Genomic DNA, 126,895 nt, shown 5'->3' on the forward strand with positions numbered 1-126,895 from the left:
CAGTCACTGACCAGTTTATGAGTGGTTGTCCCAAATTGGTTGAGCATACTTTGCATTTGTAGCCTCCAAACTCCGGAACAGTTTTCCCTACAATTAGACTGACCTCTACACTGTAGAGGTCAGTCTAATTGTAGGGCAAAATAAATAAATAAATAAATAAATAAATAAGTAAGTAAGTAAGTATGACCAGGGCCAGGCTAAATGGAGATAATGCTCATCACCAGAGCTTCACGGTTTGCCTTCAGACAACTCAGAATGTATTGCCCTGAAATTTTGACTTCTTCCTATTGACTGCTACAGTATAGGCCTAAATAAGTAGGCTACCGTAAAGTAAAGTACAGGCTCTTCTATTTTGGGCAGTTTTCTTCAGCTGGACCAACATCAGCCCGGGTGTCTTTACTCAACTGAAAAAACACGACCCCCTCGCATATTAAAAAGACAATATCAGTCAGCACCAAGGGGGTGTTGAAGTTACAACAGGAAGGTCGCTTAAAAATTGTCTGGGTGCTCACCAAAACCCAAGTAGATGTTAAAATGACCCCAAACATGTTAGACAGTGAAATATACCAGATCGAGATGTAAATTTGACCAACTGGTGTGAAATATGTATGTCGGGGTAAGAATGGTGGTCCCTTATTGGCTGTTGATGGTGACGTAAGTAAGGTACGTTTCAAGATTGACGATGACGAGATGTCTCGTCATAGAGAGCTCCCTCTCTCTGATCTCCGCCCACTCGCCGTGTTGTGGGGCAAACTGAACCATAGCTGAACGGTGTGAATGACAATTCACATGCTTTGCGTTTGTAAAATTATTAATTTGCAGACTAAAGATTGAACGGAAAACTAATGGAAAGACGAGGCTTGTGCTCAACATACGTACAAGTATAAGCTATTAGGAAGAGAGCTTTATCTCCACAAAATCGGGGATATTATGAACACACGTCACTCACTCACACACAGAATAGAAAGATTTCGACAACTACTGCCCCACTTGCAAGGCTACAACTGATGCGCAGCGCAGTAGCCTACCTTATTGAAGGAACAAACTATTATATGCCTAAATCACATGTAATTGCTTAGCGAAAACATCTGCAGAAATCTTTCATGCCCCATGTTTATTTTACATCTGCTGGTGGGTGCTCAAACTGCTGATTCACATCCACAGACTAGTGCAAAACAGAAAAGCGTCAATACTTTTTCTAGTTGAGTGCTGTTGATTGCCCATTTGTATATGATAACACATGGTAGGCTATGATTCAAGAACACTTATTAATCAGTAGCCTGACATCTGTGAATGTGTCAAACTGACATATTGAGCCTATGACACACAGTGTGGCTTCCCCCCAGTAGGCCTCCTTCACATTCAATAGATCCTGTGATCTTTTGTGGCCAGATATAATTTCTTGGGGTCTAGTAGGACTATAATAAATAATAAAAAAAAGAAATCGCTATAACATTTTGTAAAAAAATACATATTTATCCCCATGCTCAAATGCCCCCGCCCCCCTGTCAAAAACAGCTAAATCCATGAAACGAAAGAAAGCAGCAAATGAAACAAAATGAACACTCATCTTTTACTTTCTCTAATAACCTAAAACATGAACCTTGGTTGAAAAAAACTAAAGTTGTCCTTTAACAAGATACAATACCAACAGATAGCTACAGATAGCTATACAGATAGATACCAATAGATCGGGTGGTGTTTTAACTGTTAAATCTGTTCATTGAAAATAGCTGATCTGCAAGCTCACTACAGTAGGTTGTAGATGGATTACAATTATACTAATAGTGATATATAAATATATAAATAAAATCATGACATGACCAGCTAGACACCCAATTAAAATGGAGACCTCATAGATTATATAAATGTGTATGTGGCTTAATTAAATGACCAGTGCTTGGCTGTTATGCATCCACCGTTCTGTGCGCCGTCAGCCGTGCACATTAGCTTGATACTTGATTGTTTGATAGAAAGTCCAGACAATAAAATGCTTCCTTCTAAAGTCCTTCTGTTATGGAACAAGTATGAACCGAGCCAATCTGCACCATTAAAGTAGTGTAATAGCATGGAAAAGTCACTGTTTACATTTACAAGCTTGTCATGTCACTCTAGCAAAGTGATTGATCTGTGTCTCTCCTAGGGTCCTACTTGCCCCACAACAAGGATGCGGGCTGGAAGCGACAAATGTTTACGCCCCTTTTGGGATATTTTGCTGGGCCCTATAAGGTCAATAATGGTCTAAACTAAGGATTTAACAGCAGTTGTACAATTTACAATTTAGGCATTTAGCAGACGCTCTTAATCCAGAGCGACTTACATTAAGCAAGAACAAAAAGCATGGGAATACATCACATATATAAAAAGCATTTATCAAGAAACATGCGTAAGCTAAGAACGTAGCTAGAACATATCTATATAATGACACTGTACATATAAACTATACATATATACTATACTATGCTGTACGTATACTATGAAGTGCTATGACTACATACAATGCAATTATTGTGCTGTCTACATAACATGCTATAAGTCTGTATCAAATGCTATCTAAGTCTAAAAAGTGCTGTCTAAGGGGGTAGGTAAGGTTGTAATAGACATTAGTTCAGTAGCAGTACTTGTGCGCTCTGCTTGCGCAGAAGTACTTGTGTGCAAGGTTGGCACCTCGACAGAATGCATTTCTAGTTTTATGTTTTACTCTTTATTTTAAAAAACAACTATTTATTGTTATAGTTACTGTATTGTACTGTGATCTGTACTGTACTTTGATTATTTTTGGAAAACATCTTCGACAGTTACCATGTGGGGGTCCCCGGAACATCCAGACCCCCAGGAACGCACCCAGGGTGCCAGCCCGGTTCCGGTGAGCCGCCCCGTGTCCGAAACGGTCGAGAAATGACAGAGTTACGTGTGGGGTCCCCGAGGGGTCCGCGGAACATCCAGACCCCCAGGAACGCACCCAGAGCTCGTACTGTAGTAGTGTACTCTGTGCCACTTTACGCTGTGCTGTACAACTCTACTGGCCACTTTAGGTGTTGCAGAGGTCCGTGCGCGGACACGTACACATCATAGGCGGATCTAGATATGAAGGGCCCCACGCGGAGGCTGAAGCTCAGGGGCCCCCCTAGCTCAGAGGCCCCTGGGCCTGGGCCCGTTAAATAATCCTCCCCTGGTACACATACATATAGAGACAGACACACATAGGCCCCTTTTCCACTGATTGGTTCCCAATGGGAGCCGGTTCAGTTCTTTTTGGTTCTTAGTCCATGAGCCAGAGCTCCAAAATTGGAACGTTAATTATAAATTGAGTGTGCAAAACCATACCTATATTAGATTGTTATCACCATGAAACTTCCCCAATTGAGTACTTACACGAAGACAATGATTTATTGTATTACAAATTTTACATTTTTAAATATGCAAATGAGGCATTATGTAAATATGCAAAATAATCGAAAATATGAAAAAGCTACTACTGTGGTTATCATGTATTAATTTACTTGTATTGATCCTATAAACAATTTAATATAGGTCTAGTTTTTCCCACCAAGACTAAGAACCAAAAATAACCCCCCTTTCCGGTGGAAAGGGGGTCTAGTATATGCCCTTGAACAAGGCATCAACCACTACGATGAAATGTGTTCTATGAGCAGGGCCTGGCTGGAAACAAGTTCTTGAGCTTAGCCCAGATACCCTGGGTAAATATAGATTTCATTTCATTTCATTTAATTTCATAGGCAATCTAACAAAAGAAAGGGGGTCAACCTCAAACAAATTGCAACACAAACTCTTTCAACGTTTTTTGTTTCATAAATATGTAAATAAGTAGGGGAACATATTGAAAAATGCTGAAATAGTTGTCACAATTTCCCATTGACGCCCATGTTAAACAATGATTTAAACATGTTTTCTTCTCTGATTTTCAAGAGGCATCGCTCAAAAATCCCAATAGAAAGAGAACGTGATGTCATTTGAAAGTAATCTGAAAACCCCATGTGAAACCCTTACAATGGCGCCACCTGTCCGTTCCTCAAGCTATATGCTTAAACCTTGCTTGGCTCTTCTTAGCCTATATAAAAAAATCATATCCATTTAACAGGCCTACCCATTTCTAATGTTTGACCAACTGATAGGCCTATCTCTTCAATGAAAACTGATGAAATATTAGTCTACGTATAAATTATATTAAAATCAACCTTTTTAGTAGCATAATCTGTAATTGGCCGTGTGACCTTCATGGTAGCCTACTTGATCTTTGATCAGCAGCAAGTTAGTGAAACATTAATATAGAATTATGCTATACTACAATAAAGGATATATTTTGACCAGCCTTAGGTTAGCCTCTTACCTCTGTTCTAGCTGCTCCAAAAGTGTTAAGCAATTAATCCAATCTTCATTTTTGGTGCTGTATACATTAGGTTGTACATGCATTGATGGTACTGCTGGTGTCAGGTTGGGTTGGGCATGCTTCCATGACAACTCGCGTGAAAATAAAGGCTATGCATTTTTAATATAATCCGTTTGCTCGTCACCTGGACAGACTTCGGAGACTCCAAAGTCGCAACTGGTTGGTACACAGGGGACAGGGCAGGCATGCAAGAGCATACGCCAATACACCCAAGATTATTAGACACACTAGCATTCTCTGACTGTCACTCTACGTACAGGCTTACCGAGTCTGACGGTATAGTCAACAAACGACTAGGACGCAAATAAACGCAAGATCAACACAGGTGCACAAGACTGACAACTGTGACAAGGGAACACTGACTGAGAACAATCAACACAGCCTACACAGGTGCAACAGAAGAGACTCACTGACAACTGTGTGACAAGGGGAACACTGGGGACATCTGGAGGACAAGAGCACTGGGGACATCTGGAGGACAAGAGCAGCAGGGTAGCCGGTAGCCTCAGGAACCGAGGCAGGCGTTTTGATTTCAATACTGGGAGGCAAACTGGACTACTGGAGCCAGTAAAATGCGTTGAAGTTGTAACATGACATTAAAAAAAAAAATCACAGTTGTAATTCAGATACATGGATATTTGTTTTATTTTAGTAGCGCTAAATCAGTTTCAATACCAAAAGAAATGTAAAAAATAAAAGTACGACAAAGTACATTTTACCAGTACAAATACTCATATTATGGAATCAGAACCACAAAAGAAATTCAGACATGTCACCGTCATAACAAAATAGAAAAAGTCAATACAATACATACAATGCATTAGTGCCCCCCCCCCCCCTCAATTTAAGCTGTTAACTATACTGTATACTTTACAAAATTCTACTAGAAAAACTCCCAATACCAATGGAATATCAAGTAATATACGGTATACAAAATGTAAAAAATAAAATAAAAATAATAGTCTGAGTGTCTGTGTGCATTCATATGGGTGTGATTTGCATGCAAATCTACCTCAGTGGGACAAGGAAATGATAAAAGCAGTTACATAATCAACACGACGTGACCATTCAATCTAGAGTCACCAGTCTGACAGCAATGGATTTCTCAAGGTCTTTTTATATATGTGTATATATATATAAAGTTATGGGATTGATGCTTGGGGGACACATGATTTCTTGAAAGGGGTTTCGGTGCCAGATAAGTTCATTGACACAAAAGTCTGATATCAAGAGATTCAGGTAACTAGACACAAATCAAAACGAACAGTCCTGGCTTTTGGCCTTTTCAACCATAATGGCAAAAATATAAAAAGTAGGTGTTGTGTGTAGGTCTTGAATCTTGAGGTTAATAATTGGCACAAAAAGAAAAGAAAAGGAAAAAAACATCCCTAAACGTCGTTAAGTGACACCATTGAGCCAAGTGGATTATTATGGCAATACACTCAAGCACTTCCATTGACAAAAGTTGTCTCACCAGCTGAATGCCTTTCTATCTTTGTTGAGGAAGAGTCCACATAACATGATTAGCTCAAACTAGAGTCTAGCCCCAAGAATAGGGCTCTGCTTTATCCAAAGGCATATTTAAGTAATCTCTGTCTCAGTGATTATGAATAAAATATAGATGACCAAAAATGCCTTTGAGAATAACCATCCAGAGCAGCAGAGTGATATCATATAATGAAGTGATGACAATGATTATTTCAGACTAGGTACCTTGGCACCAACAGAGAAGACCTCTCCAATATAGAAACGCTTTGAACAGAGGTACGCAGACAAACGCCACTACAAAAGTCCACTAGTAATAACAATATCCCTTGTAAATGGGATCTATATTGAAAACCCATTTGTTTGATGGTTTTCTTTCGTCCCCATCCAGTGAGTTAAAAATAGATATTTGGCAACAAAACAAACCGTTAGCAGTCCACCTTGCTCGTTAATCAAATCCCATTTTCTCATTGCCTTGGTGAATAAATATGGCTACGGGTATGTGATCAAATTATCGCCTGGCATTCGTTGATGCCTTTAACTTTCCACCTCATGTACAGTTCTCATATACAGAGTGTGCGCACGCACACGAGTGTATGTGTGTGTTATTTACACACACACACACGCTTACACATGTATATGACTGTGTTAATTGTATGAAAGCACACCTTGCTTGGGGTCTTGGCTGACAGGGCAATAATGATAAATTAAGTTCCCCCCCCATTTGTTGGTCTATGTTGGAATGATCCCCCACCCCTTTTGAAGCAGTTGATGAAAACAATGCTTCCGTAGTTGATTCTTTATGAGGCGAGGCCGTATGTGGACGGAGCCCCTGCAGCAGCGGACTGGGAGTAATGGGTTCCCATTGCCGAGGGTGAACCTTGTTGTAGTGACAATCACTCGGGGGTAGAGCTCTGGTTCTGCTGGTATATGGAGGCCTTGTCCTTCAGCAAAGCCAGGCAGAGGTGGCAACTCCAGCTCCCTGAAAACGCACACAAAAATGGATGTCATTAAACATTAAGTATAGTGCCAGACTTTCAGACTTCTACTACTTATCGGCCCAACCATGTCATTTCAGTTTCAAAACGTACCCTCTGGGGGCTCGGTCATAGGGGGGCTGAGACAGTACATGTGGTAGCCTCTGTCGCAGTCATCGCAGAACAACAGTTGGTCCTGTAAACAAGAGACGGCATGATATAAAGTATAAATATCACACCCGTGTGAAGTGAGGGGTGCTAATATATTAAAGTCTAACTCATGTTGATTAGGTGATGTAAAACAAACGGTGCCAACACAAACATTAAATGCCATTACAATAAAGAGACAATATGACGCAAATTTTCCCTTCATTGTCAATGGCATTTTTAAAACAAACATTAAACTAAAAACAAACATTAAACCTGTATATAGGAGGGGCTCAAAAATGTCAACACAGCTTACAAACAAAAGGGGATCTAAATGTCCTGTCCATATGAGATTAGTTTAAGTGGAGCTGGTCAATTAACTGTGTAATTCTCTGTTTTTTACATGCACTACATATTTGCAGTAATGCATCTTAGGGTGATTAAAACGAATTCCCTATTATGATGAAAACACAATTTCTTAAGAGTAGACCCATTTCCTTTTTTGGGACAAAAGAGGAATGCATTTTCTTTTGCAAACTCTTTTAGTAGTAGTGTTAACTTTATTGCCATTGTGATAAAGCACAGATGATTATGTGCATAGCACTGGAAAGGTGCAGCAGTAAGAAAGGAGAAGTGCTCACATCATTCTCAGAGGTTCCACAGACATTGCAGCACTTGCACTCGATGCACTGCCAGCGGTAGGTCTTCACTGCCGCCATCATCACTGCTGTGAACTGTAGGCATGTTGGGTGTCCTGGTGGTTTAGGTGGGGATGGAGACATTTTCAGAACACAAGGAGACGCAGTAAAAACAATGAAACATGATTGGCTAAGTTCATTCAAAAACATCATGGTTTTATAGGTTGCATAGCTGTTTGGCTTCGCTGATAATGAATGTATGGGTATGGGTAATACAAAATACAAGGTAAGTGCAATAAGCACTTAATAAAGGGGGGGGGGGGGGGGGGGGGGGGGTAGCACATATTGGTCCATACCCGAGCGTCCACAATCAGAGCAGGACACAAGCTCCTCCGATTGGCCAGTCTTCTGGTTTAGGGTAGAGTCTCCCAGGCAGAAGTCACAGTAGTCGTTTGGTAGGGCCAGTCCATTTGGACCCTTTTTAGGTGCTGAGAACAAGGGCAGAAAACAAAAACACAATTCACTACACTATATGGCGATCTGTCTCCTCATCTAAAAAAGTAATAAAATGATATTATAATCGTATCTATACAATAATTTCTTAATTTTATTACGTTTGTTATGTTATTATGTATTAATGTTTTGAGGGGCGTGCAGCTATTGCAGGGAAGTCCTACATCTAAAATGTAGTCTAGTGTAGCCTACAAATCAATGAGAGTATTTGTTTTACCAACCTCTTGAATGCCGTCAGCCAAATGCACTGTGCCTTTTATGAAATTCTTTGCACTTACTACCACAGCATTGGATATGCCAAAGATAATGGATGTAATGCAACAGCTTTATTGACAAACAGAGTATAGTGCTGGGAACCCTAATCTTACTACTGCATTCCATGATTTTGTTTTGTCACTTCGCTACTCAGTCTGGAAAGTCTTCCTATCTCCAAGGTAGGCAGGACTGCCGGGACATGCCAAAACTGAGAATCGACCCGAGGCTTCCGATTGGTCTGTGGTGCGGGTTGGGACACAAACACCAGTTTGACGTCATTTCAATGCACAGCTACTGCTATTGCCCTGCAACGTCCCCTTATCGTTCTCTAAACTCACCCACACAGACGGCAGTTTTTTTGTACTACTGAATCTGACATAGTGGACTACTGAATCAAACTATTATAATAATTAATATTATTATAATTAGCGCCAGTTCCAAGACTTGAGAGTAAAACCTATGGTATTTAACCTCAAGTCTTGAACTGGCCCTAAATATTTCAACAGTGAGAAAAGCATTGACAGAGTGGCGCTGGCTGATCACGCATCAGCAACAACGTTGCTACGTAACAAGTGACGTTATGAAATAAGAGTCAAACAGACTCATTGCGGAATGACAAAACAAATTCACAGAACGCAGTGAATCAGGCTGGAAACCAGGCTATAATCCTCCAGCTTTGTTCAGTCTCTTAGTGGAAAACAGAGGGTATAAATTCAAGTCTGTTAGTTCAGAGTTTTTCCATTGGGATTTGTATGTGCTTCAAAATAATAGTTTGAGGAAAAAAGAAAAAAAAGAGACTGCCCCTTTGCAAGCGCACAAACACTTGCACATACTGTATACACCCCTCTCTCTCTCTCAACATTGAGTGAGACTCACTCTTCTGTTCCTCAGGCTGGCGAGGAGTGGGTGGTGCCTCGATCTCCTCTCGGTCCTCGCCCTCCTCCTCTGCCAGGTGAGAGTGTGTGTAGTGGTAGCTCAGGCCCGGTCGGTTCTTGTAGCGCTTCCCACAAACTGACACACACATACACGGTTATATAGCAGTGTTACGGTAGCGGCGGTAAGTACAAAAAGAGGCAGAAGACAAGAACGACAATCACCGGCTCAAAACCCAACGCCGGCTATATTTGTTTATTTTTAAGGTTATAACTTTGAACTTGAAAAACGAAAAGCAGAACAAACGAAAAGCAGAACAAAAATATTTTGTGGCTGCTCCACTTCCTATGTTGTCAAACTTGTAGCAGTTCCTGATGAGCTCTTTCAAATCAAAGCATGCATAGCAGCAGGCTGTTCTTTTACAGGTAATGATGAGTCTTGTTTTACATACATACACAAACAAAAAAGGATTCCGCACAACTAAGCACACAACTGTCCCTCTGACATGTACATACAGTACGTGCACACACACACACACACACACACACACACACACACACACACACACACACACACACACACACACACACACACACACACACACACACACACACACACACACACACACACACACACACACACACACACACACACACACACACACACACACACACACACACACACACACACACACACACACTTCACTTACTGTCACAGGCATAAGGTTTGTCCCTCTCTTCCAGAGCTGCAGCAGCTGCTTCCGTTTTCTTCTTGCCGTTCCTCTCACTGCGACTCTGCAGAAACCCAGGAGAAAAGATTGCCAATTTGGCAAAGACAAACTTAAAACAAATAACACTTGTCATCTGGGCTTGACAATGCAATAGAATAAAACAACAAATTCAGTACATACAATAACACGAAATGCTGCATTTTTAAACCACAACATGCTCAGAGGATGAGATATGAAATTCACCTTGGACTTGCTCTTGCCTCGCCTCTTAGGAGTCTCGTCCTCAAAATCGTCGTCATCCAAGTCATCCAGATAGTCATCATGGTCCAAGACTCTCTGCAAAGAGTCAGCACAATCGGGAACCAATATTAGTGATGGAAGCACAGTAATTGTTTTAATTAAAAAAATGGCCTCAGTACAGACTTACAACCTACAGAACCATAAAAGACCAATCAAGACAACTCTCAGGAACCATAGAAACTCATGGGGCTGCCCAGTTGGGACCCCAAAAGCCTGACCTTGCGGATACGTCCAGAGGAAGTGTGGGTGGATGCGGAGGCGGCGGCAGCAGGCTCGGCTACGGCCTGGTCATCCTCAGGGCCACGGTGATCTGACAAACCCCCTCTCCTTTCCAGGGGCTCCCCCTTCAGCAAGGCTTCCAGGCTGCTGCCATCCGCTGCACCCAAGGCATCACGCTTCAGATTCAGCTCCACGTCAGCTGTGTGTGGACACACAAAAGAAGAGAGACAAAAAAGCGAATAGACCAACACAAAAACACACGACAGAATCAAAGAGACAGGGGCTGCCGACTATCATGCATCCATTACGTTTGGCTGACATTTGCTGCTCGGAGTTGATGTGGGATATACAATACAACCTCAGTGCAGTGATTTGGGTGATTGGCCACGGGTGGGGGAGGGGGGTAGCTAGACAGTAGACACCTTAAAAGTGTTATGAAATGCCAATTATTAGCGATCATCAATATACATTACTAAACCATATTCGTAAACCTAATATTCACCGTTTTATTTACGGATTTATTTCAGTATTGGATTGGTGGCACGTTGCTTGATGTGAGATGATATACATTCAAAGTACTAATTGGTGTATTAAGAATCACACTCGTGTGAAGTGAGGGGCACTCTTATCATACATCAGCCAATCAAATCATCACATTCCATGGTAAACACACAAAGCTGTGCATACAGAAGATTTTGATGTCTGTCCTGTGTGTGCATTTCCTCCCCGATATCACACACAGTTGGCGACGTCCCCTCCTGTGACGCATGCGGAACTGCTTTGCCCCTAGTCATGCATCACATTCAAGGAGGACAGCACTGCCTGTCTTTCCTCCATGGTGGGAAATATTGCTTGGCTCTGGCATTGTCTGGGGGTGGGGTAATAATTTACGGATCTGTGCCTATCGGTACATAACTCGAACAGCGCCGAGTCAGATCTAGCGGCCTTCGCAAAAGTGCCGTTAGATAACTTCTGTAGTTAGTTGCCATGTGACAACCAGGTATAGTCTGGTGACCACCGGAGAGACGGGTGACAGCCGGAATGTAGACGGCAGTATGGGTTAGCAGTTATAGAGCTATATAGAGTTATAGAGCAGTATGGGTTAGCGCCCCAGCCTGTGTCCTCCGTGAGGAGGAAGCCCAACAAACCTCGGTGAGGCCTTTAGGAGGGCCATTATAATCCACCACTCCTGAATGGAGTGCCTGGTGCTGGGAGTCTGGTGCAACGCACAGGTCCTGGGCCTGGTGAGAGCAGGAGTGGACCTGGTGAGACGTAGGAGGGGCCCGGACAGGAGTCAACCCAAAGAGCCTAGTCCTTCCACGTGCCAGAATTTGGTTCTCCCAGTCCTGGCGGAGTAGTTCCGGAGCAACGGATTGTGTGGCCTTGCTCATTCCCTGATGGACTGATCGAGGGTAGCTACTGGGACGTAAATCGGGATTTGATCAACCCCGGCTGGGTCGCCTGAGTGAGGGGTATGATGTTGGTAGACCCGAAACTCTGTTGACCTCAGGAAACATCACTGAGGATACGTCCCAGGTGCATCCATGCGATGTATTTTTAGTTATAGCCACTATATAACAACAGAAGTCAGTTATATACCCACAACTAAATTTGTGAGGGGACAAAAGAAAAGGCTACTGGACAGGAAGGCTAGCTGAATGTTTCAAATACCTGTTTTAAGAGGCGGGAAGGCCAGCCGTGGATCCTCAGGAGGGTGGGCACGTCTCTTCTTTCTCCAACGGCGGGCTGGGTAGGTATAGAGCTGCCCTGGAGCCACACCTGTTCAAATACATTAACCACTTAAACCCTCTATTCTTAGCAAAACAGATCTGACCGAGTTAAAAGTTACGACTTTGGACCGTTTTCTTTGTCTACACAACACCAAATGTGTTTGTCAAAAAAATTGCGGATCTACAAGCATTGTAATGCATGACTCGTGAGCTTGTAGAACTGCTATTTTTGCTGAAGGCTCAGCCAAGAATAGGGATGCTGGGGTTCAAGTGGTTAACAACACACACTGGTAAGATGAGCTTGAGGGAGTAACTAAAGATATGCAACGCAGATGCATTTGTATGGTTGAAATGTAATAGGACTGATCTTAAATTCACTTGTAGCAGCATAGGTAATAATAATAAATAATAGAAGAAAACAAAAGAGAGAAAAACAAAAGCAAAGAGGAATAAGGGAACTGGACCCATACATCTGTTATCACATTTAGAAGAAAAGAAATAGACATTCTACAAGCTTGTACAGTAGATTGTCTATTTTCCAAATAGCCAATGTGTGTATAGGTTTTTGAGGGACACTAGCACCTCCTATATTCAGCTATAGTGTAGATTTTTGTCCTAACACAAACATTAAATGCCATTGACAATGAATGGGGAATTTACATCATGTGTCTGAGCAAATCGGTATCTTTGTCCTAACACAAACATTACATGCCATTGACAATGAATGGAGAATTCACGTCATTTGTCCTACACAAAGATTAAATTCCCATTGACAATGAATGAATGAAGTACAATGATAAGAGCGCCCCTTTTTTTAAGTGTTCACTGCTCATGCGGCCTAACTAACGGACGCTTCTTTTGGGCTAGTTTACATAGACCTGGTTGCTTATTTCTCTCGCAAAATCTGCCAACACCGACCTGCACTCCTGTGCCTCTTCTCCATCCAGATGTAGCAGTTAGATTGGGCCACGCCGGTCTGAGAGTCCAGGAAAGGCATAAGGATGCTGCGCTCTGCACACAGGCGGGCATTGTAGCTATGACACTGCTCCATAGCATCTTTGTAATACTGCTCGCCCAGTCTGAAACGCGGAAGATGGCAACAGAAATAAGATAATCAGTCCAACTCTCAGTGATAAACAGATTATTATTGGAGGTAGAGTTCACAATAAGTAGGACAGGGTGATAGGTAGTAGGGACTAAATCAAATAAAGATATTTTGGAATAATTACCTCAACAGCAATGTGAAGATATTTTTTTTAATTTGTCAAAGAGATGTCAAATGTGGTGAAAATAGCAGATCTAGAAGCTCACAACAACATATTAGCACTTAAAGTGGGTATTATTATTTTTTGCAATAATGGTATTAAAACCAGAAAAAGACTACACTTACGTCGGTTGTACCTAAAAAATACATTTACCACAACATACCACAAATAGTAATACCCATACCAGTAGAATTCTGTTCTAGATAGATATGTTCCATTTCCCTCGTTTCTGAATAAACGACATCAAAGAGTGACACCTTTTACATGTAACAACTAAAATCATTGTGTTTCCATTGTGATTAGACTAGCGCAGCGGTGCTGCGATCATATTCAGAACAAAAGGTGGCTTATTAGCACATCCCTTTCATCTTAAAAAATGCGACAGGCAGGCTGAAAAATCACTAACATTCCTATATGTGTTTGAACCATCAGCTGATAATAATGTGATGTTTGTCGCGAATTAAAACTATTAAAGCACTTCACTGCCTGGCTAATTTGTCAAGAAAAAGAGCTACTCAGTGGTAGCATCATTTCAATACATTGCTGACCACGGCTAGCACGACTAGCACAGTTAGCTAACGTTACCCTCTGGGGGATCATTGCTGTCTTGCGAGGCCACGAATGCGGCATTTGCATTTTTCTGGCCGCCTGGGCTCTTGTTACTTTAATCTGCATTCATAACCATATCGGTGTTGTAGTTCTTGTTCTCCAATAAAAAAGGGTAAACTTACACTTTCACAACACTGTCGACGGCCGCCGCCATGTTTGCTTGATGCAGTTGTGTGAGTGCCACCACGGCGCATGCGCAATGCGCATACTACTATTATCACGTTCCACTCATGGTTCCACTCTGGTTCATGGTTCGACTGGCTTCAAAGGGGCTTTTAATAGGGGCTTCTTTATTTTATTTTTTTTGTTTATTTGAATTGTATATGTTTTTTAATTTTATAATAACGATACAGTTAATTAGTCAATAACACATTTACACGTATAATAACACAACCATTCATTCTGAAGTGCCCTTGAACAAGGCATTGAACCACTACGATGAAATGTGTTCTATGAGCAGGGCCTGGCTGGAAACAAGTTATTGAGCTTAGCCCAGATACCCTGGGTAAATATAGTAATCATTTCATTTCATTTCATTTCTGCATGATGCATTTGCATTGTGCAATAGACAGTGATGGTGTCATACAACTCTATGCATATAACAAATATACGACAGGGTAAAGAAAAGAAAAGAAAAGAAAAGAAAAGAAAAGAAAAGAAAAGAAAAGAAAAGAAAAGAAAAGAAAAGTATAATAGTGAAGGTGGCAAGGTACACAATTATGTTGGCTAATATGACTGGATTATATTTACGACTGTTTAATAGCTACCTTCGGAAGGCAGCCTTCCCCATTCTCTGCCTATGGTTTCTGGCAATATTAAAAAAGTTTCCTCGGTCTGGAGTCACCTTACCAGTGACCACTTATTTTGTATGTCCGTGGCAAAAATTACATTTTGAGAAAATGTCCACCACAAGATGACATGGTGGTGACCCCTCACCACCCCTATCGAGGAGCTTTTGCTTTACTGGAGTATTTCCATATTTCAATACTTCTTTTACTTCTACTCCTCTACATCTCAGAGGCAAATATTGTACTTTTACTCCACTGCAATTATTTGAAAGCTTTTGTTTAATACTTTGTAAATTTGGATTATTATTACTAAATGTAGCCTACAGTGTACACTAACCACTTCAGCTGAAGTGATGTATTGTGAAGCTAGCCAGAAGTACTTAGGACAGAGTCGATGATGGGAGCTTGACGCCACTGGAAGGCTCAACCCGAGCCAGAGGGGAAGTACTACCACCCAGCCTGTGTCTTGGGGAAGGTCATGTTTATCCATGGTCGAGTGTCACATTACACTCACTAATGGCATGTACAAGTTGGACACAACCACAATGGCCTGGTCTTTAATTAACACCAGAGGTACTACACCACCTGATTCAGCATGTCACTCTGCCACCATCATCGGGACCTCATCATCATCCCTCCAAATGTATGTGAAAGTCTGCCCATACATTCTAAAGTTATCTTGATAAACCAATAAACAAACTAATTAAATAAATGTCCCTGGGGATGCAAGTGCCTGCACCTCTCTTGCTTGTGACTTTGACATTTGACCAATTGCAACCTAAGCTAGGTGGGACTGTTCAGTCCCGCCAAGATTTATGAAAATCTGCCCATGATTTTGGCCTTTTGACCTTTACAACCCAAAGGTTAATGATCTCTTTGGGGCAGCATATTGATCATTCCCTCAAAGTTCAATTAAAATGTGCCCCATCCCATAAACAAATACACGCACGCACGCGCGCGCGCGCACACACACACACACACACACACACACACACACACACACACACACACACACACACACACAGGACAGACAGGATCAATTACAAATACCCTGGCAAGCATTGCTCCACAGCAAAAGGGCTGATTAAAAACATCAAATCTGTTTTATTTTATTCATTTTGTAACATGTTTTATTTCATTTTAGTGATATCTCTTTTGAGACTAAAAACGAAACTTGTTGTAAATGTCTAGTACAAAATTTGTTTGTACTGGGAAATGTTATGGTTATATTATTTATAAGGCATACTGTATATGCTTGCATCCTCTCACTACCTCCATTCAATAATACTGCTTATCATGCATCCAACCACTATTTCAAAATAGTAAATGGCTAACAATACCTAAACTGTAATTGTGTATTTAAGTACAATACAACTGTACAAGAAATAGAAATGATAGCCCATGCGATGGCTTTAGCTACAGTATGTGTAACAGGACCCCCTGGGTCGTACACGTGCAAATGTACCCTTACAGGTCAAGTTAATTTAACATTCATGATAATTCAGGTTTAACATTTAGGATTTATTAATCAAAGATAACAATATAATAAAATACAAATATATAACAAGTCATTGCCGTTTATATCATTGACATTTTTGCATTGTCTACATATAAAAATGTGTCCACTCCAGTGTTGTTATTGTCGACTAATACTATGACGAAATTTTTTCGTCGACTACCTTTTTTCACTGACGAAAACTAAATAGAAACTAACTAAGCTATGATGACTAAAACTAAGTCTAGACAATTTCGTCAAGAAATAAAAACTAAACAAAAATGTTAAAAGGGACTAGTGGACAAGAGATCCAGTATGAGTCATTTTACACTTGATTGCATGCTGAAAATAGCTGATCTACAAGCTCACAACGCGTCACACTGCGACACGTTGAGAGCTTGTAGATCTGCTATTTTCAGCAAGTGTAAAATCAGCCATTACGACGGCATCAAGGCACCGCCAAAATATATTTTAGTCGACTAAATCAACTGTAGATTTAGTCGACTAAAATCTCATGATACTTAGTCGACTAAAACTAGACTAACACCAAGACATTCCAGGTGACTAAAATGTGAATAAAACGAAATAAAAACGATTCAAAAGACTATGACTAAAACTAAAATCTAAGTTTGCTGCCAAAAACAACACTGGTCCACTCCCTATGCCCGGCAATGTCTTCATCTGCTGTATAGAGCATCGCAGTCCCGTCCCCTTTCATGACGACAGGCCCAGGAAATAATTCCCCATTCATTTTCCCATAGACATTTCAAAAAGTATTTATTTAAAGATCTGTAAGCCTTGAACAAAGCCAACTCGGATCGTGACAAATCATGACAACAAACACAATATTTTGCGCCGAACATATAATTACAAAGAAGAAAAATAACAAACCTGCCCTTTTTTTCCTCTAATTATTTATTCGGCCCAAAGAATTGTGTTTGTTGTAATGATTTGTCACGATCTGAGTTGGCTTTGTCCGCGGCTTACAGATCTTTATATAAATACTTTTTGAAATGTCTATGGGGAAAATGAATGGGGAATCTTCTTCCGGGCCGCTCGCCGGGGGGGCGGGGCTGCGCTGCTCTATACTCAACAGGACGTTCTTGAGAGATCAGTCTAATCCACATCCTGAAGAATGTTCCCACAAACAGTTATTGGCTCTCTATACTATATTCACCACAGGTAATATAATAACATATACATCACCAGCAGTAATAATATACAATAAAACTATTAATAATCACAGGTAATAACATATTATCAAATAAAATATATAGGCTACAGTAATAATAATTCATTCAGTGTCATTTGTCAATTCAGTCACTGGCAATTCCACATGTCTCTACTGTGGTCCACCAACTGCTCCCTGTTGACAGGCATTGACTTAAAGCTGTAGGAAATACTTCCCATTAACATAGTGGTTACAAAGGTATTAATTGATTGCCTGAGTCCTGTGGTGAGACTTTCGGTCTGGTTCTGGTGAATATTAAGTATTGGTCAGGGCATTGGGGCCAGCAATTTGTTTTGTATTGTCTACCTATTTCTACCATATAGTGCAACTTTCATTACATTTTTACCCCTCTGTCACAGGGAAGTGATGGAAGTGTTTTTGTACTGCTGTCGTAGTGATACTGGACACACAAAACAATGTTCCGTGTGACAGAGTGGTCCAAGTTGAACCAAAGTTGGGCTATAAATCTGGCTTCAGAACATCCCACTCCACTGACACATGCCTTCTCTATTTGAGCGACCACATCAAACAAGAGGTGGACGCTGGCAAATACTGCGGCATGGTCATGCTGGACCTCCAAAAGGCTTTTGACACCGTGAACCACTCCATACTGGTTAACAAGCTAAAAGCAATTGGTTTCGATAGCACATCAGTGAGCTGGATGCAATCCTACCTGGAGGGGAGAGAACAGATGGTGGAAGTGAACGGAACACTGTCCCCCCCCCCTCCCAGTGAGCTGTGGCGTTCCACAAGGAAGCATACTAGGGCCTCTACTGTTCCTAATATATGTAAACGACATGACTTCAGCTTGTGACTGCAACTTGTTCCTGTTCGCAGATGACTCAGCACTGCTGGTCTCGGACAGGGACAAACTGCAGGTTGAAAATGCCCTCAGCTCTGAACTCGGTAGAATCTGCACCTGGCTCGCTGATAACAAACTAACTTTACACCTGGGAAAAACTGAATCCATTCTCTTTGGCTCTATTAGTAATCTCAGCAAGGCAAATGGCTTCTTGGTTAGAGTGGGTGACAATGTTATCACACGTAAAGACGAAATTACCTACCTAGGTTCCATCCTGGAGGCTAATCTTTCCGGTGATAAAATGGCCACCAACGTAATCAAAAAGGTCAACCATAGAACAAGATTCCTTTACAGGATCTCCTCATTGGTCAACAAAAACACCTTGAAGACCTTAACAGTAGCCCTTGTACAGGGTTTCTTTGACTATGCATGCACCTCCTGGTACCACAGCACCTCAAAGGCCCTTAAAACCAGGCTCCAGACTTCCCAAAACAAACTGGTCAGGCTCCTACTTGACCTAGCCCCCCGAACTCACCTCACCCCTGCCCACTTCGACAGGCTGGAATGGCTTAGGGTCGACGACAGAGTACAGCATCTTGCAATGGGTCTGGTCCACAAGATTCGATACACCACCAAGATACCCATGTACCTGTCTAGATACTTCCTTAATGTTAACGAAGTCCACACCCACAACACCAGAGGGAGTGCAACGAACCATGTACAACCCAGATTCGGCACAAACAAGGGACTAAATTCTTTTCGCTCCTATGCCACCAAAATGTGGAACGCCCTACCAACTGTCATTAAGACATGCGAATCCCTTGACTCTTTCAAAACCGCTCTCAAAGGGCACCTACGGACGGCTGCAATTCGAAACTGGCCCCTGTAAAATCGGAATCCCTCAAACACGAACGCAAGGACAACACAAGAGACGGTCGCGGCCACACAGCCAACTCAAGGTATGGCCACTGAGCCAACTTGGGGACCCAACGCAAGGACAACACAAGAGACGGTCACGGCCACACAGCCAACTCAAGGTACGGCCACGGAGCCGACTTGGGGACCCAACGCAGCTCCTCCAAGGAAAACAAACAAATTAACGGAGCTGAACGTGAATCCCCCCCACCGCCCACCCCTTTTTTTTCCCCTCACTGTATATGTTTCTTTTCCCTTTTTACCTCCTTTATGATGAATTCCTGTTCTGTCTATAGAAGTGTCTATTTGTACGTCTCTAAATGTTTTGATGATTTGAACATGGTGGACCCTATTGGAAACAAGTGTAATGCTTAATTGGGTCGTCCACTCACAGTTAACAGCCTTTGTATTGAGTTTGTGCTTGAAATGTACTGTAATTCTGCAAACTGTTAATAAATTCTTCAATCAATCAATCAATCAATAAAGGTAGAAATAGGTCAATAATAGACTACAAAACAAATGACCAGAACTACTTAATATTCACCTAAACCAGACCAGAATTCCCACCACGGGACTCAGGCAATCAATTAATACCTTTGCGACCACTATATTAATGGCAAGTATTATCTACACAGCTTTAAGTACAAAATAATGTGAACTAACCCTTTAATCTTGTTCCATGTTGAGACATGCCGGTAAATGCATAGGTGTATGACAGTATGGGCCTGTTGCAGAGTCTGTTCAGTACAGCATTCAGTAAAGGGCAAGGCCACAAAGCCTCAGGAGTCCATACTGGTCCCAAGCTAGCCCCTTTCGAGACCCTCGGTTACCTTTTCTGTATTTTGGACGGTGGGTACCGTAGGGTAGGGTCTCTTGAAAGTTAATCCACTCTCAAATAGACGCAGCTGTACCACTGTCTGGTCACGGACACCTACGGCGTCGCTCGAGTGTTGATGAGTTGTTTAGATGCAGAGTAGCAGTAGGAGACGGAAACGTGTGCGAAGGAGCATTAATCGGCGTTGTCGTTAAGTATTTTTAATCTATTTTTGAAGTTTTGGCTTCTCTGAAATTCTCTCTTCCTAACTTCCTTTATTTATTTTTTATCAGAAATCAGAATGGATCTTGAAGAGGCTTGCAGTCCTCGACAAGTCAGAGATAATCATTATCTCATGAATCCCCAGTCATCATGTTCTGAAAATAAAAAATAAAGAAAATAGCCTACTTAACGGCAACGCCGATTAACGCTGCTTCGCACACGTTTCCGCGGTCTACTGCTACTCTATACAGTAGCAGTAGAAACATCTCATCAACACCCCGGCGACGCGGCAGGTGTCCATGACCATCACCAGACATACAGCTGCGTCTATTTGAGAGTGGATTAACTTTCAAGGGACCCTAGGGTACCGCCGTCTAAATTACAGAAAAGGTAACCGAGGGTCCCGAAAGGGGCTAGTCCCAAGCCTCATCCACGATGTCTCTGGCTGGGGCTTTGCATGCTATTGGTCAGCCATTTCCACACCATGCTTCCAGAACGTGTCAGACCGGCTGGTGGGGAGCTGAACTGTAGCAATCTGAACGATGCCCAAGGATGCATGCTGGACCACCTGGACGAGGCCCAAGGCTGCAGACTGGCCAACATGGGCCGATGGGCTCTGTGAAGGCTCCGTGAAGAGGCCTGGTCGACGGTCACACTCGACAGTCAGTTGGGGGCTCCATGGTCCACGGAACTGCGGAGTAGAAGACAAAAGAACTCCGGGGAGTGGCCCCCCCGGATGTTGAGTTAGTGGCAGGCCTTAGAAAGGTTTTTAATCTGGTTAAAATAAATATACTAATGTATTCATTGCTATAGAGCGTTTGTTCAGTAACAGGAGTCTCGATGTCTCTCCAGCTTTCTATTAAACAGAAAATGCATTTTCAGGTTGCAGGTCAGGATACTAATTGTATCCAATTAGGATAGAGAATGCAGTCAGAATACAGATTAAACAAGTGTAATTCTAAAGTGATACAAAGAATTGAGCAGACAAAATTGGAACACTAAAAATTAAGATGATAAATGGCTACTCTCTCCTGATTGGCTGAAACGAGAAATGTATTTTCTGTTTATTAAAGAGCTGGAGAGACAGGGAGACCCCTGTTACTTAGCTCTGGTCCATAGCACTAATGCATTGCAACGCATTAGAGCTATGGACCAGAGCTACCTGTTACTGAACAAACACTCTATAGTCTATAGCAATGATTACGGCCACTAGAAGACACCAGAATATCCATGAGTTTCAAATGTAGTCCTACGCCTGCCATGTTGGGACCAACAGGTGTTTCAAATTTGTCTGATTGGCGTGATAAAACTATGTTCTATAATCAGACAAAATGATACACCTGTGTTGGTCCCCAACATGGCAGGTGCAGAACTACATTTAAAACGCATGAATAGTGATTTAACCTTTTAACAAAACACTTTTTGTTTTAACCAAAAAAATAAAACTTACCGTAGGAGTATCCCTATAGGAGTGACCAGAGTCAGGACTTGTCCTAGCTCTGGTCCATAGTCTAATGCACTTTACTGCCGTTGAATGCAACAGCAGTAAAGTGCATTAGGCTATGGACCAGAGCTAGACCTGTCCCAACCAAGCCTCATCCCCGACGTCTCTGGCTGGGTGTTTGCATGCTATTGGTCAGCCATGTCCACACCCTGCTTCCAGCTAGACTTGTCCCAACCAAGCCTCATCCCCGACGTCTCTGGCTGGGTGTTTGCATGCTATTGGTCAGCCATGTCCACACCCTGCTTCCAGCTAGACTTGTCCCAACCAAGCCTCGTCCCCGACGTCTCTGGTTGGGTGTTTGCATGCTATTGGTCAGCCATGTCCACACCCTGCTTCCAGCTAGACTTGTCCCAACCAAGCCTCATCCCTGACGTCTCTGGTTGGGTGTTTGCATGCTATTGGTCAGCCATGTCCACACCCTGCTTCCAGCTAGACTTATCCCAACCAAGCCTCATCCCCGACGTCTCTGGTTGAGTGTTTGCATGCTATTGGTCAGCCATGTCCACACCCTGCTTCCAGCTAGACTTGTCCCAACCAAGCCTCATCCCCGACGTCTCTGGCTGGGTGTTTGCATGCTATTGGTCGTCAGCCATGTCCACACCCTGCTTCCAGAACGTGCCAGACTTGAAGACCTGAACCGCAGCAAGCTGAACGACGCCCTAGGCTGCAGGCTGGCCAACATGGCGATGTTCATGGCATCGTTCGCTTTCTTTGGAACTCCCTTCATCACCTCCAAAGCGTCCTTAATCTCAACTCCCTCTCCCTCCTCACAGCAGGACAACAAGTCTTTAAGCAGGAGCTGGTACTTGGTAATCCTCTGTATGGGTTTGATAATGATTAGACAGGAGTCCAGAGAACTGGCCCAGCTCAGACCATATTTCGCCTGGATGTGTTTAAAGTACGCTCCACCGTGTTCCACTACAAGTTTACTGGAAGCAGGTTTGTTCTTGCAGTAGTCCACGTACAAACCGTCGAACTGACCTGCCCACGCCACAAAGCAACGTCCCACATCCGCTGGTAGACGGCAGTTAACCAACTCCTTTAGCCAAACATGGCTGTGGAAGTGGTATATGTCCTGGATGTTACCGAATATCACGGCTTCCTTGTTGCGGATGCCCGCAGGCTTCTCGTCAACTCCACCGGTCATCTCGCACAGGTAGGTCTCCAGGCATGTACGCAGGTCTCGGATGTAGTCGTGCTCCGTGTGTAACAGCTCGGCCATGATCAACTGCATCTTACGGGCAGACTTGCGGTCGCCTGTCGGAGGCTGCTGCAGCGACGCCACTGCAACGGCGTGCCCCCCTGGCTGCTGTTGGAACAAGCTCTCCGTGTTTAACTCGGAATTCTCCAAACCGAACGTTGCTAACAACGTTGACTTGAAGTCCTCCATGTGTAACGTGAAGAACGTGTCCTGGTTGAAAAACTCTGTTGTAAGTTTAACGTCTTCACAGACGAGCTGACTGATGCGTGTAATCTCCATCACAACCATCGATCAACTGACTAAACCGTGGCTGCGAGCCGGCTTTTATGAGCGCTGTTTTTTTTTTAAATCGCAACAGAACTGGCCTGTGATTGGCTGGCTGTGCGCACTCGCTGGTCATAGGTCAAGTTCACGGCGCGTCGACTGTGTGTCGTGATACCTTGCGTGATACGCGCTCTGGACACGCCCACCGCACCGTATTCATCCAACGAGATTTTATCATTTCAGTTCAAATTCAAAACATCAACACTTGTTGTGACGTCAGCGTTCCATATACAGGTACAGTCCTTTTACAAATGATGCCGTTACTGTATTCTGATGGACATTTATTGAACATGTCCTCTCAGTCTGATATGTTGTTTAAATTAACGCAGTTTGCTTAGCTAGCTTGTACGTTAGCTAACGCATGTTCATAATGTTGGCCTGGTTTGTACCACTGACACTGTTGAAAAGGGTCATACATACACTTTAACAATTGCGTTCATTACGTGCGTTCGTGTCACGCCGTTTAAAAGCAGGGCCCTCTAGCAGGGGTTTGGCTGTTTGAAAATAAAACGAGAGTTTATTTATACCAATTTAGTCGATCTCAAATTGTGGTCGCCACTGGTCTGGTCTGCAGCTAAATGATTGTTAACTCCGTGTACATAAGTGACTCCGTGTACATAAGTGAGTTTTGATGAATTCCTGTTCTGTCTATAGAAGTGTCTATTTGTACGTCTCTAAATGTTTTGATGATTTGAACATGGTGGACCCTGTTGGAAACAAGTGTAATGCTTAATTGGGTCGTCCACTCACAGTTAACAGCCTTTGTATTGAGTTTGTGCTTGAAATGTACTGTAATTCTGCAAACTGTTAATAAATTCTTCAATCAATCAATCAAACTCAGAGTTATATGGGGGCGAGGGGCCGTGGTCCTAATGCATAGTAAACAAGGGTGAAATGAAAAGGTTTGAGAACCACTGCAGAACATTATCTACTATAAAGCTGAAGTTTGTCTCTGGAGTCTAGCCCTGGTCCAGTGTCAGGGCTATCTGGAGTCTGGAAGTAAATCACCTGCCCTTGTTATTGTTTATTTGCAAACCGTGTGTGGTGTGATCAGACCACCAAACGGTCAGCGTATGGCTCTGGTGGGAATGACACTGACTTCTGTGGTTTTCAAACGTTTTGTGCCCAAGGCAACAATAAGGGATAAACTATCAAGGCATATCCATGCAAAAATAGTCTGTGCTAATAGTCGTGTGTGTGTGTGTGTGTGTGTGTGTGTTGATTCTAGCTTAGAGGAAGCCTTTATGACCAAAGTCATTATAACAGCCGCTCCTCCAGTCCATCATAGAGCTAGGCTATAGGTGCAATCTACTTGTGTTTATCTTCGGCAGCCTAGGACATGTACACAGTTTGGTTGTAAGAGCTTCAAACAACTTGGGATGCCAAAAAAAGCAGCCAAACGGCTTGCAAAATTCGGTGCAATCTCTTCTACTATCGGTAGCCGCCAAATATGGCGAAGACACTGTTACTTGTATCCCTGAGGGGTGTGTGGGCATTTGTCCGGGATTAGCTGATTGCATTCTGTACAGCACCTTGTAAATATTTGTGTCCTTGTATTGTATCTCTTATTCTCTTATGTGGACATAAATAAATAAAGTGTGTGTGTGTGTGTGTGGTTCTAGCAGCAGGAGAACCGTAAGCGCCTGGATGCCCACACAGTGCACGGCTACGTGATCCACGACATGGAGAGTAGCACAGCGGTGGAGATTCCCTACCCTCAGGAAGACAAACACCTCCAGTGTGGACGGGCCTTCCATCATGGCCGCTTTATCATGGGACTGAGGGGAGCTGCTCTAGCAGAACCAAAGTAAGTGAAGGTGATGATTCAACGTAAGATGTCATCATTGTCATGTAATGGTAAATATTGTTTTCATGTTGGCTGGAGAGTTGGTTCGTGGACTGAAATCAATGTGGGTTATGGTTAGCCTAAGATTTAGACTCTCGTAGATGTATTTTTCGATTCTGGAATGACGTCAGAATCGAAAAATACATCTACGACAGTCTAAATCTTAGGCTAGGTTATGGTCATAATATTCCTGACTAGCGCTTTACTCCCCCTCTGTGTCACAGCAGTAGAAGACATCGTGGCCAGCTTGGAGGAGGAGAATGGTTGTGTGACCGGAGTCCAGTACAAGGATAAGGAAACCATGGAGACATCAAAGTGAGTGGAGGAAACTTGTAGCATGACAAAGCATGCTCTCATTAAATCACTCTTACATCTAAAATGCGAGTGTAAAACAATCTACTCTCAAAATGTAATCTGTTTTTGTGTTAGCTGAAGCAAACTTGCCCGAAGAGGTCAAAGAGGGCATTTTTCTCACAGTAAAATTTACAAAACATTACAATTTACAATTTAGGCATTTAGCAGACGCTCTTAATCCAGAGCGACTTACATTAAGCAATAACAAAAGCATGGCATACATCACATATATAAAAAAAAGTAGAATCATGCGTAAACTAAGAACGTAACAGTGGAGTATCTACATCTACATCAAATGTGTGCTCTGCTTTTAATCCATCCTAGAAGAACTGGGTGCTATTAATACAGAGCCCGGAAGCAGTTGGGGTTGTCTTGCTCAGTGACACTTTGACACAGGGTAGACCTTCTGACTCCCAAGACCTCTCTACGCATTCAGCTATAGCCACAAATAAAGAGAGAGTGGACGCAATCCCTCACTACACTACCAACATCGCTCTATTTGAGGGATTCACAGTGGTCAATACTTGGCCTTACGTTACAATGGTACCATGTGGTTCACGCTTAAATAGTTCTTATGCACGCTCTTCAGTTAAAGATTAGAGCCGGTTACAAACTTGGAAAACATTGTTAGATTTGGAACGTTCTGTTAAGCACAGACTTTTCTCCTATGCTATAGATAGACATTTTGGAAATCTTTAACCTTAATTGTACTACAATGACTATGGCATTTCTCTATTTTAATATGGTGGCTCATGTGATTCAGGAAGCAATGTGTGTAGATTATTGGAAATGTGCAAATGTGTTTGTGGTATTTGGATTTTATATGAAGTCTACAGATATGTATTGTCAGGGCTTTCCACCTCGGAGGAAAGCCTGGTTTGTGTGCAAAATTGCCGTATGATCCGTTTGGGAGTAGATGATATCGTTACGTCATGTTGTAGTCATTGTTTTGTAGTCATCAGGCCGGAACCAGCAATCTAGAACTCCCTTTCCCTCAAACTGGAAGAATAACAATAAAAGTGTGACCCCTTTCTGCAGCTTTTATTGGGAAAAAAGCGGCTTCAGGGAAAGGAAGTTCCAGATTGAGGGTTCCAGCCTGACGACTACAAAACAATGACTACAACATGACGTAGCGATATCATCCGCTCAAGACCGGATCATAAACCTGAAAAGGAATCTGCCCAGGCTACAGGTTTATTAATGCAATGATGTTTATTAATTTACTTTTGATTTATGTATTTTGTCTTTTTTGGTCTAGTTTTCACATTGAGTCAACAAATAAAATGGTCAACTCATCAGTCGAGCTTCACCTCTTTTATGTCCTGCTGGGTCCACTACACTAGGTTACAGTAGATTAGAACAGTGTTTCCCAAACAACGGGCCAGGGACAATGTTTGGGTCACGCAGACATTTTTGTGGGTCGTGACTTGTGAGTAAATAGCCTATTCCATTATTTTTGTTTGTTAATTTTTTTTATACTTTTTTCAAAATAATTCTGACATTAAAAAAGCTCACAAGCTTATAGATTGTCTATATTCACTATTTAATAGGGCTTAAGTGGTTCATTCATGTACTTTTGTAAGTTTTGGTCCTGGGGCGATACCAAATATACCTTTTTCATTCTACTGGACATGCCTGGGTGTCTGGGTTTTTACCCTGGATATATATATATATATGTATATATATATATATATCTGCAAATAATAAAAGAACCAGACCTTTTAGTTTTTGGGAATGTTCACAGATGCGGGCAGCATGTAGTAGTAAGCTTGTAAATCTTCTATATTCGATGAATCTCACAATCATGGGACGTTGCATAAACTAGGCTTAATTTATACTTTTTTGCACAACATAACCACATTGCTCGCTGGAAATAACTTATTTTAAAGTGGCGTATCCACTCAGTGTGTTGCTTTTGTTGAAAAATCAGTTATTTGCTGTGAGTGACACCATCATGCAGAAAAGTACATAAATTGGGCTTTATTCATTGTCTCTGTTTTGCATGGCCTGCTTCCATACAGCTTGCATTAAAGTAATGGAAACTAATGGTTTACATTCTCAAAAACTGAACACAATAAGCCTATTTTACAGTAAAAATGTACAAGCAGACAGAACATAGGATTTTATTGCACTCAACAAACACTCAGTTTTCTCTCCAAACAAATGCATTCAATACAAGGGAGGGAGTGTCCTTAAAACACTTAAGCATAAAATTATCTTTGTAATTACATTGTTTTTGTGCTGACTTGAGTCATAACAGAAACACAATCTTTGTGCTAAGAAGCTTTCAGGACAGAGAGGTATTATTTACCATGGTAAAGTCAACAGTGGCTTAGTGCAATCATCTATAGGAGATGTGGGTCAGCCATGCTATGTCAGAGAGCTATACAATAAAAATCTACGTAAAATAACCATACACTGACTGAGAGGCAGCCAAACACTGAATAAACATATGACGATAGTTTGATCGTTGAGGTTTAGCTGTGGCAGTCAAAGTATTACACATAAAGTGTAGGTACAGTACTATATATATATATAAATACAACACATACATTTGTTGTGTGACATAGTGCATTATTGTGTTTGACGGCAGGTTAATTACTCAAAACGTGGACTGGAGGTGCCTGGTATAAAACTTTGTAAAATATTCAGATATCAAAGATAAAACGTACAGTTTTTGGCCCACCACTGTAGTAGTAATGCTGTTCATTGCATTCCGTCCATATATGACCAAAAATGGTAGCTGTGAATGTAGAAGCAATCACAGTATTTATTGGGGCCCCCCCGTGTGTGGAACCACTTGCCCTTGCACTAGTAAAAGTGTGGTGTGTGTGTGTGTGTGTGTGTGTGTGTGTGTGTGATTGCGTGCGTGCGTGTGTGTGCACGTGCGTGCCCACTACAGCCTTTCAAAGCCAATGGCGCAGAGCAGGAAGACGGCATAGAGAGACAAGAGCGAGAACCCCAGTTTGCGGTCCAACCTCCACCGATTCAGATGGACACTTAGAACCTGACACACACACGCACGCACGCACGCACGCACACACACACACACACACACACACACACACACAGAACAATTATTTACTACATGTATATTATGTAAAGAGTTACATATAGTTAAATGAAGACTCAGGTGTTTGCACTAGTGTAAATAGTACACAGGTATTTATCAATAATATGTATTTATTTATTTCATTCTACATGGCAACAGGCGAAAAGGTGGTTAGGTACAGACAGTTAGGTAATAGTACTCACAGTGAGCATGACTGAAGCCAGAAGCAGAATCACAGAATACAGCAGGCCTTTACTGTTGATGTACACCTGTAAAGCATTATGGAGCAAAGACTTAATTGGCCGTATTACCGTGAGTTTTATCCTAAGGGGGAACCAGCTTTCTTACGATACCTCGGTAAGTGAAGCATCACAGACAATGAGCTATAAAGCTAAACACTTAAAAATAGTGTAGTGCAATAAACATATTTGTGTTTTGAATTAATTGATACATTTTCAGTTTATGTTGCTTACACTGTAATATGATATGTGCAATAGCAGATTCTTACCACAGATCCATAGTTGACTATGAGTGTCCTCAGTGCCCAGGGGAAACCCAGCCCCAGCAGTACATCAAAGATATTACTGCCGATGGAGTTGGACACCGCCATATCCCCCATGCCTACAACACACATACACATTCAAGAATACAAACACAGAGCAAAACTATTGTCATAACACACATGGGTTCACCATGGACAATGTCTACATAACATGGTTAACTGCTGTATGTGCTAGAATCTGCCAGCCATTTCCACCTCAGCAATAGATTCATATTCAAGGTCAATATCTACTACTGCAGTGGTTGTCAACCTGTTTTGTGTGCGTGCGTGCGTGCTGATCTATCTGTGGAACCAAACTAAATGTCATGCCTAACTCCTATAACTCAGGAGTTAGGCATAACTCAATTAAGTGCTTGTCAAGGTTGGGGGTACCCAGTTCAAATATGATTATTCTGGGGGTCCCCAGTTCAAATATGATGCACACACACATACCCTGACGGGCGACAATGAGGCTGGCGATACAGTCTGGGACACTGGTGCCAGCCGCTAGGAAGGTGATGCCCATGATGACGTCCGGGATTCCCAGAGTGTAGCTGATTATGGTCACCTGGAGTGAGTTGCAGAGGAAGCATGTGACTTTGTGTAGACATCACTGTCTGACATTTCTGACATTTCCTTTTTTCTGTGTGTGTGTCTCTCTCACAGCTACATTTGTTGGAGGTGGCTTCATTGTCGGAATAACAGAGGCAACGTACAACCCTACTATGGGACTGATGTGGAGTGTCATGCCGTTAACTGGAGCCCTGTCCTTTGTTATTGGCAAGCCTTGTTTCTAATCATAACCAGAACTGTTCGATATCAGGTTCACTGAACCCACTAATTCTCTAGCTAGAGCTACGTGTACTGTGCATGCTGTTGTCAGAATAATAGTTCATGATAGTCACTGCATCTAAATCCCTCTTTCTCTTTGCTTTGATGAAGGTGGACTCTTCTTTGTCGAGCCAATGAGAAGCCAAATGTATATGTGTGTGTTTTAACATGCTTCAGCAGGAGGATTAACAGAGACAGAGCTTATTCTCTTGTCTCATATATGTCCCTGTGCCATTTGTTTGAAGTTGACAAAATAGAAAATGAAAAAAGAAAAAAAGAAAATGAAAAGTGAGTGTGTGCAAGTATTTATGCATATCTATCGAATCCACTGTGTGAATGCAGGAAGGTGTGCCTGCATGTGTTGTGAATGCACATTATCAATGTATCAAATAAATACATCTAATAATATATTCAATATGCCAATTTCTCCTTTCTAGTCCTTTAGTCACTGCTGACCCCTACTGGTTGCTCTTGGGAGGGTGTAGTGTAGAGTAGAGTAGACAACAAAGTTTGTCCTTGATGTGAAGTTGCCTTCTTACAGTAGTTTCACCAAGAGGGCTTAGGGCAGATAGATCACGCTATTCTTCCCACTTCTGCTGGCGCCTGTTGAACAGGTGCCTTGACCAACCTATACGAGTTACGAACGCAGTGACAGAGTTGCCTCTCCACCTGGCACCATGGAGGATTCGAACCACAGTGGTGGGCAGGAACTTTACCTCTGCACCGCACAGAGTGTATCTACATCTCATGAGCATAGTATTTCTGCGTGTGTGTTGAGTGTTTCATACCATCCAGACCATGAGGTAGGAGAAGAGGGCTATCCACAGGGTAGAGGCCAGGAAGGTGAGTAGGTACCAGCGCTCCCATCGTGGAAGTGCACAGTTAGGAATGCTGCAGTGGAGCAGTATGCTCACAGGCCACGATACAAGCCACTTGAAACTGTCACAAAACGTATCTGCGGAGACGTACAAATAATGTCAACGCGTGTGCGTGTGTGTGTGTGTGTTTTATATCTGTTTCCCACTCACCTGGCATGGTGAAGGGTCTGAATGGGGCCACGTCATCTTCGTCTTCGTCTTGCTCCTCCTCTTCCTCCATATCCTCTTTAGATTGGATCTCCTCTCCAGTCATCCTTTTCTCCCTGTCCCTCTCTCGCTCTCCCTCCAGGGATGACCCGTCTCCCTCTGCCGCCGCCCCGTTTTCCCTCCCCCACGGACCGCCAACGCATGACCCCCCCTCCTCACCTGTGCTGGCTCCGCCTTCCTCTAGGCCCTGAGCACGGATTAACCTCTGCCTCTGTAGTTGGGAGGAGAAGAGGGGAAAGGGTGGAGGGCGGAACGGGAAAGAAAGACAATAACAGTAGGGGCGAAAGACAGGTGGAGTATAAGAGAGAAGAAAGAGAAGATGGAAAAAATGTAAAACAGAAGGATTCAACCGTTAGTATAGGAAATTAATTTGGATGACCACCAAACATAAGAATATCATAGGAACAATGTAGGAACATCATACAAACATCATGGTCACATCATAAGAATAGCATAGGAACAATGTAGGAACATCATACAAACATCATAGGAACATGAACACTGGATCAAGGGAAACTGTCAGCCGGGCATGTCTTCAAATACACATTGTCAATATCCATACCATAGCACAGCAGCATGGCTGCAGATGAGGGGACGGCACTGACATTTTTACTTGCAGTTGGGATCAGCATGCAAAAGCACAGAGGCAAGGAAGTGGAGTGCAAGAGTGGAGTGAAGGATAGGGTCGGGGCAAAGGGTGACTGATGCATCATTATTAACATGCATCTTTGCAGAGCAATGGACCATGTCTCTCTGTGTGAGCACACATGAGCATTTCTTTCGTCTTTTTTCCAGTTTAAAAATGTCTCCCAATTTAATTGTTATGCCAATGTATAGTTGCTGACTCCTTCTACTTGGTCATGGGGAGTGTGTAGACAACCACGTGTGTCCACTGCTCTGATACAGGTGACATTTATAGTCATTTATTTTTACCTGACAGTGAAGAGTTTCACTGGGGGGATGTAGGATGTGTGCGAATAGGCACCCCGACCAACCTGTAGGAGCCCACAACTGGCTTCCAACATGCGAACACGGCCAATTGTGTTCGCTGGAGCACCCAGCCGGAGGCACTCAGGAATGTAACCCCTTACCCCAGTCTCTGTGCTGGGCAGAAACCCCTGCACCACCCTGAGGCTCTTTGGTGAGTAGACTACAATCTGATAACTGTTCTTTCCAGGAGATGGTATTACATATCCAAGCTACATTCCCAACCTCTTGCTGTACCAGCCTCCCTATTGTACCTACCTTTCTAAGCTCCCATCTGCCCCCCCCCCCCCCCCCCTACTGTATCTACCTTCTATATCGCAGACTGTACATGCCTCCCTACTGTACCTAGTACATTCCTAACCACCTACTTAGGAGCAAAACCCTGGTTTTCTGATGACATGTCATGAGTGAACAGGCTGACCTCGGGTCTGCCAGCATGCGGTGTACCTCATTGATGACCATGCGTCCTGCCATGCGCAGGCGGGTGTAGGGGGAGAAATGCGGGGTGATGAGAAGGCGGAGGCTTGCCTCTGAGAAGGAGAGCTGATGAGGGTGTAGACTCAGTAGCTCATCTACCATCACCACCCCCGAATCCTGACCAGCCATTGCACACGCATCTAGGAGTGTTGTTGAATGATGGGAAGGGCGGCGGGTACAGGAGGAGGAGATGGCAGAGGCAGGGAAAGAAAGTGCGATAAAGAAGTCACAGATTAAGTAAATGGAGAAGTTACAGAGACAGAAGTTACAGAAAAGTGAGAAAAGGAAGGAAATGGGTACAAGATAGTGAGACACGAAACACTCATAAATTGACGTGGACTAGCCTACTTCCATTTGGTTGTATCCACAGGAGAATAGAGTGAGCTTTTGTTGGCAGTCTGAATTGTGTCACAGGCTCTGTTTTAAACGTTAGAGTTTCCCATCTCACATATGATAATAAAAAGAGACCCTGTTTGTATCATTTGATGTATAGTTTCATTTGATGGTAAGAAAGAAACCATGTTTCTAACTCAATAATGGATGGGTTTATTTTCATGAACCTTGGTGGGAGTGGGGTAAAAAAATAAATACCCCCAAAAAAAATTTTTTGGAAAAAAGAAAATAATAATTTATAAAAAGAACTCCATGGCCATCCTCTCGGATTAGTGTAGCTTGATGGTGGCCTCTCTCTTTCCCTCTCACACAAACACACTCACTCACACACACCTGGCTTTAGCGGCACCATATCAGTGTCACAGTCTCCAATGTGTCCGACAGCGGTGGTCCGTCGCAGACTGCTCAGACAAGGCTGGTCTCCTCTGCCACAGTGCCTCTCCATTAAACCACGAAGTGGTCCGTTGAACCTACACACAGAAACAGTGGTGGAAAAAGACAGAAACCCATGTAGGCTCTGTGCCGACATGCATTTCCATTCTTTCAACAGTGCTCAGTCAGTACTCACTTCATGATGACGATGTAGATTACATACATAGACATCAGAATTATGGTCTCCCACCTGAAACACACACACACACACACACACACACACACACACACACACACACACACACACACACACACACACACACACACGTGTGCACACACAAACAAATAAGGAATTATGTTGCAAAACTTTGTCACATCAAAGATAACCTTGGCTTCAAATTAAATCTAGTATCCTAAAATTGTGTTTTTCTCACAATCTTACCACATGACTTTCTCATCGTAGATCACCTGCAATTACATTTTAAATATATGTTAATAACACCAAAAATCCTCAAAACAAACTAATCAAATGTTCAAAATGGCAAATGCACCAGCAACAACACTTAGTTACAGTATCACAGCATTGAATGTTGGTTTTACTTTTCTCCCATTAGAATCCCCTACATTTCTATGATTACTCCACTCACTTTAATCTTCATAGTGCAAGTGGCAGTTCCATTTCCCCACTTAAATTAGTTTTTCCATTATATTTCTCAAGCGGTTGATCAGATAGGCCAACATTCATTTTACGGTATCGCGGTGCACTCTATGCATAACATCAAGAGTTTTTAACCGCAGCCGTTTCAAGTATAGAGCTGAATGTGGAGTGGCAGTTGCAGAAATCAAGTGGAGCAGTGGATCTCAAGTAGGGTCAGTGGAATCCTTGGGGGAGTTCCAGGGGGTCCCCAGCAAAATGTGGCTGTTCAAAAATAGCAGATACAAAAGCTCACAGTGCGAGCTTGTACATCTGTTTTGTGCCAGGGGTCCCTGGCACAAAACATTTTCAGGTGGGGATCCAATCATCCAATCCACTAAGCAACTCATAGCAAAGGGGTGAATACCTAGCCTGGCTAATAAGCCAGACTAATATCACACAACACTGTCGCGGTATATCAGTCTGGGCTGGCTCCACTTGGATTTCATTTCCCGGGGAACATTTTCTCTTCGACGCAATTGGTCAGAGCTACTGTCAGTCAAAGGTCTCAAGCATTGAACGTCACTGTACCAAAGCCAGCCTATATTGCATACCGTGTCCCGATTGGTCCGACCTGTTCTCTGCTGTAGGAAAGAGGCGTGCTACTGAGCCTCGCCAGACCGTAATCCGCTGGTAGGCAACTTTTTTTTGCCAACGGCTGATTCGGTCTGGTTTATTAACCAGGCTAGTGAATACCAACCACGTTTGGAGGCGCTACCCACACGTTTAGCTGTGTTGCTCATTCCAACGCCTGATCCTTACAATCTATACCTCGTTGTAAAGATGACTAATCAACGATTAAAATTATATAAAATTCAATACCAATTGGTATTATTAAAGTGGAGACATAATGGACCAAAGTTAAGTTTCCGAACTTTTGTTGCTGAGTTTATATATCAATTTGGGCAGAAAAAAGTTTGAGAATCCATTACACAAAGTGGTTTCAAATGGTTTAACTGTAGGCTCTCACCAGAATAAGCACAAGGATGGATAGGATGTAGAAGATAGAATCACGGAACAGTGGCCACCAGCTCAGAATGATGGGCTAAGAAAGTGATTACACGCACGCACGCACGCACGCACGCACGCACACGCACACGCACACACACACACACACACACACACACACACACACACACGCATTACAGCAATAGAAAGGTGTTCATCAGATCAAAATAAATGGAATGGCATGCTCAACTTCATTAGCCTTGCTCCAGTCCCTGAATCGCTAGCCATGCCCATTAAAAAAATATGTTCTGGTATAATGAAGTGAAACGAAATAAAAATTCAGGCTGAGTGTCAGGCTTAAAACTTCATAGTGTTTTATTATGTAACAGATGCAGACTCATAGATACACAAACAATAGTCCACACTCACTTAGCCTTTGGTTGATGAGTTATTGGTGCACGTCAGTATTCAAGGATGAACACACTTCAGCCCAAATAGTCAGGGGATATAAAAATAAATCTGGGAATAGATTCCTTACCAGGAACTTTCTTCACAATGTGTTTGTAAAGGTGTCTACTGTCTAGTAGAAAATATCAGATCTACAAGCTCACAATGTGTCACACCACCATGTATTGTGTGCTTGTAGATCTGTCACGGTCACAGACTTTGCCCATCTAGATGTTGTATTTCTGTTATGTTTTACTTGTTTTGATTCTATGTTCTGCTTATCTAGATGTTCGAGTCATTGTTTGGTGTCAGTTCATCTTGTTAGTTTGAGTTCGTGTTATCTCTGTTCACCTTTATTAAAACACCCAGCCATCACCACCTGCCTGGCTGTCCTGCTTTTGGGTCCTCACCTCACCAGAACGTGACAAGATCGGCTATTTTCAAATGGCCAAAATATATATTGGGCTGAAGTGGTTTAAACTAAAGTTTTCAAATAATTGTAGTGAAGTAAAAGTATAATGTTTGCCTCTGAGAAGTACAATAATTTGGATATATTTTAACTTAAGTACAGTAGGCCTACTTGGGTAAATGCAGTGCCAATAAATGACCAAACACTTGCACTGGCGGTGCAGACTAGTGTAGACTAGTGTTACTTACAGAACATTGAACGTATATTTCTACAATAAAGACATAATCTGTATTCTGCACAAATAATTGGAATCAGTTCATTTATATCATTTATATATTATGTAACTGCAATCTGAATCAATATCACACCAGTTACTTCTTTAATTTGAGCAAAACACTTAGAAGAGTGAGCCTCAACAGTAAAGTTTCCAGTGTGGACATTTAAATTACCTGGCCAGCAAAGATGCCACAAATGCCAATGATGACTAGGATGTTAAACACAGCTGATCCTACAATGGTTCCCACACCAAGGTCTCCCTTTGTGATAAACACTCCTGAAGGAACAGAGAAAGAGAGAAAGGTTTTTTCCTTACCCAACTGTCAGGTAAATGGCATTAGGCCCTAACGCTATATTTGCTGCCCACTTATTAGACCAGTATTTATGTACCAATTTTCACCTAGTGGTAGTCCTAAATTAATGATCTTTGCTGTAGTCCCGGGTTTCCAGGAGGTGCCATACGCGTGTCACTGTCCCATAGCTTTGTTTGATTGGCTTGGCAGCAGATTTGACGGGGAACACAAATGACACCTTCATGTGCGCTTCCTGTTCAAATCTGATGGCAGGCAAATCAAATGAAGCTACGGGAAACTGAACCGGTATAATAAACGGTTATGCCACCTAGGGAAAGCTGGGACTACAGCCAGTTTCAAGAGTTGATCACAGCACTACACTCAAACACTTGTGAAGATAATTTACAAACAAACAAGATAGCAAAAAATTAAACCCCATTGTTTTATGTAGATGTTGTTGGAGTACTAGACTTAATCGATCCTTACTTTTTTATGACACGTTATACACATGCCTATCTTATGCCCAAGAAGACTATATTATCGTAATATAGGCTACTGTTATGGCAACCACAGCCTGAATTATTTTCATCAGAGATTGCTATACACAGGAAATCAGGCACACAAATCACAAAACAAAGCTCAATCTTTGGATCAGCAGGGACTTTTTTTGAGGGGTGCTAGCCCCTCCTATGCACAGCTTGTGTGTGTGTGTGTGTGTGTGTGTGTGTGTGTGTGTGTGTGTGTGTGTGTGTGTGTGTGTGTGTGAGCATGGAATGGGTCCGGAATGCAAAGTTTTGTGGCTGAGCACGGAATGTGATGTATGATGATGTATGATGATAAGAGTGCCCCTCGCTTCACAGGATTGTGACTTTTGAGGGGCGCTATCCCCTCCTATGGCCAGCTTTGTGTGTTTGTGTGTACCACGGAATGTGATGATTTGATTGGGCAAGCACGGAATGTGATGAGTATAATGTTTGCCTCTGAGAAGTACAGAAATTTGGATATATATTTCATCAATGTGATTTCAGGTGATTGGAGCTCTGAAGGCCTATTCATAGTCTGGATTTTCGGTGGTGAGGTGACCACCGCTCCGGTGGTGAGCTGACCACCGGAGCTGAAATAACGTTGAGCGGTGGTGAGTAAAAACCGAGAGAAGGGCTGGAGCGGTGGCGGTGGTTTGCTCTTCACCGCGGCGCGTGACGTCATGTTGTAGTTCGGTGGTCACCTAACAACCGAAAATCCAGACTATGTATGAGCCTTGAGGCCCAATCAGATGAAGAGCGATATGATTGCAGATGTCGATAATACACAGAACTCAAACAGTATCGATGTTCACCATACTGACCAATCAGGGAGGTGAAGAGCTCAGGAGCGGAGCTCCCGGCTGCCATGAAGGTCGCCCCAGCAACATCCTCGCTGAGTTGAAGGTTCTGTAAAGGAAAGGCCAGTGAGGGCAGTCATAGGATCTGTTTGTCTGCTTTAGATTCAGAGACTACAGAAACATTTTCCATTGTTGGCACTTATGATTCCTCCTGGAGTCCTTACCTCCGATATCTTTTCCAGGGACGGCACAAAATAAACGTCACACACGATGGCGAGGGCGTAGAACATGTAGATGGCCTAGGATTTACAGAAGACAGATTATTGTCAAGTGTATTAGTGAATTTGACTCTGACACTACTCACAGTAGGTGAGTGAGTGAGTGTGTGTGACTGTGTGTGTGACTGTGTGTGTGTGTGTGTGTGTGTGTGTGTGTGTGTGTGTGTGTGTGTGTGTGTGTGTGTGTGTGTGTGTGTGTGTGTGTGTGTGTCTGTGTGTGCGCACGTGTGCATGTGTGTGTACATTCACCATACATTCAAGCTGAATTACCTTTTTTGCAAGACCATACTTACACAAAGAACGTGTAGGACTACTGCTCCCTGCTGCCTCTGCTTCGGGGTAAATAGGTCCTCAGGAAACTCATGAATGGCTGTGAGGACATTGATATGGAGATGACAGGTATTTTATTTAGATTTTATACAAGGGCACATCAGAAAGATCGATAATACAATGATTTTGAATGGAATTATTCTCGAAAAATAATTGAATGTATAATAAGAGACCATTATTTTAGAGGTTTATTTAGTGACTTATTTGTCTCCTTTTAGTATGAGGAATATTGTGAGTTTCTACTGGCATAGTACAATATGTATAGCTTCCCTTTTTTTATTTCAGCCTTTAATAACTTTGTGTCTAAACATATAAGCTAAAACTATTACAAACTCAGCTGTAAAATCTTTATTGTAAATCCAAACTCATATTCTCTCCATCTCTCTTTCCCCTGCATGCATATGCACATCCTAGCACAGAAATGTAATACTGACAGTACCACAAAATAAACAATGGTAGAATTATAATATTGTGTATATCCACAATCTCTCTCCCTTTCCCCTATCTACCTCTTTCTATAGCAGCGCGCACACACACACACACACACACACACACACACACACACACACACACACACACACACACACACACACACACACACACACACACACACACACACACACACACACACACACACACACACACACACACACACACACACACACACACGAGTGAGAGCTCCTGATGAGAGGGTACCAATCAGTGGGTCATTACGATAGGGCAGCCACTTTGAACAGTTCCACACAGCTCCAGCATCCAAGGACATGAAATTCAGCATTCAGTTTCCTAGCAACTAGAGCCTCAAAGGCCTAACTGTGTCTAAGCATCTATCTGCACACTTAGAAACAAATGAAGATCGATGGGGAGATCTAGACAGATTGATGCATGGCACGGTCAGGTCAGATAAAACAGATGAAGAGATAGAATGTCACTCTCCATCATACACACACACATGAGGACATTTTAACGTATCTTTACTGCCAACTGCAAATCCTTATCGTACACTATACACAGCACAATCCCCATAAATGGATGGCCAAATGGAAACTTGTAGCCTCTGTAACGCTGAGGATTTGACTGTGTAACTTGCATGACTATCATAGCCCTATAACCATAATCTCATCCAGCCCTACTTTTATCACATTCTGATGCCCTTTCCCCCAGCTCTGGTGTGCAGCTGAATGCCCTCAGTCACAACAAGTGATCAATGTTTAACCCTGCACTATATCTTTATTATTATTTTCCATGACACACACACACACACACACACACACACACACAGGAACACGCACACGCACGCACGCACACACACACACACACACACACACACACACACACACACTTCCCACCAGCTGTAGGAGTGTTTGAGGTCTGGTTGCCTTCTCTCTCATGGTCGAGCTCTCTCTTGGACCAGGATAAGACATCATCCTCACTGGTTCCTCGACACTCTATAGAGACATGATATATTTTTGTTCATGCATACAAATTAATAAACAGATACATTGTATTTACATTAAATGTAGGCCTATTTAGCCTAAATGCCATGCAGCATCAGTTAATGGAGCCATTTTACAACTGTATTGTATTGAATTTAGCCTATTTGTTACAGTATATTCAAAAGTCTACTCGGTGTGAAGCATCATATTTCAACTGGATATAAGAACGCACCTGTGACGTGAATAAAGTGCATGAAGCAGCTGGCTGCAGTCATACCGACTCCAAAGACGCAGAACCGCAGGAGGAGCCGCGTGCGCCTCTGTCTCACCGCCGCCGGCGCCTTCATTTCGCCGCGCGCTGCTGCCTACGGTCTCCAGACTCAGAACATGTCGCGGCGGCGGTCGGTAGTCATGGTGGTACTGGACTGGTACCTACCGACTAGTCTATGGCTATTAGCCTACTGGATTGCTATTCTTTTCTGTGCCGTTGATTTTAATGTAGGCTCCATCCACTTACAGTTGACTGTCGTGGATCATCAGTCGCATCTCGCGGCGTCGTACAATCAACGCCAACGCAGCATCCCTTCACAGAGACGACAGACGAGTCAACAATAAATTCCACTACAGGCTAGAGTAGAGTAGGAAATAGACGTCGCGCACGGAGAATTAGGTTTGAGGTGAAAATGTCCCTATAGGGCAGGCTCAGATTTTGATCACATCCCCTTGCGTTCCAACTCTCTCTCTCATCCCCGATAAACGGTTCTCCTTTTATCATTTCGTCACAGGGAGGGGGGGGTGTTTTCGAGGTGTCACTGAGAAGACCACCAGTGAGCGCGCCTCTTGGGTGGGGCGACCGGCGCCCATATTCTGGTCTATTTTAGACAACCAGTATAGTATAGCCTATAGGCTGCTTATATCAATGAGGAAAAAGGGAAACTTAAAATATTTATATTTCTCACGTAACTTACTTGTGGTTATGAAAGCAGATTCAAACATGTATGGCTATAACTGTGAATTCAGTAGGCCGTCGGCGTCTACATCATTGTATCAGTGGACAAAATTAAGCCAGATAACATTTTAATAATTAAAGTAATCAAACATAAATCACATTATAAACAGGCTATTTAAAAATGTCAAATACTTACAAAAACAATATTTTTGGTTGTAGCATATTATGGCCTACATGTGCAATTAAGACAAACAAAAAAGTCAATCAAAATAAATGTGTATTGCATTTAAAGGCCAAGACAATGTAAAAGGAAACAATAAAGAAACCGGTTGTTTCTAAAGCTGAAATTATACGATTGTAAACAAAACAAGCTGTGGAAGGAAATGTCATAGAATACTGGCAATTAAATCGGCAATCCATAACGTCATATGTCCACCCTGGGATTTGTACCCCAGCCCATGCAGTCTAGTGCATGTGATCAGGCAAGAGGCGGACAGGGGATACGCACTTATATGTTTCAGACACATTAACCAGCCCTACCCGAGTCCTGACACCAGGGTGTATATCTCTCAACGGAAGACCACCTCCAACCACTGCAGATGTGCTATAGATTGCATTATTAAAGACTTGAGACCGATTCTACAAATGCGGCAATGCCTTCTAATTCAGTAGTTCTCAAAGACTTTTGTAATTCCAAATTAGTCGTTGAATGTTGAAAAATAGCAGATGTATACTGTACTCTGTACATTGTACAAGCTCACAGCACGGCACGGCTGTGAGCTTGTATATCTGCTATCCTTGAATAGCCAATGCAAAGATTAAAAATTACCCAGATGCTTTCCCAGTCTTAATGGGTTAACATACTCTAGCATAAGAGGTAACTTAAAATACAGTTTTATTCATTAAAATAAGTTATGGATTACAGCTCTAAGGTGCACAATGCTGTATTTTCCGGATGTTTTGCTTTTTTATGCAGTTTTTCCGAAACACAACTGTGTAAAGGAAGCTCATGATACTGTTATGACCTTATAAATAAGGGAATTTCAGCAAACTAGCCACTAAAGTTTAGTGGCTAGTTTGCTGAAATTCACTTATTTCATTCATGAAGGTTTAGTGACTAAACCTTCATGAATGACCAATACTTTGAGGATACAAAAAATCAGCATGAGCAATACAATATACCAAATTACAAACGAAACAAAAAACATTCACTTTTTCAGTGTAATTTTCAGTGCTTGGAGTTTCACAGAACACATTTTGATTTTGTCCTATCTTACAAGGCGTGTCAGGTCATTAGCACGCCTTGCTTTGCTGTGGAGTGTACTGTTAACTGGTCGAAGTTCAGAGGTCTAGATTAATCAACGTTCAATAACAGAACTGTCCACTAACTCATCCTCTCGCAGCAGAGACCAAGGGTAGGTTGGATACTTCAAACTCAGCTGTTAATGACCACTACATTCTAGGTGCTCCTCTACCCAGGCCACTTATCTCTAAACCCAGATGAATCGCCGCAACTCCCTTTCCCTTTCCCATACTCCCACTGGTCTTCTCTCCTCGTTACCCAGTCACATTCCACATCACCAAAATAAACTGGGACGGCCTATCAAACGGCGACCATTTGCCATGCGTGTGTTACCGCACAGGTTCCAGCGACCCTGTGACCTGGAAATGTAACCCATCTCCAGGCAGGGGTGACGGGATGAGCGGGCAGAGCCAGCAGAGGTACCAGCGGGTGCCCAGGTAGTGGTACAAGTTGCCCAGGATCCCCAGGTTATAGGGCCGACGGGTCGAGTACCATTCTCTGGTGGTCTGGCCGCGCAGCAACAGGATGATGTGGAAGAAGAGGAAGGATGACACGAGTAGGAACCCCACCACGCAGGTGTCGGCAATGAAGGCAAAGGCAAATGCACGTGCTGAGACCTGACCTATATATAGGAAGACAGAAGGGACAGTTTCATGTTACAGGCAGTGAAAATGCACCAGACTGGGGTTAAAGACCTGAAAACAACAGATTCAGTCTGGGATCTTCATCCTGATATTATACAGTAAATGAGGTGCAGTACATTTTTTTATGTGCCACTTCTACAGTCTGTTTTCAACAAATTATTTGCCAGGCGAGGTTTACAGATTCTGTAGGCACATCTGCTATTTTTGAGACATTTTAGAAAAATGTTGAAAGTAGTGTTTGTAACTAAGAAAGGTGACTGGTCGCACACACCAAGACTACATTTGTTTTTATTCTTTATAACATCGAATGGCAGACGTTTAGGCTATCCAGCCTTCATCAGTGTGAAGTCTTGGTGTGTGTGTGTCTGTGTGACCCATCACCTTTCTTACAATGTTGATTTGAACGGGTAGCGCACCATAAGTCAGAAAATCTTTGAATAATTTAGCATTTTATTTTTGAACACAAATGTTCTCTTCTGGGGGTCCCTGGCACAAATACATTTCAGATGGGGGCCCGTCTCTCTTTCGCAAACGTGTGTGCATCACACACACACACACTGACTTTCCCCACACAAACAAACACACTGACCTGATAACAACATGATCCAGGGTATGAGCAGCAGCAGAACGCTGTGCAGTGTCACGCCCTCCTTCAGGATGACGATGAACACCTCGGCGTTCATCACCACAGCGTACAGGAGCCCCGACCACATGAACAGCAGGCAGCTCAGGAAGTAGCGGTAGTTGCGGAGGCCCACGCACTGGCTGAAGAAGACGCAGTGGTGATCCCTCCTGAGGACGCACACCTTGCAGTCGTAGCAGTGGGAACAGCGCGGGGGTGTGTGTGTCTCGCAGGTGTAACAGTACCTAGAGAAAAGACGATGTTTGTTTTTCTTGGCTTGTGTTTTACATGTCATGCCCAATATCATAACCAATTATTAGTTAACTTTGAAATCATCAACAATTCATTTTAGGGGTCTTTAGGTAAAGCTAACACCATTGTATCTGTGGAGAAATTAGTACATTTCTTGCCTGGTGATGGATACTTGGGTATATGGGAGTCATTTTTCAAAGGGTTAAAAGCAAAATCTTTCTGTGACATGACACATGATGATGCCAAAAATAACGCAATATATACTCCACAGTCCACACAAGCCCTGAACAGCGTGTTGTTTGTTTAATACCTCCATCCCTGGCCCATGCCATCGCCCAAAAACACTCCTTTGATACTGGGGTCGGTTTTCAGAAACATCGAGGCGTTCCAGCAGATGTTGCCCAACATGAAGTACTGTGCGAGCAGGTGCACAACCTTCCACCAGGAAGACCACATCACGGTCTTGGTGCGGTCAGCAGCCTCCAGCGGAGGCTCCATCAGGACCAGGTAGCTCACCTCTCCCGTGATGGAGAACACGAGCACGGTGTTGAGGACCACGGGGAGGTAGCTACACACCGTCTCAGCCCGAGAGTACACGTTGCTGGCAAAACTGGCCATGGTCATGTTTCTCTTTCTCAACTCGTCGACTTACTTGAAGAAGCAATCAACGGGAGGACTGCTTTCATAGATGGACAGACGGAGCTAAATCAAAGCGCTAAATCATTGCAGCGTTTGCCGTCTAACTTAACGGCATGACATCCACGTGATATTTATCAAATAACTACAATGCGAACACCGCTGATATACTGGAGTAGTGTTGACAACCTGTGCCTTGTATATTGAGCGAGCGACGCTTTCTCGTGCTATGTGTTACATATAAATATAACCCCCCAGTACGTGTTGCTGCATATTATGTTCCGCTCAATCCGCTGTAAAAACTGCAGTAGGCCTGCCCTATCATGAACCAAGTGAATGTTCATTGTTCAGACAGAGCAGGTGTTGTTGTTAACAATAATAATTATTAGCCTTTTTAACATATTTTATGACTTACATCTATGTGTACATTAAATACATATATGTATTTAATGTACATTAAATATCATTGTAGGCCTATTGTTCTTAAACAAAATATTAAAGGTGTAATATCTGGCACAAATGTGCTACTTACTTTTCCTCACACAATATGTATTTATTTTATAATCATAATCTGTATTCTATTTTTATTGTTGTTATTTTTATGGTATACGTTTCCATGTAGTATTTTTCCAAGTGCCAAATCATTTCTCATCATCTGTCATAATTCTAAATGTGGTGATTTATCAGAATCAACAGGGTTGCAGCCTGCAACCCTGCAACTTGCAGGCCACACACTGTGACAGTAAAACCTGTAGTACAGGAAATCTATGGAAAATACAGGATCAACCTCTAACTAATTGCAAAAAAACCGAACTCAGCTGATTTTGCATCTTCAATATATCCTGAATAACAGAAAGAAAGTTGCCTGGAATTGTCTGAGGGGAAAGTGTTGAAAATAGCCTGTACAGTGTGGCCACCATTGACATCCTATTAAGGTAATATTTTCTAAATGTCCTTATGCTTTAAGTAGCATGTGACATATCAAACTAGGGGGTTTTCATGATGCTGAATCCATTCCAAGCATTCGTTTTGCATAAAAACACTCATTGGGCTAAATTTGGCCATAGCAACTTGCCCAAAAGTGCTGACCTCATTACATTTTGGCAAGTCGCTATGGCCAAATTTAGCCCAATGAGTGTTTTTATGCAAAACTAATGCTTGGAATGGCTTCAGCATCATGACAACAACCTAGTTTGATATGTCACATGCTACTTAAAGCACAAGGAAATTTAGAAAATATTGCCTTATAATAGGATGTCAATGGTGGCCATACTGTACAGGCCATTTTCAACACTTTCCCCTCAGACAATTCCAGGCAACTTTCTTTCTGTTATTCAGGATATATTGAAGATGCAAAATCAGTTGAGTTTGTTTTTTTTGCAATTAGTTAGAGGTCAAATTACATTATTACTGGACTACTGGTGCTTGAGGTGGATAAGCATCGGTTCCTCCCCCTGGAGTAGTGTCCTTAATCCATGTTAATCCTTCGTCCAAATGAAAGCCACCAAGGTCTTTGCTATGGCTGCTTTGAACTATACAATTTAAAGTCTTCCATCAAACCATAAGAGACAAATATTATTTTTACCTTTAGAAAACGATAACTGGGACTCAAAAAGAGGTAAGACCTTTAGGATTTATTTAGCAAGAATGTCACATTTCTTGAGAGCTGTATGTATTTATTAGCCAGTGGTTGTTTGTTTTAGCCAGTAGTGGTATAGGCTACTTGAGTCGAGATACTAGATCCAGGTCAAATATTAGGCTACTTGCTCTGTCAAATTTGTAAAGGCTAGCTTGTAGGGCTCAAAGTAGTTCATTCATAATGTAGCTAGTTACTGCTAGTATACCTTTCCTTCCTAGAAATGTAGTGAGAAATGAGTCAATAGTACAATGGTTGTCTTTGAAATGTAGTGGCCAAAATACAAAGTCAGAGAAAGTACAGATATGCCTCTCAAGATTCAAGAATGTACACGTATGTATTAGTACTCAAGTAAATGTACTTTGTTACTGTCCACCACTATTAGCCTATATGCAATAAATATCCAACAAGCTAATATGGGCTTGACAGGCAGCTTACTGCATTCATATCCCCATGGTCTCCTGCTCTAAATTGTGTCTCACAGCACAAGACGATGGAGCTGCAAAGTGACCTTTCAACATTTCAGAGAAACAACTACAAGCATCCGTGAGTTAGTGTGTCATTGGGTGTATGTGTGTGTGTGTGTGTGTGTGTGTGTGTATGTGTGCCACCCAAAAAATTATATTCTATCAATTACACACACCATGAAGCCTTGAATTCATGGAGATTTTTTTGTTTTTGTCGCATTCCTAAGCTAACAATTTAATGTTTGGTGGAGTCTCAAAGACTCCGCCATGGCGGTCATCAAATTATTGGCTTAGGAATGCGTCAAAAGCAATAAAAACCTCCATGAATTCAAGGCTTCATGGGCTGTGTAATTGATAGAACACAAGTCATATTTTGTGTAAAAACAATGTGAGTACTTATTCCACCACTGGTTCTTCCATGCAGCAGCAGCAAGGCTGTACGTCTGCAGTGGCGCTGGCAGGAGCTGAGGGACAGAGAGTGTCGAGCCCAGCAGCACAACAGACAGCTGCTGCAGGACTTTGAGAGAGCCCAGGAAACACTGAGAGAGATGATGGCCCGCACTGCTGCTATGAAAATGATACGGGTGAGAGAGAGAGGACAGAGACCTTCACATGTAGGCCTGTATGTGCACCACTGAACTGACCCCACATATTAGGACCTTTTTGTGTTATCCTTTTAGCCTAAATGTCTGACTGTACCTTTTAAATGTGTTGTAGGCCTATATAAAGTAATCAATCAATCAATCAATCAATCAATCAATCGTGGTGGTCTCAAGGTTTAGCAGATAAATGAACAAAGCCATGACAATGATGACACTCAAAGGAGTAGTTCATCCAAAAATGACTTATTTTCTATCAATTACACACACCATGAAGCCTTGAAATCATGGAGATTTATTTCGTTTTTTGCATTCCTAAGCTAATAATGTTTGGTGAGTGGCGGACTCTCCAGTAGGAGACTCTAAAACATCCACAAATTCAAGGCTCCATGGTGTGAGTAATCGAGAGAAAAAGTCATTTTGGGGCTGGACTATCCCTATAAGACAGAAACATACAACTCTTGCTCCTCGACAAGACTTTACTGTCATGGACACCATGTCCTAAATGTAGTCCTATACGCCTGCCATGTTGGGGACCAACACAGGTGTTTCAATTTGTCTAAACAACAGTCTGATTGGCCTTTAACTAAACTAATTAATTTGTTTGCAACACCTGTTTGGTCCTCAACATGGCGGGTGTAGGACTATTTGAAACTCATGATTACACTGTATCTGCATCTTTCACCCCTGCAGCTGGACTATGAGAGGTACTTAGATGAGATCACCCCCTGCTGGCAGGAGCCTGCTCAGAAGGTGCCTGCAGTTCACTCAAACATCAAACAAAAACAATCACCATCACCCATCAAGTGTCTCCCCGTCTCTCCATCTCTTTAGTAAATAGAAAACACATTTTCAGGTTGGGATACAAATTAGCAGGATACAGGCTGAACAAACTGTTAGTGATGAAACAAAATGAGAAGACTAAATTGGAACACGATCAAATTTAAGCAGATAAATTATCTTTTGGGGGGTTCTCTCTTAATTGGATGAAATGTTAACTCACCCGAACATTTATTCTGTCTTTATTAAAGTGCTGGAGGGACTGAATACTATTTAAAAAATATTCTTTAATGACACAGCTGACAGGACAGCCCCTTAAACGCACGCACGCCCTCAATTTTGTTGAATTTACACTTTCTCAAGTGTGACATTTTGTTTGTGTGTCTAAAATATGTTGTTTCTTCAACAGAAGATGGAGAAACATTTGAAGGAGTGCCTTAAGAGAATGGAAGAGAGAGAGAGACAAGCAACTCAGCCTCCCATAGAACTACCATCTTCAAAAGGTCATTTCTCACACGCACGCACGCACGCACGCACGCACGCACGCACGCACGCACGCACGCACGCACGCACGCACGCACACACACACACACACTCACACACACTCACACACACTCCTCACTGGTATTTCTTACATCTCTTTAGGTCAGAAGAACAACCAGAAAGGTACTGTGCCAAAAGACTACTACAGCCAAAATGGTCACCTGGACTACAATTTGGATGACACCGCTTATGCCAGAATTCAGTCTTCCTGGCTGACTCACACTGGCTTCCAGTCAGCCCGTTTTCCTGACAGAAGGCCCAGTTACTTCCAGGGTTCCTCCCATGGGCCTCGGCCTTCATCCCACTCGTCTCCCGTCTCCCCACACCGAGCTCAGCCAGTCCAGCCCTATCAGCTTTCTTCCGCATCCACTTATCGTCACACAGTTCCTCTCCTGGGGCCACCGCTTTGGGCTGATACCCAGACCGACTGCCCCTTTACCTGGGGGGCACCTGGCCCCCGACTTCCCTGGACTCAGGCTCAGCCGTCTGTGTCTGAGCATACAGGTTGGGGTCTGATGCAGCAGGGTGTGGAGGAGCGTGTCGAGAGGTGCACAGGTCCAAAGCCAAAGGAAGAACTCACAGGGGACGAGAGATGCAGAGACAGCAGCGATCATCGTTCTCAAGAGCTGGACATTAAGCCTGGTGAGAAGAGAGATTCACATTGGCTAAACAGCCTGCATCTGTCTGCATATGTATATCGATAGTTAGACAGACAGGCAGATTATATGCTTGCCTGTGTTTACATGTGTCCGTGTCCTATAGTTCGTCTGTCCAGTGGCCATGAAAGCAGTGTGACCAGCACAGATTCCAGCCAAGCAAGTAGAAAGAGCAGCCAAAACCGAAAACAGAGGGAGAGAAGAGGAAGAGCAGGAGGACGACGTTCCACAGACGATGAAGGCAGCCGTCAGCAGTAAGCAATAAGCGGCCTGATCAGATTCTCATTTCTAATCCAATCTTTCCTTACAGCCACAAACTGTCATCACACTTTCCTACACAGTAAATGTCATTGTTAAATTAACAGTGTAAAAATGGACCCCTTCTCAGTTAATTTAACATTGGTTTTATTGACCAACTTCTTTAATAGCAATAGAAATATTATTTCATCGTCCCCAACAACTAACCACCCTAACAAATACTCAATTACCTAACCCTAACCCTTGTTCCTTTATCCCTCCTACTAATGTCATTCATTCAAGCTAAATGTATAAAGCATGACAGTGAAAGTAGAGCCAGTGAAGCCCAGGAAAAACAAATGCCATATGTCATCCCTCTCTCTTTTCTTTGTCACTCACTGGTCATCTGGGACTCTTAGTGCAGCTGCCATTGCCCCAGCTTCTGTGGACCAAAGCTCAGAAAGCGACGGATCGTTGGAGATAAGCAATGGCAGGATCATGAGGAGTGTGGGTCAGTCAGTCACCCCCTTGAGGGTGGAGAAGAGCAGGGAGAAGAACAGGAGTAAGAGGAGTCACTCGAGGAGTCAGACAAGTGTTAGTACAGAGTCCTTAAGTCAATCAGAAGAACCTGTGAGTCAAATATCAGGGAATCCAAGTCCTGAAGACCAATCGGTGAGTAACAGAGAGTCAGTGAGTGACATACAGGAGTCAGAAAGTGTCAACACAAGGACAGGAGACAATGGTGATACAGATGACACAGTGAGCGAGAAGAGCATCAGCGCCGAACAGAGGAGTGTGTCGGCAGATGAGGGAGAAAAAGGCAAAGAGGAGGAAATAGGAGAAGAGGACGAAAACAAAGAGAGCAGCCAGCAAGAGGAGGACCAGGAGAGTGAGAATGATGAAGGGGAGGGGTTTGTGAGGAAGAGTCTACCAGAGAAGGATGGAGAGTATGATGAGGATGAGACAGAAGGACATGGGTCAGAGGGGGAAGAAGAGGATGGAGAACGGTCAGATGAAGAAAGTGTGGAGGACTACTCCGCCACCACTCAGGACAGAGAGATGGAAGCGGACAGATGTGTAGGAAGTGAGGAAAGCAGAGAGGGGGAAGATGATGCCTCTGATGAGGGGGAGGGAGGTGCAGAAGAAGAGAAGTGGAGGAGTGATGTTGGAAAGGACTCCCAAGTAGCAGAACCAGAGAACGAAAGAGATTCAGATTCAGACAGTATCATCTCGCCACAAAACCACAGGTACAACACATACACCTCACAACTATATAGAACATACAAGACCCTTGTGGTCTTGCATGATTATGTCTTAATATGCCATATGATGGCCATGAAAGCCACTTCTTTCATTTTCAGATCTAACAGAAACATACATACTATTCCAGAGGAGGTAGAGGAGATAAAAGTCAGTGATGACAATGGAAAAGAGAGTCCGAAGGACTACTCTAAAGAATTGAGTGATGAAGAGGATGACATTGAATATCTTTTGGCCCCACAAGCAGAGATGCAAAAAAAGGAGTAAGTAATTGTAACAGTTTTGTTGTTTGGTAGGGAAGTATGACTGTATACAGTTAATTCAATTCTGATACAGGTCTGATTGATGTTCACCTTCTCAAACCTCATCTTGACTTACCTGTACTTTAAGGGAAAATGTCCAGAAAGGCAGTGACAAACCCGAAGGTACCGTATGTTTACTCTTAAAATAAGTTGAAAATCATATCAGGTAGGCCTATATTAGGTGTCTGAGTGATTGATGCCTCCTTTGTTTTCCAGTTGTATGTGAAGACTTGGCGAGTTTCTCTGAACAGCCAATCTCAGAGATAAAGGAAACCCAGGACACAGACTCTGAGTTTGACCACTTCTATGACTAAACCAGATCCATTTAAAACTTCATTATAACGAACAAAACATACCCGGTGAGTCATTTGGGGTTGGATGAATCCCAATAAAATAATTCAATAGCAAAAGAATTTAGTAGTGTCCAGACTTGTTTTTCCCCCTTTGAAGAAACTGAACGTAGAGGAGAGCAACTGGGATCATTTTTATTTCAGTAGTGACTTGATATATAATATATTGCAACACTGTCATTACCTTTCAAGAGACATGGATAGATATTTTAAGGTTTTTATTTATTATGAAATATCCTCCACATCAATGGTCTACAATTCTCACGCCTGGGGGGAATATATTTGTTTGGAATATGCTGCTGAGCATGTCAGGTCTTCCTCCACAGGAGTCCTTATTATACAATATTTTAAGCATATGTTGTCATTTGCAGAGGGAGATAATTTATTGAAAAACAAAAACAAGGCTGATGTACCCAGCAAGAGGAACTCATCCTCAAAAACGACTGCAGCATACAAAGTACACAATATGATCATTTATTTATAGTACAAAAATATGGCTAAATCGCTTCTAATCTTCTGGGTTTTGAATTACATGCCACTTAATCCAGTTTTGTACATAGAACAAATTCTGTTTCAGATCTACACAACAATTAGTGATAATGATCCAATTTCTCAATGTTCATTAAATCTTCACCACCTGGCCTGCTAAACAGGGGCTGGCTCTCTTCCCATCCTCCAACGGGGCACTGCGCTGGATAAGCAGTCTGCAATAGGTTCCACCCACCTGCCCCTTGGTCAGCCGCCCTGGATTGACGCACACACAGCCAATCACATCCTGCGGACACATGGACACATTTTGTTGAAATCTGCATAATCATTCAAGACAAAAAGATTTAGTGTATGCACGTGTGCATAATGGAGTGAAAATAATTCAGTTTATATGGTCTCAATCTCATTATTGTCATTGTAATATTACTATAAGGGCATGCACCTGGGTGGACAAACGTTTTTTACCAGCACAAATAGAACAGCAGCACAGAGAACACAGAGAATAATGCCATGTGAAGGTTTGTATCATGCATTTTAATGGAAGTAAATGCAAACCAAAAACCTGACATTCAACCTGTGGACATTGATGTATTTTGCCTGCGTACAGCCATAGTCTGGGTGCTTTGTTAACTTTTGTAGAAATGTTTGGAACCGACAAAAGAGCCACTTCACTATATTATTGTCCCATTTCAATTTCTCGATTTGAGCAACTCTCAAAATCTTTCAAAGATCCTTGTGCAGGGAAATCGTCAAAGCTTTACATCCCTGAATGTATAGAACACACCCTCTTTCACATGCCATTCTATTTCGAGAGTCAATTGGATGATGCTTTTGGGGGCTTCCGTTCCGCTTTTTTTTTTTTTGTGACCAACTTTTTATTTTGTTTTTTTAAAAGAAATAATTAAAGCGTTCCGCTTTTTGGACTGGAAAGGGGATGTGGAGGAGTTCACAATCTGCCTTTTGTCTTTAACCAATTAAGACCCGAGGCCTACAAATGCCTTCTAAATCAGTAGTTCTCACACGTAACATTTTTCCAAAATGTTCATAAAAATAGCAGATGAATAAGCTCGTTGCACAATGTGACGCACTGTGAGCTTGTATATCTGCTATTTTAAATAGCCAATGCTAAAATCTCAAACAATCTGTTTGCATTGCCTCAAGTGTTTGCATGTTCTTGCAACAATTTAGTTTACAAACACAATGAATTTCATTTCTTGATCAAATAGATAAATTGTTTGCAAACTGTGTGTAAGTGAGAGGAAGCAAAGGGTGTTACAGCAAAAGGAAGGAAGCTGGGTACCCTGATGAAGTAGCGTAGCTCAGAGGGAACGATGAGAACGTCGGGGGTGAGGGGCATTTGGCCGTAGCTCTGGAACTTCTCATAGTCCATGTTCATGTCCTCCACGGGAGGGTAGAGTGGGTAATAGCTGTTCATCCACACATGGTGAAGGGAAAAGGGGACAGGGGAGTTGTCAACATGTTTACAGGCTGTAAATGTAATGCTTATTGTGGATTCCGTTTAGATGTTCGTTTCTCTCACCTCCTCTGGGTCAACATGTGCTTCAGAATGCGTGAAAATCTGTCAGATCCGGCAGCACTGAAATACAAAACAATGGTTGATGACGATAACAGCAGCGGCTACTAAAAGAAAGAGATCCAGATACTGCATTGCTCGAAATGTTTATCTTTTGATGATGATAAAACATAATATAAGTGTGTAGACTACTAGAACTAGACTCTAGTAGCAGTGTCACCTGTGGATGTGAATATTTGACTTCCTTCACATTTTTGGTGATATAATGTAGTGGCTCACTTCTCTTTACCTCACCCCATCACTGGGGAAGGTCATAAACCTTTGTGAAAACAAGAAGTTTAACTTCTATATGTGCAAACAGACACTTCCTCACCAGCTGATCTCTTCTCCAGCCATGTGGAATAGGATGTCAGTGGAGCTTAGGCCAAAGGTCACGCCCTCAATGAGCAGGGTGCAAGGGTCAGGGACCAAGGTCACTCGCTGTATAACAAACATTAATAATTTGTTGTTAAATTCACTGCTCATTTTGTAGCCCCCAGTCACTGCTAATATTGTAGCCCATTTGTTGCATCGGGAAATGTTGTGATCTTGTAGAATGGTTATTTTTGTCATACTATAGGTCAGGAGGACAAAGTGGAAAATAGAGAAACAACAACAAAGATGTATGATTGTACAGTTGCATATGTGTCTGACCTCAGCCTGATCTTTGCTGAGGTCTGGCAGGGTGAAGGGTGGTTGTGGGTAGATGAAGTGGTGGTGAATGTCCCTCTGCGACGGCACAAACACCAGTCGACAGCCAACACTACAGCAGAGGAGAAGCCTTGGGTTACATAACATAATTGCTACAAAAACATGCATGCAGTTTATTATTGCAGCTTAGTTCAGAGCATTGCCGTTGCACGAGGTGTAACAGACCCCGAGAAGGCTAAACCTTTATTTTGAAGGGTATAACCGGAAGCGGAGGCCAGCTCCTTCCGGCCGTCACAAGAGGGCTATTTAAGTCCAGCTTGGCATGCGCAGCGGGAGGAATTGTTTGGTAATATGGACGGACGGTACGCGGAATCGCACAAACAAAAGTAATGTTTGGTGCGATCCCCACATGGACATGTAACTTTTAGACGAACAGATGAACGGACCTTGAGAGAGACGAACGGTTCAGACCTCGGTCAGGTCAGGTTTTCAGCTGGCTCAGGGAAGAGGACGACCCTGCCATGCATAGTCCACTATAGATAGGTGAATGTACTGTATCCGTCTGTGGGCAGGCATATGCTGTGCCTGTGTGTGCGTGAGTGTGTGCGAATGAGTGAGTAGACGACTAGAGGTATACAGTAGGTACTTTTGTTACGCTGTGATACTCGACTGCTGTCTTTTAGCATCAGTGTATTTTGTAATGTATTTTTTAAATGCTATGTATTTTAATGTAATGTATTGTGTAATGTTTTAATTTATTCCTGACTTGGAAGATTAGCCAAAAGGTTAAAAGAGATCAAAATAAAAAAAAACCTCAATGATTTAGTGCCTAGCTGGAAAGGGGAAAAGGGTATTTTTGTTTGGATGTTTTCTCTGTACTGTTGGCCACTTCACTAGTGTTTATTATAATTCTTATATTGAGTTTTATTGTCTCTCAATCTATTGTGTATTATGGTGGGCTGGTGGTTTATGATTCTGGATGCATTGTGTAGATTAGAAATGTAGGCTATGTATGAGAAATGTGCAATGCCAATGCATAAATGTGATTTAATTTGATATGTCTATAGATGTATTGTCAGGTTTATTGTTGCAGATGTAATGATTATTGATTGACCTTTGATGCATGTATTGTATGTTTTCTTTCAGTTTTCACGTTGACAGATTACAAATAAAACTGTAAAAATCAGGAGTCGAGCTTCAACTCCTTCATGTTCAGGTGTCCAGTGCCCAGGCTTCACAATCAGTGAGTGTACACCAAAGATGTTACTGTGCCCAAGAAGAAAATGTACCTTTTGGTGCCCTCCACGATGCTTTCCACACACCTGGAGAAAATGGCCTCAAATGTCTCAGTCACCTGTGCTTTCTATTAAGGAAATAGACAGTGTTGATAGTCAAGTAAGTAACTGCTGAGTATATGTAGCCATGCACCTCACGTAGCCAGACAATCAGAGATCTGGTGACATCTACATTCAATTGAACTGGGTGGAAACAAATTAATTCTGAGATTTGAAAAATAACTGCATTGCTGAACCAATGCAGAGACTTTCAGACAATCCTTCATATTCGGTGATCAGTGATGTTTATTTTTTCCAAAGCAAGCTTTGCTTGCCACCGTTCTATCAACAATTTAATTTAGATGTCACCACCAGATGTTGCTGGAGATCTGATTGTCTGGCTACAAGAGAATACATTACCAGTAACTTAAATAAAGAAATAATGTAGGGATCTGGATATGATTTATCTAATAGCTGCATCAGTGGTAATGAAAACTGTACCTCAATCTGTTCATGTTTAGAATCCACGAAGGGGCCCAGCTATACAGGATAGAAAAAGAGATTAGTTCAGTAACAAACACATAAATTAGAAAGTCATTTGAAGACTGCATCTCTGTCGTTGCTTGTGTCTGTAGTCTGTAGTAACTATGTGTAGTTGCACATAGTTAAATCTTCAGTGAATATCGGGTCACTCTCTCGCCACGTTTCCTCTCACTCTACACTATAATCTGTGGACAATCAAAAGGCTAGAACACCCCTGAAAAAACACTTCCGTGGGGTCGGTTTAAACAGCACAAGGAACTAGTTAATGACAAGAATGTTGGAGCTCGGGTGGCACAGGCTTAACGTACCTTCCCAATTAATTGTCACAATGAATGGAGAAAAAAAAAAAGACATTCCATTCATGGAATCGAGCTGGAATTGTGGGGAGACAGGAGGACTGGGGGATAGTACTGATGTTTGGTGGCATTTGATAAGAAAGAGGGAATACTCGCAAAACTTGTACGTGAGAACCAGAGAGCGAGAAAGTGCAAGAGAATGCAGGAACTCACCAGCAGGCAAACATCAGGGCGGTCTCTGACGATGACATTGATCAGGTCGAGGAGAGGGTCAAAGGTCAGGCTATTGGAAGGAGTGTATGGTCCACATGCCACCAGCACGCTCAATGACTCAGGGACTGTGTAAGAGTAAGGAAAACATCAATACAGTTAAAGCAGGGGCAAGTTGGTAAAGGGGTGAGTTGTTTGGTATTCATTATGATTATATGTTTACAAACTTGACATAAATCGCTTCATATTCAAATTCTGGGGAAGTACAGTGTTACTGACAGATATCTATACAGGAAACAGGTCCGTTCAGAGTTCCAGTGCAATGCCCACAACAATGTGCTTCCCCATGGCATGTGTTCCTTACCATGATCCATCTCCTGTTTCACCTCTGTGGAATAAAAAGGAAGAGGAACTCCCTAAAAAGATAGAAGATGATGCATGCAATCAATAGATTTGTACTGGAAAGATTTACGTTAGATGTCATCATGGGGTTTCAAGAATTATTGTATGGGTGAGGTGAGGTAAGCACTTAACAAGTCTGACCCAGTCAAGCACTGTGCCACTGACCTCATAGAGCTTAGTAGCCACCAGCTTCTTTCCTGTTGTGTTCATTCCTTCCATCACGACCACCTGGGAAGAGGACAGATGTAGGAGAGTTGTAATGAGAGGCAAATGCTCAGCTCAATTTAATTATATTTTTGCAACACAGAATCCGTTTAAGATTAAAGATTGTGATATAGCATAAGCGTCGTTTTTAATCAAGTTATGTAATTTTCTCAACTCACCCATCTGTTCTCTTATTTGCCTTTACCCACTCAATTAGTTATTATATAGGAATTAATTATGATTATTTCTTAAAACTCTCAAAGCAAAGGAACAATAGTAGATTCCCACAATATCAGGTTTTGTCCATATCCCCCAGCCCTAACTGTAGGCAGCAGCATTTGCATTGAGACTAGCTACATGCAGCCAGTGGTGAATCGTTACCCTTTCTCACTGTATACCAGTGTCATGTCTCACTCCACCAGTTGTTTTGTGTGCTTGATTATTAACCTATTCACATGAACTGTTGTCAGAGTTCTCGGTCAGACGCTGGGTGACACTCATTCCCAGGTCCATGGCATGCTCTTGTTACTCTGGGTGGTCCAATAACCTGCTGCACACGGACCTCAGTGCATAGGCAAAGGAGAAACCACCCCTCAATGTTGGTTCCTAGTTCCTTACCTCTTAACTATTGATACACCTGTGATTTTTGTGGGGTGCCGTTAACACATATCTAAGTGACCTTAACAGTCAGAGCATGCATCAACGCTGCATTTTTCATATCATCACAATGTGGTGGGTGTTCTACACTGGCCACATCAGTAACATGATCTAACTTATGAGTTCCCTCTGCTCACCTGACCAGGAAATAAGGAGTATTCTCCGAGCTCCGATAGGTCCACAGGTACTTGCTGACCACCTTGCTCTGGTCCCACTTCCAAGAGAACAGACTGTGCATTGAGTTTCCCATTGCTGTCACAGCACACCTGACCCAGTACAGTTACACTGTCCTAGAGGTGGAGAGATGGAGATAGTATACAAAGTACAAATGCACACAAATGCTAAGTAATCTTTACAAGGACAACGCTGCCTCTTTTCTTTTTTAAGCGTCAATCACTTCCACCAGGATTTCTGCAGTACCTGAGCAGGTAGAGAGGCAGGTGAAAACTCCTCAATGTTGAAGTGAGATTTCAGCTCCTCCCCAAGCTCTTCAATCTTCTCAGTCAACACTGGAAATGGCATACATGTAAAACCTCAATAAGACTCGACAACTTCTCTCCATCTACTACTTTCTTCTAGTATGGTTGTGTCTTTCTTTATTATTATAAATAAATTATACTAAATAGAAGAGCATAAGAGGAACTTTCTTTTACAATTAACAACCCACCAGTTGGAATACATTATACAATGTTAAATTACCCACACTTTATTCATTCCAAATAAATAAAAGTAAAAGAACATAACTTTATACACTAATACAGGCAGATCTTCACTTTTGGCTCTCACCATTTCTGATGTCACGGAGCCTCTGGAACATGTACTTGTAGGTGGTTTGCAGCGTGTCCTCTGGGGCCTCCAGGAGCCCTACTTGGACCGCATGTCCCTGGCTCTTCCTCCCAGACCAGCGAGTGCCCTGGACAGCTCCAAACGTTACCACAACCTCTCCCTTAGCCCCACGCTGGTTGTACTTCTGAGAAGGAGTTACACTACAGAGGGAGAGAGAGAGAGAGTACATTATAAAAATCCCTTACAAGGCTTACATACAGTAAGTGATCCCAGTAATATTTACTGTATACCCATTAAAACCAGGAAAGCATCTGCACCACTTTAACCATTTTATATTTTGGCTAATCAAAATCTAGAAAATTTGTGCAAATCTTTTAAAATGCATATATTTTTAAGCGAACATTTTAAAATAAAATCTTTAAATGTGTATTATTAGAAGGTAATAATAAAAATAAACAGCCTGGAACAAACATATTTTCAGATGTGGATCCGCAGCCAAATCATTTTGGGCGTCCTTGACATGAAAACGCTTGAGGAACACTTGATATAATAACATACGGTTTTCTGGTAAGGATTTAGAAGACATTTGTAGAATCGGCCTCAGGAATGTAATGGGACAGCTGGCTTGTGTTGCTTGCTGTGTACCTGGGAGAGAAGCTGGCAGGGGACAGCAGAAGTCCTGGACTAGCTAACAGAGCTGCACTCCTTTTGGAGTGGGGATTCTCTGGGGTAGTCAGAGGACGTTTCTGAGAACTCTAGATGCAAAAACACACCAAGGAAACTGGGAATGAATACAACATTAAATAGAAAATGAGATTGTCCGTAGCATGGAACTACAAGTTTCATTGACTTGACATCAAATTTGCTGTTTCTGAACAATTTCGGGCTATTATTTCAAAATACAAGTCCATGATATAATGAATTATTTCAGATGTAATGTTGACTTTTGATTTCTGACCGAGTCTAAATGAGAGCTCACCTTAGCAGGAGTGGAGTAGGAGTAGGAGTCTAGCAGGTTCTCTTCCTCCTCCTCTGCTTTAATTCTGGACAAATTACGTCAAGGCATAACATACTAGCGACATCACCAGATAGGCAGATACAACTTTAAGAAGAATTGCTGCATAGTGTGTTTGTGTGCAGTGGAAAGGATACAACTCCTGCAATGAGTGGATGTCTCTAGTTCTGTTTTGCATGTCATCCCTCTTTGAGGTTTGTTTTGCGCTTTGTTTTGCTTTGTGCTTCTTGGTTAAAATCTGTGCAGAAACCACACCATACATGTCACTCACAAACAAGAAAGTGCAACAAATATAACATAGCCAACATGAAACGCAACAGAGGAGGATTATTTTAAAGTATGTGAATTGAGTCTATTGACTACTTCTACTTCCAGCATAGTATTGAACATGGTACTCAAACAGAAACAATGTCTGATTATCTTACCTCATGTTCAAATTGTTCCAAGGTGTCTATGCTGAGTTTGAGTCCATTTTTTGTGGTGCTGAAAGCCACCCATTCTGGTACAATGTCTTCTGCCTCCAGTCTGTTACAAATACATTGCTCCACCACTGTATGATTAAAGTAAAGAGTCAGAGAGAACATAATAATATTATCATCAATAATCGATCAAGAAAGAGTACAACTGACAAAATAATAACTATCAATCATGTCATAAATCTAATTAGTGGAACTACATTTGTCAAATATTAACATTGTGTGCGTTAACCTAACCAGTATGTATATACCCCATTTACTTACTCTTGTCCAGAACCAAATCATCGTCGCACGCTATGTCGAATACGTCCAGTTCTGCCTTTAAACCTTCTGAGGTGACCATCGACGCCATTGCTTTATGTAATATTTCGATTAGTTAGCCGATTTAATGTCTTAAATGTCAGTCCAAGTGCTCGTACAAAACAGCAGCTGAATGAAAGACAGCAGGAGATCAATGTTGTGATGGTCTCTTGCTAGTTTAGCCTTTCCTCTCCGTCATAACAAAGCGATTCCCTTTACAAATGCTACACTTCTCAATTCCTGGAAAAGGCCATTCAAACAAAACAACCATTCAATTCGGCATAATAACAAAACAATATAATATCGAAATCAATTTGCTGTCACTGTACTTTTCATTTTGCCGCGGGAAAAGTGCTCCCGTCTGTCGTTGGCGGCCGGAATTTGCGTCACAAAGCAAAACGTGACACTTCCTTTAGTGTTTTTTACGGCGACTGCCAATCTGCGTTAGGTGCATTATCACCACCTACTGCTCAGGAGACTGTGTGTGTGTGTATGTGAAATGCACAGAGGCTAATGTGAAATTGTGAATGTGACAATAAACATACAATCTTGAACCTTGAATTACATGACTGCTGAATTCACTCTTGCTACAGATAATCACAGTCCTGTGAACCAATATTCAGGCGTCAATCAGCTTGCAATGGGCATTAGGAGTAGGACCTCCTCTCACCTATTCCAGTATTGTCTTTCTACCTTACTATTCTTTTTTTTATTTTACAAAACAATAGAGCAGAAGGGATGATTTGGAATGGTATGTAACATAATTAAATTGAACTCTGTAGGGTAGAGTGATAGTGGCATCTACTGCCCATTTTAGAAACTAACCAAATTACCTGATATGTTCTTATTTTATCATTTTTTTCTTTTTGTAAATACATGTATTATTTTACATCTAACCCAGTGTTGTGTGTCCATTTTTATGTTGCAACCTTTGAAGTGGTCATAACAGTATATAAAAAATGCACACTGCACAGCCATGACTGTCTACAATATTATTGGAATATTGTATATTACAATATATTGTACACCAACTCACCAAACTGGCCTTGAGCATATCATGTGAATACCAATTTGTTTATCTCAATCTGGACCAACTGGTTTCCACATTACACAAAAGTCAACCAGCGTTATTATACATTCATTGTGTGTGTGTCAAATGTTTAAACACTGCAATAAACTGTGTTCTTAACTTTTGTATTAACTTTTTTCCCAAGGACGAAATACAATAATAAATAAACCTAAATTAAGTTCTAAATGAAGACGGTGTGAAAAAACTATAGCCCACAAAGTTCAGTTAAACACATATCTATATTCAACTTATCTTACATTGCTGTTGAATTTATGTCTGTTAAACGGGCAATTAAATAATCATAATGGCATTCACTGTAATGCATCAAAATAAATATATTTTCAAAAAGGAATTGCCTCCATTGCATTCACTGTAAAACAACACATTCAAAAGAACTGATCATATGGAAACACAGGGATTCTTAGATTTCTCTCCTGGTTGGAGTGCCGTTATCAGGAGGTGTGTCCATCTGTTGAAGTAATAAAATATTAAAATACTATGGATACAAATAAAGCTCATATGTTTCCAGGGTTGGCTGATACTGGATGACTGAGCACAGCAATAGGCTGTTCCACTCACCTGTGTCAAGTAGCACTTTTTCCGGGGAACGAGTTTACATGATATGACCTTCCTCAGTGTATCATGCAGTGATGTTGACAACTCATGAGTGTCATGAACCTGGGAGCAGATATGTCACACCTGTTTACTCTTTAGCACACATATCCCAAAACTATTTCAGTCTGTTGGTTAACTACTGGTTAAGAGTAAAACTACATCATTTGGCATTTTGTTTTCACTGTTCAGTTTCAAAATATGCTTACATTCATAACAACATAGATTATGACTCTATATTATTGTCAAACATAGTCAAAATCTTTCACAAATAGTTGAAAATAGCAGATCATCTACAAGCTCACAAGAATCGCATCGAAAGGTCGTACGGCTAAAATGCTTGTCATAATTGTGAAGACAATTTAAAAGGAATAACAGAATTCCACACTCAGGCCCTCATTTATCAATGGGGGGTAAAATCTGCCTCAAATTCGAGCGTCGGTTTTGGAGTACAGGTCGGCACGGCATTTATGAAGTGATCGCAAACAGCTGATCCTTGCTTAATTTCGTTCCTAGTGTTGATAAATGTGACGGCTGAAATCAATCTAGCAAGCCCTATGAAATCAAGCCTCACCCTCGCTTTTGCAACATGAACAACACACACGCACACACACACACACACACACACACACACACACACACACACACACACACACACACAGCTGCAGCAGTCCACTCTGCACTCTCCAACGTCTCTCCATGTCATGAAAATATTCCAGCAGACTGAGCAGAGGCAGCGCAAATCCTCGCATGTATGCGCTTATGTGTTTAAATGGCTTAAGCATCTAACTTGCAACATTGTTTTTAATTGCGCGATTTTAATTGCTTGTACACTTGGAAATATCTTACCAATTTCATATGACATGCCTTTACACATTTTTTTTTCCATGTGTATAATATGTATTTTATATACATACATTTAGAACTAAGTGAATAGGTTTAGATGCCTGTGACAGCCTGTCAGCTGGTCAGACAATGCTGCTCCGCTTGTCTACGACAAAAAAACAGGTGAGGACAAAGCCTACGACAGCTCCCGACCTGACGTGATATTTGGACGGGCGCACGCCAAATTTCAAGTTCACGCTGGAATGATAAATGCCGAAAATTGCGGCGATTTCGGCATGCGCCCATATTTTGGCGTACGTCGCGTTGATAAATGAGAGATTCACTCTAAATCTTTAAGCATAGAATATATGTATGCATTATGCTGCTGTGTCCCTAGTCCCTACATACCCTCATACTGTCCAGACAGGCACTCCTGAAGTCCACATTACTGCTGCTGCTCACAATAGAGATGACAGAACTCACAATCACCTCACGAGCTGAGCACAGCTTCTCTTGGGCCTGACACATCATATCGTAAAAACACAAATAAGTCTAAAGTGCATTATATACGGTACTATAACAAGGCAAAATTTAACATGTAACATTTTTGGCTTTATTGTGCCTCTGATGTGGCTTACCTTGTGTCTCCGTCTCTGGACTTGAAATGTATTCTTTAGCTGTGTCTGCAGTGCTGTTGTTACTGCCTGTTTGTTGTGACTCAAAATGTCCTCTAGGTGTCGCTCTAACAACTCCTCTGTGGCTGCAGGAGGGTTACAAATGTTATCAATACATTCATTCCTGATGGGTACTACTGACTGACAGGTGTGTTCTGCTGAGATCATTGCAACATTGAAAATATGTTAGTTATGTTAATGATTTAATGGTACAAAAAGGCTATGATGCTATGTACTTCCAGGGTATTGACTATAGTTGAGGGCTCTACTTTTTCATCACAAGTTCATAATCAATTGTCCTCCTCTGGGAAATATTATGTTATTTTGAGGTTTAATAATATGTGAAAACCAATGAACCACTATATACATAATGGCTTATAATTTGTTCTTGGAAACCCATACACAAACATAGCATATACTATATAGCCTATATATGGTTCCCTAAAACATCTCAAAGTATGAAATCATGGCCCACTGAGGACGACGTAGAGAGAGAGTGCACAGAGGCAATGGGTTCCAGCTGTATCCAGCTGTGACTCACCCATAACATCAGAGAGCTGAATGGTGAAAGGGTCACTGTGTTGCAGGAAGAGAAATAGCGTGAGACTCTGCTTTATAGCGGCAATGCTCCATTCTGGCTCCAACTCTTCTCTGTTTTCATGCTCCACACTGTATACAGTGCCACTGCTGTGCACAAGATCTACAGCACACATTACATATTACTTTTTCAAAGTAGAGAAGAAGATGAGAAACAGAAAGAGAACAAAATAAGTGTCCAGTATGATGGCATCTGGTTTCGAGAGTAAGTAAACTTTGGAGGCATTTTGGTAAATACTGCATTTGTGCAATACTTTGTTATTGAAAGTCGTTGACATGTTGTAATTACCAGCAGTCTTTCTTTTGGAAAGGCATTGAGCTGTATAACAAACAAGCATTTTTATGTGACATTTGATTTCACTGAATGTCACTCATTGATTGTCTTCTGGACGACACCATAAAGCATTACACTTGTTTACAATAGGGTCCACCATTTTCAATTCATCTGAACATTTAGAGACATACAAATATACAAATGGAGATATGTTTTGCCAAAGGGACTTTTGTTGTGGCAGATTTTATTTGTCAAGTTTGGGAAAGAAGACAGAGTACTGTATAAATCTGAGTTGTGGGCTGCTCAGACACACAAAGTACTGTTCCCTCAGCACCACCTGATCCAATCCAAGTGCGCTTGTGCCATGGTCTCTCGAGACTGAAGGCCGCTACTAAATATAATGAATTATGTAATGTAAACATGCTGTAAATGCATGAATTATGTAATGTAAACATGCTGTAAATGCAATTGTGAAGTGGTGTCTTATAAACCCATGAGGGTTGGGCATGCACATTGTGTGCAGGACACGAAAATAAATAAACAATCAATCAAAATATACACTTATATAACAAAGAACTGGAAATTATCAAAAAGGAGGTAAAAAGGGGGAGTTAACAAAAACTAAACTAAAAACACAATCTAGATGTGAGAAGAATAAAGTATAAACATATAACCAATAAACATAAAACAAGTAAGACTTTAGAAAATATACACTCGTATGTGCATGCATGTGAAGGTGGAGGGTTACCTGTGAAGGTGGAGCAGTGGAGGCCACTCAATCCCAGGTCCTGGCAGTCAAGACTAGTGGGCAGGTCATTGAGGAAAGCTGAGGGACCCAGGAGTGGCAAGTTACTGGGGCTGTAAACCAACACCTGGTCACATATACAATCAAGGAAGATAATATATATCTACAGTATATGTGCATATGTCAATATACACACTATTATGATATATGATACGTCCATCTCATATTGTAATACAAAAGGTAAAGGATATTTTTATGTGTGTAAGCCGAGTTGCCAGGTTGGGGTACGGCAGCACACAGGGGCTGATTATGGTGAGTGGCTGGAGGCTGAGCTCTCCAAACAGGCCTCTGTCCATGGCTTCAGTGGTGATAGTGATTGGCAACCTGGCTCCAAGGTCAGGGTGCCCTCCCTGACAGCAGACTCTTTCTCCTATGCACGCTGGCAGCCTGCAAACAACCGGAAGGAAGAAATAAGTTCAAGGGGCACCTTGAGGGCTCAACCACTTATTGTGCATACTGAAAACATTGTAGGTCTGCATTTGAAGCAAGACCTGTGCCACGTCATTCGCTCCTGTCTCCCTCCACGGTGTTGTCTAATAATGCAGGAATGGCTAAACATCCTGTTTTGGTATTTCACATTCTTGAATAAATAAAAAGGAACAAAACAAAACGCACGCACGCACGCACGCACGCACGCACGCACGCACGCACGCACGCACGCACGCACGCACGCACGCACGCACGCACGCACGCACGCACGCACGCACGCACGCACACACACACACACACACGCACGCACACACACACACACACACACACACACACACACACACACACACACACACACACACACACACACACACACACACACACACACACACACACACTACTCACTGTGCACTGCAGGTGACATCCAAGATCATTGCTGACTGGCCATTCAACATAACTTTGCTCTGTATTTTCCCACTGCAAGCACACATGGGAAACAATAACATGGCAAAATATTTAGGCCGGGAAGACCCGGAGGAAAGCCAAAGCGTTGGCTAAGCTCTCTTGTCTGCTAATAAAATAAGACTTTGGCGCTTGAGCTACAAGTGTCTCTCGTTAAAGAACCCTACCACAGCCACATATCGAACCCGGTCGCTTCGGCGGTGGGTTGAGTATTTTACATATATGACACCCATTTTCCACTTAGTTACTGAGTCCTACAGTACATGTTTCTATATTTTGAACCTATATTATGTTTTGTTTCTTGTTGTAAAAACCTAATTGTTGACAAGAAAGGCATACCTAAATATCCGTTCACATTTCCCCTCATCCGTGTCCATTTTGAGGTGGATATTCACCTGTAAAAAGATGAGAAGAGGCAACTTTCAGATGACAATCTCTTGGTTATAATATTTTGACTAATGATGGATGACCAACTAAAATGAGTCCTTCCTCACCCCTGCGTTTACCAGACTAAGCCCATGTAAGAAATCATCTGCACACAAACGCCACCCTGGACTGAACGGTGTACCCACTCTGGACTAGGGATACAGAAAAGGAAAAAAAGTTAATTACAGAATACAGACACAGGTTGATCACACCCTCCCATCATTATATAAAAGATTTTCAATTGATTTCACTCAAATTACAGTAGTTCCAATTTAATTTAGACATGAATCATTAATGATTTGATTTCAATATTGAAGAGGGAAATAATTGCCTGGTAATTGTTCACCAGGCATAAACAAGGGAACTTATATTAAATCATGCAAAAATACTTCTTCCAAGTGGTCACCTGAAGGGAGAGCAGGAAGTGGGGGGGACCATACATGTCAGTGAAGCCACGCAGTTCCTGAATGCCAGGCTCTGGGGCAGAGCACAGGACAGTAGAAGGAAACAGGCTTTGATACAAGTCTGTTTGGACCAACACAGGCAGAGGGCAGAGTGAGTGGACGAAGATATGTACAGTATAGGCTGTGTGTGCGTGCGTGCTGCGTGCGTGTGTTTGTGTACCTGGTTGGACTTCATCCAATAGTATATCTGCACACCATGGACCTGCAGCTGCAACTGTAAACACAGTCAGAGATGACACCACAGGCAGTATATACATTTTGAGCTTTGGAAAGGCAGGTTGTATCTTGATTTTGAGTGGTGCAACAACTCCTATAGATAGCTATGTGTGTGGCTGGGTCCCTGGGTCTGTCCCTGTGTCTGAGCACGAAAATAGTGTTATAGCGTTTGTTCACCGCCAAGTGTCACTGTAAATGGTAAATGGTAAAAGGTGCATTTATATAGCGCCTTTATCCAAGGCGCTTTACATAGATTGTGCATTACATTCACCCATTCACACACAAATTCATACACCGATTGCGGCGGAAGCCATGCAAGGTACCAACCAGCACATCGGGAGCAATTTGGGGTTCATTGTCTTGCCCAAGGACACTTCGACATGTAGACAGGAGGAGCCGGGAATCGAACCGCCGACCCATGGATCATTGGACGACCTGCTCTACCTCCTGAGCCACAGCCGCCTGCACTGTTGTGCAGCCTAACACACAGACACACACAGGCCATGGAGAATGGCTTGTACAGTACAGTACAGTACAGTACAGTACAGTACAGTACAGTACAGTACAGTACAGTACAGTACAGTACAGTACAGTACAGTACAGTACAGTAGGCTACAGCACCACTCACTTCAGACGGGTCTGATTTTCTTGAGATAAATTAAATTTGACAAATTTTGACCAAAACATAGCACAACATTTTTGTTGCCAGTTAGTCCTACCGATAATCTACAACTTTGAAGCAAATTTGTTTTTGTTTCAAATTGTGGAACAAGCAGGTCCTGTGCTGTTTTAAGAATTAAGACACAGTTGGAATTATTTCAGACTATACACTGTGGTTGTCATATTGTTACTGTAAGTGTGATATCATATAGGCCTACAGTAATTGTTTACCAGTACAGTGGTGATTTTCAGCTCTAGACCACAAGAGCACCAACAACCCTCCTGCTGCTGAGGAACCCTGACCAGCTGGCACCTCTCTCTGCTTCCTTAACAGCATCAGCCATTGTACAATCTATAACGGTTAAAAAGGGGAAAAAAAGAAAAAATGCAATAAAGACGACTCTGTCACTCTGATAATGGTGGGTTATTTTCGTTTAATACTTGCAACATTGAAATGCTACTACGCAACTCAGCTATGATTTGATTGCCTTAATTAATTCCTTGTGAACTGACGGGCTAGCTTATTAATTTAACAAAACGCCTGGCCTCCTAATTATAAATTGTTTCCTGCCTGCAACTAATTGAATTTAGGTAGGCCTACGGGTTATAATAAGCTTATACATGTTCAGTTCTCTTTCAGACATTTGGTTAGGCTAATAATAATTGCTAGCTATAGTGTACAACTGTACAAAGGAAGTCGTAAAACTTGCCTTATGTATTTCTCTCAGCATCTTCAGTGTCGTTCGTTGATGAGTTGCTGTTGACTCAGCTGGTTGGTTCCTGCTTCGCGCCAGATTATTTTTTTCCTTCTTCCCCCAAAAGCCAAATGTTAGGGAAATGTATGTTCCGTAGTACGACGGTGTCGCTTGCTGTTCCTTCCAGAGTGCAGCCAATCAATCATTTTATGAATCATAACATTGTTTTTATGGAATCATACATTCACTCACCACAGTGACCACACCAAATTGGATTAGTTTCCTTTTTTGGAATTTGATGGTTAACAACATATCAACGTATAGCGTGGGGTTAGGCCATAGGCCTGCACGTAATAAAAAAACTCATCACATAAAACAAAGCAGTCTCAGGGATTGACAGCCACATGTGACGTGATGATCATTTCATTGACCATTGCAGGCCCCTATAGGCCTATAACTAGGCCTGCAAGCACTGACTGCAAGATCTGGCTGGTGCTTTATATTGGATCAGCTGTTTGTTCACCAACACCAGTCTTCCTCCTCCTGTCTCTCCAGCTCTTTAATAAACAAAAATGCATTTTCAGGTCGGGTACCAATTTTATCCAATCAGGAGAGAGATACAGGTCGGATAAACTATTGAAATTGGAAGTGATGACGCGGATGATCACAAATAAATGAGCAGACAAAATGAGCCTTGGACAAAATTGGGCCTGGATGCCCTCTTCTGGTTGATTGAAAATGTGCAACCACCACCCACCTGAAAATGTATTGTTTAGCTGGAAAAAGTCAAAATTTTTGAAAATACGGTAGACATAGTAATGTGACTTTAATAACAATTTCAAATACAGGCTTTCAATATGTGTTTGTGCTCCCATCAGTGCGTCGTGTCATGCCTCCAATTTGTCACATCTCCATATATGGTCAAACCTTGTGACATGTCACGCCACCATATATGGCCGTCTCCATACATGAAGATCACGACACTGACCTCATCAAACCCTGGATAGACATATATGGAGAAGACTGGATCACCAGAGACATCTAGATCTGCATGAAGCCGGCCAGCAACTCTTCTACATCTGACCTCAAACCTCAAACCCTAATTGATCTGTTCTGACATTCCATATGTTGATCTGACCTAATCAAACCCTGTACACTCAGACACGCTCCATATATGGCCAGTACAGAATTCAGTCCATATGTTGATCTGAACCCCCATGCGACAGCGCTCGCCCAGCAGTCTGCCGTCACCCAGGCGGATGCGTGCACACGAGTCCGCCCTCAGGCCAGGGCATCTTACTAGTAGATAGTTTAAACCTGCTACAGCTAACTGTCTGACATAATACCTCACTAATCTACACACACTTCCGAAGAGTGGGACAAAGTGTCCAAATTGTGCAGAAATCGTGCAAAAACACAATGATGATTAAGGGACCCAGCTCAAAGTTTTGAGATCTGTATCACATAGAAGATACACAATAGATAGACATTGGAAATTTGTTTGTCAAGCTTGCTGTGTTGTCGGTCCAGTTCAGCTTGATTGTTGTACAGTATTCTTGCTTGTAGTTGTTGATGTTCAGTGGTGAACCACAAAGTTTGACATTTGTGATAGGTTAAAATATTACTTTATTTATTAATGTTACGCTAGCAGTTATTCATTTGTTGTAAAAAAAACATTCAACGTTTTTCACAAGAGACCAAAAAAAGAATTAAAAAAAACATCATAGTTTATTGCAGAATGCTGCCACATTAGTCATCATGCTCTCCAACTTCTTAAATTAAATCATTTCCCTTCTTTCTCAGACCACTCCTTGTATCCACCAGCGTAGTTACGAGCGCTGAAACAAAAGACAAAGGCACCGAATGTAGGAATCAAAACAAGAGCATGATAATTAAATTTTCCATTTTGTCATAAAGATGAATTACATTGCCTTATGTATTACATGTATGTACATTATGGCATTGCATAGAACTGTTTACTGTTACTGTTCCTTCTATACATTAACGACATGAAAGCAGCCTGTAACTGCAAATTGTTCTTGTTCACTTATGACTCAGCACTCCTGCTCTTGAGCGAGGACCAAATGCAGGTTGAGGAAGCTCTGAGTTGTAAAATCGGTAAAACATTCCTTCAGTAATGTAAATGCAAATTACAGTATGTCAAGGTCAGAGTTGACGATATCAAGAACAGAAGAGTTTACCTATTTGGGTAGTCTTGACAACAAAATGCCACTTTGACTACACTTGTACCACTTTGTTCTTCAACATCCTAATGTCCCTAAAGGCTATAAGCTTCAGACCTCCCAAATCAAACTGATTCGACTACTTCTTGGCATGGGGCCCATGACCCCACCTATTTCCAACACATTTTGCTAGTCTGGGATGGCTCAGGGTAGAAAACAGGGTTAAGCAATACAAGATAGTGGGGCTTTGATCTCAATGCCCACATACCTGACGAACTAGTTAAAAAAGTGAGTCACTCCCACAATAGTAGAGGAAGCAACAACAACAATCTGATGCCACCCACCTATAGATGAATCCACAGAGCGGCAATAATAACTGCGGTGTCAAGCTGCACAGTTTGGCACTGCAACTACGGTGCAGCGCTCTGTGGATTCGTCTATAGAACAAACTTGGGAAAATTGTCTTTCTAATACTCTGATGCCCTGACACCATGTGACATGTTGTGAATCGATTGGTTATTTTCGCTACTTTTGTGTGTGACACGGTTTTAAGTACCGTATCGATTTGTATAAAACGAAACACGTGTCTCATTAGTCGAAAAAGTTATCGATATTATAACTGCTTAGAAAATAATCAATTGTTGTAACCCTATGTGACTGTGAACCACAGGAACGAATGCAAAGGAAGTAACCTGACCAACTCACAAACCTTAGAGTTTCTTCTTGACATTCATTCTGCAGTTATATAATGAATTGTAAATACTATTTGGTGACGAGAACCATGCCCACAATGTATACTGTCTGGTACATGTCAGCGAGGCTCTGAGAGCAGCAGCAGAAATTGTATTGCTTCAACTGACTACTGTGACCATCAGTAGTAATGATTACATATCCACAATAAGTCATCCTTTAGGCTGTGTGTCTGTCCACCAAAGTGTTTCTTCCCAGCTGAATATGCCAGGCACACCACTTAAACACACTTCCAAACGCCTGAGTTGAAAATATTACTGCTCTCAGCAAGCAGATAAAAAACAGACGCTCAGCATTGCAGTCAGCACCTCATAACGCTGCTGGAGTTCCCAAAAACACAGCACACCCATTGTAAACAATTAAAAACATACGCTTTGCACAGTAAAAACAACATCTTGGTGTACATAGTGCGTTAAGGCTATGTGTGAAACTATGTATTTTGTGTGAAACTTCTATTATTATGTAAAGTAATTAATTCATATACTGTATTTACTTCTCGAATCCCTTTGCATGTGCCTTGTCTGTGGCCATCCCCCCTCGTTTGCCCATCTGGCAATGGAAGATTAGTTCTGGTGCATCCAGCTGTGGCTTGGTCACCCCATATTTTGTCTTGAATTCTGCAGGGTCCAGTGCAAGAGCACTTTCTACTGTATCAACTAGGGAAGATAGGAAACACAATTAACATTAGAGTAAAGTATTAATGATTTGACCTACACTACTTTTAAGGGCTTTCATTCATGTAATACATCGCAGATGTGGATGTTTATAGTGTTCTAGAAGGAACATGCCGGACAGCTTTAGTTTTAAAGCGAGAATCCGTAGGATTGCATTCGCATCACTCTGGATTCAAACCCGGTTCTCTAGTGAGGGAGGTCAGACATCTACCGCAAAAATCCATGGCGGAATTCCTGCTTGTCCAGAGTTATTGGGCTCTGTACTTGTCAACCAGTACCGTATGTGTCCTACCCTGAGCCTGAGTCTACATTCCACAGTGGAAGAATAAGAAGAACATCTCCAACCACTGCAGATGTGGTAGTTATGTTCTATTCACATACTCTCAGGCCCCTTTTCCACCGGTTGGTTCCCAATGGGAACCGGTTCAGTTCTTTTTGGTTCTTAGTCCATGAGCCAGAGTTCCAAAATTGGAACGTTAATTATGAATTGAGTGGGCAAAACCATACCTATATTAGATTGTTATCACCATGACACTTCCCCAATTGATTACTTACATGAAGACAATGATTTATTGTATTACAAATTTTACATTTTTAAATATGCAAATGAGGCATTATGTAGGGGAATATGCGAAATAATAGAAAATATGAAAAAGCTACTACTGTGGAAGGGTTATCATGTATTAATTTACTTGTATTGATCCTATAAACAATTTAATATAGGTCTAGTTTTTCCCACCAATTTTGGAGCTCATGGACTAAGAACCAAAAAGAACTGAACCGGTTCCCATTGGGAACCAACCGGTGGAAAGGGGGTCACAAGGGTTGACACTTGGGGACAGCCCGGGCCACTAAGGTCTCAAAGGCACTTTCCATCAGGTCATGCATATGGGTGTGCACTGTGCATACGACCGTACACATTTTGTGAGTGTCCTTGTTTAGTTTACTTTAGTGTACTAGTGGGGTCCCCGTCATGCATGCTTGTTTACACATTACTCTTTAGAGGGATGCTGAACTTTGGTAGAACCCAGGGCTGTATACAGTACAGTGCATGAGGACGTTTGATAGTGTTTATGGACAGATCATTCTCACGTTGTGTGAATAGCAAACAAAAGAAGGTTGCTTTTCTCAGGATGACGTAATTTAACATACTGCAGTTCCAATAAAGAGCATGACGCACAGTTTATAGCTATTGCTAATTTTCAACTCTTGTTCCTAGTTGGGCTTTACAAATATGTATGCTTTCATTGCCATAAAGCCACAATACACTAGAGCAGGGCAGGGGTAAGCAACCTTACGCCAGGGCTCCACCGGACGCGTTGCGTCTCCGTCGTGTGCGTCAAAAAACGCACCGGTTCAATTTTAATGCACGCGTCACGTCTCCGTCAACGCAACGCAACGCGGGCAGTGGAGCCACCCTTCATTGATTAAAAAGGGAACATTCCGTGACGGAGACGCGACGCTGACGCGACGCTGACACGACCGGTGGAGCCCTGGTGTTAGGCACACCGGTGCTGCCAACATTGGCGCAGGTGAGGGTGATCACTGGCATACTGGCATAAGTGTGAGAGTTTTTTTCTTTTAAAATTAAATATTCAAAAGAAGGTTTAGCCAGTTACATTAAGTCCTCTTACATCAATATACAAATTACATTCTGCACATTCATTCAAACTCCAAACTCTGATCTGGGAGATAATAGTTGGGTTATGGCTCTCTGAGTCTAATGATCTTCTAAAGAAGAAGAAGAAAACATAAAGGTCATTATGTATATCCTATGGACAATCAAATTCAGTTGGACATTTTAATTTTGACTATCAAGAAAATGAAAACATGGCACTTCATGTCAAAAGGTTGCCGAACCTTGCACTAGAGATACACTACTGAGGTAAAGTACAGATTATACAATATAGTTAATATGGAATATACCATACATGAATCATGTATGGTATATTACATACATCTGAATCATCAAAATAAATATATAATACAAAAACAAACAAACAAAAAATATGTGTTCCAATGTTTTGAGACCTGTGACTTTTCAACAACAAAAGAGAGAAACTAGAAGATATCAGAAAATGTGAAAATTCTCACAGCAATTGATTTGAGTGTAGATAATCCCCCCCCCCCCCCCCCCCCCCCCCCCCCCTAAACTCACCGGGGATGTGGATAGAACCTGGGATGCATCCTTTATCCACTTCTTCTTTAGAGCGAACATCAACCAACAGAAGACTCTGGCTCTTGTTCAGGAGTGCCTTAAGATCTGCATAGGAAATATCTGCAAGAAAGAAACAATAAGACTAAACTAAAAGAAAAGACAAAACGTAAACTATCCTTTTATGAACTGTATACATACACCAAATCTTACACCCTTCCACTGATATTCTTACTCCCAGCTCTCATTAATTTTGCCGCTGAGTGTCAGACTATGTTCTTTGTGCATGTGTAAGTGTGGGGTGACTGAGGGAGAGCATATTGCAGGTAGGCCTATATGATATAGTTAGAGATGAGGATATTCATATCATCTGAAGAAAAGAAAAGTTTTAGGATTTTTTAGGATTGGAAAAGCTTGAGAATGACATTTGAAGGAGATTCGGCTGTGGTTTTACTGTAGGCTGTGATTCTCTCTGTCATGAGGTTTCATTGTAAACAAACCTACCGTTATTTAGAAAAACATGTTTTATTTATTTTGATAAGGGATAGTCATGTGAAATGTGCAAACCTGTATAATATTGTAATGATTTATTATGCAAGAATCATGTCTAGTGCCTGACATTGGGGCACGAGTAGCCATGATTCACACGACGCTCGTACTTCATAATCATGACAGTCATGTTTCAGGGCTAGGGCACGAGGTGCCTACCTTGAGTCAAATGTGCTGAACACAGAAGAAAAAGAAAATGCTCACATGGCAACCATCTCTCATGGGGCACATAACATTCCATTCCAGAAGATTGCTTTGCCATGTGAGTACTCACATTCCCTTTTAGGTCAAACATTGCAAGTGTGTGCAATTCCCATAATTACCTTTGATATAGTGTGACATGCAGACAGTCCAATTATGATTGGCCATGCAGGACTGGTTTTAATTTCCTACATAATACACCACTTGCATGGTAGTGTAATGCTGTACAAAGACTAAATAAACAATTTTAAACCGACAATGCTTAACTTAGCACGTATTTATATGTAAACAAAAGAAAAATCAAGTTGACATTAGACACAATTGGCATGTGACATTTGTATTAATGCTCCTCCTGCCTCTAGCTATGTTCTTCACGGGGGATGAAAGATAGAAAGATAAAGGTAGTGACAATCCCCCCACCTCCCCAACTAACCCGATCTAGTCCAAGATGTCAGGCACAGTGGGGAGAGAGAGACAGAGACAGAGAGAGAGACTGTCCATGTGGAGCTAGCCTCCAGGCACACGGTAATGAGAATGCTACTGTAATAGCCTAAATCCTTTAGCGACTGTTGAACAAATATCGTCTTGTTAACATTTTACACAGGTAGGTACCATACCGTTGAGATGGTTCGGTTGGGTATCTCAGACATAAAAGTTTCGCAATCGCCTAGACGAACGTGGACGTGGTACAATACAACGAAACCGATCCATACAGTTACAGTATACAATATGAAAACCTCACCTGCGTTTGCCATTGTGACTATTGTGTAGTATGAAGGTAATCATTGACACTTGACAGTAATTTATAAAACAACCCTTCATTGTTTGCTCGCCATGCTACTTCCTATTTCCAGTTTTCCACCTAGGGTTTCAAAATAAAAGTTAATAATTTATTTTATTTTTATTTTCTATTTCCCCCCATTTATTATTATTATTATTGTTATTATTGAAAACTACATTCAAAACAAAATGCTTTTTTTTTTACTTTTAGTTTATTACAAAAATTTGGGCAGATTAATATTTACATCCATCTGATACTAATAGCATTAGTATCCTTATCATATCATAAATCTACAGATGTTAATTTGCCAGCAAATAAACCTGTAGTTTCATTAAGTTCAAAATAGTTCATATAGCACATCATTTTTAGCATTAACAAAAATCAAAAGTTCTTATGTCAACTATACAATAATTGTATATTATGCGATGTACAAAAAGAATGTAAACAACTTTCGCATTGTGCCGCTGGACACAACACAATCCTAATAGAATCTTGTTACACAACCGGTAGTGACCCGTCAATAGATGTTAATAGGGCCTACTGTTAATATATCGGGTCTGATGTCTTGTACAGTAGGCATGATTTGAATCCCAATGTCAGCACTTCTACACCACAGTTTCTTTTTTTACAGCCATTTAGCTTTGTCTCTCATTAGCCTGCAGTTGTTTCCCGCATCCTCTCTGGGCTTGACAGCGCAACTAATAAGTGGCTTCTCCATTACAACTCACAGAGGTCCTTCTGTGCTGTAAGAAGGGTTCCCCAGTCCATTGGGAGTGTCTGATGTTGTTTTTCTACACGCCTTACGCTTCCAGAGGATGACAGCGGCTAGGGAGAGGAGTATGATGAAGGCCACCCCTCCTCCTATGACCCAAGCCATCACTCCATGGCTGGATGATTCTGCAGGCTCATACTGCATGCAAGAGGTTTCTGAAGGAACACTGTGTCCTGCCTTGTTCACTGCCTCTACGCACACATTGTCTCCAATGTCCAGGGACTCTACCAGGCCTCTCCGCAATGCCTCCCCGAATTCCAGGGCTGCCCTCCCCTCAACCATCACTCTGTACTTGGATACCACCGAGGACGGGGCACACCACTGGACCTCTACCTTGCCTCTGACAGGGACTAGCCCCTTGAGCAGTGGAGCATGAGGCCGCTGGTCAGCTCGGCTGACGCCAGGACAGAGGCACCCAGTTTGCTCTGAGAGCTGCGCACAAGGCTGCTGATCTTCCATGCAAGGGTTGTATTTGCAGGGCTTGGGGGGTTCTTGGTGGAGGATGAATGTAGACTTTGTAATGGAAGGCACACTTGGAGGGGAGCTGTGGTCATCGTCGTAGTCTTTGTAGTCATCGTCTGGGCCCTCGTTAATGATCAAAATCCGTGGACGGGTGACAGGGGGGGAAGTGGGTAAGGCATGGGCACAGAGAAGGGATGGGAGGTGGGATGAAGAAGGATGGAGGAAGGAGGTAGGGGTCAGCAGCAGTATAAGCACAGCCAGATTCCAGTGAAGTGACATGATCTCTGTGAAAAGAAATGACAAAAGTTGATTCTTAGATATTTGTAAGAAGATAGATAGTGCATCACATCATTACAAATATATAATGACCAAAAATGGGTAAACTGTGGCTGCAACATTTTATTTATAATGCACTTTTCATCTGTATGTCTGTCTGTATGTATGTATGTATGCCTTTCCTTCTCATATCTCGAGAACCGTTCGTTCAAATGATGAACGAAGTGAAGTGTGAAGTTGATCGTTGGTTCGCTCCAGAACATGCGTTCCAAATGATGGCCAATCCCTGAACAGCCACTACACTCGTTAAAGCAAATCTCAAAGTGAAACAAATAACAGAATGATACTCATTGTTTGTCACTTCAGTATTTGCGTTGTGTCACGTGTCATATGTGAATGCCAATTATAAAGAACCCAACTTCTTTGTGTTATAAAGAAATCAGTGAAGCATAAAGATAAGAAGAAACAAAAGCAGCACACAATAAAATCCCCAGTGCTGAGACCATATCGGTTGGTGTGGCAACAGTAGTGATTCTGACTATAACACAGACATTGTGTAGGCTTTAGAAAAGAAAGAAAGACAATCTTAGATTATCTATACATATCTGTAAAATTTGCAGTGACAATTATGTTAATGCAGCTAATGTTTTTGTCACTATACGTATCTGAAGTACAAAGTCAGGGAAATTATTATTGTGAGAATTGTTGATCATTGTTGGCAAACCAGACAGATTTGATGAGGTTCTATTCCCTAAACTGATCAAAATTATATCGATGCCAAAGGCTTTCTCTCCATTTAGAGAGTTACAGATTTGTTGCCACAGTTTTTTGGTTGTGATCAAAGATCACAGAGTCACAGAAGAGTTGGGAGTCAAATTAAGGATTTGACAAGGATCCTAACCATGGATCTAACCATAGCATACATTGATTTTATGAAGTAAAGCAAACAAATCAGCAAAATGTCTTACTGTACCTGATGAATGGGTATGGTTTCTGTGTCTCCTTCTGTGCACTGCTCGCACTCTGTCTCTGTCCTCATGCACTGTTGCTTGCTCGCTCTCCTCGTCTCACTGTTTTTGTTCCCATCAAAACTTTCCCCTCCTCCTCAACACCCCTTAAGTTCTCCCCTCTGTGCCTCTCTCTCTCTCTCTCTCTCTCTCTCTCTCTCTCTCTCTCTCTCTCTCTCTCTCTCTCTCTCTCTCTCTCTCTCTCTCTCTCTCTCTCTCTCCAGTCTCCACCTCTCTCTCCAGTCTCCAGTTCTCTTTTGTCTCTGTCACAGTCCCCTACACCCACCCTCCCATTGCTCATTGCTTCTTTTGTGTGTGTGTGTGTGTGTGTGTGTGTGTGTGTGTGTGTGTGTGTGTGTGTGTGTGTGTGTGTGTGAGAGAGAGAGAGAGAGTAGGGACTTTTTGTGCGCTGGCTGGCAAGTTAACTTCTTTATAAACAAGACAGGCTTGTGCCTGTTGTGTTTCACGTAAGTTGGTATGTTTCTCATAAATTGTTGATGGTGTCTGGTTTTGATTCTCCACTGCATTCAGTGGGTGTTTGTGGTGTGTACATGGTGTATAAAGAATAAGAGGCTCATGTAACGGCATTTTATTCACTTGACTCACGCATATGAAAGCTCTCTAAAGCTTGTGTGTTTGTGTCCTAGGAATGCATGCGGTATGTTTATTATCGTCTTCCATCCACTTTGAACCAGTGGCAGCGGTGGCCGAACGGATAGCGGCGCGGTCTAGATACCGGAAGGTTCCCAGTTCGAACCAGCCGTCCGACACGTTAAAATTACCACCGCTGAAATGCCCTTGAACAAGGCATCAACCACTACGATGAAATGTGTTCTATGAGCAGGGCCTGGCTGGAAACAAGTTCTTAGAGCTTAGCCCAGATACCCTGGGTAAATATAGATTTCATTTCATTTCATTTCATTTCAACCCCACCGTGAAGGGGAAAGGGGGGAAAACATTTTCTGAACCTCTTAGTCCCTTATAAGGGACAAACCTGGCAAAGTGGACAAGTCATTACATGCCACCGCTACCCACACTGCAGCAAGGAGAACAGGAGGACCATGATGAGAGTCACCTCCTGTTCTGTAGTCCATTCATCAAACCAAACTTCACATCTCAACAGATTGAAGCAACTTCCTGCCACTGAAACCTGAAGCTCATTGTACCTTTGAAGATCAGGTGTCATGATTGTGTAACCACCAGATCTGCATGACTTCTGTCCGTTCTTATTTCAACACAAATGTCAGACTTGTTCCCCCCTTTTTTGTTTGTTAACCAATTCTACGCACAAGTTGGGTGTGCTTAAGATGAAATCAATCAGGTTAAGTTAACAGAAAGTGACTAAGTAATTTAAGATAGTTTCTGTGATATAAGCTGTCTGAGTTTTAGTTCATGATGTTCCTCATTAGTTTTTGTCTCCACCAGGCCGAAGGCATGGGGAGAGAGTATGTTTTGCACTCCGTCTGTCCGTCCGTGTGTCCGTCCGTCCGTGTGTGTGTCCGTCCGTCTGTGAACAGCTAATCTCCGGCACCGTTAACCCGATGCCAAATTTTGCACACACACTCCCTGGATGCCAACGATGAACCTCTGCCCCAAAATTTCCAGAACGGCCTGTTATAGCGCCACCAGGAGGCCGCTTTGTGCAAAACAAGTTTTTGCAGTACACCTACAGATTTTGTCCAAACATCACGCAAATTGGTACACAGTCTCTCTAGAGCCATTCAACGAAACGGGTCTTTCAGATTTCTCAGACTCCATCCTGATTGGTTAAGATTGGCTTCCAAAGTTCGCAGGAGTGCTCAAAATGCTGCAAATCATGAACACATTGTGTGATTTCTGTGAAATTGTGCACGCACATTCCCACTAGGCCGAGGAAGAAATGCCACATGAACATTTTCAACTCAGCCTCATGGTGGCGCTATAACTGTCCGAAAAGTGTTTTTACCTCTAACTGCACGGATCTGTGGATAACTTTGTATGCCAACTCCCTAGAGGCCAAGGAAAAACCTTTGCCTGGAATTTTTCACATCTGCTCTTTATAGCGCCACCAGGAGGCCGACATATGTAAAACACATTTTCTAATATTACTCCTTCAGATTTTATCCAAATTTCATGCAAATCGGTACACATGCTCTTCATAGTCATGTGATGAAGACGGGTTTGTTTGATTTCTCATAATCCACCCTCATTGGCTACGATTGGCTTCTAAACTTTTCAGGAGTAGCCCGCTTTGTACCCGTTTTGAACAAATCGCCACAACTACTCAACGCAGCGTCTGATTGTGGTGAAACTGTGCATGTATATTCCCACTAGGCTTTGGAAGAAATGCCACTTGACAGTTTTCAAATCAGCCTCATGGTAGCGCTACAACAGGCCAAGCCGCGTCACACACACACACACACACACACACACACGTTTATATTGCTCCTAAACATTTTGCCAAACATCACACACACACTCCTATCCTCCTGGTGGAGACCTGTGCCCAGAATGGCACTTTTTCTAGTTATGCATTGAAATGCATAATAGTACACCATTACCATATTTTTGTGTTGTGTGTACAATGCAATCCTGTACATAAACACTGCCCCATGCATGTGTAATTTGTTAAAGGACCTATAACATCAAATTCAACTTTTTCAATTTCTTTTGTGTTTATGGGGCTCCCATATGTGTTTTCTATCCCCACAAATAACCAATTTTGAACAATCAGGCTTTCATATCATATGGGTGCTTTAATGGAAATTGCTCTCAGGAACAGCTCAACTGATTTTGGCCTCATCGTGATGTCATCAATGTCACCCTACTTTGTATAATTCCTCCTCTTCTTCAGTCTTCAGTTCCAAATTTGCATTTCCACTTTGTTTACAATGTCCACCATTATTGATTTTCCAAGCTGGCATGGAATGGAAACAAGCCTGGTTTTATCTACCATCAATATTATAATGTACTGCAGCCAAAAATGCTTTCAAAGTCCAGAAAGAAATAACAAGGACTGGTTATATCAGAGTGGTGATTGAGGCTCAAACCATTAGAAATAACTTTGAGGGACATAGACAATATGATATTAAATATTAAAAGCCGTTTTAAAATGCATGTTATTTGCGCTTTAAAACATCTCAATAACATATCTTACTACACAATAATAATAATAATAATAACAATAATAATAATAATAATAGTAATAATACACTTTAGTTACATATTTCTTAAACAAAGTGCAGAATACATTGTGAAACAAAAGAACAATCCAAACACCTGAAACATCCAGAATGATGAGAGTAAAACATAGATCAAATAAAAATAAAAACAGGCAGTAAACCAATCAAAACAATAAAATGTAATAATAATAATTATTTATAAGGCGCCTTTCAGGGCATTCAAGGTCACCGTACAACAGATTAAAACAGTCAATGCAGAGTTAAAAGCTAGCAAAAACTAAAAGTACAGCTTGCAGCAGAGACAACAGAGGTCAGCCATATGCCTGCCTAAACAAGTGGGTTTTGAGGTGGGTTTGAAAAATGGTGATAGAGTCAGGAGGCCGGGTGGGAATGTTGACGTGGACAAGGTCAGACCGCTATGGGGGGGCGAGGTTATGAATAGCCTTGAATGTATGGAGGATCTTGTAGTCAATGCAGTATTTGATGGGAAGCCAGTGGAGTTGGTGTAAAACATGGGTGACTGATGACAGGGGTTCTGGTGATGATGCGGGAAGCAGCGTTCTGGACCAGTTGAAGCTTATGGAGGAGTTTGTGGTGGAGACCAAAAAGGAGGGAATTACAATAATCCAAGCGGGAGGTGACGAGAGAGTGAACCAGGATTGCGGCACTGTGGGGAGTGAGTGAGGGGCAGAGGCGGTTGATATTTCCGGATGGTGTTGTTGATATGGGTACGGAAAGATAGGGTGCTGTCAAGGACGACACCCAGCTGGGGGCAGTATTATGCGTGTCTTAAGTACCAGGTCTTATTACTTAACTTAAGACCTGGAGACGTGGTCAATGCTGTTTGGCCACTCAGAATAGCCAAATGGCATTGATCACGCCTCCAGGTCTTAAGTTAAGTAATAAGACCTGGTACTTAAGACACGCATAATACTGCCCTCTGACTCTCAACCTGAGGGAAGGGGGAAACCGAGGAGTTGTCTATGGTGAGGGTAAAACTGGGTTGCTTGGTGAGTGTTGATTTGGACAGTACGTAAGTATGTAACATTGTTAGATAGAGAATTCATGATTCTGATCATGTGGCAGTGATGAATCGGATGCATCTGACCTCTGTCCCTGAATGGAATGAACATACACTCATACATTGGAGTTTTGTGATGACAATGCTATTTAGTGTGGTGAATCAGTGTGATATGAGCCTGGGAGTGTTAAGTCTGGCCTCATTGAAACTGTGGAGTCGATACATTGTCATATGCTATTTGTATTATTAGTGAGTTCATACTTTTGCGCACGCGCACACGCACACACACACGCACAAGCACACGCACACGCACACACACACACACACACACAGACACACCTAATGACTCACTGAATGTTCTCTTGTCATTGTGTCTTTGAGTTAAAGTACGGAGAACAGTTAAAACGTTCAGATCCATTCCGTCTGTCATATAACTAGCCTATCTGCGAGTGACGATTACATACATACGGTACTTGTTCACAGTGATACGTATTAGGTAATGCTGAGGCAGTTGTTTAATCACACATACACACATTTGGCTCAAATTTGCTCCCTGATATTTCTTTATTGCCTTTTTCAAGTATGTCTGGTTGTACCTTTATTGTGAAAATCCCAATCCAAAGAATATAAAATGAATACCTGCCCTGTTAATCATTGATGAATGGTCGTCTGGTCTAGACACACATACCGTACTCTCAGGTGAAACCATGTAAGGGACAGGAAACATACCTGAGCCCAGATTACTATCATTGTTTTGTCTCCAATGGTTTTCCAGCGTGATCTGATCTCATATACAGGTGAATAAAGGTGAATAAATCAACCTTTCAACGTTTTTGTCACAAAATAGGTCATGGACAACAACAACATGATGAAACATTTAGCTGCTCTCCGTCCACTTTTGTAATAGTTATGTGGGGTATACTGTTGATTTCTGAAACAAACTGTGGTTTTAATTAAGAGAGAGAGAGAGAGAGAGAGAGTGTGTGTGTGTGTGTGTGTGTGTGTGTGTGTGTGTGTCTGTGTGTGTCTGTGTGTGTGTGTGTGTGTGTGTGTGTGTGTGTGTGTGTGTGTGTGTGTGTGTGTGTGTGTGTGTGTGTGTGTGTGTGTGTGTGTGTGTGTGTGTGTGTGTGGGGGGGGGGGGGGCTCATATAAAGAAGTGAGTCATAGCAGATGCCAGCCCACGGCAAACCTCCACTCCCAGCATCATGGCTTGTTAGAGCATGCTGGACATGATTCAGATTGTAGTGCCCAAAGTCCTATACTAAAGGCACTACGTACGTGGTATACTGAAGGCAAGGAGGATGTTCAGACGTGTGCTTGATAAACTGAAGTCCAAACTGTTCATTGAGTTCAGAAATAAACAATATTTATTATCATAGCCGATCTGTCACCTCAGCATATACAATAAATACTTAAATAAACAATCAAACGCTAAGCATACAGACCACTGCTCTTGTTGCACAGTTGAAAAACGGTGCTATTCCAGGTGGAAAAAGCCTCAACTAATAATAGTAAAACAGCATGGGAAAACCATCTCCAGTACAAATAGACGAGGGGTCATGGCTTAACATACTACTAAATGCAAAGAAAATAACATGCTCAAACAAGTCCTATGAAACCCAGTATAAAATAATACACAAACTACATATCTCCCCAGGCAGTAACCAGGAGTAAATTTGACCCCCTATGCTCTCCCATATGCCCTAGGTGCAAAAGTGGACAAGGTACCCACAGCCATATGATGTGGACATGCCCACTAATCAGACCCTTCTGGGTATCTATTCAAGATGAAATTCTGAAACTGATTGGAATTAGAATACCATTAGATCCAACTCATTACATCTTAAGGGCAGAAATAACTACCACACTAACTAAAAGTAACAAACATCTAGTACGAGCCTTGCTCTATGCTGCTCGGCTGTCAATCCTTCATAAATGGATTGATGACAGCCCTCCTAGTGTTATATATGGTTTGAAAAAGTGCTACGCTTAATGCCATTGGAGAGGCTCTCATGTGTTCTACGGGGCAACCTGGCCGGATTCGTCGAAGCATGGCTGCCTCTGGCGCCTCATATAGGGGTGAGTGGTCAAATGTTATGTGTATTGGAATGACCGAGGAGGCCAGTTAGATGACACACCGATGAGGAGGTATAGGGGTCAGACTTACATAATCTAAAAGATGATGGTGGCAGCTATATTGTGATGTCTAATATACTCAATTTGGTGTGAAACTGTAAATAGGTACTTATGATTTGTATATACTTTCTGTCCTTAGCCCCTTTGGCATTATGTATTTTATGATTTGCATATACTTTTTGTTTTTGTCCTGTCAACCTATTTGGGATTATGATTGATCTTATAGATCCTGATCTAAACCCCCAGAGAACATCCAAGTGTCTAAAAAAAAAGAAGAAAAAAAAACTGTTACAGAAGGGGGTTCCCGCCCAGAATGGGTTAAGTGTCGTATGTTGTGTCCATGTGTCATAAGTTAATGTATTGTCCATGTCTTTTTATGTTTAATAAAAAATATTGAAACACGAAAAACGGTGCCTCTGCCTATCATCAACACGTGCTGCTGATTAGGGACCCATTAAATACCTTGGCAACTTGGCCTTGACCATGCCCTACATTGTGATGTCATCAATTACTACAAAATCAATAGACATCATATGGCTCTTACACAGATTATGTGCAGATCCTAGGTTTATGTTCATATTGGTACTCCGAGAGCATGAAATGAGAAATGTTGACATTTAACATACTTGTAAATGCTGACAGCACCACCACCAATCTGTCAGGATAGGTTTAAATTGGGTGTAAATTCCCTATATGCCAGAATTCTGTCCAACTAGGTGCTCTGCTTTTGGGTGGTGGCCTGTTTGCCTTTTGGGTTGGGGGGGGGGGGGTGGTTGCCCTGCCGCCTGGGAGGTGGTTGGGTTGTTGCCGCCTTGGAGTGGAGTGTGCGCCGGGTGCCTCTGGTAACTAGTATGTCATTAATAATATTTTATATCTTACATGGTGGGCTCCATCTCCAGCTCCATCTCAAGTAATAAACATTTTCCGTGAATTACGCATTTAGGAGCTTCCACTATGCGTAAACGTTATCTTGCGGCCACACGACCCACTATTCATTTTGCCGACTCCTATATTTGCGGGTCAAGACCGATCTGTCCGATATTTCATATTCCATCCTAATTGGCTAACATTGGCTTTCAAAGTTTGCAGGATTGGCCTGTTTTGGAGAAAAAAGCCTCAAATCATGAACGCAGCGTGCAATTTAAGTGAAATCTTTCACGCACTTTCCTACTAGGCTATATCCCACCCTTTTCACATTGGCCTGTTATAGCGCCACCAACAGGTGGATTTTTGAATGCCTCAAATCATCCAATTGCCATTAAAGGCGTAAGAACAAATGGCACCCTTTTCACATTGGCCTATTATAGCGCCACCAGGAGGCCACAACCTGACCTGGCCTGGTGGAGTAGGAGAGTGCCCCTGAGGGGCACTTTTTCTAGTTTTGTTATTGTCTCCACCAGGCCGAAGGCATGGGGAGAGAGTATGTTTTGCACTCCGTCCGTGTGTCCGTCCTTCCGTCCGTCTGTGAACAGCTAATCTCCGGCACCGTTAACCTGGTCGATGCCAAACTTTGCACACACACTCCCTGGATGCCAACGATGAACCTCTGCCCCGCATTTTCCAGAACGGCCTGTTATAGCGCCACCATGAGGCAGCTTTTCACATTTTTTACCTAAAACTGCACCGATCTGCGTGAAACGTTGCATGCACACTCCCTAGAGGCCAAGGACAAAACTTTGACCTGCAATTTCCACATCTGCCTTTTATAGCGCCACCAGGAGGCCGACTTTTGTAAAACATTTTTTTTGATATTACTCCTCCAGATTCTGTCCAAAAATCTCACAAATCGTTACACAGTATCTCTATGGTCATGTGCTCAAGTCGGATCTGTCAGATATTTCATATTCCATCCTAATTGGCTATAATTGGCTTTCACAGTTTGCAAGATTGCCCCGTTTTCAACAAAAGCCTCAAATCATGAACGCAGCATGCAATTTACGTGAAATCTTTCACACATTTTCTTACTAGGCTGAGGAATATATCCCACCCTTTTCACATTGGCCTGTTATAGCGCCACCAACAGGTTCATTTTTGCAAAACACATTTTTGGAACAAAATGCCTCAAATCATCCAATTGCCATCAAAGGCAAACATGTTTATATTACTCCTAAACATTTTGCCAAACATCTCACACAGTCCTATCCTCCTGGTGGAGACCTGTGCCCAGAAGGGCACTTTTTCTAGTTATTCTTGTTATGTCTTTGTATACTTTTCATTTTCTTTTTACAATAATGTTGGATCTGAGGTTTTATTTTCTTGTATGTTTTCATGTTTTTGTTGTGTGTGTGTATGTGTGTTGATTGTCTTTGTTAAAAATCAATAAACATACTTTGTAAAACAAAAAAGAGTGTAAATGTACAGTCCTTAATTCGTAACATGATCAAACAAATGGTAATAAAAGAAGAATGTTGTTTGGAATGAACCAAATAAGGTAAAACCAAATATGTTAATGCTTCACGTTATATCTGAACGAGATCTCATGACTGACTCACACTTTAAGGTTTATTTTTGGTATTTATTTTTATTTCAGAAAGAGAGAAAAGGCAGGAGAGATGGGGGCGTTAACGTTATATGCGACAAAAGGTCTTATGTCGTATTCGTCAAACCCAGGCCAGCTGTGGGAAGGACTATAGCCTTATGTGGTATTCACGCATACTCTGTGAGCAGTGGGCGTCTGTGTCAGCATTTGAAACATGTGTGGGCCCCCGGATATTGACTCCACCTCCTTCCATCGCCTTCCCACACCTCTCTCTGAGGAATTGAAAAATTCCTCTTCCAGCAGGAAGTAATATTGACTTCACCCCATGACCTCTGACACTCACTTCATTCAACAAGAATCCTGGGGATGCCTCGTAATCAGACTCGTCAGAGTTGCTATATTTTTAGATCTAGCAGAATGGAGACAGAACGTGAAACATGATCATGTTATTGTAAACAGACAAGAGCAGTGAAGACTTGGGTCCATTCCCATGTGTGTCTGGGTCTATTGCAGTGGTTTTCAATCAGTGGTCTGGGGAACCACCAGTGGTTCTTGAATGGGTTCCAGGTGGTCGGTCCCCAGCTAAATGATGGAGAGTTGGTAACCTTAATGGACCCTTATGGATCTTTAACTCTTGTCTTGAGAGTGTAAAGTGGGTAAGGGTCCATTTGGTTCCATTTTACACTCTCAAGAGTTAAATTATTGTTAAACATCTGCATTACTTAATTTACTATGTATATAGCATATAACGGTAGAACACACCACTGACCACTGGTGGTTCTGCTGTTGGGAGAGGAATTCAATTTGTGGATTTGTGGATTTTTTGTGGATCCTTTCTTAAAGGTCACTTCATTTCAGATAGTAGTGTGGTTCAATGTTGAAATGTCTTGCCATATACACAGTACACAGTACACAGTACACAGTACACACACACAGAGAGACACGCGCGTGCCCACACAGTCAGTCACACATACACACACACATACCGACACAATTTTTTACTAGTAAGAATGTTATTATTAATATCTTTAATTACCATTATGACTAGTGAGACATTCTGAGAATACAATTTTGACTCTGAGAAATGTGATTATAGATACCTATCTAATTTTCAGATCAGAGTGTGGTTCGATTAAATGTTAAAAAGGCTTGCCTGTTGCCATATGCCACTGACTCTGATTCTGATGTGCACACCTTTGTTATTAATCCCCTTGGGATTAATTACCCTCTAATAACTAAAATAAAAACACCATAAAAATGTATTTATCTTTTAAATAGATAATCTTCACTCAATAGGGACCACTCCTGTTGCAAGTTGATGATGTCTTATCATGTCCATGTGTGGTCTAGCCCTATGGAATGTATGGGGTGCTAATAAAAACAATGTAATACTTCCTAAAGTTAATATCAACGCAATTGAAATACTTTTTATTAGCACATGCATTCCATACATTCCACAGGGCTGGACCACACATGGACAAATTACATCATCAACATGTGACAGGAGTTGTCCCTATTCAGCCTGGGCACATCTGAACTTCCATGCGCGGCCAAAGGACGCTGTCAGCCGGGGTCTCTTCCAGGTTTTAGACAGCTGGTGGATGGAAATGAAGCTCCACCCACGCGGCAGAATGCCGCTGGGGCAAGCTTTTCCGGGAATCTGGCCGATGCTGCAATCTGCCGCGTGGGTGGAGCTTCATTTCCATCCACCAGCTGTCTAAAAACCCAGAAGAGACCCGGCAGACAGCTTCCTTTGGCCGCGCATGGAATCTTAGGTGTGCCCAGACCCATTGCGTGAAAGATTATACTATTTCTAAAATAAATAAAATATTGAAGGTGTTTTAAATTTCAGATTTTAGTTATAGAGGGGAATTATAATGTATTATTAAGGCATATTTGTCTTACTAGAGCGGTGCCCATTGGAGCCTCTATAGCGGTGCCCGTTGGGCACTGGCCTACTTGGTACGATGCAAGTTGGAAATGAATGACCCACCCTATTATCCCTTTTATGCCCATATATGGAGTTCTTTGTCAGGCATGCCCAAATATGGAGTCTATGCAGACGTCAGAATGATGTCAGAACAGGCCAGCTCCATATATGGACACTGGGCAGGGGCCCTGTCCAGAGCCCGGGCAGAGGCCTTTTTGGGGCGGTTCTGGACAACCGTGGCACACCACAGTGCACCGCCTGTGGTGGGTTGGAACGTGTGTGTCGAATTTGAAGTCGGTGGGGCAAACGGTTCTCGAGTTACGTGGATTACAGACATACAGTACGTACACACACACACACACACACATATACTTGGTGCATTTATAGTTAGATTAGCCAGGGAGGGAACCTTTTAGGAGACAACTTGTGGAGGCAATTTTTGCAGTTTAAATGTAGGCCTAGCATTTTCCTGGTGCGTTGTACAGCGAAAACTGAAGCAAACATGAAAAATATTTTCATGACCAGAAACATCCCACACATTGCTCTTGCTCAGCAGCCACAGCTTTTATTTAAATTGACAGATGTTTCAGTCCCACTTGACCACTGTTAATGTTCACGTTACATTGAGTTTTTAATACTGTAAACAATGTTTTATGAATTGAAAATTTATACAAATAAGATCTATTTTGGAGAGTTATACTAGAGATTAAACTGTGTTATAGATGCAATGCAAATCTGCAATTCCATAAGTCTCCTGGAAAATGCTAAACATAATGATTATTTAAAAAATTAAATAATAATAATACTACAAACAAAATCTTAATGTTGAAAAGGGCTTGGCATAATGCAGTTTCCCTCCATATTTGTTCTAATATTCATACAGTCCAATTGTTGAGTTTTGGCCCCACTCAGTGGTGACTATTTGCCAGTGTACACTTCTGGATATTTTGATCAAGACTAAAATATCCCAGACCCTATCCCTAATTTTCTGCACTGTTAGGCAATCACAGGTGGATCGAGTCAGATAAGATCAGCTGATTCTTTGAGGTTGATCATTTGTACGTACCGGACTTTAAAAAGTGTCATGTCTGACCAGGCTGAAAGTTGATTAAACAAATTTCACATACATGACAGCTTGATTAAAAAAAATAGAAAATAAAATTTTTAATTTTCATGACGTGTTCTGCAGTTCAATTCAGGGTGAAATGAGTTTATCAGTTTAGGTTTAGCTATTTAAATCTCTATCAGTGTGTGTGTGTGTGTGTGTGTGTGTGTGTGTGTGTGTGTGTGTTTTCTTGCCCACTTGCACTTGCCTGAATTCCTGTTCTGTCCTTTGTCTATATAGAAGTGTCTATTTGTACGTCTCTAAATGTTTTTGATGATTTGAAATTGAACATGGTGGACCCTATTGGAAACAAGTGTAATGCTTAATTGGGTCGTCCACTCACAGTTAAAGGAGCATTCAGTGATTTGGAAAAAAACCTGGTCCGCCCCGGTAACAAGATGTGCACATGGGGCTCTACAGTGAGGGAAGTACAACAGGCCAACAGCACGTGCACCAAGGCCCGCCCCTCTCGATCATGATTGGAGGAAGACCCCTCTCATCCTGATTGGATGAAGGCTTTGCCACCCAAAGCCCAAACCGAAACTAGGGTTTTTTTTACCCCAGGGGCTCACTGGGGACAGGGAGGAACTCCTTATATGGTCAGCACACTTTATAGTAGGGAGGATTATCCAAAAAATAAGAAATAATAAATGATATTTGAATTAAGTGAAATCACTGAATATACCTTTAACAGCCTTTGTTTGTATTGAGTTTGTGCTTGAAATGTACTGTAATTCTGCAAACTGTTAATACATTTTTCAATCAATCAATCAAAAAACCCTACTTTGATGTGATTCCTACTGTGGGATTTTCTACTTGCGCGCGATATGTGTCATCTCTCGCGGGAGTTTACGCTGAAGGCAGCGACTGATGCGAGCTGTCATGCAGGCTATTATGCACTCTTGCATAATTGCTCTCCATGTTAGATTCACAGCAGCAGTGGGCAGCAACAATAATAATGCATGCGCTTTAGAGGAAGAGAGATGGTGATCAACGGAAAACAACGCCTACGCAGTCTGTATCCATTCCAGAGCTTTCTATTCTTCTATAGCCTACATAAGGATGATCTGTAAAGTTTCTCCGAAAGACAGTCCAGTCTGGACTAGTGACTTGTTGGGGGGGGGGGCAATCGGATCTTGAGTCAGCAAATATGCAAATTATCATGACTTGTCCGCCTGAAGAAGACTGTCTGGGAGAAGAAGACATGCGTTTACGAGCAACTCGTGTTTCTCCGGCGTAAATCCGATAACGTGCGAAGTTGTAAAATCCGTCCCACAGCTGTATTGAGCGCTGCTATTGGATCCACGGCTCGGTCGGGGGGCGGGAGGCGGGTTTCAACCTATTGAATGAAGGGCCGTACGTATGTTGTTGATACTAGAACGACACCCACCCACCACCATCTCAGTCCCGGACATACACGGGCCTACTGTACCTATTTCATGCTTATCATCCTGTATAAACACAACATACGAAAGAGGGAGAGGAGGAGGAGGAGCACCTGACCGGGAGATGTTTGGACTATCTGTCACACAATGACATTGGTTCGAGGCTATAAAGCGGATGTTTTCGCAGGTTGACGGGTGGTCCACATTTAACACAGAAGAACAGGAAAGTATAACTACATGCGGTAATAACCACGTTATGATAAAGAGCCTGCCGCGTACTTTTGTTGTTGTTGAAAGATCCAGACGGTTCTTCTGTGAATGACTTGCACCACGTTGGGATCTTGATGAAGTTGAGCAGACTTTGGGATTGTGGACAGACTGGACACTAGTGGCCGTGGGGAGGGGAGGGGAACCTGCCGTGCAGCAAATATATTTTTAACTGACATTTCCTAAACAAAAAACACATTGGAGTCGGTTGCGTCGGTTTATCTATATCTGATGCAAGAGCGCCCAGAGCCCACAGCAATAATCTATCTACAGGAGCACACACAGCATGGACGACGGTGCAGGAGAAGAGACATCCAGCGGACACCAACAGACTCCTCGGGCGGAGCAGCGGCAGACACTGACGGCAGATGCGGAGATGGAGGAGCACAAAGTAGGTGCACCATCCCCGGACCCGCCGGTGGTGTCAGATAAGGGCGACGAGACCCCCACTACGCACGGCGAATGCAAGATCTCGCACGAGGACAGCACCGTGCAGCTGATAGTAGATGACGCGGGGTGTAAGCCACAGAGCCCCTCGGGGTCCGACGACTCTCCGATGGGGGGCACGGGCGCGGGGTTCGTCCCGCCCGACGGGGGGTTTGGCTGGCTGGTGGTTTTCGCAGCGACTTGGTGCAATGGATCGATCTTCGGGATTCAAAACTCTTTCGGCATCCTTCATATGATGCTGGCGAAGGAGCATGCAGATCCCCTCGACGATACAAAAACCTCACAGTTCAAAGTGGGTGAGTATATATACCCACAGCCACAGGTGATCTGATTACCAGTCATTCATTCATAGAGTGTTATAGGGTTTACTTGTAGTTTTATGATTTAAAACTCTTTAAGCTTGAGTACTATCTATAGAGCAGACCTCCATTCAGGCCTGTATACATCATAGATTGTAAATGATCAACAGGCACTCATGTGACTTTGGAACAAGTATCCTACATGAGGCTGCTTGCTATATTCATTAACACCATCTGTTGCAAATCAGTTAGTTTGACACTAAAAGCCCCCAGTCGCCAAAAATATCTTCGTAAACAATGGCCATTTGATGACCCCTTGAGCCAGTTCTAGGCTGACGTCCAATTTCCAAAGAAGTGTATATAGTTTAAATGTATCTATTTCAAATAAAAAAAAAATATATATATGATGCTTCACAAGTTATGTGAATAATACTGAAAAACATTTGTGATTCATTATGGTTCAAAACATGTAAAGGTTGTTGGTATCTATTCCAACAACAATAGCTGCGTCTGCCTCATGAAACCTCTTATGTTATTTATGTTTTACTCCTTAAATATATCAATTAGAAATGGCTAAGGATTATTATTGGGCTCCTGCCTACTTGCTTAAAATATATCTTAAAATATGACTTTCATCTTAAAATAAGCTCTGTATAATAACATAAACATGCCTCGATTTGATCTCAGTGATTTAATTTGAGTGATTTCATTTCAGTAATTGATTTTCCATGTGCCACATTAAAACTAACAATAAACACATTAAAATTGATTAGCAGCCACACAGACTGTTGCTTACATGTAGGTCTACCATGAACAAATTACTGCACCTCAGATTGTTACATTTAGCTTTCAGTCTTCCGAGCCAGTCTGCTGTGGATTAGAACTCATGCAGGCTTTTACTGCAGTAGCAAATGTTCACATCTGCTTACTCTTTATTACTTCACTGAGTGCATCAGATGTTGATCAACTGATGTGTCCGGCTATAATAAAAAGAACAAAGAAATAGAAAAAATAGAGGAAAAAATTGTGGAAAAATCCACTCGGACACATGGCTCCTTAATTGCTTGTTCTATATGGTCTTGGTTTAAATTTGATTTGTGGAGATACGTGAGGTAACCTAAATCTCTTGGTTGTGCCATTGAGAGACAAGACTTGCTGCCGCCTCATTTACATTAACAGCTTTGGTGCTAAAGACGTGTCCACACGTCCACACGGAATACCAGTAAGACGCCCTGAGGGCGAGAAGCAACCTCGCCGCATGCACGCATCCGCCTGGGTGACGGCAGACTGCTGGGCGAGCGCATGTGCTTTGGCATGGGGGGTCAGATCAACATATGAAAGGAATTCTGTACTGGCCATATATGGAGCGTGTCTTGAGTGTACATGGTTTGATGAGGTCAGATCAACATATGGAATTTCAGAACAGGAGGACGGGTGGGGAGGGATCAACATGGAATGTCAGAACAGGTCAGCTCCATATATGGAGATCTAAGGATTCGAGTTTTGAGGTCAGATGTAGTTGCTGGCCGGCTCCATATATGGAGATCTAGGTGATGATCCTGTCTTCTCCATCTATGGTTATCCAGGGTTAGATGAGGTCAGTGTCATGATCTTCATATATGGAGATGGCCATATATGGTGGCATGACGTGTCACGAGACGTCACCATATATGGAGGCGTGATGTCACGAGGGTGTGATGTCACGAGGCGTGCCCATATATGGAGGCATGATGTGATGTCACAGGGCGTGACCATATATGGAGGCGTGGGTGACTGTGAATATATTTTATTAGACAAAAGAAAAAAAGAAAAAAGCACAAGGTACAGTCAGGTATTTTGGTCCAAAAGGATTTCCGAAGAAAGACCTTGCGGTCTTGTTTCCATTCGGGTCCCATGCACTCACACATATGTAGTCATGACCAAGAATCTAAAACAGAAATTGGTCACCTCCTCTGAGTCCTCTCCCTCTGACCTGCTGACAGGTGAAATTTTAGGCCTGTTTTAAAGGAGGCCAGTGATTTGCTTGTTTTAACCCATTCTGGGCGGGAACCCCTCTTGGTGTTTTAAGCATTATGTTATACTTTAGCTATTGAAAAATAGCAGATCTACAAGCTCCTAGCATGGCACTCGGTGCCGCGCTATGAGCTTGTAGATCTGGTATTTTTGAAAAATCATGAAAATGTGGCGCAAATCTTTGAATATATTCTTTCAGAGCGAACGTTTTTAAGTAAAGTCTTTGCTTCTGGGGGGGTCCCTGGAACAACATATTTTCAGATGGGGGTCGGTGGCCAATTACATATCATTTTTGTGGTACTTGACATGAAATATTGAGAACCACTGATCATAGGTATTACAGAAAACTGTTAGGATTCAGAAGGCATTTGTAGAATCGTCCTCAGGTCTAAATGGGGGCAGGGAATTCCACACCTGAATAGCAGAGCTGCGGAAGGTGAATTTACCCATATTTGTTTTGTAAGTGGGTGGCACCAGATCATTGTTTACGCTACCTCTAGTTTTGTGGCTGTGGGTGTCGCTCACTTTTTTTCAGTAATCAGTCAAGCACTGAGGGCATGGAGGGCATAGCTGCATGTACAATTTTGAATGTCAGACCCATTTTCAATTGTTTGACTCTGTCTTCTACCCGGAGCCAGCCAATGCTATCCAGATGCTCTGTGGGTCATTGGTCCCAGCCCTATAGAAGTCGAATTAGTTTGTTTTGGGAGATTTGGAGCTTATTCTTCTGTGCCATTGAGATGTTAGAGAACCAGGATGTGCAAGCATAGTCAAAAATGGGCAGTATGAGGGCTCCAGCTATAGTCCTGAGAGCCCTTTTGTTCAAAAGAGGTTCTGCCCAGGAATCTTGTCCTTTGATTTACTCTTTTGATCGCCCTTGTTGCCATGCTTTCACCTGATATGTTTATGTATGATATCTTCTTTGCTAGAGATTACTATGTTGTCAAACTGGATCTTGTACATTTATCCTACTAAGGGAACGGCTGGACCCGAAAAGAATGCATTCCGTTTTACCAAGGTGCAATGAGAGTTTGTTATCGGTAAGCCAGATTTTGGTGAGTTCTGTACCGAGAGCCTCTTCAACCTGCTTTTTGTCTTCTCCCGATATCAGGAGTGCTGAGTTGTCGGCAAACAAGAACAATTTGCAATTACAGGCGGCACTCATGTCATTCATAATACAAATACATTCAAGTCATTAAAAGTACAGAAAAATAAAAACATTAAACAAGACAACCCTTAAATTACGTCAATTAATTAAAATGAAAATTGGGGTAATCGGGTGTCTTTTAAGGAGCCTCTTAAAACTAGACTTACTGGGTGCTTCCGTGATTATAGTGGGTAATGTGTTCCATATTGTAATGGCTCTGAACATTACAGATCTGCAAACTGCATTTGTTCAGGGTTTCTTTGACCATGTGACCACTAGTGGTCGATGGCACTAATCATGCCATGGGCCACTGGTTGAGAAAGAGTGCTCTAAGACATGTCTTGTATCTTGTAAGCATCTGAGGGCAATTTAGTCTACATCAATTACCTGTCTGCCCTGTTTCTTCCCTAGCCTTTTTCAAGCTTGTTAAAGAGTTTACATCCAGGAGGTCCTTGATTCACATTCTTGGAAAAGGACAATCACAGCTTTCATACTCTGAAAGGATTAAACTACTTGACCCCTTGCCCCTCTCAGCCACAGAACAAAGAAAGCAATGCAGAAAAAAACATGTACTGTATGTGTAATGTCTTTGAATTGCTGCCAGTATTTCAGTTTGATCGAGGGATGTAGTACTGTTTATAATATGATTGTATATTATGTTTTATTTTATTATAATTTTTTCCCTCAGTATACATCTAAAACAATGCCCTAGTGTAGTGGTGGAGCATATATGCCTTTCATGTGGAAGGTTGTGGGTTCGAAGTTGTTTATAATCCTCCAAATAACATCCATCCAAATAACATATTAAAACATTTCAATTAAATAATTAGTAGATCATGGTAAATTCAGGGGTTGAAAGTTGAGGTACCATTAATTAACACAAAGACTGCCATTGCCATTAATATTTTTGGACTGCAGTCCAGCAGTCCAAATATTATTAAATTAAATTTCAGAATGGTAGACCTGAGGCCTGAGGCCTACCATTGCGTGGCACATCTATGCACGACATGTCTACAGTATGTTCACAGGCTTCTGTGTGCGGCCTAGAGGGCATCTGAGCATGTGCAACAGCATACCTCTTACACCATGTGTCCTTTGGGAAACCGGGCCCTAAAGAATGGCAGATGAGCTCAAAGAGTATGTTACTAGTATGATAGATGATGCATGGGTATTCTAAAAACAGTGACTAGATGAAAGTCATCTAGACTCCAACCCTGACTAGTCAAGTAACAGTTTGAAATATAACATCTTGAATAATCAGTGCTTTGTGTGCAGAGACATCCCTCCGAGTATTGATCTGTGATTGAGCACACTGACAGGCATGCCGTTGAGTAATGTGGCACAGCGAATAATGCCCAAAAGTAATGGGTGAGAGAGGTGGAAGAAAGGGATTGGCAAATTGAATGTAGAATTTCATTTGTAACCTGAAATAGGCTGTCCACCAGCAGCATGAGAAAGACAAATGGCATGTGACTAGTTGACGTGTCCCAACGTCTGTGGCTCTGGGCACACCTGTAGCCTGTATATTGTATAAGATAAGTGCAGTGCTCAAAAGCTTTCAGATAACAGTCTGGTATCCAAAACAGAAACAACACACAGCATGTTCGGTAGTGGCTGGTTAACTGTCAGTTGACACTCTAATATTAGTTTGAGCTGTGAGGCTTCCGACTAGTCTTTCCAATATGATGATCTGGTCCATCCTGTGGATAGAAATACATTTTTCATGAATTCAGTCATTTACTCATGCACCCAAGCAGCCAACCATAATACACACTGTGATACACGACAAACATCTAGTATTTACAATGGCAGACATTGTAGTTACATAAGAGGCTTCAAAATGAATTATTCCTATATTGGACACATTGTTGTCTCCACCAGGCCGAAGGCATGGGGAGAGAGTATGTTTTGCACTCTGTCCGTGTGTGAGTCTGTCTGTGTGTGTCCGTCCGTCTGTTACCAGCCCCATTTTCCAGAACGGCCTGTTATAGCGCCACCAGGAGGCCGACCTTTGTAAAAGACATTTCTTGATATTACTCCTCCAGATTCTGTCCAAAAATCCCCTAAATCGTTACACAGTATCTCTATAGTCATGTGTTCAAGACGGATCTGTCAGATATTTCATATTCCATCCTAATTGGCTAACATTGGCTTTCAAAGTTTGCAGGATTGTGTGTGTGTGTGTCCATCCGTCTGTTATTACATTTCATCTATGCCCAAAATAGATAGGCATACATGCCACTTAATATAGCATACATTATAAGCATCTATTTTCTGTTTGTAAACCAATACCTTCTGTTGCTGGATAGTGTAGCCATGCGCTTTCCCACACTCAACAGACATCAAGGGCAGCTATAAATCTGTGGTTGGCAGATCATTGAGAATTGTGGCATATTTGGCATTCCTGAGGGCAGCGAAATGGGTCTGTGTTAGATCAGGGGGTCTTTGTCTACCTTGAGTTTCTACACCTCTACATTTAAGTAAGCAGGTACAATCACAGATAGACAGTAGATACTGTACACACACACACACACAAACACACACACACAAACACACAAACACAAACACAGACGGTACATGCATGCTAGGACCCTTTCAGATCTCAATTTGAAGACACAAGTTGAAATTAAAGCATTTAAGACAATCTAGTACTCCATTTTTGTCATTTGGTTTCAGTGCTCAAGAAGTAGCCAAAACATAGTCAATGCCTTTCAAACTGCTTAAAAACAATAACATATTGAACAAAATACACAACACAGAATACAGTAATTATTTTCATTTTTGGGAGAACATGTACTATTTCCAAATGAGATGCTTGTAAGTGCAAGCCAAGAAGAGTAGCTGCACATGGCAGAGTTAAACACAGGCATGGTGAATGATTTCAAATCCCTAGCAACGTATGCTTCTTGTTTTTCTCTCTGTAAATGTGTTAAGTGTGTTTTCCAGCTGTCATTTTCCATGTGTGATAATAGCAATCATTACATGGTGAGGGGGACTGTTGAGTCAGCCCGAAAGAGGTGGATTCAACCTCTGAATGGAGCCAGAGGCAGGTTTACTTTTGCTCGGAGACGCAGGCCGCTCAACGACTTCAACTATGCACACAAACGTATCTACACACACCAATACATCATATTTATACAAGTAGACATGGCCTCATTCCACAATGTCCATATATGTGCAGGCAGGTGCTGCATGTACCAAACAGACCAGAAACACGCCTCAAATAGCGGATTAGAGATTGATGGTGCTGTCTGTCTGTCTCGCTCTCTATCTCTCGCTCCTTTCCCTCACTGTCAGAAACTCAGAATGCCTCTCTCACCAGCCTTACATCCCAGAAAGAAAGCGATGCTTGTCGGTCCCCCCTGCTTGCCACACATCTCCTTGCTGTTTGTCTGCTGTCTGTTTCCCAAACGCTCTTTGTCTTTTGTTCTGAAGTGTTGAGACCTAATCCTCTGTAATGAGTGCACTCCATTAAAATGCTTGGCTTGAGCGAGGAAAGAAAGAGGCAAAAGACAAAGAAGTGGAGCGGAGGATGGAGGAATGAGACACATTCCCCCTTCGGTTGGACCACAGATGTGTGTTCTATTGACATCCGTTTACCAACCAATGAAGCAAGTTAATCATAATACTGTGCCCCTGGAGCAGTGTCTTGCTTAGGGATACTTTGACATATAGAATCAATGAGCAAGCAAGAGGGTTGAATTGACAACCTTCTGATGGCCTCTTTCTACCCACTCAGCTACGGCTGCCGGTTACAGTGGGCAATGCGCAAAATTGCTCATATATCTTAATATATATTATGTCACCTCTTGTGATTCATCCGTCTTGAGGCAATAGTGCTTTTACCACTTTAGCATTAGGATTCTCATTCTACTGTAGAAGTCTAAACATTGATTTGCGCTGCCTCTAGTTGTAGAATTCCTCAGCGAAAACAAAGGGCTTCCCTGGAAGGTTTGGCCAAGGGACAGAGATGTGGATGTCAGAAGAGCCAAGGGACTCTGGCATGAATGAACGCCTCAGGCTGAGAGTGTCAAGGGTTCCACGACCTCCACAATGTGCTGCCTGTCCCCTTCAGATGGTTACACATTTCTGCTCATGCAGAATTTTCTCCCTCTATTCATCACATTCTCTATACTCCACAGACAATGAGGGTCTCAAAAGAAGAAGAAGAAGGGTTGAAAGTTAAAACTTTGCCAGTTCAGACTATTCAGACACTATTCGAGCCCCCCCACCCCCCCACCCCTCCCTCAGATTTGATTTGAACCTGGGCTAGCTCTGCAAGGACTGAGCCTTAATGGTATGTGCCCCTGGCCTGTACAGTTGTCCATGACAACCTTCTTTACATTGTAGGTTTTGTGATTTACTCTGTGGTTTTATATTGGAAATAAAACCTTGGTTACCTAAATCTTGTGCTAAATTAGGGTTTTGTTTTTAGTGGCCTGCCATTAGATAGTGAATATGTGACTCATAGATATATTTTTGAGGAGCGCTAGGCTAGCCCCTCCAATGTATGGCATTACGTCATGGCATTCAAGTCTATGGGCTTGTTTAGAGCACTTATGATGTAAATCGAATGGCAGCCAAGTCTATGGACTTTAGATATTTGTTTAGGGCAGCACACGGCAGTTAAACAAACATTGACGATGTGAGACGTTGTGTGGCCAATATAAATACAGTGGGCGCCCCTCACTTCACACAAGATTTTAATGTCACTCTGGACTAGCCATGAGCTAAAGGCTTGACCCAGAATTGTTGAATGATAGGCATGCACTGTAGGGCAGAAAGAAGAACTGAAGCTCATGTGATTTACATTGCAGAACTCTCCAGCTATTTGTTTACATGCGGAAACATGATACGTTAACACTCACTGACCCAACAGAGAACATGTTACATCACCTAAATGGACCACAGCGTTACAGTACATGACATACTGTATATTGACCTTTTGAACAATACATATTTGTGGTATATTTTAGTAATTTGGTGTTAAGAACTAAACAAAAAAAAATGTTTCTGGTTCTGTTTCATTTACAGCAGGAAAGAATAGATTAAATGATTATTAGAATGCTTAGATATAGATAGGTGTAGCCCAGTCTACAATTCATCCTGGGTGTTACATACATATCTACAAATTGGGGTTGATCAAATTAAAAATAGTTAAGTTAACATTTGTGCTTCTTCTGCAAGTCTGCATTCTGTTAATATCATTTCATGGTTGCAACCACTGTAAGGAAGGGAAAAGTCTGCACACTACTACTGTGTCTTATCTCCCAGTAGAAAATGTATTTAGGTTGACAGGCTAAGTACATTTACTCAAGTACTGTACTTAAGTACAATTTTGCAGTATTCATACTTTTACTTAGGTCAAAACTTTGAGTATGTTTTCCACCACTGCTGGGAGCTAAGACACAGGTTGCAGACTTCCCTTCCTTCTCCAGTGAGTGTACGTATTGTGGTTCAGCTACTGTAGGCCTACATGTTTTACTGGGATGTGCATGCTTCTCATTGGACTCTATTTGCAACCACTGTAGTCAGACAGACTGGTTGAGAACATACAGTACATACACATGTGCTGAATATATATATATATAAATGTAAACACGCTCATAAAAGCACTATATAAATGCACCATTTAACAGTGTTGCGTGCTGAAAATAGCCAATCTACAAGCTCACATTGCGATGTGATGCTATTGCAAAGTGCTGTGAGCTTTTAGGTCTTCAGTGCGACTGAGGCGGCCATGTACGGCGAATCAGGCTTAGATCATATATTGTTGAATTTTTGCAACACACATTTTTGGAACAAAATGCCTCAAATCATCCAATTGCCATCAAAGGCGTAAGAAGAAATGGTACCCTTTTCACATTAGCCTATTATAGCGCCACCAGTAGGCCACAACCTGACCTGCCCTGGTGGAGACCTTTCCCCCGCGGGATAATAAAGGTATCTACTGTATCTATTCTATATGGCCCGCGAGGCCGATTCTACAAATGCCTTCTAAATCGGTCAGTACCTTTTTGTGCCAAGGACCTCCAAATATGGAAAGATGAAAGTGTGTTTTGCCAGGGACCCTCAGAAGAGAAGATGAAAGTGTGTTTTGCCAGGGACCCTCAGAAGAGAAGATGAAAGTGTGTTTTGCCAGGGACCCTCAGAAGAGAAGATGAAAGTGTGTTTTGCCAGGGACCCTCAGAAGAGAAGATGAAAGTGTGTTTTGCCAGGGACCCTCAGAAGAGAAGATGAAAGTGTGTTGTGCCAGGGACCCTCGGAAGAGAAGATGAAAGTGTGTTGTGCCAGGGACCCTCAGAAGAGAAGATGAAAGTGTGTTTTGCCAGGGACCCTCAGAAGAGAAGATGAAAGTGTGTTTTGCCAGGGACCCTCAGAAGAGAAGATGAAAGTGTGTTGTGCCAGGGACCCTCGGAAGAGAAGATGAAAGTGTGTTTTGCCAGGGACCCTCAGAAGAGAAGATGAAAGTGTGTTGTGCCAGGGACCCTCGGAAGAGAAGATTGTGTAATCTAAGTTATTAAAAAAGGCTTTCAAGATAAATAAAAATATATATAAAAAATAGTAGATGTACAAGCTCGCATGTGAGCTACTAACCACTGTTCTAAATCCTATTTCCTAAATCCGAGTTTTCAAAAAAATAAAACAACATATGTTGCTATTATAGCTAAAAATCTAAAATGACACGGATGCTTTCCTGTATTAATGGGTTAAGCAAAACAAACCTAGTGCTAGGGGACATCGGCATGGTGTACCACGTAGATATTTAAAGGGAAAACCTTTTTTTCCTCACATTTGGATAAATAAAGCACACAATTTACAATTTACAATTTAGGCATTTAGCAGACGCTCTTAATCCAGAGCGATTTACATTAAGCAAGAACAAAAAGCATGGGAATACATCACATATGTAAAATGCATTTATCGCGAAACATGCGTAAGCTAAGAACGTGACTAGAACATATCTATATAATGACACTATACATATAAACTATAACTAGAACATATCTATATAATGACACTATACATATAAACTATACATATATGCTATACTATGCTGTACATATATACTATGAAGTGCTACACAAACAGCTGGAGCCAGTTCCTCCCTCTATCCCTATAGAAAAGGACTTTGTAGTGCTGGACCTGTTGTTATCGTACGGTTCACTATGTACCAGAACATCTAGATTAATTACAGTACAACCTGTTCCCTGCTCGCACAACAAGGGGAGCAACCATTGATTATGTTTGCATCCTGCTGTGCTCAGGAGTAGGATGGGGTGAGAGGTGTGTGTGATGCACTGACTCAACTGCCAAAAGCTACATTAAATCCCACTCACTCACACACACATCACAAACTGAGTGCATGTGTGCGTCTGTGTGAGTACACAGTTGTGTTTATATCATTCAGTGTCAGACCATGGGTGAATTTGCCTTATTGCTGTTCCCCACTCCACCCCGTCTCACACACACCCACGCCCGCAGGCATGCTCACTCACTCACTCACTCACTCACTCACTCACTCACTCACTCACTCACTCACTCACCCTCAGTTACTCATTCCCTGTCTACATTTGGTAGGACTCACCTGACGTATGTGCGTGAGTTTGAGAGAGAGAGCAAGTGTGAAATCTTAGGTGACGGTGCTTTTATGTGTACATGCAACATGCATGCATGCATGCATGCGTGTATGCATGCGTTGCATGCAAGATGCAAACAGCCACACACGCTCGCTGGCTTCTGTGCATCTTGTCTATCCGGCTGTCTGTCTGCCAGAAGCTACAGTAGCTGGCTTTGGTCTTTATTTCATGGAGCGTTTGGGATGGGATGACCCTGAGTCCAGACACCAAGGCAGACATTAAAGCTACCTTTGGTCTCTGGGGAACTAGATCCAGACATGTGGTTGTTTACACCCCAGGGTACAGCTTGTCCCAGCAAGATGACTTATTTAAACTCATTTTATTTTTAATTGTGGTGGATATTACTCTTTGTTATGTATTACTCTACAGACCGGAATGGTCCAGTTAACCTCATATTTCTTTCTTCTAATTCTAATTCTTTTTTTTCTTCCTTTCTTTTTCTTTTTTCCTCCTGTTTTTTCACGTTTTAGTTCACAAGTTCCAAACATTTTGAAATTATTTTTGTCTGGCACCTTTGATTTTTCCATTGCATTTCTTTCTATTTAAATCATGTGCCTTGTGTAAGTTTCTTTGATAACCATAACATAAGCCACTGGTGGTCATTTACGATAAAGTTGCAATGAAGTGCTGCAAGTTGTTGCTGGAATTCATTTTTTTCCACCTCCAGTGTGACTTTTTTCATGCACTGTGACCCCCTTTCCACCGGTTGGGAACCGGTTCAGTTCAGAACCAGTTTTTGAGCCAGACCTCCAAAATTGGAATGTTAATTATGAATTGAGTGGGCAAAACCATACTTATATTAAATTGTTTAATATATTGTTTAAATAGTTTTTTTTTGCATATGTTCCTATATAATGCCTAATTTGCATATTTAAAAATTTAAGATTTGTAAAACAAATAAATAAATAAATCATTGTCTTTGTGTAAGTAATCAACTGGGGACGTTTCATGGTGATAACAATTTAATATAGGTATGGTTTTGCACACTCAATTCATAAATTTGTGCCCAAGACGTCTCCAGACGTCCTAGGAATTAACGTTACAATTTTGGAGCTCTGGCTCATGGACTAACAACCAAAAAGAACTGAACCGGTGGAAAAGGGGCCTTGTGTGAACCCCTTAATCACCTTTGGTTCTTAATCACCTCAAGAAATCCTATAGAGTAAATCTGACTAAATGTCAGTATTTAGCAGTTTCCATAATATATAATAGTTTAATAGGTTTAAAACCTTTGTAGCTGCATATGTCGGTTGGGGGCATTGAGTTTAAATGTGTGTATACCGACAACACTAAACTTATGTAACAGATGGTGTAAGTTATGCAGGGCGCAGGCTAAGGAATCCATTTCCATTTCTGACATTGTTGAATTGCGTTTCTTATTTCTCCATATGTTTTTCTTAATTATTTCCCCTCTTCTTTCTTCTCATCACCTCACTCACCATCACCCTCTCTCCTCTCCTCTCCTCTCCTCTCCTCTCCTCTCCTCTCCTCTCCTCTCCTCTCCTCTCCTCTCCTCTCCTCTCCTCTCCTCTCCTCTCCTCTCCTCTCCTCTCCTCCAGCTTGGGTGGGAGCCCTGGCCATGGGGATGATCTTTTTCTGCTCACCAGTGGTCAGCATGTTCACAGACCACTTTGGCTGTAGAAAGACAGCTGTCGGTGGGGCTACCTTGGCCTTCATAGGGCTGCTCAGTACAGCCTTTGCAAAGTAAGAGAATGTTTAACAACATTTAACAACAAATGTATGTAAACGTGTATCTCTTTTTATGTTTTCATAAATGCATGTCTTATTTTATTCTTAGTCATATGACAGACAAGTAATTGAAAAGTATTACGAAGAACTTGTGTAACTTCACTAAATAACTACATTGGATCCATTGGAACACAGGTTATATTTCCATTTTGTGAAAAGTTTTTTACTGTTTCTGTCTGACAGGCTAGCGATGATATACTGTATACCATATGTACAGTATCTTCTGATTACAACACGTTATACCTAACGAAGTAATCATTAGGTATAATTTGTGTATAATCTATTCTGCATCTCTATACTCAGTAACCCACTGCAACAATGCAGTAGAAAAGAACAATGCAAAATTTCCAGATTGTTTTTCAAGATAAAAAAATCACGTCCGGCGAGACGCCCCGCGTCCGAAACGGTTGAGAAATGACAGAGTTACTGTGTGGGGGTCCCTCTACTGTACCCTCCACTGTACTGTACTGTACTGTACTGTACTGTACTGTACTGTACTGTACTGTACTGTACTGTACTGTACTGTACTGTACTGTACTGTACTGTACTGTACTGTACTGTACTGGCACACCCGAAATCACCATATATACAGTTAATATGTGCGTGTGTTTGTGTGTGTGTTAGGTTGCGCACAGGTGGTGAAAAACAACCATGTTGTTTTCGTGCTCAGACGCACCCAGCCAGCCACCCACCCACCCACCCACATAGTCATTTAAGGAAGTGTTTGCACCACTTAAAAATCCTATATATACCACCATGTTGATTTCATGCTCCGTTTCCAACATTCCTCCTCTGTTTCTTCCCGATCCCCATATTATCAACGTCTTTCCCTGTTGTTTCCCAGGACACTGAGCCTTCGCTATTTTACCTACGGAATATTATTCGGCTGTGGCTCGTCCTTCGCATTCCAGCCCTCGCTGGTCATCCTGGGCCACTACTTTCGCCGGCGGCTGGGCTGGGCCAACGGGGTGGTGACGGCGGGCGCCAGCGTCTTCTCCATGGGCATCCCCGTACTCCTCAAGAAGGTGGTGGAACCTCTGGGCCTCAGAACCACCTTCCAGATCCTCAGTCTCTTCATGCTCGTCCAGGCCATTCTGGCGCTGACTTTCAAACCTCTGCTCCCAGCCGGAGGTGGGATGGGACCCCCGGGTATGGCTCCGGGCCCTGCCATGGACACTCACACTCAGTCAGGGGCCACTGCTCAGGGGTCTAGTCGCTGGAGCAAGGCCCTGGCTCGGGTCAGGAGGTACTTCAACCTGCGAGTGTTTCACATCGTCACTTACAGATTGTGGGCGTTTGGAGTCGCCACAGCCGTGCTCGGCTACTTTGTGCCGTATATCCATCTAGTAAGAGCCAGTATTCATGTTGAATGTGTGGTTGTAACGTTGAGTGAAATGGCACTGTATGTTAAAGTTGCAGACATTTCTTTTCCTTTTTCAGTCAGAATAAGCTATTTCTGACTCTGACTGTGTGTGTGTGTGTGTGTGTGTGTGTGTGTGTGTGTGTGTGTGTGTGTGTGTGTGTGTGTGTGTGTGTGTGTGTGTGTGTGTGTGTGTGTGTGTGTGTGTGTGTGTGTGTGTGTGTGTGTGTGTGTGTGTGTGTGTGTGTGTGTGTGTGTGTGTGTGTTTTATCATAGCAAAATGTAGTTTTCATTACATTACCAGGGCTTTGTGTCAGATTTTGTGGACAGATTTTGTCAATGCGATAGCATCACAACCATGCAACGTGTGTAGTTGAGATCTCACTGAAGGCTGAGTTCGAAGATGGGTGCGGTCTGTCATCCGTCCAGCGGTTTGCGACTCTAGGCCCAGAGTGACACACATAATTGCAGACATATAAACAGACCCTCTAGACAGCTCACCTCTGAGGAGCCACACTGTTAAAATAGGGACATTTCCAGTCGAATGGGAGAGCAAGAGGTGGGAGTCTGGCTGAAAGAATTAAAAGGGACAGTGGCTGCAAGAGAGAAGCTGATGAGAGAGTAGGCGTATGTCGTGACCCTTGCTATAACACCATGACATTCATGTAATGTGGGGGGACATGCAGAGAGTAACGGGATGCTCCATGGCAGGGAAAATGAGCTGGTTACGACAACCTTTCATGCTAATTTAAGTAACAGGATTTTGCAAGCTCTACTGACGTGAATGTCAATCACTGAGTAGAGCTGTAACTGTAGAGCTCAGTGTACCTTTTCCAATAACGGCATTATCATATCCCATAACGATCAGCAAATGTAGGCTCAGGTGCAGAGGCTGCAAAAGGAAAGGACCCATCTCCACTCTGCTCTAATTTCGGTGTTAGGAAGGGCGATGGAAAGGGAGAGTTATTGAGCAAATTAATGAGAAGGATGGAATACTAAATGCAGTGTAAAACTATGGATTTGGGTCTCTCGCTCTCCATCCAGATGTCGGATGTTTCTTCTCTGGCCTCCTCCTGTCAGGCCTGTTGTTTCAGGCCCAGGCCCAGATGTAAACAACACCCCGGCCTTTGTATTGGCTCAACCACTTCAGGAAACCTCTCCTGTATGGCCTCTCTGTGTTCCTAAACATGCCTATCCTATGGGCCTTGATGTCAGACCCTGGCATGTAGCGCCCTTCAAAGCTGTGCAAATAGTTCACACGGACCAGCATTTTCTGGTCAGGAAAAGCTTCAGAGGGTGGTTTCATGTTTTGAATCTAATTCAGGTGTTGGGCGGAGGGGAGTGAGAATGTATGATCTATTCTATAGCCTATGTATTGGGTCTTCCTGTCCCGCTGTTATAGTATAATATAGTTCGGGGTGTGTCGTAGCTAGTTAGTGCACAGGCTTTGTGCTCCTTGTAAGCCACAAGGACCTGAGTTAGAACCGCACAAGTCTCATCTCTCTGCCCTTGGTATCTACATAATAATGCATAAAGAAGTAGGGTGGGAAAAGAAAATGCTTGATTCAAGTTTAAATTATCCAAAAACTGTGGTCTTACCCCAGTTTGTGGCTGTGGATTAAGTGAAATTCTTGAGTGAAATTCTTTGCACTTTCTCAAAGAACGCACGCATGCATGCACACACGATGTTTTGACACAATTTGTCAGCTGATCCTTACAGTATATTGGTTCCACCTTTTGAGTGAGTTTCTCCAAGCACAGCCACAGCAACGTCCACAGCACCCAAGGTCCATTCAGCTGTTTTTCTCTTTCTGTCTGTTTCTCAGATCAACTTTGTCAAGGAACAGTTTAAAGACGCATAGAGGGAATTGGGTGCTGCTGTTGTCCATTCAGCTGTTTTTCTCTTTCTGTCTGTTTCTCAGATCAACTTTGTTGAGGAACAGTTTAAAGACACAGAGAGGGAATGGGTGCTGCTGGTGTGTATAGGTTTTTCATCAGGTGTGGGCCGACTCACCTTTGGCAAGATTGGGGACCTCATCCCAGGGCTAAACAAGATCTACATGCAGGTGAGGGAATACCTGAATACTTTCTTTATGATGGTCTTCAACAGGGAGTTACTACAGGAGGGCTGTGTGATTTAACCACTTGAACCCTATTAGCATCCCTATTCTGAGGAGTACCTTAGCCAAAAATAGAATCTACAAGCTCAGCACAAGGCGTTGTGAGCTTGTAGATTGGCTATTTTCGGCAAAGAGGTTTGGTGTAAAAGGAAAAAAGGGCAGACCAAGTACTGTGTGAAAGGTTAAAGGTTTACTAGGTATTGACAGTTTTAAGTGGTTAAATGTCTGAAAATACACTTTAACATGAATCCAACAGTCAAACAAGTCTAGAACTAAATATGGAATATATGAAACAGTTTATGTAGTGGGGGTCCCTGCTTCACCTGTCTCTCAGCCAGGGGTCAGTGGGCTGATAAACATTGAAGACCCCTGATCTAGAGTATTCTAGACAGGTAGACATGAGTTACATTGTTACAGAGTAAAATCCTGTGTTGTAAACATGTGTTGTAAGCCTTTGAATTGAGTACCTAGGTTTAAGTAGCTCCTGTAAATGTGATTATCCTTGTGCTGGCCTTTGCTGGAGTTGTACATTTGTGAGAGCATTACAGACTGTGGAGGGAAAGACTGTAATAAGGCCTGATTGTAAAAGAGACTACAATGATGTAACCACAGTCTCCCCCCTGCTGTTTCAATAAAGAAACATACCGGTTGGAAAGAGATCTGTGATGCACGGCCTTGTTTATTGAAGGCTTTGATACTGAAATTCAATATTTAACCCAGAGTTGGCTAATCCTTGAATCTATTTATTTATACAATGGTTTGATTGTTAATGGGATTGAAAGCAGTCCCCTTTTGCTCATGGTTTAAGCACAAAATCCTTGGTCACAGTTCACATTAATGAAGTCATGAATTCTGGGCTCAGTGCAATGCAATAGTATTGCTTGATTCTTTTGGTGTTTGAAAACAGCTAATTAGATAATTAACTGCGCGACTCTTAACCACACTAATTTGAATTTTCAACAATGTACAGTATATTAGATAGATAGAGAGATATAGACATGTGCATTTCCATGGCACAATGTGATGTACAATATGTTGATAAAAGCTCACTTATGTCATAATGCTATCCTCCCCTTGGATTTCAGGTGGTGTCCTTCATAGTACTGGGCTTGATGTCCATGTTGATTCCGCAGTGCACTATGTTTGAGGCTCTCATAGTGGTGTGTGTAATCCTGGGGCTGTGTGACGGATGCTTCCTTACTATCATGGCTCCCATCGCCTTTGAGCTGGTCGGGCCCCAGCAGGCTTCACAGGCTATAGGCTACCTTCTCGGCCTCATGGCTGTTCCTATGACTGCTGGGCCACCCATTGCTGGTAAGAAGCTTGTTCCTTTTTCCATTTTTAAAGGTAGTGTATTTGATATGGGGGGAAGGGGGAGGTGTTATAAAGTTGAAGCTCTATATTCTGATTGTAATCATTGCTATAGTATAGAGAGTGTGTTCAATAACAACGGTCGCCCCATCTGTCCAGCTCTTTAAAAAACAGAAACTACTTTGAGGTGGGTTGCCAATTTCAGCCAATCAGGAGAGAGAAGAACCCCACAAATGATCATTAAAGCCCTTCAATTTGATAGTTCCACTTCCAATTTTGTCTGCCCACTTCTTTGTGTCACTCCCAATTTCACTTGTTTATCCTGTATCCTGTCAATTCTATCTTCTGATTGGATAACATTTGTATCCCGACTTACTAAAGAGCTGGGAGGCCCCTGACTGAACAAACACTCGTCTATAGCAAGTATTGCTATCAGAATATAGAGCCATTGATTAACACTTATTTGAACAAAACAAATGTAAAAAAAAAAGGGAAGCTCCGCACACTCAGATCTGTGCACAATCAATATATTTATTTGTTTGCAAGCTCTCGGTCTATGCTGACCTTCTTCAGGCATGACTGAAGAATGACTCCAGTTTTTTCAGCAGATGAGCAGTGTTTTTTGCACCTCTAGCTAGTACTCTTTCAGGTAACGAGACTCTTGAGTATAAATGCTATGGTTGACCAAAGATAGAATAGTAGGAACATGGCAAAGACATGTGAGGTGGGATAAGCTGTACACTTGTTTAGAATGTACGCTCTGGGACCATGGCCAGGGACAGACTGTCTCTGCCAATTTATCTACATGAGTACACACACACACACACACACACACACACACACACACACACGCACACATGCGCGCACGAACGCACGTGCAGACACAAACACAGGCAGCATACTCAGGCCAAGTACAAAGTTTAGCATGAACCTGTTGATACTGGATGCAGGAATGGTTGTACATGGTGTCCCGCTGCTCTCCCAGATGACATTTCTTAACTCCTTTATGTCTACTTACATGCAGTTTAAAGTTCCCCTGCCCCTCCTCCACCTGTCCCTCTCCTCGTCTCCCTTTTTCATCTCCTGCACTGCAATCCCTCCCCAGCAGCAGGAGCAGAGCCAAGGCACCGGGGGCTGAATGTTAACTTGATCTCCAAGGTCTTTCTGACCAAATTCTCTCGGACAAGTATACCTGCTGGGCATTTCTTATAAAACCCTATGTCCTCTCTCCCCAACACGCGCACGCGCGCACGCACGCACCCGCACACATTTATTTTAAGTACCTTATGTCCTTCCCTGTTGTACTACGTAAGTTGGAGGTCCTCCATATGTCATGCTGTGGGCCATATTGAATCAGGATATACCTTTACATCTCCATGGAATTGGCGGAACCCCTGTCAGAGATACTGCTCTGTCTGTATTGAATGACAGATGACCTGCAGTGCCCAGAGTTAAGGTCTACAGTATAACATGCTGCTGCCAGTGGACTGAATAGCTTGGCTAAGCGTATGGATTGCCCTGGACGGTGCAATACTGATCGGGACAAACGTTTAGACGTTTTATTGCCTGATGTTATTTATGTTTGTTAACTAACAATACCAACCATAAAGACAGCGTTCCAAAATGGATGCCAGTCTATTTACAATCTCATTTACCCCAGAGTCTATACAATAGAGCCTGGGCCAATACTGTATTTTGATGCCAAAGGATCCCTCAGATCTTGTGTTAACCCATTTTGGGCGGGAACCCCTTTTGGTGTTTTAAACATTATGTTATAATTTAGCTATTGAAAAATAGCAGATCTTGGTCTGCTATTTTTGAAAAATCGTGAAAATATTTATTTCAGAAAACTGGAGGATTTAGAAGACTTTTTTTAAATTTCGAGGTCAGGCCTAAATGGGTTAATCAAACACCTCTTCTCTCGGTTAATTCCCATCGGGATTGCCACAGCGGATCATCTGTTTCTGGTTCTGTTCTCTGCGTCTTCATTGGTCCTCTCTCACCGCATTCAGAAACGTCTTGCCTGGCAGCTTCATCTTCCTTCTCTCAATGTACCCCTAATCCCTCCATGTCCATACCATTTCAACCTCACCTGTTTTTGTGTGTTTTTGAGACTCGACTTGGACTTGGACTCGGGACTTGACTCGATACTTGTGCCTCAGGACTTGAGGCTGACATGGGAATTGACCAGTGTGTCACACACCAATATCTCCTCTTCTCTGCCAAACATGTAGGTCTTCTTCGTGACATCTGTGGGAACTACACAGTAGCCTTCTCCCTGGCCGGTGTGCCTCCCATATTGGGGGGAGTGGTTCTGTTCTTTGTACCCCTCGTGCACCGCAGGCTCCAGCGGCGCCAGGCTCAGGCTGGAGTGTCACAAGAGGATCCAGCACCTACCACCCACATGCTGCCCTCTGCACAGCCAGCAGAGGAGCCCAAGAGCTGCTCTAACGGAGACATGCTGCCTGGCTACACTGACGTGGAGACACACATCTGAAGTGAGACTATGAAGGTAAGCCATGATACCCTCATGGCTGCCTGAGCATATATTGTCATACAGTAGGCTATATGTAATACTTTTGGAGTATTAACAGGCAAAATAAACTATTGGGAGGAATTTGGTGATTCATATTCATATGGCATAAGTACACAGGGCTCTACATGTGTACACAAATGCACATACAAACATGATCTCTCTCATTTCGGGCTCATAATTTTCATTCTTTTTAAACTTTTTGTTTTGTTTTGTTTTTACCCTTTAATTACTTATAGGGATTCCGCCCACCAGCACTTTTTTGCCCGTCCAATCATTGCCATTGCCCAGAGTCCCAGACCAGAGCCATTTCTATGGACCACAACAGACCCCGTGGGTTTCTGCTCTTGTCCCTTCACCCTCCACCACCTGTTCAGTGACCGTGAACTTGTTTTCTACACTGACTCTTTTCTTTGTCATTTGGCCCATATGATGGGAAGGACAAAAGAGAAGGTAAAACTTGGATAAGCGTAACACAATCTGAACTAGAGTTTAATGTTACAATCATCTTTATCTTTAAGATATTCTTATTCAGTTGTAAACTGAACTGAACTGCGCACACATGCTGTGTAAGACCTCCAAAGTGAGTAAATGAGGAAATTTTAAATGTTAACATCTGACTTTGCAGCACTTATCTTACTACCTTTCTAAATGAGGTCTCCACCAGGGCAGGTCAGGTTGTGGCCAGGTTGTGGCCTCTTGGTGGCGCTATAATAATGTGAAAAGGGTGCCATTTCTTCTTACGCCTTGGATGGATGATTTGAGGCAATTTGTTCCAAAAATGTGTTTTGCAAAAATCCACCTGTTGGTGGTGCTATAATAGGCCATTGTGAAAAGAGTGGGATATATTCCTCAGCCTAGTAGGAAAGTCTGTGAAAGATTTCACATAAATTGCACGCTGCTTTCATGATTTGAGGCTTTTTGTTCAAAACGGGCCAATCCTGCAAACTTTGAAAGCCAGTGTTAGCCAATTACGATGAAATATGAAATATCGGACAGATCCATCTTGAACACATGACTATAGAGATAGTGTGTAACGATTTGCGGGATTTTTGGACAGAATTTGGAGGAGTAATATATATATATTTTTCAAAAGTCGGCCTCCTGTTGGCGCTATAACGGGCCCCTTTGGGGCAGAGATTCATCATTGGCATCCAGTGAGTGTGCGTGCAAAATTTGATTAGCAGGTAAAAGACAGACGGACACACACACACCCACACAAACGGACAGACGGACGGACGGACGGACACACACACACACGGACGGACGGACGGACACACACACACACGGACGGACGGACGGATGGACTCACACACGGACGGAGTGCAAAACATACTCTCTCCCCATGCCTTCGGCCTGGTGGAGACAATTAACAAAGAGACATACAGTAGTACGAGTCGTTGGATTCATGATTACTGTAAGCAATGTCAGAGGTCTGTTCTGTTTGAAATGTCAATATATCCTATTGTGACAGACAGATGAAGGATGGCTTATGTGTTGTCACAGATAAACCACCCTCTCACAGCACTTAAGAGACCAGCCACCTCACACATTCACCTCAACTCAGCCGTACACTGTGCTAAACTGTACTTCACAGTTCACACCCCAGGAAGCTGTCTTGCATGTAATCCGGTCAGGGCTGTTTTTTTGCACAATCATGGTTTGTATTCAATGGAAATTTTGCAGCTTCTTAACCTCAATCCCATTGTTATAATTCGAGGCGTACGCCATGACCGATTCTCATCATTGGGCGTACATTCCATATGATGTGAAACGACCTCAGGGGGTACATCTCCGCATATTGTGGCAGAAATACACAGACGACAGGGTATTGTCCCCTCGCTACATACAGTATATGGTCTCCGCTGCAGAACAATGGAATTTAGGTTAAAAATCACTGAAGTTTCCCTTTAAGTTGTAGCTGGTTCTTTGTGAGGGTTTGCTATTTTATATATTGTTAGTCCATATAGAATTGTTTGTTTGGGTCAGGGTGGTATTTCAAGTTTTCAAAACATGATACACATCCCATATATACGAGTGTATCTAGCAGGTGCATGGTACAATGTAGAAATACAATATAGGTAAAGAAACACATCCTATTCCCAATGAAAACATAGCAAGTTAGTGCCAAAACATCTTTAAATACAACCGTATTGGAATTGTTCTTTACCAACGGTAAATGGTATTTGAAGTTTATCACTCCCCACTCTACTATTTCAATGTTTCGGAGCATTCAATTATTTAACCACAGTTAAAGCATTTAGGACAGTACTGGTCTAGGTGTGCTACCTTTTGATTAATTCCTCTTACAGTTTAAAAGTGAAAATCTTTGAAAGTAAATGCTAGGTTCATAAAGGTTGCGTATTTTCCCTAAATGTGGCCGAGCAAATGTATAAAGTCCCTGTAAATGGAAATACCCAAATATAGAAGACTTGGTGTAGTAGACATGAAGGTTTCCACCAAGCAATTGGTCCACTCCTCACACATACTGTAGCAAATAAAGCCATAGCATTGTTCTGTTCTGATACAATGCAATAATTAGATTCAAAGTAGATCAGAATGGTGTGGAAGTGAAGTGAGTGAAACATACAGTTGGGTGCCACCGATATTGTCCCTTATCATTTGACCCATTTAGGCCTGACCTCAAAATTTTAAAAAATCCTTCTAAATCCTCCAGTTTTCTGAAATAAATATTTTCACGATTTTTCAAAAATAGCAGACCTACAAGCTCGTAGCGCGCCACTCGGTGGCGCGCTATGAGCTTGTAGATCTGCTATTTTTCAATAGCTAAATTATAACATAATGTTTAAAACACCAAAAGGGGTTCCCGCCCAAAATGGGTTAACTGTCCTTTTGCGCAGATCACGCAAACCTCAGCAAAAAGAAAAGGACAATATCGATGGCCTCCAACTGTAATAGTAAAAGCTGCGTCTTAAACATCTAAATCAATCAGTGATGTATGTTGAATATTAATGCACTTAATGTATGACAAGTGAGACTTGTCATGAACATATCAATCTAAATATTTAAAATGCTTTACCTAGTCTGTTACACCTTTAATTTAATTACTTCACAAGAGAAGAAAACATGTTCACACCTAGGGTAAATGGAAGTGACTTCACCTACCTTGTCAGCCATTGATTCTATTGTAGTGGGAAACGAGTATTTGGTAGGATTTTGAATTATGTTTGTGAATATGCACTTTATTGCAGATAAACTTATGCAATCAAAGTCAGCAGAGCCTGCATCATGTGATAAAACAAAACACTATAGATGATACATTGTTCTCTGTTATACTAGTACACAGCCTTAACATGAATTTTTATCAGTCTATGAATCTATTTAGCCAGGGGTTAGGTAATTTAAAATAGTTAATCTTACATGACCCTACATGAGCCATAGCTTCGCCAATTTTTAAACTAAGACATGTGGTTATGTTTTTGCTTTCTTTTTCATTATTTGGTCATTATTTTATTTTTATTGTGAATTATACACATGGAAACATTGTGCATTTACTTTTAACTGAAAGTAGTGTACAGCTGTAACAATAGAGCGATTGCTGTTGTAGCAGATGTTTCACATTCAACTGGGTATTTTGTATCATGTTTGCAGTGTTTCCTCTGTGTATAATATATGTACATGTGTGCCGACCTTTGGATAACATATATTGTTGGTATAATGTATGTGACACAGCTTTGTTACAACCTGTCAATAAGGAGACTATATAGATTAATGGCTTTTAACCTCACCAGACCCCATTTTGGACAACCTTTGCAGGGTGACGATTTGCTGCTTCAGTAATTTCTTTCCTCATGAGTAGTCGACTAAATCCAGAAAGAAAACCATACACTGCCTCATTTAGACTCTTCAATCCACAAGAAGAGAGATTTTTGTTACCGTTACTGAGTTCGGACCACTTACCTCCTGAGATTACATGTTCTGCTGAACAAGGAACTTGCTAAATAATGGTGCGAGATGCGATGGCTGACTTTTTGTTCCTGTTATAGAGTGTGGTTTTGTGCTGAGAGGGGAAAGGAATTGAAAGTCAATAAAGTAGATGCTGTCATGCCACTATTCCATCAATGAACTTCTATTATTGCAAGATCACATCCTCTTCTGTCCACGTTTGCGCTGCGTTCATGCAAATGCTCTCTGTGTGACAATGCCATGAGCCTAAACGCTACATTCATCTCACCACAGCACATTGCTTTTGTAAGTAATGCTACAGGACAAAAGACATTTAATAGGAAAATAACACTTTTACCTCAGTAATCTAGTTGGAACATAATGTTGGCATTATTTTATACATATTTTCATATAGTTTGCTGTTGCAGTCATAATAATTTCAGGGCCACAGATCTGCTGCCGTTGCAGCAGTATCAACTGCCAAAAGCCTGTTTTCAATCAACCTGGCTTCCTCCACAATTCCACATGGAAGTACAGTGTATGTAGAACTTTCACAGCCCACAGGGGAGTGGGTAAAATCTGAGTTAAAAGATTAGCTTTATGAGATGTTACCCCATTTGTGGTGGGCTTTCTTTCATCATTCCTCTTGACCTCGACAACCACACCTCTGCCAGTTTACAGTAGCCTGTCTCATGGGTTCACATTGAGAAGGTAGAACTTGATAGTTCAGCAGCATTAGCTCGTTTTCCTCAATAAAGCTAGACTTTGCTTAAGGTCGCATAGATCAAGAGCAGTAGGAATCACCCATGATTCTTACGCACCGGGGGTGGTTTTGTGTGTGCATGTTTCACATGATCCACACGAGAATATGCATCTGTGGTTGATTTTTCATGGTGAGATAAGGCAACAACCAGTAGGAATCAGGTGAGATAAGGCAACAACCAGTATGAATGAGATAAGGCAACAACCAGTAGGAATCAGGTATCAACTATATCAATAGTTTGATGCAAAATACTTTTTTGTATTGTTTATTAATTACCCCAGGGTGTGTACAACAAGTTGTATGTTTGAAAAAACAAGAAAAGGATGATGGCAGTGAACTCGTAATGAATGTGTGAATACAATTGGTTACTGTTGGGGAGTACTGAAATGGCGTCAGGGGACAATCTTTTCTCCTTCACTTTTTACTAGTTGTTGTTTTTGTTGTTACGTATCTTTCCATGTTACACTGCTTAATGGTTAGCCATTAGCCTAACCCAATGTCAGGGTAGAACCAGCTGATTAGTTAGACATTGTTGCTATAGCTGCAAACTGAAACAATAATTTAATGACATATTATGTACTTGATTTTGTTTGTGTCTTTGCTTAAATTTCCTTTTCAATTGTTTCCAACTTATGTTGAAACATTTATATTATGTTTTAATAACTACTGGAGAAATAATAAATATTGCTTATGTCTCTTATGAGTAAGTGTATTATAATATTCAAACATTGGAGTTGAATGTTGAAAAAGTGATATACATTCTGGATGGTTGCATGGTGTTGAGCCAGTGTTTGGCTTGCCAAAGTCTTGCTGTCTATGCAACTCTGACGGTCTGTGACCACAATGCAATCTAATGTATGCTTATGACAAACTCAAAAGGATAAATGCATACTTGAGACTGAGAGCAACACATCAGTTTGTGACGCTCAAGTTTGAATTGCAAATTTGCATTTGTCCCCCAATGTAGCAGTTGCAGCTGTAGAGCCTGCAGGAGTTCCAGAAATACCCACAAAGCTACAGTAGAGCCCCTTGTATGTTACATAAGCTATCGACAATTAATGCAGTTATACACTCACGTTCAAACGTTCAAGATTTTTGCAAAATAGGGAAATTTCATACGATTTTTTTGAATCTTTGGTACATTTTACCATGCAAGACAAAATTGTAGTGTTTTCACAGTTTTTTTGTTTTGTTTTGTTTTTTCTTGTTATTTTTTTCTCAGCATTCCTGTGTGGTGTACAGGATCTGAGTTACAGAAGAATGCATTGAATGAATGTGGTATTGCCAGTAAGATATAATTAATGTAAAAGGTGTCATAATTAATATGCTTCAATTAGGCTTGAAGATGAACCGACTGACCGACACGTAAAAATGAATTATCCATACAATTGTGATCAAATTTAAAGGCAATCCAGTAACATTGAATTCTTCTGTGCAATGTCAAGAGTGTGCTTGTTTCATCTCACCTTCGCTGACTGTTTAAATGTTCCGCTTTACCATGAGAGTGAACCGCCTCAGCCTGGGACCATGTACGCAATTCTATATGGGTCAGGACAGGAACTTAATTCTCACTACTACAAGTCGAGATTTGCAAAGTCAATGTGATGTCAGTACCACCTCAGCCATGGACTGATAATAATTATTTTCATAATACTAGTCCCATCATGGCCACCAAGATTGCAGCAAAGAAGTATTGGTTCATAAGTATTGCCTGCTAGACCCAAATCATTCATGTACCTTGAAATAGCAAGTTCTAGAATCCCTCCCTGTTCTGTAAAGTTCTACCGTATGTTATATGTTTCAGTATATCATGTATACTGTACATTATACATGCTCTGTATGACTGTGTGCTTACAAATACAGTAGATGAGATTGATGATGCTCATCATCAAGCTTGTTTAATTGTATATCCTCAAATATTCCAACTTTTCTATATATTGATATATTTATTATTGTGGCCCCAGGCCAATGCTTCCTAGAGCCCTGCATATTTGCGGCTCTATGGAATTTGTCACCTCAAATTTATTTTATATAAGGTTGCTATTATCACTGTTGCCTCTCATGTCCTACAACGGTCAACCTCTTTTTTCAGACCTTTTAACCCATTAAGACCTGAGGCTGATTCTACAGATGATTCTACAGAAAATAGAAGTTGTACAAGCTCACAGCCTGGCACCAAGTGAGCTGTGAGCTTTTTTGGAATAGCCAACTCTAAAATCTAAAATGACACAGATGCTTTCCGGGTTTTAATGGGTTTATTTTTATATGAGACTTATGAGTCTATATGAGTTCCATTTCACTTTTTTTCATGACTTGTTCTTACAAGGCTTGTGACACCACACAATTAAAAAAAATGAAATTATTGCTGCTAGACATAAACATATAATGTTTTTGGCGAAGTTATTTTGTATATCTGTATGAAAACAAACAGATAAAAAGCAGACCCAGTTGTTATTGTTTTCTATTAAACTAATAATAAAGGTGTAACATGATCATACGTTTCCATGTTGTTGTGGACTCTCGCTGAAATGTGTTAAGTACAGTACTTGAGTAAGAGTGTTTAGGTACATTCCACCACCGCCTATACCTCAGACACGCACGCAATCGCACGGAACAATCTGGTGAGCGTGCTTTGAATTGTTCATGTCCCAGAGAAAGATATGCACATGATGTACAGTACACGTTGCAATCACATATGTGATAGGCCTACAGTATGTGATTGCATAATATTATTATGACAAGAACCGAGGATCATATTCACAACAAGCCATATAACTAGCAGTGCTCAGCTGAGTGTCCCCATAACCACTTAAAGGACCACTTCACCACTTTTCAACTTATCTTCATATAATTGGCCCTCACTAATGTTCATGATAAAAAAACAATTCTACCTGGCCTTTGGGGCAGTTCAGAAACCCGTCCACCAGTGACATCATCGTTAGGCAGATCTTTTAAAATAATTTAAAAAATAATATTTAGATTTGTATTGTGAGAACGATGGCTTCCATTTTTGCATTGCAACTTTTCAGGAATTGCAACCGAAGTTCGCAGTTAACTATGGAATCATGCGTATCCCATCAGTGTGTCACTCAAAATCCCCATACATGGGGAAAGACCCCATATATGGTGTCCAGGTGTCGTGACGTCACGTGACATCATCAGGGTCATAGTAACTGCGACCTGCTGTTGCAATTAAGCCCATATATGGAGATCCCTGATGTCATTAATATTAGTATATTATGGATATAACCTGTTCTGACATTCCATATGTTGATCCTTCCCCAGCCATCCTTCCTCTTCGATGTCTCCCTTTTGACTGATATCTGTCCATTCAAACTCTAGACGGGCCTGCCCCAAAGTTATTTGTGCAGCCGTGCTCGGCAGCCGGCGAAAACCAGAGTTCTCAACAGGCCCAAAAATTAAGGCCCGGCCCTACCTGGGCCCTCATCAAACCCTGTACACTCAAGACACTGCCCCCGCTGCAACCCTAGATCTCCATATATGGAGCACCTGACCTGTTCTGTCATTCCATATGTTGATCTGACCTCATCAAACCCTGTACACTCAAGACACACTCCATATATGGCCAGTGCTTCTGGCCCTCAGGCGTCTTACTGGTATGAAGATAGGTTGAAAAGTGGTGAAGTAGTCCTTTAGCCTTGTTGTACAATTGTACTTTGATTTCATAAATTATTATTTTGAAAATGATGATACGATATTCCCCAAATAGGGATGCCAATCATGCCAGGTTCAAAGGTTATCTACAAAACAGAAGCTGAGACTGCTTTAGTAACAGATGTAACAGCAGTGATATTCCACCAGAGGGCAACACTCTTCTTTTGAAGTGAAGTTAATACTCCAACATTCTCCTAAGCTCCAAGACAAGAAGATTGCTCAATACACAATTAACAATTCTTAAAATGCACCATGCACTGATGTAGCACAAAGTTCCTTCCCAATTCCAAGATATATTGGTGAAATTATATATGATTTCCAACCGAGAGTCATTTTTTCACAATGCAGAAGCTAGGGCATCAAGGGCAGCTACCAGAATGCCTTGTTGACAAGACATAGCAAGTTTGGGCAAACTTTCTATTTAGTTTAATTTAGGAAAACAGGTATTTTCAACAATCTACACAAGTGTGTTGCCCTCTGACCACCAGTGGGTAGAGCCACCCACTCAAATAGTCTTCCTAATGAGATAACCGATTATCACAATTTTAAACATAAACTTAAGATGGCTTAAATGAAAATTAAACTTTCAATGTGTAGGCCCTAATCCTACCACCTCAATTATGTCACCGCATGCGTTTTACATATTATATGTAGGCTACAGCATATAGGAGAGTCGACTTTAAACAGAAACCGGACTTCCCCAAACAGTTCAATAAATACTAACCCAACTCTCAATTAACAATTAACAGTGTGACTGAGTCACTTTCAGGTCTATTTTAGCAGCTGGCTTGGCATCAGTACAGAACCATGACATTGGTTGCAACCAGGTGTATTATTCAGCATATTATGAACACATGCAGCTCTCCACTCAGAGTTCTCACACTCAAAGACCAACTGATTTTAACTGGCAGCAGCTTTTTATACCCAGGTCAGCTAGACGGCACCATTCAAATGGGTGTTTTCTAAATACAATTATTACGTTAATTCATGCATAAACACAATTAATAAATCCCTTTAATCCACCAGATATAAATATCCCTGAATACTACTTATATATTAAAATGATGATTCCTTCTTCACACTACAACATAATTAGCAATTACAAACACACATCATAATCTCCCTCTGCTATCCTGATATGGTCCAGCCCAATCATACTGGAGACAACAGAACAACAACAACAACAACTAACCGGTACATGTTAAGGATTCAATTAGCAACTTAATATTACAAACACATTGCACTCTGTATTGCAATTGCTCTTAAATATATTGTACTATATGATATATTACACTTCCCATCTGGATCACCCAACATTTTCTGCCTATCTCCACAGCTGGAATGCATCATGCCGAGTGGCCACCAGCTCAGCTGGACAGGAAATTTTCACTTTTTTGTGGTTGCGAAATGCTTCAACTGGAGTTTTCAAGCTTTTGTAGCCACGGAAGCCACCACTGGTGTCACGCACCCACACCCCCAACTGACGCACACACACAAGCCCCAGTTCCTCACCCCATCTCTCTCACTTTCACTGCGCACGCACGCAGACACACACACACACACACACACACATGCATGTACGCAGACACACGCACGCACACACACACACGCACACACACACACACACACACACACACACACACACACACACACAGATGTAAGAATTACTTAGTTGAATGAATCAAATCAATACAGTACAATGGGTATTGCATAACCTTAACATTGCAAACCAACTTGCATTGTTCCCGACTTGCATCATTCCTGAGAAGGAATAGATTAGCTCACGTAATATCCTCTTATTTCCTAGTCCTAGAAAGATTACATAATAAATGTTTGTGGTTGTGTAATGCTTCACTAATTGAAAATAGGCCTAGAGTTTGAAATGCCAAACCATGCTGCTGGCAATTCTCTGCCAATGACTTGCACAGCTAGTCCCTTTGTTTTACCACTATGGTGCATGGTAGGCCTATATGTATAAAACAAATAGGTACACCCGTCAGAATATCTAGCCAAACAGAAGTAGCAAATTAAGGCATCACTATCTATAGATTTTAGCTTAAAGAGTGGTACATACATTATCACTTTTAGCCAGGCTAGTTAAAACATATTTTGATGATATATTATCTATTTTACTTATGGACCCCCTGGAACCCCCCCAAGGACCCCTGGGAGTACCTAGACCCCACTTTGAGAACCATGGCCTTTAGGGTCCTCAAGGTCTTGGCAGGAAGTGATGTAAGCATGTGATAAAGCTCTGGTCGTCACCCCACCTTCCTTCCTGCCTTGTCATGGAACCTCCTTCACTAATCTGTCACCAGACAACATGGAACCTCCTTCACTAATCTGTCACCTCACCAGACAACATGGAACCTTCTTCACTAATCTGTCACCAGACAACATGGAACCTCCTTCACTAATCTGTCACCAGACAACATGGATTATTTTGATATGGTCAATGTTTTATTACCAGCGCCTCCAGCTTTGAGTTTCACTTTCAAGCTTTGAGTTTTATATTGACAGAATTTGACACCAAACCGGAAATAGCATATCTTTGTTGTCCTCTGTTACTTACAACCTTTTTTAATGTCTAGGAGAACATCACGGACTGACCGTAACTTTACCAAAACCTTCTAAATCTTTACAAAAACAAGTAAAGGGTGCTGAAACAGCACTTACCTTACTAACCTCGTAAGCCCTATTTCATAGGCTATGTGAGCTTGTCCTTATAGAGCTGCCAATTTTCGAAAAGATGTACAACAAATAACTTTTTTGTGAAAAACGTAAACTATAATAACAGGGTTAATGTGGTTAAGTTTATTTAATTACAGAAATGGAAGCAAATACGGCCTCATGGTCTCCAGGGCCAGATTAATTAACACACACACACACACACACACACACACACACACATGCACACATGCATACATGCACAAACAACAACACTTAATTACTAAATAAAAAGCTCAATTATGCTCTACAGAATCAAACACAAACGATAGAGCGGCTGTCTTGGTATGGGAATGTTCTTTGTTTGATGCCTACCCCAGCCTCTTATCTCCTGGCTGACACTTGAGCAACACTCTTGCTCAAAGTATCTTTGAGAAGACACTTAACCCCAAACTGCTCCCAATGAGCAGGTTGGTGTGCCTTGTGCAGAGACCATGTGCTCCCTTGGCTGAAGAAGAAGCCAACATCTTTTTCCCACACGGTCATGTCCCCAACTTTATTCCAGCATCTACAAACAATAGGTGACCTTACCAAGGCAGCAAGCCAGTTTAGATCAGTTGTTTCAGAAAACACTTTATATTGGAGATGAATACAGACTGTTTTTACGGTGATGGGCATTAAGTAACTGTTTTCATACGGATAAACGTGTGACAGCGAGGCACATGATATATTGCTGCCGTGTCACTGTGTGTCGTCCAGTGCTTGTCCTGTCCAGTGTGTAACTTTGCCGTCCAAACCAAACACAGCACTCATCCTCTGGAAACTTCCTCAGTTGATAATGAGTGATAAAGATGGGTATGTGTGGCTGCAGGTCACAGTTGATAGCCCTCAAATCATGCCCCTCATGTTTTCACACTGCTTTTACAATGATAAGTCCAGCATACCCAGACAAGCTTAGACGTGCAGGCCACGCATGCACACCTTGTTGTTCTTGTCGTTTCCCTTCCAGTCATACCCATGTTTTATCCTTGTCTACTAACTTAAACACCCAATTTCCGCTTTTCTCTGCCACTGCGTATTTGTTTGAATCAGTCACACATTGTTTCTGCTGTGAGAGTACGGTAGAGGTGGATAAGCCGGGATAACAGTTTGGGAACAGTTTGGATTGGTCTGAAGGAAGAAGCAACAGAAAGAAAGAACAAAGATACAGTATCAATGTGTGCCCTGGCCTGCCCCTTAGCTTAGAGGAATGAAGGAGGAACCTAGAAAGAAAGAAAGAAAACATATCTCATGCATCCTATCATAATACAGTATGAGTAAAAGAGAACAGAACAGGGTGGTGGTGGAATCCTAAGTGGCTGGATATATACGTATTATTCATACCCAAACTAGGTCACATTTTAAAGCTATGGACAAAATGGCCTATATATATTTGCTCAAATCTTAAAGAGAATCTGAGCATGGCATGCACATCACAATTGTCAAACAACAAGTGTTTCTAAAACGTATCAATCATTTATTTAGAATATCGCATTCAACGCAAGTCAACATTATACTAATTATAAACTTAGAAATGATAAACATTGTTTCAAAATGTATACATACATACAGTACATCCTTCCAGACATGACACAGAAATATTTACATTTACATTCAAAAGGTCTTCTCCATAGAGTTGCTTAGGAAAGTGTTGAGTATGTGAGCTATATACTAGAAATACTGTACATCGATGTCAGTGTTCATCTCAAAATACTGTTGCCTCGTTTAGCTAGCTTACTCTTAAATACAAATGTATTTCTTCATAAAACATGACATTTTTTAAATAAAACACAACTTCCTATAATGTTACAACTAGTGAAAGAAACTAAAAGTAAACACAAAACCAACAACCCTGGTTCTACAATAGTGATGTTCCAGACGGGGGTCTATAACTCCTATAAGTATCCATTATTTGGCTCTTGCTGTATTTTGCATAGACTGTAGTCGGTCTCATTGCAGAGCTGTGCTACAGTGGGGGTGCATACTGCATATGTTGGTTTACTTGGTTAGACATACTAACAGTCCGACAGGCATTAGTTCCACAACACCGTTGCTCCCGGGGTGCATACTTAGTTTAGACCAGTCATTGGTTAGACATGGGTTAAGGTTAGGTTTAGGTGTGCTGCCCCGTGGGAGGTTAGGGTTAGGGTGAGGGTTTGAGATAGGTTGTAGTTGTAGGACTAATGACTGGTCTAACCAAATGACTAGTCTAAACTAAGTACTGTCTAAAGTAAACGAACCCCTGGCTCCCGACATGGGTGGCAGATTAAAACTAACTTGTGGCAGGTTACAACTAGCCTGTGGCTTCCTGTGAGGTTAGGTTTAGGGTTGGGTTTTTGGTAGGGTGTCGGACTAATGCCTGTCGAACTGTTAGTACGTCGGACCACATTGACCCGCTGCAGTGCAGGCCTCACTGCTGCGTGTCGCAGCCCAGGACCTCCAGGCGCAGGGCGATGTCATTGTGCCAACCCCGCGGATGGATGCGGAGGTAGCGGCCAAACAGAGGAGGATCAAACATGGTTAGGGCCTCCTCGTCAGGGTCGTTGTTCCCAAGGAAGATCTGAGGAAGGAAGGATGTGGAGAAAGAACACAAGATGAGGACAGAGGTGGAGAGTTGAGGATAGAGCACGTAGAAGAGAGGAGAGGTGACGAGAGGTGGAGAGAGGAATGCGAAGGACAAGAAGAAAATATACAGTGTATAACGTGAGGAGAGAAGTGTGTGTGTGTGTGTGTGTGTGTGTGTGTGTGTGTGTGTGTGTGTGTGTGTGTGTGTGTGTGTGTGTGTGTGTGTGTGTGTGTGTGAGACATACCCGTTCTCTTTGCGACCCCTCCTCTAGCACACTGCTCCACGTATGTGTGTCATCGCTGATGGTGACCGAGAACTCTGTCACCATCATCTGGGTCATTAGCGACCAGGCCCCTTGGGTCACCAACCCTGTCATACGCTGCATTTTTAACAAGTCAACTTGCAGCCACTCATGAGGATTGTTATTCTGGAGCAGGGAGAGAAAGGCAGAGGTTCAAAACTAGCAAAAAAAAAGAAAAAAAGAAAGCTTAATTAATTTGTAGCCTAAATTGACCTTTTACATAAGAAATGTAGATTGCTCTATATCAAATGCTAGACAGTTTCCAAGAGAGCGACAGAGTCAAATAAGAATTCCATTACACAACAAAGGAAGAGGTGTAGTGTGACCCGTGTCCTGTTATTTGGAAACAAGGGAGGGACACACACGTAATGTTGCCATACTTTGGCTTGGTTTCAACTGAGTACAGTTAGAAATCGTTGGCTCTGTTTTAGTCCCACAATATTTGAGTACTTCAGGATATCCACTTAGAAATTATTTGAAACATAACCTGCATGCTGGCATGACATCACTTTACAGGCCCGAGCAGCTAGTTATTTTTCACTACTTTGGCTCTTGGTTTCCTTGTCTTTAACCATTGAGTTGAAAACATCTTGTACTACTTGGCCCACAGTGACCCTGACCGTGATCCAGCAATCACAAGTACTGTGTGCTGCGTGGCTTGTGACCTTTAGCAACATAACAGTCTGACAGGAGCACAAATCACACTTCGACCACTCAATGCAGGGAAGTGTGAAAGTGATAAGCTGGGGAGGAAAGCACTGCAGGATAATTTAGATTAGCGTAGACTTTTACAGAGCAGAGGAGAGAAGTCAAGAAGAGAAGAGAAGAGAATAATGGGTGACTGGTGAGCGAAACAAGCAAGGGGAGAATGTCATGGGAGATGATTGCAAAGTAGATCCAAAGTAGAGGTTTTGATGTGTCCTCAAT

At 42.0% G+C, this 126,895-nt stretch overlaps 11 protein-coding genes and 1 long non-coding RNA gene across 18 annotated transcripts in view; 4 read left to right on the forward strand and 8 right to left on the reverse strand.

Annotated features, from left to right (window-relative positions):
• Nucleotides 1-5,038: 5,038 nt before the first annotated feature.
• dpf2l (D4, zinc and double PHD fingers family 2, like) lies at nucleotides 5,039-14,378 on the reverse strand. Its single transcript, XM_079511500.1, has 11 exons — nucleotides 14,275-14,378; nucleotides 13,197-13,357; nucleotides 12,220-12,327; nucleotides 10,548-10,744; nucleotides 10,273-10,365; nucleotides 10,009-10,093; nucleotides 9,303-9,437; nucleotides 8,015-8,146; nucleotides 7,662-7,774; nucleotides 6,988-7,069; nucleotides 5,039-6,878 (listed from the first exon to the last, which is right to left on the reverse strand). The coding sequence occupies exons 1-11, from the start codon at nucleotides 14,304-14,306 to the stop codon at nucleotides 6,793-6,795; spliced, it is 1,224 nt and encodes a 407-aa protein (XP_079367626.1). The 5' UTR covers nucleotides 14,307-14,378; the 3' UTR covers nucleotides 5,039-6,792.
• A 9,202-nt stretch (nucleotides 14,379-23,580) lies between these two features.
• On the forward strand, nucleotides 23,581-26,842 carry LOC306923504 (squalene monooxygenase-like). The gene is made up of 4 exons (XM_079501654.1): nucleotides 23,581-23,682; nucleotides 25,071-25,255; nucleotides 25,511-25,609; nucleotides 26,687-26,842. Exons 2-4 carry the CDS (start codon nucleotides 25,131-25,133, stop codon nucleotides 26,763-26,765), a joined length of 303 nt encoding a protein of 100 aa, XP_079357780.1. The 5' UTR covers nucleotides 23,581-23,682; nucleotides 25,071-25,130; the 3' UTR covers nucleotides 26,766-26,842.
• Nucleotides 26,843-27,755: 913 nt separating this feature from the next.
• slc24a6a (solute carrier family 24 member 6a) lies at nucleotides 27,756-40,467 on the reverse strand. Its single transcript, XM_079501624.1, has 17 exons — nucleotides 40,051-40,467; nucleotides 39,732-39,830; nucleotides 38,346-38,422; nucleotides 37,999-38,073; nucleotides 37,799-37,883; nucleotides 36,334-36,437; nucleotides 35,051-35,125; nucleotides 33,829-33,854; nucleotides 33,583-33,636; nucleotides 33,348-33,484; nucleotides 32,592-32,761; nucleotides 31,101-31,368; nucleotides 30,861-31,027; nucleotides 29,695-29,809; nucleotides 29,209-29,321; nucleotides 28,904-28,969; nucleotides 27,756-28,655 (listed from the first exon to the last, which is right to left on the reverse strand). The coding sequence occupies exons 1-17, from the start codon at nucleotides 40,163-40,165 to the stop codon at nucleotides 28,545-28,547; spliced, it is 1,857 nt and encodes a 618-aa protein (XP_079357750.1). The 5' UTR covers nucleotides 40,166-40,467; the 3' UTR covers nucleotides 27,756-28,544.
• A 411-nt stretch (nucleotides 40,468-40,878) lies between these two features.
• Nucleotides 40,879-44,471, reverse strand: zdhhc24 (zDHHC palmitoyltransferase 24). Its single transcript, XM_079501466.1, has 3 exons — nucleotides 43,899-44,471; nucleotides 43,304-43,581; nucleotides 40,879-42,692 (listed from the first exon to the last, which is right to left on the reverse strand). Exons 1-3 carry the CDS (start codon nucleotides 44,210-44,212, stop codon nucleotides 42,400-42,402), a joined length of 885 nt encoding a protein of 294 aa, XP_079357592.1. The 5' UTR covers nucleotides 44,213-44,471; the 3' UTR covers nucleotides 40,879-42,399.
• Nucleotides 44,472-46,185: 1,714 nt separating this feature from the next.
• Nucleotides 46,186-51,058, forward strand: LOC306917965 (uncharacterized protein; the record flags this gene model as incomplete). Its single annotated transcript, XM_079496012.1, has 10 exons — nucleotides 46,186-46,193; nucleotides 46,752-46,911; nucleotides 47,620-47,679; nucleotides 48,116-48,209; nucleotides 48,352-48,891; nucleotides 49,012-49,159; nucleotides 49,562-50,389; nucleotides 50,504-50,665; nucleotides 50,793-50,827; nucleotides 50,921-51,058. The coding sequence occupies 10 exons, from the start codon at nucleotides 46,186-46,188 to the stop codon at nucleotides 51,016-51,018; spliced, it is 2,133 nt and encodes a 710-aa protein (XP_079352138.1). The 3' UTR covers nucleotides 51,019-51,058.
• A 456-nt stretch (nucleotides 51,059-51,514) lies between these two features.
• On the reverse strand, nucleotides 51,515-60,334 carry pola2 (polymerase (DNA directed), alpha 2). Its single transcript, XM_079497736.1, has 18 exons — nucleotides 59,895-60,334; nucleotides 59,580-59,704; nucleotides 59,292-59,392; nucleotides 59,119-59,182; nucleotides 58,785-58,894; nucleotides 58,140-58,339; nucleotides 57,774-57,862; nucleotides 57,491-57,643; nucleotides 56,658-56,720; nucleotides 56,455-56,506; nucleotides 56,094-56,218; nucleotides 55,543-55,581; nucleotides 55,057-55,130; nucleotides 53,771-53,879; nucleotides 53,451-53,557; nucleotides 53,084-53,140; nucleotides 52,844-52,970; nucleotides 51,515-51,829 (listed from the first exon to the last, which is right to left on the reverse strand). Exons 1-18 carry the CDS (start codon nucleotides 59,980-59,982, stop codon nucleotides 51,677-51,679), a joined length of 1,836 nt encoding a protein of 611 aa, XP_079353862.1. The 5' UTR covers nucleotides 59,983-60,334; the 3' UTR covers nucleotides 51,515-51,676.
• Nucleotides 60,335-61,373: 1,039 nt separating this feature from the next.
• top6bl (TOP6B like initiator of meiotic double strand breaks) lies at nucleotides 61,374-67,787 on the reverse strand (the record flags this gene model as incomplete). The annotated part of the gene is made up of 12 exons (XM_079496024.1): nucleotides 61,374-61,468; nucleotides 61,579-61,677; nucleotides 62,845-62,955; nucleotides 63,075-63,196; nucleotides 63,652-63,810; nucleotides 64,730-64,807; nucleotides 64,962-65,173; nucleotides 65,621-65,692; nucleotides 66,017-66,072; nucleotides 66,172-66,255; nucleotides 66,728-66,781; nucleotides 67,722-67,787. The coding sequence occupies 12 exons, from the start codon at nucleotides 67,785-67,787 to the stop codon at nucleotides 61,421-61,423; spliced, it is 1,161 nt and encodes a 386-aa protein (XP_079352150.1). The 3' UTR covers nucleotides 61,374-61,420.
• A 1,964-nt stretch (nucleotides 67,788-69,751) lies between these two features.
• Nucleotides 69,752-75,509, reverse strand: tstd1 (thiosulfate sulfurtransferase like domain containing 1). Of its 3 annotated transcripts, none has more exons than XM_079507507.1 (4): nucleotides 75,393-75,509; nucleotides 73,904-74,023; nucleotides 71,565-71,727; nucleotides 69,752-69,976 (listed from the first exon to the last, which is right to left on the reverse strand). In XM_079507507.1, exons 1-4 carry the CDS (start codon nucleotides 75,403-75,405, stop codon nucleotides 69,922-69,924), a joined length of 351 nt encoding a protein of 116 aa, XP_079363633.1. In that variant the 5' UTR covers nucleotides 75,406-75,509; the 3' UTR covers nucleotides 69,752-69,921. The 3 variants fall into 3 exon arrangements, with proteins under 3 accessions (XP_079363633.1, XP_079363632.1, XP_079363631.1); XM_079507506.1 differs by having other exon boundaries at nucleotides 73,904-74,026; nucleotides 75,393-75,436; XM_079507505.1 differs by lacking the exon at nucleotides 75,393-75,509 and adding an exon at nucleotides 74,773-75,018.
• Nucleotides 75,510-75,619: 110 nt separating this feature from the next.
• LOC306927670 (leucine-rich repeat neuronal protein 4) lies at nucleotides 75,620-78,073 on the reverse strand. Of its 2 annotated transcripts, none has more exons than XM_079507482.1 (2): nucleotides 77,915-78,073; nucleotides 75,620-76,949 (listed from the first exon to the last, which is right to left on the reverse strand). In XM_079507482.1, the coding sequence occupies exon 2, from the start codon at nucleotides 76,942-76,944 to the stop codon at nucleotides 76,156-76,158; it is 789 nt and encodes a 262-aa protein (XP_079363608.1). In that variant the 5' UTR covers nucleotides 76,945-76,949; nucleotides 77,915-78,073; the 3' UTR covers nucleotides 75,620-76,155. The 2 variants fall into 2 exon arrangements, with proteins under 2 accessions (XP_079363608.1, XP_079363609.1); XM_079507483.1 differs by having other exon boundaries at nucleotides 77,910-78,073.
• Nucleotides 78,074-91,192: 13,119 nt separating this feature from the next.
• The window catches only part of slc16a2 (solute carrier family 16 member 2), a 301,154-nt gene continuing 265,451 nt past the window's right edge, over nucleotides 91,193-126,895 (forward strand). Inside the window, exons 1-7 of one of the 3 annotated variants that reach the window (XR_013791021.1) lie at nucleotides 91,193-92,175; nucleotides 104,538-104,682; nucleotides 105,572-106,073; nucleotides 108,010-108,153; nucleotides 109,293-109,521; nucleotides 111,753-112,016; nucleotides 112,291-114,370. Coding sequence is in view for 2 of the 3 variants with exons in the window: in XM_079512868.1 (XP_079368994.1) it covers nucleotides 91,719-92,175; nucleotides 104,538-104,682; nucleotides 105,572-106,073; nucleotides 108,010-108,153; nucleotides 109,293-109,521; nucleotides 111,753-112,015 (1,740 nt within the window). In the remaining variant the exon portion in view is untranslated. Of the gene's footprint in view, nucleotides 92,176-104,537; nucleotides 104,683-105,571; nucleotides 106,074-108,009; nucleotides 108,154-109,292; nucleotides 109,522-111,752; nucleotides 112,031-112,290; nucleotides 114,763-126,895 lie in introns of those variants that run through there. The other 2 variants (XM_079512868.1, XM_079512867.1) reach the window with 2 other exon arrangements.
• Nucleotides 114,889-119,215, forward strand: LOC306923349. Its single transcript, XR_013790047.1, has 2 exons — nucleotides 114,889-116,881; nucleotides 116,939-119,215. It is a non-coding gene; the product is annotated as an uncharacterized lncRNA (long non-coding RNA).
• f8 (coagulation factor VIII, procoagulant component) overlaps nucleotides 124,608-126,895 on the reverse strand; it is a 21,535-nt gene continuing 19,247 nt past the window's right edge. For both annotated transcript variants that reach the window (XM_079502206.1, XM_079502205.1), the window contains exons 26-27: nucleotides 125,912-126,094; nucleotides 124,608-125,661 (exon numbers count right to left, since the gene is read on the reverse strand). In XM_079502206.1, the coding sequence (XP_079358332.1) occupies nucleotides 125,512-125,661; nucleotides 125,912-126,094 (333 nt within the window). In that variant the 3' untranslated portion in view covers nucleotides 124,608-125,511. The remainder of the gene's footprint in view (nucleotides 125,662-125,911; nucleotides 126,095-126,895) is intronic.

The sequence above is a fragment of the Electrona antarctica genome (genome assembly GCF_951216825.1).
Source record: "Electrona antarctica genome assembly, chromosome: 1".
Taxonomy (NCBI): domain Eukaryota; kingdom Metazoa; phylum Chordata; class Actinopteri; order Myctophiformes; family Myctophidae; genus Electrona; species Electrona antarctica.

Coding starts and splice junctions, on each gene's coding strand:
- dpf2l (XM_079511500.1), bottom strand. CDS start 14,306: ATGGCGGCGGCCGTCGACAGTGTTGTGAAAGT. Junction 10,366..10,547: donor CCTCTGGACGTATCCGCAAG/GTCAGGCTTTTG, acceptor GACTCTTTGCAG/AGAGTCTTGGACCATGATGA. Junction 9,438..10,008: donor CAAACCTTATGCCTGTGACA/GTAAGTGAAGTG, acceptor TGTGTGTGTCAG/TTTGTGGGAAGCGCTACAAG.
- LOC306923504 (XM_079501654.1), top strand. CDS start 25,131: ATGGAGAGTAGCACAGCGGTGGAGATTCCCTACCCTCAGGAAGACAAA. Junction 25,256..25,510: donor GCTGCTCTAGCAGAACCAAA/GTAAGTGAAGGT, acceptor ACTCCCCCTCTG/TGTCACAGCAGTAGAAGACA. Junction 25,610..26,686: donor GAAACCATGGAGACATCAAA/GTGAGTGGAGGA, acceptor CCCTTTCTGCAG/CTTTTATTGGGAAAAAAGCG.
- slc24a6a (XM_079501624.1), bottom strand. CDS start 40,165: ATGAAGGCGCCGGCGGCGGTGAGACAGAGGCGCACGCGGCTCCTCCTG. Junction 31,369..32,591: donor GACGCATGGTCATCAATGAG/GTACACCGCATG, acceptor TCCCAACTACAG/AGGCAGAGGTTAATCCGTGC. Junction 29,810..30,860: donor CCTACCTCATGGTCTGGATG/GTATGAAACACT, acceptor AACTCACTCCAG/GTGACCATAATCAGCTACAC.
- zdhhc24 (XM_079501466.1), bottom strand. CDS start 44,212: ATGACCATGGCCAGTTTTGCCAGCAACGTGTACTCTCGGGCTGAGACG. Junction 43,582..43,898: donor GGCATGGGCCAGGGATGGAG/GTATTAAACAAA, acceptor TCTTTTCTCTAG/GTACTGTTACACCTGCGAGA. Junction 42,693..43,303: donor CTGGATCATGTTGTTATCAG/GTCAGTGTGTTT, acceptor TCCTATATATAG/GTCAGGTCTCAGCACGTGCA.
- pola2 (XM_079497736.1), bottom strand. CDS start 59,982: ATGGCGTCGATGGTCACCTCAGAAGGTTTAAAGGCAGAACTGGACGTA. Junction 56,507..56,657: donor TGGCTACTAAGCTCTATGAG/GTCAGTGGCACA, acceptor CTATCTTTTTAG/GGAGTTCCTCTTCCTTTTTA. Junction 51,830..52,843: donor AGCTACGCTACTTCATCAGG/GTACCCAGCTTC, acceptor ATGTGTCCGCAG/GATGTGATTGGCTGTGTGTG.
- tstd1 (XM_079507505.1), bottom strand. CDS start 74,818: ATGGCCAATCATAATTGGACTGTCTGCATGTCACACTATATCAAAG. Junction 74,024..74,772: donor CATGTCACACTATATCAAAG/GTAATTATGGGA, acceptor TCTTTCTTGCAG/ATATTTCCTATGCAGATCTT. Junction 71,728..73,903: donor AGGTTCTATCCACATCCCCG/GTGAGTTTAGGG, acceptor TATCTTCCCTAG/TTGATACAGTAGAAAGTGCT.
- LOC306927670 (XM_079507482.1), bottom strand. CDS start 76,944: ATGTCACTTCACTGGAATCTGGCTGTGCTTATACTGCTGCTGACCCCT.